The 142601-nt window shown below is 49.9% G+C and overlaps 1 protein-coding gene across 6 annotated transcripts; it reads left to right on the forward strand.

Annotated features, from left to right (window-relative positions):
* Positions 1-14419: 14419 nt before the first annotated feature.
* PTPN3 (protein tyrosine phosphatase non-receptor type 3) lies at positions 14420-118350 on the forward strand. Of its 6 annotated transcripts, none has more exons than XM_058672302.1 (26): positions 14424-14680; positions 43491-43645; positions 52766-52873; positions 52951-52993; positions 55547-55625; positions 59982-60026; positions 63806-63858; positions 70324-70444; positions 71822-71909; positions 74761-74849; positions 78452-78515; positions 79851-80023; positions 84500-84634; positions 85511-85687; positions 92161-92347; positions 92435-92512; positions 93763-93819; positions 94826-94982; positions 97985-98130; positions 107418-107508; positions 107744-107805; positions 109059-109205; positions 115346-115474; positions 115966-116111; positions 116591-116726; positions 118109-118350. In XM_058672302.1, exons 2-26 carry the CDS (start codon positions 43508-43510, stop codon positions 118184-118186), a joined length of 2727 nt encoding a protein of 908 aa, XP_058528285.1. In that variant the 5' UTR covers positions 14424-14680; positions 43491-43507; the 3' UTR covers positions 118187-118350. The 6 variants fall into 6 exon arrangements, with proteins under 6 accessions (XP_058528287.1, XP_058528285.1, XP_058528286.1 ...); XM_058672303.1 differs by lacking the exon at positions 14424-14680 and adding an exon at positions 15690-15823; XM_058672304.1 differs by lacking the exons at positions 84500-84634; positions 85511-85687 and having other exon boundaries at positions 14420-14680.
* The last annotated feature ends 24251 nt before the right edge of the window (positions 118351-142601 follow it).

The raw sequence follows: 142601 nt of genomic DNA on the forward strand, positions 1-142601 counted from the left end.
GTTGTGTCCAACTTGCCTTCACAGTTCAGAGCTTGAGGGAGTGAGGGGAGAGAAGATGGGCAAATAAATTGAATAAATCATGGTCTCTAGTATGGAAAGGGCTCTTGGAAGAGACAACCTAGAGTCTACTTCATGCAACTTGCTTATTTTAACAGGAATCACATGTGATTTCGTTTTTTTTTTTTCATGATTGTTAAGACTAAAAATCTTTCTAAAGGACTTATTTATTTGAAAGGTGAAAAGACAAAGAGAGAAAGAGTTCTTTCATCACTGGCTCACTCCCCAGATGGCAGCAAGGACTGGAGCTGAATCTGGAGCCAAGAACTGTATCCAGATTTCCCACTTGAATAGCAGGAACCCAAGCAATTGAACCATCATGCGCAGCTTTCCCAGTCACATTAGCAGGGAGCCTGATGAGAAACAGAACAGCCAAGGCTCCAGCCCATGGTCCTATGGGATGCCGGCGTCCCAATCAATGCCTAGCCCACACTGCCAACCTCTACATGTGGTTTCATCACTGGTGGAATGCACCAGACACCCGCTAGGTTCCAGGCTGAGTAGCGATCAAGCAATCAAGGCATCACACTAAGCCCTTTCAGGCCATGAAGGGGAAAACACTAGTTTCTTAGATGGTGATGCAAATGACGATATTAGGATTACATCGCATATGGAAGAGTTTCTGTATGATGGAAGGGAAACCTGAGGATTCCTGCCTAGTCCCTCAAGAACAGTACCGCCAACGCAGGGACACCAAAGAGATCTCATGTAAGACGGAGTCAAAGGCCCCTTGTGGCACTCAGCTCTTGTCCCAATAACACTGCGTCACAGACTACCCCCAAAAAGTCAGTGTCTTAAAGCAACACTAAGCCTTTTCTCATCTGTTGTGGAGCCCGTGGTGACTCTGCTTTTTGCCATGTCTTCCTGCAAGACTTTCTGAGTCAGCGATTTCTAGCTCACAAAAGCAAAACTTTCCCATTTTCCAATGCCCTCAGATGAAAACCAGTAAGAAAATCAGATGCAACTTTATGCAGAGACATTGGAGAAGAACCAGGCAGGGCCTGTCAGGAATTGCTGGTGAAATGGCACACGTATGTATACAACATCCAGGGCACTACCACCGTAATGTATCAAGCTAATAATGTTAAATTTTATTGGGAATCTGATTTTTCCTTCTTTAAAAAATATTTTATTTATTCATTCATTTATTTTAAAGGCAGAGGTATATTGAGAGAAGCAGATACACAAGAGAAAGATCTTCCATCAGCCAGTTCATTCTACAAGTGACTGTAATTGCCTGTGCTGCACTAGGCTACAATTAGGATCCAAGAGCTTCGAGTCCCCCACACGCATGCAGGGACCCAAGCACTTGGGCCACCCTCTGCTGTCTTCCCAGGAGCATCGGCAGGAAGCTCAAGCAGAAGTGGAACAGTTGGGTCTCAAATTGTGTGTATAGGTTGCTATTGCTATAGGCAGTGGCTTAACCTGCTGTTGCACCACAGTGCCAGCCACCGTTTTATTTGTTTCTATGCTCTGTACTCATAGATTGGCTCAGTAGTAAATATGTGAAGCTTTTTGTTCTTTTATTTAGAAAAAAACACATTATTTGCAATTTTGTTTTGCTTTACCTTTTTTTTCACTCCTCTGAGAGCAACAGTCCACCTGGGGCCTCTTTCTTTCTTTCTTTCTTTCTTTCTTTCTCTCTTTCTTTCTCTCTTTCTTTCTCTCTTTCTTTCTTTCTTTCTTTCTTTCTTTCTTTCTTCCTTTCTTTCTTTCTTTCTTTCTTTCTTTCTTTCTTTGACAGAGGGGAGACAAGCTTACTCACAACGTGTATTACAATAACCCAAAGGCCTCACATTGCTGTTATTCTCTTGACCAAAGCCCAAAACACACACATGGCCAAGCCCAAAGCCACACATACACACACACACAAGTTTATTTACCTCTATTGGAGGGAACTGCCAAGTCATACAGCAAGGAGCACTAATACAGAGAGAAGAGAAGAACTAGAGCGAATAACAGTGTACACAACTGTAATACTCCTCATTCTTGGGATAACCACCTGGTTATCTCAGATGTAGATGTCAACGACATTTCTATCTTCACATCGAAGCTCCATGAAATCAAGGTCCGCACTGTGTCCGCCAGCACCTTGAACAGCGCATGGTTTATTGTCAGTGCTGGTCAATACTTGCAGGGTGAGTGAATGCCCCTTGTTGTGTCTTCCTCCAAGTCTCACTTCTCACATCTGATCAGCTGGGATTTCACTCAGGATATAGGCCATGGGGAGCCGTTGCAAGTTTACAAGCAGAGGAAGAACTTGTTCAGACCTGTGTATTAGCAACACTAATATATTTTCAGTATTGAGTGGGGGTGGAGAAAAGAGGAAACTTGTAGAACAACTGGCTGGTTTCCTGCAAAACCCTTGAAGTAGAGCGTGAGCCTTGGGAAGGACGTTGGAAATACTGCGGAAATGGGATGGGGAGAACAAATCATTTGCCTGCGTGTGATCTTGGGCTATAGAACTTGGGGTGCAGGCAATCACTAGATAGTTGACAAATATGGAGCAGATATGTGAGACACAGCTGGTGTGTCTGTGAGTTGTTGGGTTGGAAATGCTCTGGGACATTCAGTCAAAGGTGTCTGATAGATACTAAGACTTCAGAAGTCAGAGCAGATGTTTCCCTGGGACACCCACATCCCACACTGGAGTGTCTGGGTTTCTAAGCAAGCTCCACATGCTTAGAACAGGAGACAAACAGAGATGACTGAGGAAAATTCCCAGGAGCTTGGACACAGTCAGGGAAAGGAGTAGAGATTTAGACACCCATGTAAGTGCAACCAAGCCAGTTTGGGGTGCAGAGAGAGGCTGGCTGATTCCTTGTGGCCAGAATTTGGGAAACAGTAACAACCACTAAAGGTTCAGCAAAGGTCTTGGTGGGTGGGGCTAGAGAGGAATTAAGAACATTCTAGACCTAGCGCACAGCTTGAGCCAGGTCTACTGCAGCCGGTGAATTGGGTTTGGTGTTCAGGACAAGCAGGGCCCAGAGCATGCAGCCTTTGGATACTGAAGGCAGGAACCCAGAGATGTGTTCAGGCTTTCCTGAAGCATTTTGTGTAGGAGTCCCAGTGACCTGATTCACCTTTTTTTTGGGGGGGGGGAGCAAGATGCCTTACAATGAATGCTGATTGATTACTTTAAAACAGGTAAACTATGTAATCCCCTAGCTTGCCAGACATATGATTAAGGGCTCAGGGCTGCTGTGCCTGGTTTTCTTATGCAGTCTCAATGTCTGGTCACACACTCCACCTTGTTCACCCATAGCAGCATTCTAGAGGTAGTTGCTACCAACATCCCTTGGATGGCTGGGATTTCTAAGTCTAGAAGTCCCAGCAAATACTTCTCACAGTGAAACATCTGGCTTCCAAAAGCCTGAGAGCTTAGCACAGTGATGTCTACCTAAGTGTATGCTGTCTGTTTTCAGAAGTGTTTGACTGCCAAGTGACTTTGGGAGACTTGTATTGATTGAGCCAGTGGTTTCGAAATACCTCCAGTGTAACGTCCCCACTGCTTGGGGTTCACCTGTGCTTCTGAATTCTACAGATGAATGTTGCCACCTCCAGAAATGTTCAGCCTTGGGAGCTAAGGGGTGAGGACTGAAAGCTAATATAGTTAACAGACTTCCCAGGTGACTCTGAACAAGTCAGCTGAAAATTGGTAAACTGGCCTCTTTCAGCTGCAAGGCTAACTTGAGGTCTCAGTGACATGGTTCATCAGCCATCTGTCCCAGAAGGTTTAATAATGATTCAGTTTCAGAAATCCAATCAAATCTGCTAATTCAGAATCACCATAGATGGGTCCCAAAGTTGATGTTTTAATTTTTTATTTATCTTTATTTGAAAGGCAGAGAGACAAAGCAATTACCCCCACCTGCTGATTCACTACCAAAATTCCATAATAGAAATAGGCCAGGGCAAAGCAGGAACTAGGAACTTTACCTGGATCTCCACATGGGTGCCCAGAACCCACCATCTTGAGCCATCCCCCACTGCCTCTCAGCTCTGCATTAGCCGGAAACTGGAACTGGGAGCAGAGCTGGAACGCCACCCAGGTGCTCCCAGAGGGGATCCAGGCATGCCAGGCAGTGTCTTTTTAGAAAAACATTTATTTATTTGAAAGGCAGAGCTACAAAGTGAGGGGAAGAGAATTTTTCATGGATTCAGGGGGTAAAAAACTTGAGTCATTTTCCATTATTTTCCCAGGCCGTAAGCAAGAAGCTGAATGGGAAGTGAGGCAGCTGGGATTTGAACTGCTGGCACCTAAAATGGCAGCTTGACTTGCTATGCCACAGCACTACCTCCCCTCTCCAAGCAGTGTCTTAACCACTATGTCAAATTCCTACCCCCAGAATCTATATATATAAACAAATTCCCAAGGTCCATTTGTTGGGTTTTTTTTTTTTTTTGCAATGTTTAAAATGTTTATTTAGTTAGTTGTAAAGTAGAGACAGTGATATTTCATCTGCTGGTTCACTCCTCCAAATGACCACAACAACCAGAGCTGGACCAAGGCAAAGCCAGGATTTCCATTCATGTCTCCCACCTGGATGGCAGGGACCTAAGTACTTACGTCATTTCTGCTGCCTTCCCAGACACATTCAGGAAGTTATATCGGAAGAGAAATAGCCAGGCTTTGGACAGGAACAGATACAGGATGTCGATATCATGCAGTAGTTTAACCTGCTTCACCACGATACCAACCCCCGATAGATATTGCTTAAGATCTTACTATCCAATAGACACTATTCCACACATGCGGATATAATGATGAACAGGACCAATAGCCTCTCTTCCTTAAAGACGTCTGCACCGGGCTCAGCTCTTTGAGTGCTGGGACTTGACAATCACTGCTCTAAAATAAAGTGGGGTCACTGTAAAAGTATTAGGGGCACCTATGGAAGACAGGATTCTCAAGGAGACTCAGAGCAGACCCTCGTTTGGGTGTGGGTGAACCAAGAATAAAAGTAGTGTGAAGGAGGCACATTCAAGGAGCGCCAGCAGTGCCTATTGTGGCTGCTCACTTATCCGTTACTGCTATGAGGCTGCTCCTAAAAGCAACAGTGACTTTTTAAAAATTTCTCACGACTTCATGTGTTGGCTGTGGGATTCTAGTTGCTTCTGAAAGGCATGGTGATCTCAGGAGTCTAAGGGAGCAGCTCAAGGTACAAGTGCCGAGCAAAAGCGTCCAATGTCATGTTCACTGTTGTCCCATGGATGAGCTCCAGTCACAGGGCCACTGTAAGCATGGCTGGGACACAGACACCAGGTCACTGGGTTCTGTTACAGTTCCTATCTATTGACCTTGGAATCTTTGTGTGTCTCTTTCTCACTCAACCCTCTCTGTTCTCCAGCCTAAGCTCCCAAGTGAATGAGTCCAAGAGATCTCGCGATGCACTCCCTTGGCTTATGGCCATCCATGTCCCTGGGAAGTTCCTTGCAGTGTTTTTTTTTTTTTTTTTTTCACAACATGCTTTTTCCTTGAACTTTTTGATGAGCCCTCACATGTGTTGATTTCAAATATTTTTGCACAAAACCTGTCTTTCGATTCAATTTCATTCATTTTTTTAAAGTCTACTCATATTTATTTGCTTGGGGGAATAAAGTTGAAATACTGTGTTCTTGGTAACATAAATTTTAAATCTTTCTCATTTTTGAAGTGCTCTATAAAATCACTGTTCATATCATTTTCTCGAGATAACTGCTCTTAGCCTATTGCCTCTTAGATTTTTTAATGTGCATACACGCATTTTTCTTGACAAAATTACATTTTGAATACAGCTGTGTGAATCCACTCCATGTGAACTGTATCACTAGCATCTTCACAAGTCATTACAATCCCTTTGTGAAACAATTTTGAGTTACATAACAATCAATGAGACATTCTGTTTTATCTTCATTCAGTCTCTTGGTTCACATTTTTAGCAATTAAAAGGGCCATAATGACTCATTTCTGTTCATATGTTTTTATCTCATTTGAGTTTTTCCTTTGAATGAATTGGGTCCACATTTTCCCCTTATATAGCACAGTTTCTGAGATTACTTCTGGCTTTCCTAATAACTAGCTGAAGCCATCAGTCCTTCCCGAATGGGATCAGTGCTTTGCTCTGCTCCAGATGCCAAACCTGGCCTTGCAGAACAACTCCATTTCCTCTGTTCCATTTCCTCTTGTTCGACAGTCCTCATCTATCCTCATTTCCGTGTGGGTATGTAGGAAAGCCAGGCTGGGTTAACCTTTCAGTGATTTTAACAGAACTGTACATGTTCCCACGGTCGCCTCTTTATCCAAACCATGGAAAACTGATTTTTTTTCACAACTGGCACAGGCTGTGTTTGGGTCAGGAACCCAACATTAACTACAAACACTGACTTCAACCCAGGGAACTCAAGAAGAATCTAGATAACACTACTGGGAAATTATTCCCTCATATGAATTGGCATTTGAAGTATGTGATAGTGTTATGTATAATTTGTTATATCAGTGAGCCAAATGTAATGGAAAATAACACACTGGCCTTAATAAGGCAATGGACTTGGCTTGACTTGAGTGCATCAGCAGTGTAATCCATTTTCAACTAATTCACTCACTCATCACACACTTAGCAAGTACCAGATTCTATCCAGATTCGTAGTGTGAGAACAAAGGATGTAAGAAAGCTCATAACTGGGGTAGCAGACTTGCTCAATGGTACACAATGTGTTAAAGTATGAATCTAGAGGAATCCAAATGCAGGAGGCGCTTCTAAGCCTGTCTATGCAGTCAAAGAAAGCTTGTCTCTGCAGCTTGTGCTAGATTGAGAGATCAACACTGACCTCCATCCATTCACCTTAGCGTGAGAATAAAACATTGTCAGTGGAGCTGAGAAAACTGGGCCAGCTTCCCATGGTTGTGAATGTGTGTGATTCTAGATTGCAATGAAATTGAAATTAGGAGACACCAAGAAGGCCATAGCTTTCCTTTATATCCAGGTAGTTTCCATAAGGAATTCTACAGATGTTATTTCCAGTTGTTCTGTCCAAACATGGAGTCAGAGGTGCCAGAGCTTGTTGGGAATTAGCTCACTCAGCAATGCAGGTAGACATCAAAGGGGTGTGCCCTTTACCTGTAGACCTTCTGATAGCACAACCAGTTGACTCTCGGGTGTGAAAGGGCAGGGAGGATGTCCTAACTGCTTTAATTATTTCACACAGGTAAGAAATTGAGAGTGCATAGCAACATGCACTCACAGTAATTATACCTTTTGGAGTCTTACCAGACACATATCTCTACCTCCATCTGTATCACTTTTATATCTGTCTACTGAGCAATTACTTATCAAGCTGGCAAGTAAACTTTTGGAGGGATTTTTTTACAAAGGTTCTCGAGATACAACACAGGTTCCCTTGTTCACTGCATAAAGGTAAGTGATTGGAGGAAAGGATTTGCCCTGTGGCATCAGTGAGATCTTTCAGGGAATTTCCCAAGAGTCTCCTGAAAGGGATATGTACATTAATAAGTTGCAGAGGTTGAAACTAATTGAGAGGACTGGGGAAGGGGGAGCTTTTAGGTAGACTTACAGGATGGGCAGAATTTCAACAGGAAGAAATGGCCACATGAATTGTTTCAGAGGACCACTGTGGGTGTCTTTCCTTCATTAAGGGAAGACAATAAGGAGATTTGTGCCTGGACTTGAGTTAGGATGAGCAAGGTTGGTCAAGATGGCAGTATCAAGAGCCAAACTGAGAGACGCTCAAAAAGGTCACCATGGCTTCCCTCTGGACGATATCCCAAGTTGAAATTCAATTCCCAAAGCAACCATGTTGGCAGTGGTAGGTCGCCTTCTCCGAGGTACTGATGGCTTTCTCACAGATCTGGGTTAATTTTTACAGGGCTAGATTAGTGATCAAGAAAGAGTAGTAACAAAGCAAGGCATCCCTTCATGGTCTGTCCCCTCTGCTGGACCCTGCAATCCCTTCTGATTGCTTCTGTGCTGTGGTGGAACATGAGGCCCTTACCAGTTGCAGCCACTGGGTATGGGTACACTTTCCAGCCTCTAGCACTTTGTGCAAAATTAAACCTCTTATCTTTATACATTATCCAGTATCAGGTGTTTTGTTATAGCAATAGACAACACAAAGCTGAGGACCTGGAGAAAGAATCATGTTTTCTAATAGGACAATTGGAGAGCTTCTTCCTAGAAGAGGAAGTTGGGATGAAAAGCAGCACACTTGGATAGGCCTTACTGCCTGCAGCAAGTGTCTGAGCACCACATCAGCCCACACGCCTCATGTGATGATGACGTTCTTTGGGATCCCTGCTGTTTCTGGCTGAACACAGATGCCTTGAACTTCACATGTGACTCATGTTTACAGCAGCATCACTGGATAGCCTGCTTGGTCTGTGATGCAATAACTATGTGTACCATGGAAAAAATGAGAAAGACCTCCCAGTAGGACACCAGGGTGCAGTTGAGGAAATCCTGTGATGCATCATCCAGACCATGCTGGAAAGCCACCAAAGCACTGGGCAGGCAGAACAGCATCCCCCATTCTTGAAAAGTCACTCGGAGCAGGGAGCCCTGGCCAGATTTCCAGAGGTAGCTGATCTTAAAATATGGTAGAAAATTCAGGAGATATGAAAGTGTGTATGGCAAAAGTAAATCTGGATCTTCCCTCCCATCTGACTCATCTTGTCACAGGAAGTAATGATTGCTGCACTCTCCATTTCATGTGTATCCTACATTATTATGATGGGTTTAAGATGTACTTCTCTTAGCGAACATCATCATTGCTAGCGCTTTACAACCTCCTCCTCAGTCACAATGTCAGCTTACTCCCTGCTCGGGACAGTGAGGTCTGTGGATGACCTTAGAGACTCAAGGTCAAGTAGAGAGAGCCTGACTGCTTAGGGTCCCTATGGCCTGTGACAGTCACCCTCCCCCAGCTCCTCTTCCTCGCCCACCCTACCCCCTTTACACATCTTTTGAGAAGTTGATGTTCTGATCCACAGTCCCATCATCCACGCATCAGTGATACCTGCAAGTTTATTATCGCAGAAAAATTTCTCTTCCTCTTAGTTTGTGACTCAGATTGTAATCCTGGTGTACATATATTTGAGGTCTTAAGATAGAAGTTGTAATACTTGGCTATGGTTAAGTTTCTTATAGCAAATGGTAAGATACAGATTCCGGGATTCTCCATACAGAGAATTAGGGCTGAGGCCTGGGGTCTGCTTTTCCTTGTGTTCTCCCTCCCATAAGATGAGGTTAACTAATGTGACTCCTGGGTCATATTTTGAGAAACACCACTTCCATGTTCTTCTGGCCTCTCTTCATTCTCCTGTTTGTGATCACTGCTTTGATGCTGTTGTTAACGATTTCTCAAAGTCATGACCCCGGATGACTACTCGGCCCCACTAGGGTGTTTCTCCCTCGGTTCTCAGTATACGAACCTTGGCAGTGTGCTTGGGAGACCTTGTCCAAGCCACTTGCCCTGGAATGTGTAAGAGGACACCAGCTCTTCCATGCAGGCCACTGCTTACGGAAGGTCAGCCACAGTTTCTGATACCAAGTTCCACTCTGTCTTTTGCATTTTGTCCATCTCCCTTCACCTCCATGGTCATAGCCTCCTCACTGCTTTGAGCTTGCAAAGCAGGGCCTCAGCATCTTAGACATACGTTTCTGTCTGCCTAAGCAGTGGTGGATCTCTAGGGTGGTTCTTGGGCCTATCACAGTTTGGTCCTCTGCCAGTTCTACAGCATCTGTGCCAGAAGAGAATTCTTCAAACTCCATGGAACCCCATGGAGTCACACAAGCGTACTTTGTTTTAAATCTATCTATCTATCTATCTATCTATCTATCTATCTATCTATCTATCCTATACATTGGATCACTCCTCAAATGCATGCAACAGTCAAGTTAAAGTAGGCCTAAGCCAGGACCCCAGAACACAATCTGAGTCTCCCACGTGAATGGGAGAGACCCCAACTACTTGAGCCATCTTCCATTGCCTCCCAGTATCTGAACTTGAAAACAGAGCCAGAAGGCAGGTGCTCCATGTGGCATCTCAAGCATTATGCAAAATGCCTACCCTGCAAACAAGTGTTCTCAAAGGTCTGCAGTTTCTAAGAAATCATTGTTTAATGTTATCTTTCCATTTCATGTGATAATGTTAAGAATCTGTGCAGAATCAGTATTTTTCTGGCAGCCACCTCAGATGAGGGCAACTGTGTAACTTTGCTACCCTTACACGCTACTGCATTTATGACCCAGCTGGCATTTAGAGATTTATCTTTGAATGGGTTGACAAGCATATGCAGCAGCCATCCGCTGGCTGGACTTCCTGGCTGGCCCATACTGCAAGGCTGAATCTACCCCAAGCTAAGGCAGACAGGGCTCCTGAGTGCTGGTCCCTGGTACCTCTTGGCCTATTCCCTCCTCCCCATCGCTTTCCTCTGCCCTACCCCCTCTTTTTGCCCTAGTCTCAAGGGCCTGAGGACTGGCTGTTCCCTCTGCCCACGAGATCCTTCCCCCAGATATCAGTATGAATAACTTCCTCCTCTCCTTCAGGTCTGTGCTGCTGTGTTTGCTTAAGTACTCGAGTTTCTCAATCCTATTTAAAATTGCAGCTCCCCGCTCCTATTACCATTCCCCTCACCCTGCGTTTGTTTCTCAGGTTCGCCTTTGTTGGAATGCAAATCTGCCAGAGTAGGGACCACTGTTTCTTTTCTTTTCTGACTTCTCCCAAGCACTGACAGCAGTGGAGGGACACACAGTAGGTCCTTAACCAAGGTTGGTTCACTTCCCAAATGGCCATAACAGCTATAGCTGGGTCAATCTGAATCCAGGAGCCAGGAACTTCTGGGTCTTCCACATAGGTGCAGGGGCCCAAGCACCTGGACTATCCTCTGATGCTTTTCCAGGTGCACTAGCAGGGAGCTGAATCAGAAGTGGAGCAGCCAGGACCCAAAGCGGTGTACACATGGGATGTTAACCTTGCAGGTGGAGCCTCTGCCCACTACACTACAGTGCCAACGCCTCTTGCATGCTGTTGCCTGGGCACTGACCACTTGGGTCTCTCTCCTTTCACTATTTACTACCATTGAAGATCCCATGCAGTCCACTGACAGAGCTAGCTTCAACCCTTCAGAAAAGGACTCTCTAACTAGACAAAAATCTCACTCTTTTGTACATCCTGGAGTACACATTTTTCCTCTCTTGACATCATTTTCTTCAGCTTACCACTTTCTAACATTATTTCATTTCCTCTGCAAGCAGCATGCTTATTGTAAACGAGACTTCATGGGCTGGGAGTTTGGTACAGCGGCTAAGTCACCAACTGGGATGACCACATTTCATAGTGGAGTAGTAGGGCTCAAGTTCTAATTCTGCTTCTGATTCAACTTCCTGCTACAACATACCCTGGGAGGCAGCAGGGGATGGCTCAAGAACTTGGGTTCTAGCCAAGTGGAGTTCTGGGTATCTGGCCTGGCCCAGCCCTTGCTATCACAGGCACTGGGAGAGTGAACCCTCTGTCTTTTAAATAAATGAATAAACAAACCAATCTTTTTAAATTGAGATTCTGTGAATTATAAAGACTTGTAAAGAAGTAGATACCCAGCGACTTGATATTCTTCGCAAAGACCTCTTTGTAGTGTGCTTTGCCGCCCATAAATACAACACCCAGATGCAAACACCCTTTATATTCTGCTGCAGCTCCTTGTAGTCTTTTTTTCTATGCGTATGTATTAGGTTGAAATGTAGGAATTTACCCATTTCCAGCTGTTTTTGGCCCACAAAATGGCCATTTGGTGTGGTTCAAACTCTGCATTTATTCAGTTGCGACCATACTAAGCATATGATTTTACATCACATTGTTTTGCATGTCATTATCACAGCAGTGCCTGCCTGTGTATTTATGGATGTCTGGGCTCTAGATGAGTTCACATTAGCAGCACAAATTATTGATGAGCACTAAGCAAATCTGCCGGGAGCTGGAAGCCCTGCCTCTTAGCTCAGTGGTGCCCAGACTTCCTGAGGCCACGCATTGGCAATTCTTCCAGGAAGCTCTTCCTATAAAACGCTCCAGCTGATGATCTTTGTGCAGTGCCAAGCCCTGGGATTTTGACCCCAGTGGCTGCTCCTGAGAATGCTGCTAAGCCTATCGCTCTTGGTCCTCTGAAATATCACACGAATCTTCCTCAGGAATGCATATTCAGGGCAGGGGGCACATCTTCTTCTGCTATAAAACCACCATCGTCATTGCTGTCACTGAATGTTCTCTCAACATCTGGGCCAGGTACACTCTACCCTGCAGCATTAAAAGGCAGTTCTGTGCGTGTGTTCATTAGCAGGAGGGTTGCTTCTCAGGCTGTGGGAACATCAGTGCTCCAGCCTCTTCTTATAGCAAAATCCTGCGGTGCCCCTGAATAGTGTGATGCCACCGTGTTAGGACCCAAGCACCATAGTACAGCTGGGTTCTGTCTGGATCAGCCTCATTCGATACAGTTCATTCACAACTGCACCTGAATTTGCTCTAGATTTTGCTGAGTTGAGCCACAGACTAAGAGGATTATGAACCTATCAGAAGCCCCATTTGTGCAAGATTTGGGAACTCCCAACAGCAGACTGTCACTGTCAATAATGACACTATGTCACCTCAGGTGCGACAGTTGAAAAGGATGAAGTTCGTCTGACACTTAGGGCCCAAGAATAAAAACAGTAACAGGAGACCAGGCTATTAAAAGGTAACCTATAATCCATGAACATATCAAAGGATAGAGAAAAATAAAGCAGGAAAGACAGGAAAGACACACAATGGGAACCCTGTGGCTTCTCTGATCATCAACATATGGTAAACTGCTACCCAGTGCAGGATCAGATCATGGAACCTAGCACCCGGGCATTGAGGGCGGGCAGCTCAAATCCTGACCTTGGGAACACCTCCTACACAGCCTGATTTCTATAAAACCGACCCTTCCAAACACCTGCTCTGTAGGAGACTGTAAGAACTAAAGAGAGAAGACGCATAGAATATTGACCACACTGGAGCTGTTATCAGATTCACACTTAACAAAAATGTTTAATTTGACCTTGTATTATTGCAAACATAGCTTTATGCTGATAATAAACCCACTACCCCAAAAGATCACACCATTTCTATTCTTCTGTTTCCTTCTATCTTAGTGAACATATCCGTCTTGGTGAATGTCAATGCCATCTTTACGTAACTTTTCAGTCTTATCTCACTTTATAGCATCAATATTTCTCTGTGGCAACAATGTTGTTTACTGTAAAACTGATATGATTTCAGCTAATATCCCAGTAACCATTACCTAGTTGATCATTCCCTTAAGGTGGAGTATCTTCAGCAGTTGAGTTCTAACTGGGGAGTCGTCTTCATTTTCTTCATGGCGATGTGAAAACTGTAGTTTTTGAAATATTTGGGTCTTTCCCCGTGGGTGAGCTGAGATTCCTAGCTGGGAACTGTGTGCCAGTGACTGGTGCTCTGGGAGAGGAACTGTGGACAGTAAGCCGAGACAGTTGTAAGAACTCAGGGGTTTCTCAATGTCAAGTTTCCTCACTCCAGCAACTGCAAAATGGTACGAAGATGACAGATAATTGAGGTGGACACTCAAGTCACGGGTTTTTTGGACTGCTGACCAGCCCTATGGTTAAGAACCCCCAGGTTAACATGCCTGACACCCATATGGCAGTGCTTGGCTCTAACACCCGATTTCAACTTCAGTTAATGCATACCCAGGGAGGCAGCAGAGCTGACTCAAGCAATAAAGTTTCTGCCCATCCCCAGTGGAATCCTAGATGGAGATCCCTGCTGCTGGCTTTGCCTCCTGCCCTCCGAGGGGCCAGGCCATAATTCAGCAGGCGGAGACTGAATTAGCACACAGGAGCCCTCCCCATCACCTTCTCTTACAGCAACAAAAAAGGACAGCAATTGATCTTTGAGATGGGCTAAACATACGTTCGTGTTCCTGACGCCTCTCTCCACCGGCTGCTGCCAGAATCAAAGCGTGGATGTCTGTGTTACGTGAGGCACAGAGAAGGGCAGGCGCTTGTTCCAGATCACACAGCAGCTGGAGACGCATCAGCCAACGCCGTCGGCCACCTGGGAATTCCAGGCTTTCATACTGCCTGTGGGAAGCTGGTCTCCAGGCTCCCACGCGCGGGCGAGCAGCTAAAGGTCCAGAGGCGCTCTGCCGGGGGGCTCCTCCTTCCGGGAGTGCCAGACCCGCCGGGCTCGGAGCATGCCCAGTGTGCTCCCCTCCGGCGCGCACCGGGCCGAGCCGGCACAGCAGCTCCAGGTTTTGCCTGCGCCCGAGAGCGGGGCGGGGCGCTGCGGCCCGGACTCCCGGCTGGGTCGGAATTCCCTCCTCCCCGCCGCCCCCCCCCCCACGCTGCCCGGGGACGCGCGACGGGGGTGACCCGAACCGAAGTGAGGTGCCCCGCGCCGCAGGGGGCCTCCGTCTGGGCCCAGTCACCTCGTCATCACTATCATGTTTTTGCTCAACACATAGATTTCTGGGTACCTACTGTGTACCCAGCGCTGCTGGAGGGACTGGCGGGCTGCAGGAAAAGGCGGGCAGGGTTACTGCGCCTGGCCAGCCGAGGACCGGGATACACGCTGGGAAGTAAGCAAACCAGAGGAGAAGCCACAGTTTGCCTCTGTATCTGCTACTCTGCCACCCCGCGTGCGCCAGCCTGCACTGGGGGCTTCGCACCGGCTGTTCCCGCTGCTGGAGATGCGCTTCCCCATCTGCACAGCTTAAATGTCACCTCGATGTCATCTGATCTGGCCTCTCCATCGGGCAGCCTCAGTGAACACTGCACCCCCGGTCCACCCCCATGCCTTCTCAGTCTGCTCTTTTCCCCTCGTCCCGGACCGCCCGCCCTGTAATCTGCTACAAGGTTTGCTAATTTGCTATCTGTGGTTATCTGCCCCCTTCTCCCAACCAGACTGCACCAGGGGACGGGGATCTTCGTGTTCGCTCATCACGCGTGAACAACCGCAGCCTGTGTTCAGTGTTCGTTGCAAGGATAGTTATAAAAGCCATGGGGGGGGGGGGGAGACGGGGGAAGTCCCTCCTTAGGGACCCGGTTTAGGAAGCTGATAGGGAAGGCTTTTCCAATGGCAGGGACAGAAGTGAAAAGCTGAGCAAAGAGGTCCCACGCAGAGGGAAGCGCACTCGCCGGCGTCCTGAGGCTGGCCAGGTGCTGAGCGTCTAGTGGGCAGGAAGGTGCTCCTGTAGCCATACCCGGCGCTTGCGAGGTTGTCCGGAGACGCAAGCAGGAGCACAGACAGGAGAAAGCCTTGCCCAGGAAACTTACTGATGTAATCATACGAGGACTGGCCTGGGAATTTGCAGGACCGACCCCCGTGCAAGACTCCCAGCATTCTGCCCATTGCTAGGCACGCATTCACGGCTGGCTTGGCACACAGTAGGTGCCCAGTAAACGGTTAAGGCTTGCTTGCCTGTGCAAGGAAACCCGGAATCTGCCTGGCGGAGCTAGGCGGAGGAGCCCCGGGGGACCCCGGGAGACTCGTCGGAGCGTGCCAGCCGGGGCGGGGGCGGGAGCAGGAGCGCCCCGCAGGCGGCCGGGACGCCCGCCCCCAGCCCGGCGCGCGGGCCCGTCGCGGCCAGCCCGGCCGGCGGGAGCCGCCCGCGGGCGGCACTGGGCATGCTCAGACGGCGGCCAGGTCGCGCCGCGAGCGAGCTTCCGCGCCGCCCGCACGCGCGACCTACCTGGGCGCTCCGCGCCCCCGGATGCTGCAGGTACGGGCTGGCGCGACCCCCGCGTGCCGGGGCCAGGGCGCTGGGTGGCCGGGGGTTGGGGGTCGTGTTCGTCGCTACCCCGCCCCCACCCGTACCCCGGCGCACGGCGGACGCGAGCGGGCGGGCTGGCGGGCGCGGCAACCCCGGGGTCCCAGTGCCACGTCGAGGCGGGTAGGGGGGCGCTGGGTGTCGCGCTCACCTGGCGAGGCGGGGGCGAGAGGGCGCGGGCCGGGCCCGGGTGGGGCTGGACCGGGGCTAGCGTACGGGACGCGGCGGCCGCGGCGGCGGGGCGTGGGCGTGCGCTCGGGCTGGGCGGGCGGCGCAACCCTGCCGAGCCCGTGCGACCGGCGAGCGGCCCGGGAGGTCCCCGCGCGGCCACGGCCCCAGCTCCGGGCTCCGAGGGGGCGCACAGCCCACGGGGAACAAGCCAAGCGCGGCGGCTTAGAGATCAGTTCTCAGGGCGAATCCACCTCTCGGCTTTCAAAGATGGCATTTCCTGGGCCTGGCACGCATCCCAGTGCCAATAAATCTTGGCCATTCCCAGGGCGATCTAGCGTGATTGGTTTATCAGCTACCTGCGGCGGGATAGCTGCTGTGGGCGAGACTGTGCGGGAGCCCAGAGGCCCCCACCCCGAGAATTTCGACTTTGTTGCCACCTAAACTTACTGAGAAGTTGCGATGGGCCTTAAAAATTCATGGGAAGTTGAGACAGCTTGACACCTGGGTGTTCCGAGGTGGTGGCCAGAGCTTGTGCCTTGGAAACTGGAGTCCTTCTTTTGAAGCTGGGCTCCCCCACCTGGCCAGCTGGTGACCTTGGGCGAGTTGTTTTACCCGTCTGATCCTGCTGTTCCTCCCCCCCTGCAAACAGCTGCTAATGATGCCCACCTCATCGGGTTGTTGGTGGGTTAAATGGGATAAATTATGTGTAGGTGTTTGGCATCGTGCCCGGCATAGAGCAGGCGAGCAGTTGGCGTGATGCGAATTTAATTCGTTTTAGGGACCCTTGTGGCTCCTGCTTCACCAGGAAATTAGAATGAGGAAAGCATCTTCAGGGCCGGGTCTCTGTTGTTCGAGAACTTGTGCTGAAGTCAGGGGCTTTGGAAGGAAAAAACCAACAACAAAAAAGCAACGGTGGAGGTCAATGGTCATCAGGGCATCCTCTTTAGAAGCAGTTTTATACACTCAGGAACCCCGTACTTGGCAGTTTGGTTTCACTTACAAAAGAGCTGTTTTGCAAGATGATGCATCTTGCAAATGTTTAAGCAGATGATGTGAGAAAGCAAAGACTGCTTCGGAAGATTGCTGCCGGGAAAAGCTCTGAAACCCAACTTCAAGTCATTATTTAGGACAGGGTTTCTCAGGTTCGCTAGGCTTGTAGAGGGCTAGCAATATTCTGCTGGGTTCCCTGGGTAGATTTCCCTCTGGGAAAGGGGTTAGCTTTCCCTCTGCCTTGCTCATGGCAACCAGCACGTGCTCCAGATGTCGCCCATGGGTCAGAATGTTCCGTCCTTCCTTTGGAACCTCTTGTGTTTAACGTGGGTGGGAATTTTCACCTTGTGCCTCTACGGAAAGTGCTGACTTTGCACAGCCTCCTGACGCTGCCCAGGGCACATACACCCAGTTCATCCCAAATAAATTTTAGACTCAGCCCGGGAGGCTATTCCTCTTTGTCACATGATGAAATTGTGGCTCTGAACCGGACATGGCATAGCTGGGGTGTAACCTGGGTCTTTTGGGTCTAAGGGCAGCACCGCCACTTTTTTTCCATTCTGCATCCCGCTGCTCTATGGAAACTTAGAGATACATGACTCGCCTGGTAACTAAATGAAGATATAAAGTGTACTGAAAGCTGGAACTCTCTCTGAGATTGACTGGTTGAAAATTAACAGCAGTTGTCTATTCTCTGACAGAGAGTAGGCTGTGCTAGTTAAATATTCTGGTTTATAGCGAGCTCCCATAAAGCCCACATCCAGTTAATGGGATACCAATTTGCGGGGAATTGGAGTAGAATAAAGAGCGCCTCCCCCTCGGTATTGATCCTACCCGGTCTCCAGTGATTTGCCAGTCTCCCAGAAAGGACTCAGCTATGCAAATGAGGCATTAGCTGGGAATCTGAAAGGGCTGGTGACCTGAGGCACTTCCAAGTGGCCCAGGCTTTCCCCTTGGCAGTCATTTATGGAGCGTCTGTAGGGCAGGTGCAGGACTGGGTAGGGAAGCTGGACAGAACCACAGTGAATTCAGCGTTCCTGGACGGGTCCCGGCCAACAGAGTGGGCCCTGCAAGGTGAGGGTGTGGAGAGGCAGCATAAAGCAAGAGGTGAAGCTTGGGGACACTGAGCCAGGACCCCATGGAGGATCACCAGACGTCCCTAAGTGCTCCTTTTGACTTTTCTTGTGCAGACACTGTGCTAGCTTTGAATGTTCTTCTTCCCAGCTCAGACACCCCTGAGATCAGGGAGGTAATGGCCGAACCCAGTCTTGTCCCTGAAAATGCGTTGGGCGCCCAAGCAGTAGCCTGTGGCAGGTGATAACAGGACTGAAACTGACTCCCTGCTTGTTGACTGTGAACCAGCCAGGAGGTCCCCACTGCACATGTGCTGTTGCTTCCTCACACCTCCCCCGCCCCTGCAGGTGAGGAAATTGAACAGAGGTGTGCAGGGACCAAGAACTAGAGAACCAGTGCCGTGACTTTCTGGGTAGCTCAGCTGAGGGGCCCAGCTTCTCTCTGGAGCTGGGGCGTCTCCCCCCTGAGCCCTCAGGGTTTGTGGCAGGTTGGGAACAGTCTGGTCCCTCCCTCTTTCCCCCCTAGGAGTGCTCCTGCTGACCTTAATCCCAGGGTTTACCTTACTGCCACCAGACAAAGAGTTTCCTGGAAAGCAAGGCAGAGCTGTCTTACTCTCCGCCCAGGGTCTGCTGCAGGGGCCAGAATGCCGTGGGCGCTGAGCACAACCCCTCCTTGTCTGGTTAGCTGCTGGGGCAGGGTAGACCCACCCCACCCCCGGCACTGCGTATCTTCCCAGGTCTGGTATAGACCAGCAGACTCTGGTCTCCGGGTCTTGCAGTTGTCTCCTCCCCTGCTTCCGGCTGAGGGCGAAGTGCAGTTAGGCCTCTGGCTGCCATCTGAGCTGCTCAGGAGCTCTGGGCCCAGAAATCTACATCCCTTGAGATGCCTCTGAAGCTGCCTCCTGCTCACTGCTTGCTGAAAGACAGCTGGGAGCCCATGTTTCACAGCTAAGCCCCGCATTTATTGAGTGTGTATCGTGTGATGGGCTGGAAGACCACAGATGTGAACCGTAAGCTCCTCCCTAGGAAGGAATTCTGGTGGAGTTGGGAAGAGGGTGGTGTGTGTGTGTATCCATCCATCCATCCATCCATCCATCCATCTGTCTGGTAATTGCTTTAAAAGAAGACAGCCAGATGCTTGCAGGCACCAGGGAGTCAGCCAATCATTTTGACAAACTTCAGAAAACACTGCAGGAAGTAGTTGGCATCTGAGTTAAGCCTTGAAGGTGCAGAAAAATAGCCTTCCAGGCAACAGACTGGCAGGCACATAGGCATGGGGTCCTGAGGGGGAGGCCTGATGTGTTTTAGCAACTTGGCCGAACCCAGCCCAGCTGGCACTCCTGTATTTTGGAGACTCCTGTATTGTAGCAACTGGCTGGTGCCTCCTATAGCTATAGTTCCCTGCTCCATCTCTGTCCAAGGGTCAGTTCAGTCCCTGTCTTCTGTGGGGGAGTGATGGTCTTGAGGCAGGAGCTGCTTCTGCCAGGGAGGCCCCTGTTTGTAGCTGATGGGCACCAGTGTGGCACCTTGTGGCTGCCCTATGCTGTCACGCGTGCTTGGTTTCCGTATATCACTCACTCGGTGGCTGTCACAGCAGCCTGCAGCCCAGATGCCTCCCCAGATCTTGAGTTCCGGCAGGCAGGTGGGAGCCAGATGGGTGTCCCACTGTGGCAAGTGATAGGTTGAGCATGGTTTGGCCTCCCTGGCCATAGCTGCCGTCAGAGCCTGGATTGGCACAGAGTGTTGACAGCTGTGGATATCTGTCCCTGACACCATTTCCTTCAGGGGGCCATGGGGCCCTGCTAATGATTTTTTTTTTCTGAACCTAGCAGTCAGGTTATATCGCCTGTAAAAGAACATGTGTGCTGCTGCTGTGTGCAGGAGACAGCCGGGAGGTGTTTGGATCCAGACAGAATGGAATTTCTGAGACATCTGATGGTTTTTGTGGAAACTTAGGCCAGAGGGTTTGGAATTGGAAGAGTCCTGGAAAGCTCAGGGCCTACGATTTGCCGTCAGGGTAGATGTTTTTGCAGTACGGAGCTGGCAGTGCATTTTCCACACTGTGCCTCTTGCAGCCCCTAAAGGGGACAGATAGTGTATTTCAACCCTGTCCTACCAATCCCATTGCGGGGATGGGGTGAAACAAACAGAGGATCTGGAAGGTGAAGTGACTAGCTGAAAGGTAGTGTTCTGAGCAGTTCGGGTTCTGGACAAATTGTCTATAGTAGGGGCCAGAGCTGAAGCTAAACCTGCTTTCTCCGCATTGGCTGTTGGCAAGGAACTCATAGCAGAAAACCTACTAAGGCAAGACCCTTGAGGGGCCCTTGAGGGTTTGACCCCTAGTATTCTCCCTCCCAGGACAGGTGTTCGTGTTCGTGTTGGTGCTGGAGTTGCTGTAGATGCCATGGCAGTCCACTCCTGGCTCAGGGCCTTGAATCTAGCCAAGGTGGGCTGGCCTAGAGGTAGTGGTGCCCGAGGTCGTTCTTAACCACTAGTTTCCCGGAGTCCCCTGCCCTTCCCCAGCAGGTGCAGTGGTTGTGAAAAAGTCAAGTATCAGGAAGGAGAAGAGTCCTCCATGGGGCATCCTCTGGAGGCAGGATCCCCACCACAGTGGACTTCCCCCTACAAGCTGCTGGCCCTCCCAGCCAGGGCTCCCCTTGGCAGTCCAGGGCTTTACAGGCTATTCCTGGTGCCCTGAGAAGAAAGGGGAACCCAGCTCCCTGGCCACTCCCACTCTCTCACACGTTTGTGTCTGGCTTTTGTGTGGTTTCTTCTAGCCTTGAGGGCTGGTGGAGCCTCGGACCTTCTTCCCTTGTCTCCGCTTAGCTCCTCCTTGGGGTCCCAGCTCTATAGCTGTGGGTGCCTTGGCTGGCCATCCTGATCTATGTGAGACCGTGCTATGCCCCATTGTGCCACCACCTCTGTCCCCTTACAGCTCTCCTCATAGTGGTGATTTTGTGGTCAGGTAGCGTAATTATGGTGCCTGCGTTAGTAGCTCCCTCCCCAGCTACTCAGAACTCTGAAGGCGGAGTCTGTGTTTGTGTTTAACTTTCTCTGAGCTTTCAGCTTCCCTTTTAACTTTGTAGTATGACATTCTGGAGACTTAAAGGAAAAGTTGGAAGACCGGAGCAAAGCACCCCGTGTTGTCTGCACCCCGATTGTGCAGTCACTGATCGTTTTATCCCATTCATTTTGTCCTTCTCTGTATGAGTCTTCCTGAATCATTTGAGAATCATTTGTAAAGTCTTCCCCCTCAGCATTTCCTAAAAGTAACACCACTTTTCTTACAATAACTTCAATACAACTTTTAGTATCAGGTAGTCTTGATACAGCACTGTTGCCTAATCGGTAGACCTTTTCTCACTAATGTCCTTTTTGTGTCAAAGAAAATCTCGGACCATGCATTGCATACAATTGCTGTGGTCCTTTAGTCTGCTTTAAGCTAGAACAATTTCTCAACTTTTCTTGATCTTTAATGACCTTGACTTTTTTTTAGCTTTCTAATTTTTATTTCTATTTTTTAAAAGATTTATTTATTTTTATTGAAAAGCAGAATTTACAGAAAGGAGGGGAGACAGAGAAGAAAGATCTTCCATCTGCTCATTCACTCCCCAGGTGATTGCAACAGATGGAGCTGAGCCAATCCGAAGCCAGGAACCAGGAGCTTCTTCTGGGTCTCCTGCTTGACTTTGGACCATCCTTGACTGCTTTCCCAGGCCACAGGCAGGGAGCTGGATGGGAAGCAGGGCTGCTAGGACATGAACTGGTACCCATATGGGATCCCAGTACGTGCTGGGTGAGGACTTTAGCCACTATTCTGCCTCACCGGGCCCAGCCTTCTAATTTTTAAAAAAAATCTTTTTGAGGGCCTGGCACAGTAGCCTACTGGCTAAAGTCCTCATTTTGCATGTGCTGGAATCCCATATGGGCGTTGGTTCTAATCCTGGGAACCCTGCTTCCCGCCCAGCTCCCTGCTTGTGGCCTGGGAAAGCAGTCAAGGATGGTCCAAAACCTTGGGACCCTGCACCTGTGTGGGAGACCCAGAAAAGGCTCCAGACTCCTGACTTTGGATTGGTGCAGCTCCATTGAGGCCACTTGGGGAGTGAATCAATGGACGGAAGATCTTCATCTCTGTCTCTCCTTCTCTCTGTATATCTGACTTTCCAATAAAAAGAAATAAATTTAAAAACTAATCTGTTTGAATTGCAGAGAGACACATACACCAGACACATACACTTCGCAGATGCCCACAATAGCTGGCACTAGGCAAGCCAACCTCCCCATTGGTGGCGGGGACCTGAGTACTTGAGCTGTCACTTGCTGCCTCCCAGGAATGGTCATTAGCAAGCAGTTGGAATTAGGGGCAGAGCTGGGACTTGAACCCAGGTACTCTGATAAGGAACGTAAGCATCCCAAGTAGTGTTTTAACTACTAAGCCAAACACTCTCTCCAGGCCTTGGCATCGTTTTGTGGACTACTGGTCAGGTGTTTAGACTGTTCTTTAGTTTGGTTCTCTCTGCTGTCACTTTGTGTTGCCCCGTCAGTCCCAGCACCTAGATCAGCTATGGCGTTCAGCAAATCGTTGTCAAGAAAAGGTGAGGCGAGAGGTGGAGGTCAGCAGGTGTTGTGATTTCCCCACTGGCTGAGAGATGTTGCTGTTTGCTGTAACACTGTAAGAAAGCGAGCTTGCTGTCTGTACTGGCATACAAGCACACACAGATTTGGTCTGGCAAGGGAGTTGGGGAGAAGAATGGGGCATTTGAGGAAGGCTGAGATGTACCTGGAGGCCTGTTCCAGCCCTGGGTGGTACCAACATGGCAGGTCTAGAGACCCAGGATTGGGATAGCTAGAATTTATCCTAAACAAATAAAAAATGTTATTTTTTGAGACTGAAACGGGGTATTATTATTAATAACCACGTTGGATCTGCAGGCCCCTGGTTGAAACCACTCTACAAAATCAGTGCTTAGTCTGCCCTAGTGTATGTCTGAGGTCAGTGCTGGGCGGGCCTACCTGGGAAACCCTCCAGTACTGGGGTCCTCACCTGGGGAGGGGGCAGCACGAATCCAGCTCTTGGGGATCACCTGCAGCCAGTGCTTGTGCTTGGCCCCCAAGTCTGCCGCTACAGCTTACCCTCCCAGCTCTGCTCCCAGCCTTCTTCTGGCCCTTGCCTCACCCTGCTGCTTCCTGCTACAGGGGCTGGAAGAGCCCAGACTCATTCTCAGTACTGAGGCTGGATGGAGCATTAGGGACTGGATTTATGTCAGAAGCACAAGGGGTGGGGGAACCAGTGAAAAAGAAGAGCCGTGGAGGAGGGTAAGCCAGGTGGGGCAAGAGACAGCGTGTCCTAAACCCTAGCTTCTGTCTGCTCTGGGGCTCACACCTCCACCTGCCCTTCCCATACCACCCACCACGTCCCTCTTCCTGCCCTAGTACCCAGATCGTGACCGAGCAGCCGCCTTTGGCAAGCAGGTGGCCTTGGGGACCCAGACATGAGAGGATGGGCATTGGATAACCAGCAGGTACAGACGGGGACTTGGATGCAGACAGACCAGGCAAGAAGTGAGTGTAGAGGGATCCTGCTGCCAGGTTCACCCCAGGGTCATTTGTCAGGAAGCCTGATGTGTAACATTAAGTGATCAGGGTGGCAGGTTTAGGTTCTGTGCGGTTTGGATCTTTAATGTATTGTCTGCCCTAGAAGAAAACAAAAGCCTTACCTTCCTGAGTCAAAAAAAGGCAATTAAGAGGCAGCCTGGGACACCTGTATCGTATGTCCAGGAGCCGGGCCACTGATTGCAGCTTCCTACCGATGTGTGCCCCAGGAGGCAGCAGGGACAGTTGGATCCCGTGTGGGAGCACTGGCTGTTGGCAGTCATTCAGGGAGTGGACCAGCAAGTGAGAGTTTAGCTCTCTTTAGCGGTCTCTGTGTCTCTGCCTTGTCAAGAAATAAAATTGAAACGAAAGATCTGGAGGTGCTTTCTAGGAAGCGTCTGGGTCCTGTGGCCACCGAGGACACCGTTGGGAGCAGTGAAGTGTTTTATAGCTCTGGGTGTCTGTGGCCCTGATAGAGAAGCTGCTGAAGGGTGAGAGAGAGACTCTAATCCTAAAGGGTTTTCTACTTCACCATGCCATTAGATTCCTCTTAGCTCCCTCTTTTATATTGTTGGGGAAAACTGAAGCAGTGAAAGGCATGTATGTGGTGCACCCAAGGGTGCACAGCCAGTGCGGTGCACGGACTTCTGCTGGCAACTTAGCAGTTCCGTCCGTCAGATCCTGAGTGGGCAGGCTAGATATTGTCTACACAAGTTATCAGCCAGGCCTCGTATTCCTGTTACTGTGTTAATACCCTTTGACATTTTTCCAAATATAAAAATGAGATGCGTTGGTACCAAAGTTGTGATGTGTTGCTTGAGCTTTTATGTAGACATTGCTAGATATTTGGTATTTAAAAAAATTTTTTTTTCCTTTCACCCTGTGTAAAACTCATTGCATTTCCCCTGACCTAGGCTGTGTTCTGCTGTGGTGCTGCTGAACTTTAGCCCGTGGGAATCTCTGGGAGGGCTTGTAAAAACACAGACTGCGGGCCCCACCCTTGCCGCTTCTGATATATCACTCTGACTCAGACCCTCAGGTGGGGCCGGAAAACATGTGTTTCTAACAAGCTGTCTGATGTCACTGCTGCCCCCAGGGACCACCCACCCTATGGGGACCACTGCCCGAGGCTTGTGACCTTGGCAGTCAGCTAGCCAGTCTCTACTGCCCCCAGCCCTCTGCCTTGTCCTGACCTTGCCACTGTCTCCAAATCTCCTGCCTGCTGTCCTCACCTCTCCAGGTGACCCCAGCACCTGCTGCTGTCAAGGCCATCTGTGGGGACCTCCTCACCCTTGTCCTCTTCTTACTTCCTCCCCTGCAGTCTGAGAAAAAAAATTAATGAGTGTCGCTGGCTGTGTCTTACCTCTCCACTACCTCCTGCGCACTGCAGGGGAGTGTTCTCCAGCCTCACTCTTAGGTCACAGCCTGGTCTTCCTTCCTCTTTGCAGCCGAGCCTCCTGGATGGAGTGGTCAACTGAAAAACCTGCTTTCTCCTCCCTCCAATTCCAGGAAGTCAGGATTTCTGCATTAATGGTTTAAGTTGTGTTTAATTGTGGTGAAAACCACATAGGGTGAGGCATTTCGTGGTGGCTGTTGGTAGACACGCCATTCATTGGCATTCGGTGCATTCACACTGCTGTGTGCTGTCACCAGCGCCCACACGTGGAACTCTCCTGCTCACAGAACCAAAGCTCTGTGTGTGCAGTAAACAATGGCTTCCCATTCCTCCTACCCCTCCGTCCCCATCAAGCTCCACTTGGCTTCCTGTTTCCTTGAACTTCACCGCAGCAGGTAGCAAGGATGAGTGGAATCCACCAGTATCTATCCTTCTGTGGCCAGCTTCCTCCACTTGGCATCATGGCTTCCAGGTGTGTTCCTGTTTAGCCACTGATAAAATTCCCTACTCTGTAAGCACTGAGTAACACGAAGGTGCTTCAGAAAGTTTATGGAAAGCAAACAGCTAGATTTATATTGGTGCAGACTTTTTTGAGACACACACCCCGGTTTTCCATACCATGCGTTTTCCGTGACTTCATGGCAGCCTGCCTGCATCCTGCAGCGTCTGTGAGATGCGTTTTCCCTTTCCATTCAGCTGCTGCTGGAGCTGTGTGCAGGAATATGTTGTTTTAAGGTTTAGTTATTTCCTTGAAAGGCAGAGTTACACAGAGAGAAAAATCTTCCCATCTGTGGCTCACTCCCCCAGTGGCTGCAGCTGCCGGAGCTGGGCCAGTCTGAAGCCAAGCATCTCTTTCAGGTCTCCCATGTGGGGACAGGGGCCCAGGTACTTGGGCCACCTTCTATGTTTTCAGGTTGGTAGAGTTGGGAGTAGAGCAGCCAGGACTTGAACTTGTGCCCTGTGGGATGCCAGCACTCGGCAGCTTAACTCGCCACAAGCAGTGCTGGCCCCAGAAGACAAGTTGTGAAGGGGACTTGCAACCTCAGTTGGGAAGTCTCTGCTGCTGTTCAGCGTTCTTGGTGCTGTCTCCTGACTGAATTCCCAGATTTTCATCCCACCTGCCACTGGGGTTGCGGTGGCTGGGGGCTGCTGGCTGTTGAGAGCAGGGCCAGTTCCCAGATATCAGCCCAGTGGGTCTCTGGGTGGGCTTCCATGGTGTTGTTCTCAGTCCCACCGCTCAGCAGGCCTCTGCTCATCACCCCTGTCTCTGACCCCTATCTATGCTCGGGTCTGCTTGTCTTCTGCTTTGACTGCCTGCAGCCGCTGCCGCGTGCACTCCCACCATGCCCTGGTCGGGGCTCGCAAGCCCGGTGTCCATCCTGCTCACGTGTGTGTCGCATCTGAATGTCTCAGGAATGTCCCCAGCTCTCCTTGGCAGAACTCGCCAACTGTTTTGTTTGTTTGTTTGTTTGTTTGGTCTTAAAAATGCCTTCACCTTGAGTGACACTCTTCCAGCCTACATGCCTCAAGGTCATACTTCATAGCCAGCATCCTGCCCTTGACTGACACCTGTGGGAGTGTTTGGCTATACACAGTGGCCTGTCACAGCTGAGGAGGAAGTGTGTACAACTGCCCTGCTCCCCGGCAAGAGCAGAGCTGTTTGCCCGCTTGTCTGTAAGGCTCATCAATGAGGGCATTACTGCGTGTGTATTCGCCCCCTCCACAGATAGGCCCGAGCTAGGCACAGTGCTGGGGGTTAGGGAGATGAGGTGCACGGATAAGAGTCCCTGTTTGATGGGAACTTATGATCCAGTGGGGGATGGGCAGTGGAAGCTGCAGGAACCAGTGCTAAGCAGAATAATGAAGTAGAGTAATAGGGGGAAGATATAACGAAGGGCTGTTTAATTGTGGTACAATGTGAGCAGACCAAGGAGGAGCCAGGTGCCTGTCTAAAGAAAGGACAGCAGGTGAACACGCCTGACATGGAACTAGCTCGCTACAACCTGGGAGCAGCCAGGAGAGCAGCAAGCAGAATGAAGATGGGCGAGCATGCTAAGGGGCCTGGGAAATGACCATAGTTAGACCACAAGGCCATGATATAGCAGAGTAGATTCAGGGCCCAGGGTTTACACTGTCCTGCCTCCTCTTTAGAGTTGTTGAAACCTAAGAGCCACACCTGCTATGGGGTGGGCTGGGGGCAGCTTAAACCACCTTACTGGATTTTATTGCTGTTTTTTTATTTGGCAGCTAGTTAGTTGACCGCTGGGTCATTGAAACCTGAGCTTGGTAGGGAGAGCCCGCCAGGTTGAAGCCCCAGCTTTGGGAAGCAGCTGCCTCTTGGTGACCTTAGGCTTCCCCACTTGTACATTGCAGGGCTTGAACCAAGAGACAGGTAAGGGTGTGCTGAGCTCTCCAGGGTCAGAACCCTGCTGCCTGTGACTAGTTTGGGACACTCTTCTGGCTTCGGGCCATTTGCAGGCAATACGCAGATGCTGTTGTTGGCAGATGTTAAGTTTACCCCATCAGGTGTGCTCCTCCTTTGTTACTAGGGTCCCGGCCAGCCCTGGACAGTCACAGCAGCCATGAGAAGCAGATGAGGGAGGGCAACACCTTCAGTGACCCATTTTTCTATTCATCCATCTTTCCAGCTATCCACCCCATGGTGCTTGTTGAGCACATGCTGGGTACCAGGCACTGGCTGGCTACCTGTGTCATAGGAGTCTTCTTAGAGGTCCCACCCAGCTGCCTTGTACAGTGATGCTGGCTTTGAAGAACATGTGGAAAGGAACTCTGCTCAAAAAGAACCAAGTCCCTACATCATACCATATGCAAAAACTAGCTCAAAAGAGTCAGTGACCAAGTATAACAGATATAAAGCTTTAGGAAAATGCAAGGGGTAAAATTCATGACCGTGGGTTTAATAGTGGCTTCTTGGAGGCCCTCGCCTCCAACAAAAATAGACCAATTGGGCTTTACCAAAATTAAAACCTTTCTGTACATTAAAGGATATCATCAAGAAAATTAAAAATAGTTTATAGTGGTGGTAAAATATTTTCATGCTATAGATCTGATAACAGTATTGAGAATTTGAAGAGGTCTTTAAAGTCAACCACCCAAATTAAGACAAACCAATTAGAAAACAGGCAGAGGACTCAAATGGACATGTCCCTAAATTCTTACAGGTGGCCGGAAAGCACATGAGAGGAAGTGCCACATTATTGGACAGGTGCCTCAAAGCCACAATGGGATACCACCTCCTGCCTGCTAGAGTGGTTGTAACGATAACCCAGAAGCTAACAGGTGTTTACAGGGTATGCCAGGGGAAGACTCTTCTTAGGATGCTGATGAGAATGGAGAATGTACAGGCTCTGAGGGTAGCAGTTTGGTGGCTCCTTGGAAAGATGAGCAAGGAACAACCAAATGCCCAGCAATAGATGCTGTTAAATCATCCACCTGGGCCCACTCACACAGAAACTTGCACCCCAGTGTTCATTGCAGCACTATTCTTAGTGACTGAAAGATGGAAACGACCCAAACATCTATTGGCAGATGAATCAATAAAGTGGAATATCACACACACACACACACACACACACACACACACACAAACAATGGAGTTCTGGTGCCTGGTAAATCATGGGTGAACTTTGAAAGCATGCCAGGTGAACTGAGCCAGGTGTAAAAGGACAAATACCTGCGTGACTCCACTTATGAAACACCTAGAAGAGGCAAATTCTTAGCAACAGAGAGTGGAGTGGAGATCACCGGGGCTCAGAGAATGAGTGGCGAGTTATTGCTTCATGGGTTCAGAGTTTCTGTTTGGGATGATGAAAAATTTTTGGAAATAGTGGGGATGGTTGCACAATACTGATGCCATTGAACTGCACACTTTAACATGATTGAGACGGCAGTCTTTATGTCTTGTGTGTCTTACTAGAATGGTAATACTAGTTCAGATCCACGGAAGTGGGGTTGTCTAGGAGGAGTGCTGTGCTGCTGGGTGACCTCAGAAGTGACCTCACATGTGGAGCCTGAGGCCACCATTTGGAGGCCAGAGTCCAGTAAGACAATAGGTGTAGGGCATCTCGCGGCACATGGGCAGCGCTAGAGGTGCCTTGGGTGCCCTGTAATTCGATCCTTCTGCCAGTAAGAAGGACAGGAAACAATACCTTGTTGTGACTGTCAGTCTCCTGAGTCAGCCCCGCATATCAGCTCACTGCCACTGGTCTTGGGGGTCTTGTCCCTGCCACAGTACTCCTCTGGGCCCCCTGTGCCCAGTGCCTCTCCCTGTCCTGCTGTTCTCTGGGATGACTGTGGCTCATTTTGAAATCCAAGGCTACTCACTAGAAGTTAGCCAAACACCTAGCCCTGGCCAGGTGCACTCATTTAGCTGGAATAATATAAAACTGTAACACACACAAAAAGGGCAGTGAAGCATTATAAATACCTGAACAAACATTGGATCACAATCATGAGAAACAGTAGACTGAATGTGGAGACATGACAAGTGTAACTTGTGAAAATAACCCACCCCCAAGCAAACGTGACAGCATTGTGGGTTGGCCTATTTCATCCCACATGGCCTCATCAGGACTGCTGGTCTGCCCAGCCGCCTGCCCTTCACCTCTGTAATGTTGGCAGCTGTCAGGTGGTTGGAGCCACCTTGCATTTTGCCTAGCTGTTGCAGCCCCAGCATCTCCCAGGCTCATTGACAAAACCTCAGGATCTGAACACAGAGGTTGGTGTGCAGTTTCTTGGAGACTTAGGCCCCCTGCCACACCCAGGGTAGTCGTATCAGTTACCCCTGCCGTTATGACTGGGGTCTGGGCTTAGAGGACAGGTGCACCCCAAGGGGAGCTAACACAAGGGTCTGATGAGATCCAGTTCATTAGGAAGCCCAGCTCCAGGGTTCTGGGGAGTCGTGGCAACTCCGAAGCAGTGGAGGTTGGTGTGGGCAGACTGGAGCTGCTGGTCAGAGTAGGAGGGGCCTGGCACTCCTACTCTCCCTGACAGAATTGCTCCGTGTTGGGCTGGAAGGGCCTTCAACCTGCACACGTCAGCACTCCAGCCTACCCACGCCTTATACAAAAGTGAGAGGAAGTCATCTACTGGGTTCCCTCAATTCTGAAAGGCGTGTTTGCCTTCATCTTAACCTGTCTGCCATGTCCAGGATCCTCACAATCACAGGGTATTCTGAATGTGCCGTTTCTTTAAACACCAGTAATTTGTGCCCCCCAACCACAGGGGCTGCCAGAAGCTGCTGGCAGTACCAAGCCCTGTATATGCTGTGGTTTTATTTTCCCCTGTACATATACACCTATAATAATGCTTCATCTAGAAATTAGCCACAGTAAGAGACCAACAGTGACAAGCTAGCATAAATACACACCATAATAAGTTATTTAAAACTTAGGATTTGTTGATATCTGGAATTTTCCATTTCATGTTTTCAGACCCTGGTTGACTGCAGGGAACTAAAACCTCAGATAAGGGCGGAGGAGGAGAAAGGAGACCAGTTTTTCTGTGGCACCTGTTCATTCCATTGTCCCATCTTAAGAGTGGAGGCAGTATGGTCGTGAATACCTGAGTCATGACTCAGGTTTCTGAGCTTGCAGGATTAATTAGAGGGAAGGCCATTTCCTTCATAAGAGGAAACTTAGCAACGTGTGAGCCTCGGGGAATGTTTATGAAGATATCTCAAAAGGTAAGAACCTGCCTTTACCCAGTAAATTGCAGCCACAGTGGTGATTAAGTCTGGGCCTCCCCCCTCCCCCCCGCACCCACCCCCAGTGAATCACTGCCCTCTCTCCTTCCTCCTGGGAGTGTGTGTTGGTCGGCTCCAAGCTGGGAGCTCATGTGACGCCAGGGATTAAACTGCAGAGCTTCCTGTCACTGGGAGTCTGACCTGTGTTACCTGGGCCGGGTGCTCTGAGTCTAACCTAATAGTCTGTGACATGGGAACAGTACTGCTGCCTGCTGGCCTCAGGGGTGATGGCTGTGACGACTTGCAGGACCTGTGCCAGTTCCTCAGGAAGCCCCAGAAGGGAGTGAGCCAAGGATGGCAAGAACAGGGTTTGAAGTTACAGCACCCCAAAATTATTCACAGGTGAGGAGACTGAGGTGTAGCAGGCCAGTTTATCTAGGGATATGTCAGCTTGGGGTAGAAGTTTCCAATCAGTCCTGGCATGCCTAGACAACCTTGCACTCCCTCAACTGCCCAGCCAGCCAGAGCCTGCAGGCCAAGAAGCCCCTGGGCCAAACCACCAGTTGCACCTTGAACAAGAGGTATGTCTGGTGTATATCTCCATGTTCCCGGCACATGGAAAGGCCTGAGGACACGTAAATGCCACACCAGTAGCAGCACAATTGATTCTGTCCTTTTTGTTAACAATTGAAACTATTTTAATGTTTTTGGCTTCAGTTATCCTTTCTGTATAGTTATTGTGTACCACGTGATGTTTGTCTAGAAATGCACACTCCACAAAGTCACCTGTAAATACTGTTGCTCTCATCAGCTGGTTGGCATGCCTTGCATAAATCATGCTTAAACTTTCTTCAATTTTCTGACCTCATTTTTTTCAAAACCCAAAGCCCTGGAAGTCTGAATCGAGTGTGTGTAGATATGTTTGATGTTGGTTTGGGGAGGTGCTGGCACCCAGCAGGTGTAGGCACCTGTGCAGCCCTAGGACAAGGGCGTGGAGGGGCTGACACCTGACAGGCGGGAGACTGGCACAGTGGAAGGAGCCTCTGAGGGCTCCAAACTGGGGCCCAAGGTGAAGGAAAGGAAAGTGGCACCCCAGGTCGCCGGGCCAGCCACTGGGACAAGGTGGGGGCCAGGGGTGGGGCTGGGAGTGTACTGCTGCATTCCCTTGAGATAAAATTATGGCGATGATAGTGGTAGGGAGGCTCGAGTTTCTATGGCCCGGCTGCCCCCAGCTTCAGATTCCTGAGTGAGAGCAGGGGCTGGCACAAGGTGCTGGCTGGGATGCACTGCTGTGATTAGCACATGTCAAACCTTTCCAAGTGACTTGAGCTGTTTTCTTTTTTGAAGGCTGCTGTTGCTTTGGGCTGTAAAGGGGTGGGGGCTGGTGCCGAAGATAGAAACAGCAGGGCCTGACACCCTAATGGGTGTGTCCCGGCTGAAGGCAAATATTAGCACAGTGTTTTTGTGAAGTTTATGTAACTTGATTCATGTCTCGGTAGAGTAAATGTATTCCATCCTGTTTTCCAGGGCGCTTTGGGCCTGCTGAAACTGTTCAGAGGAGAAGTAGAAGGGAGATGGGTGCCTTGCTCTCCTGCACGCACAGACACACACACGCACACACACACACACACTGCACAATATTAAAACCTGCTCATTTCCTTTTATCAGCTTTTGGTCCATTCCTCCTTGACCTCCTAGGTCATGCTTTGATGGTTAGTTTTTTTTTCTGCAAATAAAATATCCATGTACAATTATTTTGTGTGACACATTCATAAAGATACCCAGATCTGGACAGTGCCCTGTTGGGTAAGGCTCAAAGAAACGGAAGTGTGAATTTGGGTGCTGTCCTAACACATGTTTCCCCCAAAGTCTTGTTTGCAGAAACCCAGCCTGCAGCCACTTTCCACTTGGTCCTCAGTTGTTCCCTGCAACGGCTGTGCCCCCTGCATATTTGTGCCCTCCTGACTATCCAGGGGTCCGCAACCCTTGAAGCTCCATCTCCTGTGAAAATACTCAGCTGTAGCGGTAGTGGCTGGGTACCAGTCTGTCCATACAAGCCATCTCCAGTGAGGAAAGCAACCTTGTGAGGCAGATAAATCCCTCTTTCCCAGATGAGGGAACAGGCTGGAAGAGGGTGGGCAGGCTGTCTCAGCTAGTAAGGGGTTAAGCCTGAGGTCCCCGCCTTGCTGGGACTCCCAGCTGGTGACCCCCTTTCTCACCCTCCCCCAACACCTTCTCCTGCTTCCCACCTCCACCTTGACCCCGGGTGGATGGCAGCACCTTGGACTTCTAAGAAGCTAACCCTGCTTCTCCTGACAGTTCCCTAGGATGGCAGCCACCCCTGGGTTGTGTGTGTGCCGCCCCTCCCCCCACCCCATCCCCCTCCACCTGCCCCCCTGCCAGATCAGCAATATCTTGATTGGCTTCCCTCAGTTCCCTTTGCTTAAACCTTGTCAAACTGGTTGCACCACCTGCCTGAGTGCCTCCAGCACCCTGGGCCCATAGCCCCCAGATCTTGGCACACCACGTGCTTCCCCGCCCCACCCCCTCTGGACCTGGCATAGAACCAAGTGAGTGAAGGAACACTGAGTGACTAAACGGCCCAGAACTCCTTTGCCCAAGTAGGGCGCAAACAGGGATGATAAAAAAAACCTGGCAGGTCCTGATGTTGCACCCACCCAGGTGGGCTTGGGACCCTGGCTTTGAGTCTGTCTCCTGCAGCGTGGCGCCATTGCTGAGAACCTCGTGGGAGGCATGTGACACGCCCCCTCCACCTCCTAATCCCCTCTTCTGGCTCTATCAAGGTGGCAGGTGATGAGGGAGTCCACAGGTGTGTGTTCAGTGAATGGGACCCAGTCACTGTGGCTCACCCTGCAGGAGTCCCCATAGGCCCCTGGGGTCCTGTGACATGGTGTCTCTGCAACATTCAGCAGGCTAGGGAACAGGTGTTGGTGTTCAGCCTGGTTAGAATGTCCACATCCCAGGTCAGAGGACCCGATTCCTGCCTCTGGCATCCTGCTGGAGCACCGAGGGCTGAAGTGAAGGGGTCCCTGCCACCCATGCGGTGGGCTGAAGTGAAGGGGTCCCTGCCACCCATGCGGTGGGCTGAAGTGAAGGGGTCCCTGCCACCAATGGGGTGGGCTGAAGTGAAGGGGTCCCTGCCACCCATGGGTTGGGCTGAAGTGAAGGGGTTCCAGCCTAAGCCTGGCTGTTGAGGGATGTTAGAGAGTGAACCAGTGGTGGCAGCTTGTTGTGGTGGCTTGTTCTTGTTTTAGAAAATAAAAGAAATAAAAATCTAATGCTTCTTAACATCTCACTTGAAAATATCTCCCAGAACCTTTGTAACTCAGGAGATGCGGGCAGGAACCTGAATAAGGGTTTTCTTGTGACCTGTGCACCTCCTTTTCCCTTTAGGGACCTGCCTCTACTTCCCCTCCAGCAGGAGAGCGGACCCCACCTAGCAAGCCCGCCTAGGGTTGCGGTTGGCCAGCTCCTCCAGGGGGCGGGGGCGGAGTTCTCCAACACTGCCTGTGGGGCGTCTTATCTCGCCCTTCTGGGAGCTTACAAGGACTGACCCAGGATCAAATACACCTTTCTTATTTTGTTGGTTTTGCAAGTGTCATGGTGTGCAGCCTATAAATAAAACCTATAAATAAACTCCGACCCATAAAAAGAAAACTATTTGACATTTTGAAGTTGTAGGAGAAAGAGGAGGGCGCTCCTCTGGGTGTGGTCTGGAAGATGACCCACAGGTGGGTGGAGGCTGCCTGAACAGGTTACGGGATAGGAGGAACAAATGGGCTGGGTTGTTAGCGAAGTGAATGCTCTGCCTGCTTAAGCAGTGAGCTGTTATTAAAGTGACTGTGTGAGCATTTTCTCTCATGTGGGAGGGAATAATTGAAAGTCACATGCTGCATCTTCCACAAATGTTTTTTTTAAACAAATTTTTGATTGCTAACTGGTCGTTATTCCTGAACAGGCTCAAAAAAAAAAAAAAAGATTTAAAAGCTAATTTTTCAGTTTATAGGCTCTTGCTAAATGGATTGTTGACCTTAACACTGAACTAACAACAGGAAAATGCCTCCCTGGGAATAGATGTGCTTTTCTAATTAAGTACCTGTTCAGTAGCAATTGTGTTTATGTTCAGGCCTTTCATAACTCAGTGTATTTACTTTGGTGTTGCTATGAGGTAATGTGTGAACTTTGAAAATTTACAGGAAAGTGGGAAAGGTGATAGAAGGCACCAGGTCGTGAAGAACATGAATAGGTTCCGTATGCCAGGTGTGGGTACATTTTGTTATCAGCTACACACAGTTTAAGAAAGTGAGACTGCGTACATGAAGTGCTTCCCAAGACATACAGATGTTACGTCAGTGAAGACCCAAACCACTCCTTTGTAATGCATTGGACTGGATCTGCTTGGGAACACATGTGGAGCGTTAGGGCCTCACGCAGACGCATGTGTTCAGTTTTTCCACAGAAAATGTGAGTTGATGTGGGGAGGGGTGTGCGTTTGGCGGGATTTCAGGCTTTGTCACCTGGCCGCTGTGTGTTGTTAAGGATTGGGCTGTCTAGATCCTCAGACGGTCGGAGCAAACAAGCCAGGACACCTGCCCCCGAGGTGCCACCAAGAGAACGCACATGCTGTTCCGTTACTGCTGCCTTATGTTTCGACAACAGTGCTAACCCAGCTGTGACGTCCACACTGGACAGTCTGCCACTCACTCCATCAGCAATGTCTCTGACCCAGCGTTGCCACAGTTGTCAGGCTGTAGACACTTAGCCTCACCATGGCAGGTGACTTGTCATCAACCTAACCAAGGCCCCAGCCATGGGCACAGATGGTCAAAGCCACAGTCCCCCTGGAGGTAGTCTGGTTGAGGGGCTTCCAGCATATGGCACTCAGACTTCCTGGGTCACCCCATAAGGCAGGGCAGGTTCTGCATTAAAAATACAGCTACCAAATTCCAGGTGATGTTGGTGGAGGTCCTGGATGAGGAAGAAAACAGCTTACAACATTTAGATCCAGAGGGTAGATTAGCTAAGAGTTTTATCAGTGTGACATTTCTTTCACACCATCTCTGTGCTGGGTCATGAAATATCCTTAATAGCAGTGTAAGACCGTGATGTCTGCGTAAGTGGTGCAGAGAAAAGCATGGTGTGTGTGTGCACACATGTGTACATGTGTGTGCATGTTTGCACACAGGAATGGGAGGCAGAATGTGGCTGTCTTCACCAGTTGTCTCCAGGTCAAGAAAGGGTATACAGGAGTTTCTGTTTTGCTTGCCACTTTTCTGTAAATTCTAAAAAAAAAACCTTTTTTTTTTCCTTTTAAGTTTTAAGATGCGGTTTCTTAAGAAATTGCACAAAACAGATGCATCTTTTCATTGTTGCTTCTTAAAGAAAATGAGTTGACTGAGAACGGGACTGTGGGTGGCTTTCTAAGGTGCGTGTTCTGAATCCTTACGGATAATCCCCCCCAGCTCTCTGCGGTGGCGTCTTAGAGGCCAGCTTGGTGCATATGTTATTTAAGCCATTATCAAAAGAAGTCTCATCATGGTCACTTGTAGTCACCTTATCATCATGCATGCCTCCCTAGGATTCGAGCTCAGCCTCATCAGCGCTTACTACGTGATGGGTCAGTTCCCACCGCAGTGGTTGCGAGTTGTGCCTTAGTTGTTGATACCTCTCTCAGGTAGAGGCACGGTCTAGAAGCTGGCTCACGTGAGCCTCGGACAGGTTGTGTCTGCTGAGGGATGCGTGGTGAAGTTGTGAGTGAGCGAGGGCTGTCCCCTCCCTTCCTGAACTTGACAGCATTTAACACAACCCACCTTCTGAGTGTGCAGTGAAAAGAAGGGAAGGACATACCCGTACATTTCTAGCAGCTAAAGAAGCAGAGCAGTTTTCTCAGCCATGGAGAGCATTGATATTTGATGAGAAACGCATTTAAAAGGAAGAGCCTCTCCCGTATCCCTCTCCAGCTGATCAGTCAGACATAGGGGCTCATGCATGGGATGGGAGGAATAGAGTTAGGGAAGGAGGAAGCAAGAGCATTCCTGACATCCTGGGGAAGAGGAGTTAGGAAAGGGTAATTGGGCTGCAGAGGCCTTCTGTGTCGTGAGGATCCATGCCTGAAAAGGTCCAGAGCTACTGTTAGGCCGCACAAAGATGCGGAGCTGGGAGGTGAAGTTTCTTCCTCTGTTGCCACTAGGTGGCGGTGTTAGCCTAGGTCTGCCGGGGTGTGATTCTGCTAGTTCCTGCTAGCCAGCCCCATGGTGGGTGCTTATGAATCAGGGCTGCTTTTTCCTCCTCCTCCTTTTTTAAAGCGGAAACTTGTTTTTTTGAGTTCGAGGTCTGAGTTCCTGATTTTTTTTAAAGGTCTGTGATGTAACTTGTACTTGCTTTTCAAGCAATCACAGTGAGTAGGATTTGCTTCCTGCCATGCACCTGTTCACTCCTCTGCCTTGGCTCTGTCCGTGGCTCACTGCCTTGTGACAGAATAAGGCTGCCCGGCCAGCAGGCACACCTTACCTTTCCCGGCTCTGGCCGTGGGGGAGCTTCTGCTGTCACTGAGTTGCAGGGCACCTCAGAGCCATGCCACCTCTCTAACAGCAGCTGTCTTTCAACTCTGGCAGGCAGCTGTCTGTTAAAATACGTGCAGTTTTAAAAAGTGGAACATCAGCACATCTGTAAGACACTTTAAACAAGGATCGCCCTGCAATATCTGGATGCTGAAGGCCATAGACGGGAACATGATGGAAGTCCCTGGTCCACTTCCCATCTTGGGCACCTGACATATGTGCTGGCAGCCCTGATGCTCTCCTGCAAAGTGCAAAGCATGCAGAGTGTGACGCTGCCCTTTTCCCAGAATATGTATTTCCAAGGGGAAGTCTTTAGTTTCAAAAAGGCTATATTCACAGTACAACCTCCACTGAGCGTGGTAAAGCTGTAACCGCTTGTTTATTTTCTTTTCTTGTTTTTAATGATGCAGAAAACAGACTTGTTTTTCATGTTGTGAAAAGCACCTGCTATGGTCATCATCCTTGCAGCAGGAAGTGCCAGCCTGTTGCCGTTGGGGCTGTGGCTCTTTGTAGAATGAAGAGACTTCAGAGGAAGACGAAGAAAGTTCCCTGATGGACTGCTTGGCGCAGGAGGCGGGGCAATTAGTGAGCCTCCCTCTGCCTGAGAGCCTGAAGATCAGATTTCAAGGCTAAGTGGGCCTGGCTCAGTGAGGTGACTGCTCAGCAGGAGACTTCGCCTACCCTGGCTGGCCTTGGGAACAGAGGTCAGAGGCAGGCTCAGTGCCCATTGATGCCCTGGTCAGGAGCGTCCACACCTGAGTCCCACAGTCTCAGGTGGCTGGGCAGAGGGCAAAGCCAGTTGCTAGTCTCCTTGGCTTCTGACTGGGTTGGGAGTGGAAGTGGGGTGGAGTGGGGGGTGGCTTCATCAACCAAGGTTCATGTCATCAATCCATCCCTCTCCCTTACCCCCTCCAAGGGCCCAGGCCCAGACTGGCCCATGAAGGGCAGTTTGGAAGTGTGTGCCCACCATCAGAATGTTTGCTGACTTAACTGTCCCACCGTAAATGCTGTTGCCAGTCCCGCTTGCCGTTGTTTTCCAGCCGTGATCAGTGTGTGGTTGTGTGGGTTTGAGCTGCTCTTCGGAACACCACCCACCTCTCGCTTGGTGTTGGGGGTCCCAGCAGGGAATGTGGTCAGGTTCCCAGGAACCTTGTTCCAAGTGCAGCCGCTGCCAGCACTCCGGGGTCAGGACTGGGGAGCTGCGTGTCCGCTGTTCCAGCTCGGGATGGCTTGGCCCTTCCTGTGAAGCTTTCCCAAGGGGAATGCTCTGTGGGACACACTGCAGGACACCCGACCCCCTGAACTCCCATGGGGCCAGGGATTGGGCTATGTAGGACCTCCCAGGCGCTCCCGTGGGCTCCACCCACCAGCACCGTACATGGATTGGTTCTATTGTATCTGTAAATAAAGCAATTCACCTGAGAGTCTACAACAAAAATTTCTTGGAAACAGCAAACCTACTGTTTTGGGCCACACTTGCCATTCTGTGGTAGCTCTCCGTGTTATTCAGAAAGCACGCAGCCCTACATCGATGACATTTCCCTCGGGAAGGGCAGGGTGGAGGTGGGGATGGGTGGCATTTTTCCCGAGGCTCAGTGTGTTGGCTTGCATTGCGGGCACCAGGATTGTGTGTTTGTGTTGGCAACACCCAATGCCTGTCCTTGGGAGAACGCGGGTGTAGCTGGAGTGTCTCCCCTATGGTAAGGAGGATGCACCCCTCCATCCCTCCAGCCTCATCTCAGTGCCACCGCCACCACCTCCTGCACCTCCTTTGTTCCCGGTTCCCCAAGGGCTTGGTCCTCCCACGTCCAGTCGGCCTTGCCCTCCTCCCATCCAGGGCTGAGTCACAACCCCTTGGTCGGATTCCCAGGTCTTTATCTCTGGACCTGCCCTGACATTTACTGCTGCTTTTCCAGACCCGCTCCTCGTTGTGGGAGGGGGAACCCTACCCCAGCATTCCATGTGTCACATGGGAGAGTGAGAGATGCAGATGCTTGGGTCCCGCCCACACATACTGGAATCAGAGTCTGCATTTTAAATATGTTTTGAAAAAGTATTTATTTGGGGCCTGGTGCAGTAGCCTAGTGGCTGAAGTCCTTGCCTTTCACATGCCAGGTTCCCATATGGGTGCTGGTTCTAATCCCAGCAGACCTGCCTTCCCATCCAGCTCCCTGCTTGTGGCCTGGGAAGGCAGTCGAGGACGGCCCAAAGCCTTGGGACCCTGCACCCGCGTGGGAGAACTGGAAGAGCTCCTGGCTTCGAATTGGCTCAGCTCTGGCTGTTGCGACCACTTGGGGAGTGAATCGGCTGACAGCAGATCTTTCCTCTCTGTCTCTCCTCCTCTCTGTATATTTGGCTTTCCAATAAAAATAAATCTTTAAAAAAGTATTTATTTGAGCAGAAGAGCAACGGAGCATGAGAGGCAAGAGGGAAAGAAGGATGTTTCATTCACCGATTCACTCCCCAAATGCTCACAGTAGTCAGAGCTCAGCCAGGCTGAAGCCGGGAGCCTGGGAACTCCATCTGGGCCTTCCATGTGGGCAGCAGGGCCTACCCAGGTCCAGGATACATTAACATGGATCTAGATTGGAAGCAGAGAAGGTAGGTATCGAACTGGCACTCTGATGTGGCTTGTTAGTATTCCAAGCTGCAGCTTAACGAGCTGTGCCACAGTGCCCTCTGGAGTCTGCTACTTAATTATATCCCTAGGTGTTCTGTGTGCCCATGACAGAATGAGAAGTCCTTGCTGCCAGCACCTGCGCTCTGCAGGACTGCCTCTCATCCCACCCTCCACTGCCTGCCCCACCAGCCCCACCAGCCCCACCAGCCCCACCAGCCCAGGCTGGTGTGTCCATCAGCTTTTATGGGATGCAGAACTTGGCATTTCCAAGGCCTTTTCCCCATTCAGTCACTGACTCATGCAAATACTCACCGTTTTCCTCCAGACCTAGGCCTTGCCTGCCCTGTGGAGTTTGTGTCTCGTAGGAGAGGCAGCTGCCACATTCAGTGTGAGGTTATGCGGTGCTAGAGCTTGCATCGCCATCCAGGGCTGAGCAGGACATTCCTGGGAAGCCTTCCCGGAGGAGGCGAGGCTCTGCTGAGCACCCCGGCTGAACAGGAGTTCCTCAAAGAGGAGCACAAAGAACATTGCAAACACAGGGAATACCTTGGGGTAAAGTCCCCGCCTGCAACTCCCACATCCCATTTGGGTTCCGCTTTTGGATCCTGCCTGCTCCACTGCTGAGCTAACTGCCTGCTGATGCCCTGGGCAAGTCCCTGGGCCCCTGCTGCACACTTAGGAGGTGCAGAAGAAGCTCCTGGCTCCTGGCTTTGGCCAGCCCTGGATGTTGCAGCCATGTGGGGAGTGAGCCAGCAGATGAAAGATCTAGCTTTCTGTAACACATTCAAAAATAAGTAATTTTTGTTTTAATTAAAAAAGAAGGCTTTGCTTGAGCAAGGGCCTGGCTCAGGAGGGGATTAGCACCAGGAACTCCTACTTGCTCTCCACTCTGCTGCCAAACCCAGAGAGGTTCATGCCTACATTCCTAGGCTTACTGTGACATGTAGGGGTGTATCTCATGTGCTGGGTCAAGGCCTAGCCCTGTGGCCTCCCCTTCCCCCTGCATAGTCTCTTGGCCAATCCCAACCCCAACCCCATCCTCGTTTGCACAGATCTTCAGTGTCTCCCTTCCCGCCTCCCCTCTCAGCCACCTGTGAGAACTCACTGGGAAAGCCAGTCTCCTTGCGCTCCGTGGTTCAAAGGTCGGATTTTACACTGCACTGTTCCCTTAGTAAATATACTCATCTTTTTTCCTCCTCCTGTTCTTTTTTTTTTAATAATCATATTTGATTTTCTTTCTTTCTTTCTTTTAAATTGGAAAGTCAGATTACAGAGACAAGGAGAGACAGAAAGATTTTCCATCTGCTGGTTCATTCCCCAAGCAGCCACAACGGGCAAAGCTGAGCCGATCTGAAGCCAGGAGCTAAGTGCTTTGTCTGACCCTTCCATTTGGGTGCAGGGTCCCCAAGGTTTTGCTTTCCCAGGCCACAAGCAAGGAGCCGGTATGGAAGTGGAGAAGCCAGGACTCGAACCGGTGTCCATATGGGATCCCAGCACATGCAAGGCGAGGACTTTAGCCTTTAGGCTCCCACCACCTCCACCGGCCCCCGCCTGCCCTTATTATTTTTAGAATGCTTGTTATTAAAATGTAGCACACATGCTAAAGTGTGTGACAGCTCCTGAGTGTAGAGCCGCTGGATTGTCACAGCGATGACACTGCTGACATTAGCACACACTTCAGGAGAGAGCAGGGAGAGACCCCATGCCCCTATCCCACTTCCTGCTCCCAGGCTCAACAACAGTCCTAGCTTCCATCGGTGTCAGCTTGGCCCATGTCTTAGCGGTCTGTGAGTGGCCTCATTTTTAGGAACAGTGAGTTGAAAGAGAACAGGTGGCATTTGTTACGATAATATTTTTGTTGATTAGATAGGTATTAGAAGATGAACTAACCTTTCATTTAAGGGATATAAAATATATTGTCTTGATGTATTATCATTTTAAGTTTTGCCAGGCAAGACTTAACAACATTATGTCAAGAATCTTTCTATCTTTATTTATGTGTTAAGCTGCTTTATAATTTTACTTTGTATGTTGCTTCTATCATTTTTGGTATTTGAGGTATAATAATAAAATATGTTAAAAATAAATAAATAAATAAATAAAAGACCTACTTTTGTAATGAAAGATGATTAAAAAAAAAAAAAGAAAGAGAGCAGGTGGTCTGCCATGCCTGGCTCCTTTCACAGCAGGCAGGGTTGCAGGGCTCCGTCGGTGGTGTTTGCCGCAGGTAACAGCGGTTGCCTTGCTCCACTTGCTGGGTAGCACAACAGGGAGTGACTCCAGCTCAGCAAGTCCCTCCTGCCGCTGGTGGGCACTGAGGCCCCTTCTCTGGTTTGGGACTGTTGGGGAGGTGCTGGAATGAGCCTCCCTTGGGGAGAAGGCACATCTCCCTGCAAGGAACATCCTGGGGATGCGATTGGTGGGCCACAGAAGCCCTGTGTGTTTTCCAGGTAGCCACCCTGGTTCCTGTTTTCAGCCTGTCAGATCCAGTCACCCTGCCTTCTCCCAGGGTTTTATGGGCCTGTAGCTTTGGGGAAGGGGTCTGTGGGCCTGTGCTTTGTGGTTTTCATTTCTCTGACTAGTAATACAGGCAGGAATTTGTTGCATTTTCCTTCCCATTCACTACAGTTTACCTTTCTTTTATGAGTCAAGCACTCAGATTGAAGCACTCATACGTTGTATATGTATGTGTGTGTATTTGTGTGTCAAATACCTTCTCCCACTCTGAGTTGCCTTCCTGTTCTAAATAGCGTCTTTTCATGAGTAGAGGTTGTTCATCTTAATATAGTCCAGTTTATCCATAACCTTTTCATATTTTTTAAAAGGTTTATTTATTGGAAAGTCAGATATACAGAGAGGAAGATGTTCTGTCCATTGATTCTTTCCCCAAGTGGCCGCAGCGGCCAGAACTGAGCTGATCTGGAGCCTGGAGGTTCTTCCAGGTCTTGCTCGCGGGTGTAGGATCCCAAAGCTTTGGGCTGTCCTCGACTGCTTTCCCAGACCACAAACAGGGAGCTGGATGGGAAGTGTGGCCCCTGGAAAACAAACTGATGCCCATATGGGATCCTGGTGCAAGCAAGGCAAGGACTTTAGCCACTAGGCTATCCTGGCAGGCCCCATAACCTTTTCATATTTTAAATTCTGTTTCTGTCATATTTTGTTCTATGAAGCCTGAGGGCTAGAATACATGAATACCCAAAATGTTTCAATGTAACAAGGAGACAGGGCACACAAATGAACAAGCCACATGGTTCTGTGAGCATGTTGCAATCCAGCACCAAATTTTGCTCAGTGCTCTTTACACGTCAGACTTCGGGAGGAGGATGAGGTCCCTGGCCTGTTGGCTGATCCTCATCCCCGAGAGTTCTTTGTTCAGTAGCATGAGGCTCCAAGGCCTTGGCTGTGGCAGTGCTGGGTGGTCTGTGAGGCACATGGGCAGGCAGCGAGGGGCCGGCACATCACAGAGCTGAGGATCTCTGTCTCACACTGCAGGTTACTCAGCGATAGTGATGACCTCCCGGTTACGAGCGTTGGGTGGAAGAATTAACAATATCCGCGCTGCCGAGCTGCCCAAAGAGAAAACGCGATCCGAAGTCACCTGCAGCATCCGCTTCTTAGATGGCTCGGTACAGACCTTCAAAGTTAACGTAAGTTCTCCATGGCACAGTGTTTTACAGGGTTTTTTCCCCCAAAACAATTCATGCTCCGAAGGAATAGTTCTCTCCTCCTGGCCCAACACATGAAAGAAGGAGCTTGAGATCTCTGCTTCTTGCCTGTACTGAGATCCAGTGGGAAAGATCGGAAAACTTGGCTGGTGTTCTTGGCCTTAACCTGTGTGCTGGGAACCATCAGATCCTCAGGGTAGAGGATCCTTGAAGGCCTCATCCACTGGCCAAAGCAGAGCCACACTATGATGATGGGGTCCTGTGTTCACTTTCTCCGGGTCCACTTCATGCTGCGTGTTGAAAAGCAGCCGTGGTTGTTGGGCTCCATGTCATTCCGTGTGCTGTGAGCTGCTTGAGGACAGCCAGCCTAGTTCTCCTGGGCCAGCTGTCACACAGCTGGTAATAATGTGATGTGTAGTGCCTCCTGAGGAGTGAGAGACTGGCAGCCTGATGCATGGCATGCAGTCTTCCTTCTCAGCAATAAGGTGCTTCTGTGTAGTGCCTCCTGCCACCTGCACCACCCAAGGCACCACATAGGCTTATGACCTTGGCTTGTTTCTCCTATCGTCTGGCCAGTCCTCAAGGGATGAAGTCCAGTCCTGGACCTACTACTAGTGTCCAGAAAGTCCAGCATGCAAGGGAAGGTAGAGCATAAAAAGATGAGGGATGGGAGAAAAAACTGTAGGGAGAGCTGAGAAGCCACAGTTTATTTAAAAAATCTGATCCTGTCCACCTGCCCCCTGCCAACCCCAGGCCTTGCTGCGTACTAGAGTACGGTAGGAAACCAGCACAGCATGGCTGCCTCATCTCCCCATCTCCCCATCAGGAGACGAAAACTCAAGTGCACGCTTAGTGTGGCCCTGAACAGTAGCCACAGATATTTCTCAATTTTCTGTCCCCCTTGCGTGGTTACCAGTTGTTCCCCAGATCAGAACCTCAGACTGTATAGCCTGGAGAAGCTTCTGTCCTCAGCAGGGAAATATTCCGGCCAGGGAAGAAATGAGCTGTCTGGTGAGGTGGCTCCACAGTGAAGAGGGGCTGGCTCAGAAACCTGTGACTGTTGCTGAAGCAGACAGGTGGGAGACAGACATCTCCCAGGGCAGGCTTTGCAGGACAGATGGTCTCTGCCTGCACTACCCAGCACTGCAACCCTAGCCACACACAGCAGGCAGTGCATCTGGTAGACCTGAAGGACCCAACTTTGGATTTCATCTCAGTTCATTACAGCGGAAAGAGGCCATGGGTCCTGCTTCAGACCGAGCACTTCCCTTGTCAGAATCTCCCAGCAAGCCTATTAGGACTGAATCTGCTGCGCTACCTGCGTATGGTGTTTTTTTTAAGAGGTTTTTGAAATTTATTTGAAAAGTAGCATCACAAAGAAAGAGAACCTTGCATCTGCTGATTCACTCGCAAAATGGTTGCAACGACCAGCTGAAGTCGGGAGCCTGGAGCTTCTTCCAGGGCTTTCACGTGGCTACAGAGGCCCAAGCACTTGAGCTGCCTTTCATTGCTTTTCTGGACACAGAATAGGAAGCTGGGCCAGAAGGGGGAACAGCCAAGCCTCCAACTGGCACCCATATAGGCTGCCGGCATCACAGGCATAAGCCTAATCAGCTGCCTCACAATGCCGGCCCCCTACCTGGGTGATTTTAAAACATGTTCTCTGAGGCAAGGTCGGGGCCTGGGAATCTGCATTTTAACAGCACCCATGTGGTCTCCATGTGATTGGAGAATCAGTGATTGGAATCATTTGTCAAGGCTGTGCCCAGCACCCTGCAAATGAAGTTGCCACAGTTGTACAGAATCTCATGTTTGATTTCCTCTTTAGTGTATCTTCTGTAGAATGTTGTGAGACGAGACAGGCCTTACAAGGATTACAGCATGCCCTCCGAGAGGCTGTAAACAAACAGCTTAGTGCCTGCATCCTCGGTGCAAGCTTGCTCCTCTGCCTTTTTCCTCCTCCCCAGGAGCCATGAGTATTTGCTAATAGGAGGGTTTTTAAATTTTGTTTTGTTTTTAATTTATTTTTGATGATGTTTACATGGTTGATAGGGTGAAGAGTTGAGGATTTTTTTTTCTTCTTCCTGGGTCTGGGAGAAGTGGGGAGGTAGGGGAGGAAGCTGCACCCAGCCTCCCAACTGCCTCAGTACCTGGGGATGGGTAAAGGCCACCCGGTATCAACCCAGAGTCCCTAGTGTGGAGCATGCTCCAAGGGTTCTGCTCCAGTGGCTTCAATGATTCTGAAATGCTTTTCTTCTCACTGCTCTAAGGATGAGGAAATCCTTTCAAGATCCCTTGGCTGACATAGTCCACCTTAGAGTCTCCATTCACCCACGTATTTGCTGTAAACACCTGGCTGGGTTACTTGACCTATTTATTCTGTCCTCCTTCCATAGTACCATATGTCCTCTGCAGACCCTGGTGGACTGCCATATCCTCCGTGTGAGTCTGAGTATCCATCCACTGCTCCATCTAAGCCACTGAAGAAGCCCAGTTCGGACACACCCACTGTATGAGCAGGACACAAATCCTGTGATCGCCCCATAGTTGGAGTTCTGAGTCCAGTAGTTCAGTTGGGGGGATCACCAAAGAAACCTCATCTGATGTGACCCCAGATCTGTCTTGTGTTTGCTTGTCAGTGTGGGATCCGGCTTAGTCCATCTCCCAAATCAGCCTATGCATACACTGGTAGTTGCAGTTGCTGGGTTTGTTCTATCTCCAGCCCTGTCTCTTACATGAACCAGTGGATGCTGTGGCCCAGACCAACTCTGCCTACTACACACTCAGCTCTCACGTATATTAGCGAGACTGTAGCATAGTTGGAACGACCCCCCAAAACCCCCAACTGGCCCGCCTTGGTTCCTGTTCCTGCCAGTATGTACAACAGACTGGTTCATTCTGTCCCCCATCGAATTCAGCTGTTGTAGACATTAGTGGTGTCAGAGCATAGATCAACTCAATCGGCCCCACTATCCAGCCCATACTCATGGTGGCAGGTGCTACTATCTGCCTAGCTAGGACCACTCCCAGCCCTAGTCCTCATGCTCACCAGTGGGAGTACAGCCCATCAGAGAGGTGCCCACTGTTTCCTTACTGAACTCACTCTGAGTCCTGGAACTTGTACTTTCCAGCTGGTTTTGCAGTCTAATTTGATAGGATTTTCCTCACAGTCCCAGCACTTGCCAGCTGATTCTGTGGTGAGGCCCAACCAGCCTGTCCTTATTCTGGCTCAGACATGCACCAGTGGATAAAGTCAGTCAACCCATCCTAGTTCTTACCTTAACCCAGTTCATATGCAGGCTAACAGTTGTTGTGGCCCTGCTCAACCCCATCTGATCTGTCCCAGCTCTCATGCTCACCAGTGGGAGCAGTGGCTCAGTGGGCTCGCATTACCCCCCATCCCCTGGTGGGTGCCACAGCCTAGTCTAGCATGGCCCACCTTACCTCAGCATTTGCCGGCAAGTGCTGTAGCCTGGCCCAGCCTGGTCTGCCCCTGGTTCTAGCTCATGCTAGTGGGTGCTACAGCCTAGCCCAACCCAGCTAGCCCCCAGTTCCAACCCTAATGTGAACTCATTGGTGTTGCAGCCTGACCCAGCTTGTCCTGTACCCTGTTCTGGTTGTCAGATCTGCCAGTGGGTGTTATAAACTGGCCCATCCTGGTTCCTAGACGTTAGCTACACGTATGCTGCTAGGTACCGTGATCTGGCCTGGGCTGGGCTGCTCCCAGTCCCTTGCATTCACCTGCAGACTGCATCCTGACAAAGCAGTTCCCTAAGCTCCTCTATCAGGTCTCCTCTCCATGGCAGATCTCACACACACTGGTAGGTCCTTGGTCCTGACTTAGTTTACCTCTTGTCCTGGCAGGAACAGCAGCCCTGCCCAACTGGCCCACACCCATTCCAGTTGTTACTCTTGAATGTTACAGCCCAGCCACACCGGGACCATATCTCGGCATAGCTCTCGTGTGGTTCAGTGGAAGCCAAGACCTAGTCCAACCCATTCTACAACCACCCTAGCTCTCACAAGCACCAGGGTGCTAGAGTAAAGCCTGGTCTGGCACACCCCAGACCCCTTCCACACCCATGCCGAGGGGTATTGCAGTCATGTCCAGCCTAGATCACTGCCTGCCATTCCAGTTCTCACACTCACCAGTGGAAACCACCACCCAACTGGGGCGTACCCTTAACTCCTCAACCATGCCTATTCCCAGTCACAGATCTTGTGCTCTAGCTCAGTTTGGTATACTCATCCCCCATCTTGGCATTTGCCATTGGATGCTGCAGCCTGGTCTGTCCCAACCCACTCCCACTCCCAACTCTCACTAGCAGGTGCTGCAGCCTAGCTCTGTCTAGTCTGCTCCCATCCCTGGCTTATGCAAACTGGTCAGTGTGATAGCCTAGCCCGTCGTGACCCGTACTCCAGCCTGGTTCCTGCACATGCCAGTGGGCTAAGGTTGGCCCATCCCTGTCCAGTCCACTCCTGTCCAGAACCAACCCACATATTTGCAGAAAAGTGGAGTCACCTTGCCTGGCCTGGCCTGACCAACACCCATACTCACCAGTGGGAGCAGTGGCCCACCAGGAGAGTTTCCCAAGTTCCCCCACCAGGCTCATTCCCAGACCCTGATCTCACATTTGCCAGTTGGTGCTAGGCCGCTACCCAGCATAATCTGCCCACTCTGTTCCTGCCTTTGAATGAGCTAGTAGATATTGCGGTTTAGCCGGCCCCACACTTCATTCTTGGGTGCATCTGCAGTACTGCAGCCTGGACCAGCCTGACCTGTTCTCATCTCCAGCATCTGTGAGTGTTGGAGGGTTCCATGGTGATGTCTAGCTAAGCCCATCACTATCCCGAGCTCTTAAGCAAAACAGTGTAAGTTGCAGTTCCACGGGGGTGGGCCTACATGTCTCCCACAGAATGTACCCCCAGACCTGGTTCTCTTGTGTGGTGGTCAGTATCATGGCCCAGCGTGACAGTACTCATCACTGGTGGATACTGTGATCTAGCCCTGCCAGGTAGGCCCCCAGCCCTAGCTTTTGTGTGGGCTGGTGTATGGTGATCAGCAGTAATCCATTCTAACAAGTGCAGCTCAGAATTCCCATGTGGGCTGGTGCATCAGTCTAACCCTTAAAGGTCTTCCAGTTTCCCCTCTCTAAACCCTCAGTCTCGCTTATCTTGCAAGTACAGTGGCCTTGATGATAGAAGTGCCTCAGAAGTCATTCCTCACCTGCAATGTACTACCTCAGCAGTCTTCCTTCCCACACATCCTCCTGTCCCTTCCCCTAATCAATCCATGGTCTCTTGAGCCTGGGAGTGCTTGGGTTCCCCAGCCCAGTTATCCCAAGCCCAGTCTTCTGGTGGGGTGATTTGCTGGCCCAGAGCTCTGCCTGCCAACTAAGTGCCAAGCTCCTGGCATATGTGCTAACCCAGGACCCCACTCCTCCACACACCCCAAAACCAGACCTGATCAAAGTTCCCCAAGCCTGGTCCACAAGCACACCAGGCCAGTATGCTATCCTAGGTCTCTCCCCTTTCCTCCCCACTTCCCTCTTAGGATGTGGGAAAATCCCCAGGCTCATGCCACCCACCTGGATGCAAGCCCCCAGGTCCCTGCATGCCCCTACTGGCTCCATCCCCTAGGCCATCCTCAAGCCCACACCCCCAGGCCCCCACAGGCCTGCCGCCCTCCCACACAGGTGTAAAATGGCCACTAATATGAGTTTGTAACCTGAGCACCCACTAGATGCGAGGTTTTATTCTGGATACGAAGACTATGGTAGCAAACAAACCAAGGCCAGATCCTACCCTAGCGGGAGAGTTGAATGGGACACTGGTTTGTAGAGGTGGTCATGGAAGTCTCCACTGACAAATAAAAGAATGGTGTGTGTGGTTATCTGGTGGAAATACATTGCAGAGAGAAGGAGCAGCAGTGCAAAGGCCCTGAGGCAGGAGCCCAAATGGGATGGCTGCAGAGCAGGGTAGAGGGCAGATGCCTGCAGTGGAACAAGCAAAGAAGAGAGTAGCAGATCAGGTCAGAGTGGTAAGAGGTATGTGAGGGTGGAGTGGAGCCAAAGGGCAGACTCCCAGGACTCTGGCTTTTATTCTGTCAGCTGAGGGAAGCTTTGGTTGGTTCAGAAACCTGGCATGATCTGATCCCAGTGTCCCTCTGGCCGCTCAGCCTTGTGGGATGTTGTGGTAGGGAGGACAGGGATGAGGGAACAAGTGATGGTTGGCTAGGGCAGGCACACAGAGGCAGCCAAGAGGAAGCCAAGTCTGGAAACACTTTGTGGGTAAAGCCAGGAGGATCTGCAGGTAGCTGGCATTTGGGATGAGGAAGAAGGAGAGGCCTCCAGGTGATGCCAAGGATTTTACCTGAGCAGCTGGCAAGGTGGAGGTGCAGTGGGTAGAGGCAGAAATAGCCCTGCTGTGGTCCTGTGGGCTGGAGGACCAGCTCGTCTGCTATGTGGGAACATGAAGATGGGCTGTGGTCATCCTACCAAAGTAGGGATGGTGTTTCAAGCCAGGAAGTCAGAAATCACCTGAGGAGGGTATCAATGGGAGGCACAGATCAGGACTAAAGGTTCAGCGTGGGAGAGACAAGGAGCAGGTGCTATGAGACTCCACTGGAGAGGCTGGAGAGGTTGGAGTGTCTGAGTTCCAGAGACTGAGAAACGCAGGTGGCAATAAGAAGAGGAGCCATCAGCTCTGCAGAGGAGTGAGGCCAGCACTTGCCCAGGGTGATCAGTGTGCAGCAGACACCTGTGCGGGGTGACAATCAGCCAAAGCCCCAGAGCAGAGCTGGCCCAGTAGTAGACACACAAGCTCTGGGCAATGGACAGTACTGTTTGTGTCCCGAGCTCCCAGTGGGCTGCTCCATGGCTCACTCACATCGAAGCTGAACTTGAGCAACTTGAAGGCCTGGGTGCAATGGGAGGGTCCCTGTTTGTGCAGGGATGCCTTGCAGGGTCTCATTCCCCTGGAGCAGGGAAGCTGGCTTCACCCTTCTTAGCCCTGGCTGGGCAACTGACCAGGACCTGTAGTAGCCAAGATAATCTGCTGTGAAGCAGGGGCCAGACCAGGAGGCCTGCTCTGATTATATGTGTGTGTGTGTGTGTGTGTGAGCGTGTGTGTGTGTAAGGTATATTTTATTTGGAAGGCAGATTGACAGAATGAGATCTCCCATTTGTGAGTTCATTGCCCCCACATGGCTGCATTGGTCAGAACTGGTCCAAGCCAGGAGCCTTACACATGAGTGGCGGGAACACAATCACTTGGGCCATCTTCATTGCCTTCCCAGGCATATCAGCAGACAGACGGATTGGAAATGCAGCAGCCAGGACTTGAACCCATGTTCCAGTGTGGAATGCCAACATAACCCTCTTCACCACAATGCCCAGCCCAGCAAATGTGTCTTTTCTTATATTTCAGTTCCTTTTGAGAATGAAGCAAATCATGCAGAATAGATGCCTGAATGTTTGGGTTACCCTACACAGAGGAGGGCGGTGGAGCATGGCTGAAGCACACAGGCATTGGCATCGGGCAGCCGTGAGTCAGCTGATGTGAAGCCTGGAGCCTGCCCATGCCTCCGTCTGCTCATCACTGCTAGCTCCGACCCGGACTTTGCAGTGTTGCCACAGAGGTTGGAGGTCAATGAACATGGAAATCTCTCTGAGGCCTTGTAGCTGGTCAGACAGCTGTAGTTGCTAATGTGCTGTAATATCACACATAAATAGTAGCTCCAGCAACAGCTTTTGGGCACACTGAGAAAGTGTCTTATAACTGGGATGTGTCGGGGCTGGGGTTCTGCCTCGGAACTGGTAGGGTGTGAGCCAGGTCGTTCTTGTTGTTTGTCCCGTGATGCGAGTTGCCTGGGATCAAGCAAGCAGCAGGTTCAGGAGCAGTAGCCTGGAAGGTGGGTTTTCAGGGAATGGATGGGCATGTCTGTGGTCCCCATACTTCCTATCATGTCATGCGAGGTTGCCCAGGAGAAGGGAAAGCAGGTGGGTTGCACACATTCTCTAGCTCTCCCAACCCCAGTCACTCTGACCTAGTTTCTAGTACGTTATCTGCTTTCAGGTCTTAGATGGGCAACCTTTGCCTGTTCCAGCACGGTCTATTTCTGATTCTTTTTGTCCTTCAGTTCAATGGCTTGCTTCAAAGGGTTCCTAAGGAGTCTGCCTATGGAAATAGAACTTGCAGTTTCCGAAGCGCTCTATGCTATCCGCCCCACTGGGCTTTTGTTGGCCGCCTGCTCCAAATACCTGCTCTTGGCACATGCACCTGGAGGCCACGATGGGGTGGCACGGTGCTCTGTCATCCTCCTGAACCCAGAGGATGTCCGGCCTGTACTTGCCCCCACGTGAAGCTACCCGTCTGTGTTGTCCCTGATGTATACACTGGGCTTTGATCATTTCATAGCACTTGACACCATGTCGCAGCTGCCAGCCCAGGCAGGATGGGGTCCTGTGTGACAGCTGCGTCCCCGTGTCTGCACTGTGCCTGTGCCGGGTCCTGCGCTGCAGTGAAGTGTGCTATTTGCCCTCGTCAGCTTCTCACTTCAGATCCCCAGAGACAGCAGGGGAACACGGGCCAGCTCCCCTCCTGGGGGGGTTAAGTGGCACTGGAGTATTTTTAGCTGTCCTCCTTCATGCCGTTGGTGGAGAGGTTTCCTCTCCCAGGCACGCGTCCTCGGCCCTGCAGGGTTGGGAACCTCAGACGTGGCTTACAGAGCTGACGGAGACTGACTGCGATTAGCGTTTTTGCTGTGAGTAATCCGCAGAAGTCACAGGGAAGGCTGTGGTCCTGGAACATGTGTTTTCCAACATAGATGTCACTTGAGTCCCAGCTGAGGGAAAGGAAGGCAGCTTCGAGAAGTAAACCCAGAGAAACGCATGCCACCCCAAGTCCATTGCGTGTTCTTTGGCTGAGCCGCGCGTCCCGTCCGTGTGGCGGGACTTCTCGGGGACTGTGCACCAGTGAGGTCCTGCTGCAGGTTTTCAGTCCTTTTTTATGCCAACAACACACGAGGATTCATCACCAGATCCTAATTCATGCTAAAAAATTTTCCCATCCAAGTGTTTTTTTTTTTTTCTTTTTTCTCAGAAACAAGACACTGGCCAGGGCCTGCTGGACATGGTCTACAACCATGTGGGTGTGACCGAGAAGGAGTACTTTGGACTGCAACATGGTGACGACTCAGTGGACTCTATGGTAAGTGATGTCCCTTTCACGCTTGCTGGCCTCCCACATTGGCTGCCCGTAACACCCCATCTCTTCTCACCTGACAGAGATGGCTGGAATCGAGCAAACCCCTCCGGAAGCAGCTCAAAGGTGGGTATGGTTTTGGCATGCCTATATTGCACCATCGGGTGCTCATGTGGCAGGGCCCCTGTCCCTCTGCCAGCTACCATGGTACATACAGCATCTGTTGGCAAAATAGATTCTGGCGGTGGGGACCATGGTAGGGGTGGGGGTGAAAAAGGAGTACTTGTCTGGCTCCTGCATTTAGCAGAGACGCTTCCAGCTCAGCCCTTGGGGTTCCCTCAAAACCCAAGATGGGAAGGGAAGGGAAGGGCAAGCAGGCTGCTCCGAGCCAGAGACCCCACGTGTCTTCTTGCCAGGAAGCAGCAGCGGAAAGGATGAGTATTCCCAGCCCAGTGTGAGAGCCACGGGGAGAAGGAGAGACACACACCCCTTGGGGCCTGCCAGTTCACACACCTTCCCTCCACCTGTGCCCAGCCGCACCATCATTGGTCCCCTTTGAGTGGCCACAGCTGCCTCTGTGGCTTCCCCATCTGTTCCCTCTGCTGGAAATGTGATTCCCACCAGGTCCCTGTGTCTGAACCACCGGGCTGCCCTCCGAGGCTGCTCAGGCCTGTCTGCTGTTCCCCCAGCTGCTGAGGCCCACTGTGCACTTCTCTGACACTTAGGCTTGGCTGCCTCATGGCCCTGAACCCTCTCACCCTCACCTCTGTCTCCCTCAGTTCATCTGGGAACTGGAGGTAAGGACCTGTCACCTGCCTCTCAGCATCCCTCAATGTTCCCCACGCCCGACCCACAGGAGGTGACCAGCGAGTGGCAAAGGGCTGGCAAGGATAGCCATGTATGCGTACATCTTAGTGTCCACACCCCCAGACACATACACACATACAACTGTCCTAGTGCCCAGGTTGAAAGGAGCATCCACAGGTGACTGCGGCTCTTGTCCTGTTGTTGCCCCTCCTTAGGGCCAGGTTCCCAGAGCTGTTATCTCCCAGGAGGTGAGTCCTTAGTAATAAGATGTGCTCTTGAAAGCCACAGTGCCACTTGCACATAAACGCCTGTCTCATCCGAGTTGCAGAAAGGAGTGCCTACAAGGCCTGGCTGGTGATGGGCCTTCCCTTCCTCACCAGCCGGTCAGCGGAGGTGGCCCAAGCTCATGTGAGGTCAGGACACTGGACTGCACCCTGGGTGTCTGTTCCAAGTCAGATTTGCACCCCGCCCTCAAGGAGCTCTCACCAATGTGTGGAGCCAGATGAGAAGAAGAGTGAGTTCTGATGGTACCGCACAATAGGAGGCCTGGGGTGCACAGAGCAGGACAAGAACGATGCAGACCAGGCCTGACCCTTATGGAAGGACAGGCAGTTGAAAGGGCACTTTAAGATGCCAGGAGGACTCTGCTGTTCCTACTGCAGGAGCACAGCCTGCACCCACAGAGTTCAAGGACCCCCCCGTGCTAGGATGCGGACACTGGTACACACACACACACACACACACACACACACACTGGCACACACACATACAGCGTCATTGAACACTCACCAGAGATATAAACAGAAGTACTAAAGAGACAGAACACAGGGTGAAGGGAGAGGACGTGAGTGCAGGTGGCAGGCTGGGGAAGGGTGTGCATTTTCAGAGATCCACGCTGCACACATAGGTAAGACTGGCAAGTAGTTGCCAAGTGTTGGGGTGAGGGGTGAGTGACTGAAATTGAGGTGAAGATCTCTGGGTCTTAGCAATAGAATCTGATCTTTCCCTATTTCCACATCAAAAGAAATGGACTCAAATTCGTGCTTGATCTTGGTGCTTCAAGAGCCACCTTTGGCTGTATTCATTGTGTAATTTTGTAAAAACGGTAATGATTTAGCAGACTCTGCATTAAAAGCAGGGAATATTTTCCAGTATAAAAACGCCATTGACCTGTGACATAACATCATCAGAAACCTCAGGGCTGTCCTTCGGTCCTGTCCCTGTCTGGTGACCCGATTGAAGATAGTTATCTCTAAGCCTGCTGGCTTCTCTGTAAGGTCAGGCTGTCCAGAGAGCAGCCCGGCTGCAGCTAGGGCTTCATATTCAAGAACACGCATTAGGGCTTGGCAGCGTGGCCTGGTGGCTAAGGTCCTCGCCTTGATCCCATATGGCTGCTGGTTCTAGTCCCGGCAGCTCCACTTCCTCTCTGTCTCTCCTCCTCTCAGTACATCTGACTTTGTAATAAAAATAAAATAAATCAAAAAAAAAAAAAAAAGAACACGCATTAAAGAGTCCACACAGTGGAAGTTGCCATCTCAATGTCAACCATTCTTTGTGATCTCTGGATACGCGTTCTTAGACAGGTAACTGAGTGCCTTGTTTAAACACAGCCCTGAGTTTCACTTGTCACAGGAGGTAGACATTCCTCAGCCTACACCGATGTAGTGTAAATAGTTTACTTTCTGTAGACTTGGAGATTTTCAAAACAGTCTGTGAGCTCACGCACTGCCTGTCTGGAATGGGGCCCTTTCCACATTCGATAAAGCTGTGGTGAAATGTGAATAGGCGTCGTTTGTGAGAATAAGCGACTTGCATTTGTTAACCATTTTTTTTTAAAGGAAATTTTAATTTTGTGTTTGGAAAATGTTGTAGGAGGTTTCCCCTGTACTCTGCATTTTCGAGTCAGATTTTTTATACCTGATCCCAACACCTTGCAGCAAGAACAAACCAGGTAATTTTTTAAAAATGTTTTCTATATAGTATATAAAAACAAAGAACGACCGAAAACATAGCCTTCATTTTATAGCTGCTGCTGGGTTGCTATAAGATGATCCAAGCTAAAATGTCACGTATTGCTGTTGTAATTGGGTAACTAGCATCAGTTTCTCCCATTCTGATTTGGTGCAAGTCCGACCTACTCCACCCTCCTTCCAGCTCTGCACACTGCTACCACCCCCTCCCGCCCCCTCTCACCTCCACCCTTCCAATCCTCTTCCATCCCCCCCACCCCACCTCCTGTGTTTCAGCAATGACAAGACCCTGTCTTGAGCATTTTCTCCCAGATTCCCCCGCTGGCAGGAGCTGGGAGGGACACAGGCTGGACCCAGCTTGTCTGCCGGGTGAATCAGGAGGTACAAGAGATGCGAAAAGTAGATAAGGAGGAAGCTGTGGTAGGAATTATTTACCCTTCAGGCCTTGGACTGGGGCCTGGCCTGGGTTTGGTACTCACAGGTGGGCTGTCTGGGTGGGGACTGCATCCTTGTTGCAGTTTGAACACAGACTGTCAGCTTACCTTCCCCTCCCCTGTGGGGATGTTAAACCTTTTTCCTACGGACCCCAAAGGACGGCAGGGAGAGGCCGTGGATGTTTAGGACTTCTGCCTCCTACTGGGTGCTGTTTGTGGCAACAAGAGCATCCTGGTTAGCCCAGCCAGAGTGCTGGCCTATCTTTTTTTTTTTCTAACAGTGATAAGCACGTGATCCCATGTTAACTTTTAGTATGTTTCAAGGCCAAATATTAGTCGTTTGCTCTGTTTTGCCTTCTGTGTGCACCTCTTCCCTTCACAGCAGCAGACACGGGGGCTTGACTGTGTTTACCACCATGGTAAACTTTAACCCAGCTTGAGAGGTGCCCAGCGTGGCTTGGTGTGCTTCATTGGGGAGCCATGCGGGAGCACACACCAGCTCATCCTGTGGTGTTGTTACCTGAGCTCCTGGGCACCTGGGCATCCTGGAGGAGAGTGTGTTGAAAGTGACCCTGCTCAGTGACTGGCCACGTTCTGGGACACTTTAGAAAAATGACACGAAGAGTTAGGAATGTGTCACATCTGGGTGTGTGTATTATAGGTTTTATGTAAGAAATCCTGCGTATAGATTGCATGCATATATGTATATATATATATACACACACACACACACACACATACATATAGTGTATGTATGTGTGTGTGTGTGTGTGTGTGTGTTTGTGCTTTGACCAATGGCATTTTTGAAAGATTGACTTACTTGAATGTCAAAGAAAGAAAGTGTGTGCACTTCCATATGCTGGTTCACTCCCCAAATGGCCACGATGGCAAAAGCTGAGTTACATTGAAGTCAGAAGCCGAGAATTCCATCCATGTCTTCCCCGTGAGCGACAGGGACCCAAGCACTTGAACTATCTACCACTGCTTTACCAAGCACATCAGCAGGAGGCTGGATTGAAAGCAGAGTAGGTGGGACTCCAGCCTATGTTCTGATAAGGGATTCTGGTGTCAAAATCAGAGGTTCAACATGCAATGCCAAGACATCAGTCCCCAGTGAGTTCCTGTTTGTTTGTTTGTTTGTTTGTTAGTAAATGGAGAGCACCCTGGAGATTTTTGTTGTTGTATTTTCTTTAGAATGTCAGTTACCCCTGACATTGAAAGATTCCAAGATGAGCATGGACTGCTTACCTTACTGGCTGTGTCCGATCCCCTCCCGATAGCACTGCAGCTCCAAAACTAAGAGAAGGCGGCCCACTGGCTGTGGGAGGGTTAGTACGGCCACTGAGCCTTCTTACTGTGCGAGGGGCATCTGAGGACGACTCGGAGTGCTGTCTTTGGAGCCACAGAGGGTGGTGTTGGGAAATGCTAGTGGTACATCCAGAGTCAATGGCCCGTGGCAAGGGTTGGTAGGGAGGTGGCAGATTTCGGCTTAAGATGAATAATAGAGTTATATTTGCTCCTGCCTGTGTACCAGATAAAAATGGCTCAGCTCTGTTTCTCCTGAGCTGATGGGTTCAGAGTTGGCCCTCAGTGCTGTCACCTTCTCGCCCTGGTGACGTGGAGCAGAAGGAGGTTGTCTGCTGCCCTTGGGGCACTCAATTAGTGTTGGGGAGCAAGAGCCACGACAGTGCCATACCCCGACTGACCCCTACAGCCAGGACCCGGATGGAGCAATGAATCTTTTTCTTATGCCACTGGGCCAGGCTTCCATCATGTCTATGCGTTTTTCTTTCTTTTCTTTTTGATTCAAATGAAGCATTCTACCTGTGTCCCTGGCTCATGGTATCCTTTTAAGCTGAAGCTTTGTAGCCTTTCCGGAAAGGAATTCTCTTTGAGGAAGTGAGAAAACTTGGCCAAAAAAGAATATTTGAAGCAGTATTTAATGTGTTTTTGCTTTTTAGGGATTGAACTAGATAATTGTTGCTTTTGCTAGAGTTGGTCCCCACACTGTCTGTGGTGAATTAATTTCCCAACCTGGTGGTGGGCTTGGGTTTCTCCTCTGGGCAGTTCATGAAGTCAGCATCTCTGTCGTGAGCCTCTGCACCTGCTGGTTCTGATACCTGTAGATCTTTCCCAACAGAATTTCATATACTGGCAACCTCCGTGAAATTAAAATAAAGCTCCTTCAAGTTTCTTAGGTAAGCCCCTTGCATTCGGGTTGCGTTCCACTACTCCAGTGCCTCTGCTCTGGATGTCATGGCGTGGACTTGGAAACTTGAGCAGCACACTGAGATTCCCGGAAAAGTTGTAGTGCTCAGCAGGGCCCGGCCGTGAACTCTCAAGTTTACCCTGGGATTATCCATAACCCTCTCCCTGCTTCTCTCTTGCATTCTCTCTCTCAGTAGCATTGTAGGAGGAGGGAACACTTAATTCTAGTTGAATGTCAGCATGGATAAACATAGAAACAAACTGGAAAACACTGAGTATGTTCTCCTGGGTGGAACAGAGCAAGATTCCCATTCCAAATAGGCATGAATCAGCAAGAGTGCACGACACCCTCTGTCCGCACTGCACCCTGAGGGGAACCCAGGATGATCACAGCCGGAGCACTCGGCTCCCAGTTGTGACATTGATCCCAGGCTTTTAAAGTCATTAAATGGAGATGAACTCAGTAGCGTAGATTTATATATGTGTACATGCAAATAAGGTGTGAGTGTCTTGGTTAAAATAGGACACGTAGCTGACCCCAGCTGTCTTGTCTGAACTTTGATTTCCTTACCTGGGAAAAACAGAGGTAGTAGTGTGTGAGTGTGTGTGTGTGTGTGTGTGTGCATGCCTTACGGCCAGGTGGCAGGAGCGACGGGGAGTGTTACCAAGCAGGGTGCACACATAGCTGAGACCTGGATAAATCCAGGCTTGTGGTTTTACTCGTAAGCATTCATGGCTCACAGAGCCAGCCCCTTGACCTTTGTAGATCTGGAAGAACTAGAGACCGATCTGTGTAAGTGGCCAGAATTCTCCCTCTGCTGCCCCCAGCGCCTCTGCCCTGTCAAGATTAGGTTTCAAGAGACTTCCCTTTTGTCACATTGGCCAGACTCTGGAATGTTCCTCCTATTTGAACCTGGACTTTACAAAAAAGAGGGGGAGCCAGTGGCCAAACGTCACATGGATGCTTTGTCCCTAAATAGAAAGCTTGGCAGGGCACTTGCTGACCTGTACAGGGTTGTTGCCCGCCTTCTGCCCCCAGCCCCCACTTCCCACCTGACACCAACCTTACCCAGGACAGCTGGCCTGAAAAACAGGCTCTGGGTTCTGAAGCTGGTTCTGCTCATTGAGTGTGAGATACAGCCCGGATGTCCTGGCATCTCCAAGCTCACCAATGCTCTGGATACAGCCAGAAGCTCAGCTGAGTGTCTGTACCGCAGCCACAGAGGGCTCCTGCCAGCCCCTCTTCCTCTGAGTACCCACACACAGAGGGAGTGTAGGTGTGCATGTGCAAGTGCTGGAGGGGAGAGGGGTGGGGGTTCAGAGCTTCTGGGGGCCCTGGTGATGGGCCAGGAAGACCCCAGCTGCAGGTCAGGGTACTCACTGACCATGGCAGCAGCTGACCACTGCCACCCTGGGTACCCTGTTCGTTCCTGCAGCCCTAGGGCAGCCTATTCTGGCTCAGAAGCGGCCCCAGCAGTTGGGACCATGGGCCCCGGCTCAGGTCCTTATTAGTGACCCGGCAGCGTTACAGTGTGACTTAGAGCACCTGAGACCGTAGATCAGAATGTATCCTCATGTGTTTTATTTTTCATGTATAGAGGTCTTGTCCTTGACTCATCAATCTTCCCATGCTTGTTTTTTGTTCTTTGCTTGTTTCAGTTTGAGTGTGAATTAATGAAAACACTTGTTTCATAGGCATCTGTATTTTTTACAACTGAAGATGGATATCTGCGAAGGAAGGTAATAAGAATTTTGCTTTTTCCTTTTCCTGTCCAATTAGCCAGATTCCTGGTCTTAATCTAATGAGCATGCTCCTCTGGCAACAATATTTCAGTCCAGAACAAAAGATGGCTATTAGTGACAGCGTCCTGTCCCCCGGACGGCTGTGGGCATATGCTTTCAACTCAGGCTTGAGGATCAGCCTCTTCTCGTGTTATTTCTATTTCATCGCAAAAGACACAGGATCCCTCTGGTAGAGACCCATGACATTCGGAAGGGAGCCAAGAACCAGGAGTGTTAGATGGACTTCCCCTCAGAAGACAAGTCGGGCCTGATCGAGGTCCATGGTCATTCATTTTCCCCCCACCACTCTGGGAAACTTGCTGCTCAAGGCATAAGCATCTGGCTGTGATTGAGCGCTCCGGTGTGGCAGCACCCCTCAGTGGTTGAATGCATTCAGAACTGCTCCCCAAGGGGAGGTGAAGCTCCAGCCCTGTGCCCTCTGAGCCTCCTCTTCCTCAGTCTACCTGTAACTTAGGGAAGATGCAACAGGCAGGTGGACCATGGTAAGAGCCATATCTTATTCCCATTTTCCTCACCATGCTCTTCTGCGTAAAGAAGTTCTTAAGAGACTGCCAGTATCCTATAGGACCCAGGAGGGTTAGAAAATGAGACAGGGGCCTGTGATGTGACTTGGGAGCACTTTGGACTCATGTGAGCAGTGGAACCTGTCATCTTAGATTTGAGGTGCTCCTACTAGTACAGGGTGCTGGGATGAGCCAGGCTCGGTTGGTCAAGAAGTGAGGAGTTGGGTGTTCCACACCCTACCCAGTGCCATCTGGGCCAGAACTGGAAGTGCCCCCTCCCCCACCTGGTGGAGGGCTTATAGAGGAGACAGAGGGCTTTTCAGGTCCAATGTGGGCCTGCACATCGCATCCAGCAGGCAGGAGAGAACTGTGCCATGGGGAGGTGGTGAGAACCTTGTCTGTGGAGGTCATGTCCCTGTTCACTGAGCAAGGCTCACAGAGGCCAAGGGGGTTCCGTTTAGACTGAGGGGAATGGACAGCTCCCAAGGAAGCCCGCATACATTGCCAGGCCAGAGATTAGGGGGCACAGCATTGAAGACAGGAGAGAGAGGGACCCACAGATCCTATTGCCTGTTTAGCAGTCAGTTAGACTTAGCTTACCTTCCCCCACAAGGAAGGAACAAGTCCTTCCTGTAACGTAACCCCCAGGGATTTGGGCCTGTGATGAATACCCCCCCACCCCGGACTGGGAGCTGGCCCTTTCTTACATTTTAGGGTAACTAAGGGTTGAAAGCCCCTGCCTCCCACCCCAGCTCGGGCTACCCTCTGAAGCCACAGCAGCTTGTTCTGTCCCTTGCTTCTGTTTTCCTGTTTTTTTGTTTTTTCCCACGTGTATTTTGCTAATACTCAAGAAGAGACAAGCGCCGGACTGTGCTGCAAGGACCCTGCACCCAGGGCCTGCTCCGTCGTACTCTGTATGTACTGGACATCGGCTGCCTTTGTTTAAATCTGTCTGTTTTATTTGAAAGACAGAAAATCACAGACAGATCATTCATCCTTTGGTTCACTTGGTTTCAAAATGCAGCCAAGGCTGGGCCAGCCCAAAGCCAGGAGCCTAGGTCGCAGTGCAGTTCTACCACATGTGTGACAGAGGCTCAGGTACTTGAGCCTTCACCTGCTAGCTCCCAGGGCGCACATCAGCAGGAAACTGGATTGGAAGCAGATAAGCCGAGGCTCTAAACTAGGCACTCGAGTATGGAATGCAGGCCTCCCAAGTGTCCCCTTTACCCCTGCACCAAGCACACTTGCACCTGAATTTTTTGGCCTCCCTCAAGCTGAAAATCACATGTCATTTTTTTCTGTGGATCAATAGCAATCTTTTAATAGCCATACCCTGACCCAGGTCCCTGTCAGGTTCTTGTCATGTCTACTGCTGGCCCTCACAGCTCTCTGAGCAGGGTCCCAAGATCCAGACATTCCTCAAGACCATTTGTGGCAGCATAGATTGTCTGCTCCCTGAGGGTGCGGATGGTCTTCCTCCCGGGTGCCACGATGGCCCTGGCTTGTGAGGACTCTGGCTGGCAGCCAGTGCTCAGGGCATTGGCTTCCTTCTGCACAGCCAAAGAGAGCGGGAGGGATCAGCATGGGAAACATGGCACATCAGTTGTAAGCAGAAGGTAGGCTCTCAGGGTTCTGGTGTATGCATTATTTTAATGAAGATTTATTTATGTTTTTAAAAGGCAGAGTTACAGAGAGAGAGAGAGAGATCTTCCATCTGCTGTTTTACTCCCCAAAAGGCCATAATGACCCAAACCGGACCAGTCTGTAACCAGGATCCTGGAGCTTCTTTCTTGTCTCCCGTGCGAGTGCAGGGGCTCAAGGACTTGGGCTGTCCTCTGCTGCTTCCTCAGGTGCTTTAGCAGGGAGTTGAATTGGAAATGTAACAGCTGGGATTCAAACCAAGACCTCTGTGGGATGCCGGCACCACAGGCAGTAGCTTTACTTGCTGTGCTCCAGCACCAGCCTTTGGAAACCATTTTTCTTTCCGACTTCTCTGGAGGATTGCATCTTCCATCTAAACGGAACTTCCTTAGCCTCTTCCCAAAGTTCTTTCCCACAGCCCTTCCCCCAGTTCCTCCTCCAGGAAGGATGTGGTGTAGATGTAATGGAAGTCCATCTGGTAGGGAACAAATGGCAGGTGCTCATCACAGCACTTGCTCTCCCCCTGGGTGCTGCTCTCCACATAGGTGGGACGTGTGGCCTGGGTGCTAGCAGGAGCAAGGTCACTTGAGGAAAGGTCGGGGGGCCTTTGGGTAGACAGAGCTGCTTTAGGTGTGGCTTTGGGACCAGCAGACAGCCCAGCGCACAGGGGGAGGACCAGCCAGCTTAGAGAAGGGGATGAGTCACATCTTGGGAACTTTCTGAGCTGCCATGGAGATGGTGTGTTTGAACTGCTTCCTGCTGGATTGTCAGAATACTGTGGAACTCTAGAGTGTCCCAGGGCCTCTATGGGGATGCTACCCTTTATCAGAGCCCTCACTCCCACCCTGCCCTGTCCCAACCCACTCTCCCAGCTCACAGGGACTGCCCCAGCTCTGTGGAGGATGCTCCCGGACAGTCTGCAGAGGCCAAGGGTCAAAGGAGCCTGAGGGGCAATCAGAGGATTTGGAATCTGGCCAGAATAGAAGTGGAGTCACTAGCAGAAACAAGGCATGAGGGCACATAGGCAAATCCAGTCGATGACAGCTGCATGGACCTTTGGACCCAGAAGGTCTTCAGGAGAGCAAACTGCTGTGGGAATCTTTATAAGGAATGAATTCAGAATTTGCAAGTTTTAAAAATACAAAATACTTTTCTGCTTTGACCCTTCCAAGAGGATGTAGTTAGAGCCAACAGAAAGTACCAGGTCTTCACTGGGGATGCTTGACTGGGGTCCCTGGGTCTGAGAGAATCTTGCTTTTCCTGCTGGAGACACAAGCTTGACCTTCCTCAGCAGCCCAGGCACCCACTAGCATCATGTCTTTCTTTGTGGTCGTCGTTATGCATACTGTCTCATCCACGAGGAGGCATTTCTTTCTGCAGTTCCTCTGTGTTGTTGTGCTGATCTTTAGCCTTTGAGTTGGAGGCATATCGTAAAGCCATCTTTTTTTTATGATTCTTGTTGGTGTTTAATGATTAACCGAAGAAAAGAAAGGCCCGTCCTACCGTTGTCTGTGGGCATTGTGGGCAGTTGCTGGTTCTTGCATTTTTGCCAACATGTTTTTCTCCTGACAGGTTAACCTGCCCCCTGAACTCAGCGGTGGTTCTAGCATCCTATGCAGTACAATGTAAGTCACGGGGGTAAGCAGGTGACAGGTGGACACGTTGTCCTGACCAGGATACCTGGAACCATACCAGCTTCTGCTGTCTGGCCTGGTTTCTCCCCCACCCGTACCCAAGGAATCCTGTTGGGCAGCATGCCTTAGGCTGTTCAGCTGACTTTCTTCCTGACTGATAGGCTGCTGTAGCCTAGGGGTGCTTGATAGGAGACCATGGGGTAACAGGGTTGTTCTGTGTGAAGCTTTCCCCTGAGGGAGCCCATAAAACAGCAGGCGGCTGTTACACATTGCCTTTTCCACAGTCTCTGCCCAGGTATTTGACTTTGATCTCATACGAACCCCAGAGGGACAAATATTTGGAGCAGTCACCTCTAATGAACATGGAAACTGAGACCTAGCTGGGTAAAGGAATGCACTGGAAGTCGCTGCTGCTGCTGCTTGTTTGCTGCCACTCAGAGCAGTGCTGGGATTCTAGGAATCTATTTTTGGTTTCGGTACAGCTAGTGGATTATACTTTGGCCCAAAGCTGTGCTGTCTGATAGAAATGTAAGGTGAGCTACATATGTCATTCTGAGTTGTCTTCTTTTGTATAAAAAATGATTTATTTATTTGAAAGACAGAGTGACAGGCATACAAGGAGAAGCATACAGAATTGGAAACAGAATGGGCTCTTCCCTCTGCTGATCCACTCCCTGAGTGGCAGCAACAGCCTGGGCTGAAGCGAGAAGACGCACCCTCCAGGTCTCCCACAGGGCTGTCCAAGGCCCGAGCACTTGGGCCACATTATGCTGCCTTCTTAGGTGCCTTTGGGGGAGCTGGATAGGGTGAAGATCACTGGGACTCCCAACTGGCATCCATATGGGATACCAGCACTGCAGATGGCAGCTTAAGCCATTGTATAACAACACTGATCCCAGATATGCACAGCTCTCATGCATCAAGTCAGAGAAAGGGAGAAAAGAAAAAAACCTAGGAAGATGAGGTTGACAGATAGTACTGAGGTGACTCTAAGTTTGTCCATGTCCCCAACAGCAAGGAAAAGACATGGGAGGAGGGTGGGCAGAGGCGGAGCAAGGTAGCCAGGCCAGCTCACATCCCTTCTGCCCAGGAGCTGGAAAGGCGAGGTCAGGGTGACTGCATGACTCAGACGCAGACTAAGCCTGCCCACTGGATGCCACATGTCCACCTCTGCCTCATGTGCACGTCCTTCTCCCCTAATGGACATTCACTGAGATTGCGTCACAAGGGACCTGGGCAAATTTGAAAGTTTCCCTCAATCTTGGGACCAGCATTATGGTAAAGCTGCCACTTGCCACATCGGCATCTTGTACGGGTACCCAATCTGAGTTCCAGCTGCTCCACTTTGGATCCAGGAGCCTGCTAGTGTGCCTGGGAAGATGGCCCCTTGGACTCCTGTCACCCACATGAGAGACCCGAAAGAAACTGTGGCCTTCGGCCTGATGGACAGCTCAGCTGCTTGTGGCCATCTAGGAAGTAAATCGGTGGATGGAGCGTCTCTTCCTTTCCTTTTTTACGGGAAAGAAAAACAAAACTTTAAAAAAACAAAACAAAACAATAATTCCCCTCTCCCCACAGCATGCCTGGCGTAGGTCTAGCTGTAGCTGTCCACCGAGAAGGGGTACAGCTACCAAGCAACATGGGTTCTTGCTGGCCTCTAGACCTCACAGGCTGCATCTGTTTACCAGGCTGGGCAGCCAAGGAGAGGTTTCCCACGTCTCAGAGTAAGCATGCTGGCTGTTTCGCTAGACGTTCAGGCTTGGGAGGCCAGAACACAAAACAGAGCAGGTGCAGTTCTTGCGTGTTTCCATCTGGAACTCTCCATTTGCCACTGTGCAGGATTGTGTCTGTGTATTTTGGTTATCTCATTTGTAAAACACAGTTGATGTTTTACGAGTGGAATGGCTGGCAGCATGGGCCATCAGTTCGGTGTGATAGCGACTCCTGAAAATTCTTTCACAGAGTCTGCAAGGACTCAGCCTGCAGCCCTTGTCTTGGCTTTCCCACTTACACCTGTGTGGCCCTGAGCCTCTCCAGGGCTCCTCTCCTTTGCCTGTCAGGTGGGGCCATGACAGCATCTACTTTACAGAGTTGGAGTATTGTCTGAAGAGGAAGTGGATTCCTCAGCGCAAAGCTCTTGGACTTGTACCTGCACCCACTGGTGTTAACCCTTCCTGCATTTGCCTTATCTGCGCAGGAGAAACTGTCAGCAGAATTGCCTATCGTGAATTCCAGGCTCTGTCCAGAGTAGAATTAAAAACCACGTTGTATGAAAATCCGATTCCGAGCTGCAGAAGTCAGGTTTGCCTGTGTGAGGCGCTGAGAACGGCAGCCGACACAGTGATTAGCACGTGGGCCATACCAGCCGGCTTCAGGGGCAGTGTTGATGTTACTGTCACGCTGATAGAGCCAGGTGAGCAGTTTCAACGGTGGACTCTGTATTCCCCTCCTCAGGCACCTTAGCAGGGAACTAGATTGGAAGTGGAACAGCTGGGACTCAAACCAGCACTCCTGTAGGATGCGGGCATTGCTAGTTGGCTGTGTAACACGCTGTGCCACAGGCCCAAGGCACATTTTCCTGCTAGGTAAAAAGCAGTCAATGGATGAGGTACTACGTAGACATCATGGTGGAAAATTGTTGTTGGCCCCTTGAGGGATTCTGAGGCTCAGAGATGGAAAGTTTGGCAAAGCTGCATTCATTCTGTGATGTCCCCTGCACCTCGTGCAGGGACACAGAGGGAACAACCTGCTCCCTGGTCAGGAGGCAGCCTGGACCCAGTGCTGCTGCCTCAGGAGGATGCCCTCCACCCAGTCTGGGGGAGGGGACGGGACCTGGAAGGGAATCCCGGGAATGACCCCTGCGAAGGGCCTCTGAGATCAAGGTGAAGCTGGAAGCGTGGCAGGGAGAAGACTCAGCCAGCAGAGTAACATAATTCCTGGCACCACGTTTTGGGAGCCTGGGATATGCTCTGTCTTCGCTGCAAGGCATTAAATGTTATCAGCCAAAAGAAGGCGAGAACAGCATGTGCTTTCAAAGACAAGGCGTCCCCTGCACAAGCACTGGCTTCCTGGCCTTCTGTAGTCATTAGTTTTCATGTGTGCTGCTTCCCTACAAATAGAAAAGTGTGTTCTTGGGAGGGAGGGGGAAGGGTGAGGCATGCAGAACAGGAAGTAGATAAGAGTGGGGCTGGTGATCAGAGCTCCGACTGAACTTCAGTGACAGTGTCTTCTTGGAGTCTCAGTTTCCTTATCCGTTTTATGGACAAGGAGTGGGGCTGGTGATCAGAGTTCCGACTGCACTTCAGTGACGGGTGCCTGCTCGGAGTCTCAGTTTCTTTATCTGTTTTATGGGAGCTTGAAGTGGGTGACATCACTGAGCTCAGCAGGGCTGTGTATGACTGTTGAGCTGTCTCCCCCTAACGGTTAGCTCAGAGCTGCTTTGCCCAGAATCGCTGCTCTATTTCCAGGGCATGCCACACTTCGTGGGTCCTCTGTTAGGTTCAAAATACTTGTCAGCGACTTGTATGACCAAAAATCTTGCTGTTTATGTTTGCTGAATGACTTCAGGACTGGAGCTGTTAGGTGATCAGGAGACAGCAGGAGCTCCGTGAGCTCATGAAGCCATGAGCTGCCTGGAAACCCAGAAGGGTCACTTGCAGCATTTGGTGGGCCTTCAGGGAGTTGGCCGCTGTCGTCAGCGAGTGGTCAGCAGAAACATGCAGACCCTCACAGTCAGGCTGGACGAGTGGGCTGGTACACTGACAGAGCACCGGTGGGAGCTTGGGTCCACCGAGCTCACCCTGGCTTCTCCTAAAGTCAGGATTTTGAATGAGGTGATTCCAAGGCTTTCCTGGGCTCTCGCCATTGGGTCTCCTTTGTCAGGGCTCCTGGGGGGAATCTGCAAGCAAACCTCTATAGACTTGGCGCCACACACATCAGGCCCAGGCTTGTGCTCCCGTCCTCCAGCCATGACACATGCATCCACAGCGTGGCCGCATTTAGCTGTAACATCCTGTGGGCCAGCCTCGACCAGGTCTGCATGCATACATCACTTCCCCCACAAGCTGACCTGGTCAGGAGCTTCTATTAGTTGCAAGCTGGTAGATTCAATCCCCAAAATGAGCCAGAGAAGACTCTTAGAAGCTCAGGAGTCTTTGTTCAGCAGCCGGCGGGCTGTCCCGTACCACAAGTGGCAGTGGGCAGCAGCCCCAACAGGCCACAGTCAAATAAGCTAGCCTTGGCTCAGTGTGATGAAGGGGAAACTGTCAGGAATTCTTCTTATCTTCTCAAGGTTGGAAAAGGTTGTTTGGGCCCTGGGCTGTCATGGGAAACTTTAGAGCTGAGTGCCAATCTGTGGATGAGGGGAAGGTTGACCACTTGCAACCCAGCTGCCAGCCACCATTTGGAGAAACAGTAGCACCGTGAATTATGCCTGGTAGCCAGGAACCCAAGCCAGCCAGCAAGCAAGCGTGGTGTATGGAAGCCAGTTTTGCAGAGAGCTGAGTTTTTAAGTACACAGTAGGTGTTTTTTCTAGTATTCTGGTTCCGCATATGTGTCCCTAACAGAACACTTGTGTTTCTGCTCACCCTGGGACTCATGTAGACTTAGATGGCCAGGCACAGCTGATACCGTTTTGAATTTTCTGGCTGTCAACTGTTGAGTCCAATTCCAAGCAGCCAAATCCCCGAGTCCCCAGCTGGGTTCTGTGCTTAGTGGTGAGTCCTTAAGGTGACTCCGGCCTGCTCCCGGCCCTTGGGTGATGGTGTAAGTCTCAGAGAGCAGCCCTAGTGGTGTGACGGCTCTCAGCGGTGAGCAAAGCTGAGCAAGTGTAAGAAGACATGACCTGCACCTCTGCCCTTAGGACTTGGTGGTGAGAGTCAGCGGCCACCAGGCTCACCCCGTGTCTTCCTGGGGTTGGCCCAAAAGCTGCCCACCACTTCCCTATACACTGCTCTGATGTACACACCACCCTCATGTCCAAGAAGAAGTGCTTTGGTTTAGAAATCCTTTGGGTTGAATTGGCACGATGCTGAGAGCCCTTGGACGCCCTCTGGCATCTGAGCCAACTGCAGGATGAAGTTTGTGAGGACCTTTGGAAAGATCAAGGTTAACACATTTTTTAAAAGATTTACTCACTTATTTGAAAGCAGAGTAAAAGAAAAAGGGAGGGGAGGAGGGAGATATAGGGGTCTTCCATCTTCTGGTTCACTTCCCAAATGGCTGCAGGGGCGAGGGGTGAGCCAGGTCAAAGCCAGAAGCCTAGAACACCTTCCCTGTCTTCCTTGTATGGTAGGTGGTCATTTACTAAGGGGCATCCTCCATTGCTTTCCTAGGTGCATTAGCAGGAGGCTGGATTGGAAGTGGAGCGGCTGAAATTTAAACCCGTACTCTCAGAGAATGCTGACATTGCAAACAACAGCATTGCCAGCCACTCAAGGTTAATGTTTAAGAAAAAAAGATTAAAATGAAAGTTTTGTTTTATCAAGAAAATGGAATGAAGATTAGTTCCCCATCAGTGCTAACAGTCACCTCTCACTCCTATTTTTATACAAAGGGAAAAACTGAGTTTTGGGGAAGGAGTATGTGGATCCACAGTTCCCACAAGCCTGATCCTCAACTGCTTGCCCAGGATCCTTTTGCCAGTCCTCCACGGACCGGACACGCCAGTGGTGTGAGTCCCTGGGCAGCCATGTGGCCCTGCATAGCCCCCCAGGATAGCTGTGACAACATACGCATCTGTGGTTCCTGTCAGATTTTGGAGAGAAACCATGTGTGTCGGGGCAATCAGAGGTCCCTCCATGAGACCTTGGTGCCCTCCTCATCCTTCTGCAGCTGCAGTTCCCCAGGGACAGCCCCGACCTCTGTCCCGCGATGTGTCCTTTCCCTGGGAATCCCGCCATTGGCCTTGCCCTTCAGCCCCATTTTACCTACGCCTCACCCTGGTGACCTGTTGCCCCCTTTTGTAACACCCCAAAGTCCAGGGGGCAGGTGGACAGAGAGTAGGTCCGATTTGCACAACCTCCCTTCTGCGCACACCCATTTCGTAGAGCAGGCCGGTGCCATCTCGTAGTACCTCAGGGGTAGGACAAAACTCCCGCACAAGGCATTTCCCCTTCCCACCCCCCCCCCCATCCATCTTCTTTAATCCAGGGATGAGTGACAATGCTGGTCACAAGCACAGAGGGGACCCGGGACTAGAAGAGGCCCCAGGTTCTAAGACCGTACATCCTGGGGAAGTGAGAGTTGGGCCAGAACACATGTGACAGGAGTTAGCCCGACATAGCAAGGGTTTAGATAGTAGACATGGACCAGAGCTAAGCGTAGCTGCCACTTGTAGGGGTGGCAGCATGTCTGGAAGGACGTTCCCGTTCCTGCTTGTCTGCAGATGCTCATCTGCACAGACCGCACTGGGAAGGCCACGCTGCTGATGTCCTCCCCTCACTGTGTCTTCCTAGCTCGTTTTGGAGACTACGATTCCTCCGTGCATCATCCGGGCTATCTCGCCGACAGTCAGTTCATACCAGATCAAAACAAGGACTTTTTGGCGAAAGTGGAATCTCTTCACGAGCAGCACAGGTGAGGGGAGGTGTTTGAAGTGGTTGCCTCAGGTATTCACAGACATCACATCCCTGGTTCTCGATGGCACCTCTGCCTTTGGCTCATGAATCCTCTTCGAGGGTGCTGGGGGTGGGTGTACGTGGGCCTCTGTGCTGCCATGGTTACAGTTATCTCTGGCATCCTGAGCATTTTTGTAAGGGTGATGTTTACCGCTGCCTCTGCCGTGCTTGTTGGTTGGTTTGTGCCTGGAGGAAATCTCCCTTTTTCAACATCATTGCCCCACAGCTCCACCTCAGCAGGTCAGCTTTGTGGTGGTTCTCCACATTCAGCATGAAGGACTGTCCCTGCAGTTAACTGTTAAATGCACAAACAGATGGACAGACAGGCTGGCCCAATTCCTGCCCTCTCCATGTTCAGTGCTCGGAAGCCACTTGCCCTCCAAGGAGGGAGCACCGGGCTTTGGTAGCTACCTGGAGCAAACCCCAGGGGCAGCAACTGCACTGACTCCCAACTTCTCATTCCCAGATCTGCATGTCAAGGCTGCCCTGACCCAGGAGGCCAGCTGTCTCAAGGGCCCTATCCCTTCCTGGGAAGGCCGCCAAAACAAAAGCCAAGGGCCCAGCGCGATAGCCTAGTGGTTAAGTTCCTTGCCTTGCACGTGCCCTCGGATCCCACATGGGCGCCAGTTCTAATTCCGGCGGCCCTGGTTCCAATCCAGCTCCCTGCCTGTGGCCTGGGAAAGCAGTCAAGGATCGCTCAAAGCCTTGGGACCCTGCACCCATGCGGGAGACCCGGAAGAGCTCCTGGTTCCTGGGAGTGAATCATCAGACAGAAGGTCTTCCTCTCTGTCTCTCCTCCTCTCTGTGTATCTGGCTTTCCAATAAAAATAAATGAATCTTAAAAAAAAAAAAAGGCCGAGCGAGCAGCATACCTTCTCAGGAGGCACTGCCAAACCTCTCCCAGCGTGGCTGCCCGGGCAAAAGTCAGCATCCGAAAATAGCACCGGGCCAGTGGCATTTCAAAGTTTGCAACCACTGCGGGGAGGAGAAAGAAAGAGCTAAAGGTGAAGCCTAAACTCAGCATTGTGCAATGAGTAAGGGTGGGCGTTCTGACGGGTAACGGCCTCTCCATCTGCCTGTGGGGAACATGCTCAGTAGGAAGTCTTATTTAGCTTAGAATAAAGAGAAGGTGAAATGAAGCCAAGCTGAGCAGACAGGAAGAAAAACCTAGTATGGTAGAGTTTAGGGTTAGAGTGTCTAAGTTGGGTAATGAATAAAAGCAGGCATGTAGTAACCTAAAGCAATGTTACCAAGTTTTCCAGATTTTTGTGTCCTAATTTTTAAAAATTGGCCTTATGTCCTGCATTTATTGAGACGGTTCTCTTTCCCCCTGCAGTGGGCTAAAGCAATCAGAAGCAGAATCTTGTTTCATCAACATAGCACGGACCCTCGACTTCTACGGCGTGGAGCTGCACGGCGGTAGGGTACGTATACCTCCCAGTCCTCTTCGGGGTCTGAAATTGTTGTCTTATTTTAAATTCCAAAATTTTGAAAATCTCTTTAGTGACACTGTTTCTTTTCTGTCATTGCAAACCAGATCTCTTAATAGTTATATGGAAGGCTTATTAAGCGATACTGAATTTTGGTGGTCACTTACCAGATGGCTTTTTTTCATGTTTGTCTTTGTACCCAGAGATTTTTTTTTTTCTCTTGAAAGAGGTCAGGAGGCTGAACACTTGCAGTTTTTGTAAGATCATTTCATCTTGTGTTTAAAGAAACAGTTAACAGTGTAATGAGCTATGGTGTAGGTTTTAAGCCAAGTTAGAGCTAGTTATTGAAATGTGATAGTTTTTTTAAATTAAATGCAGTGCTGTGCTTGTGAAAACCTATAGGTGCTTAAATTGGTTGAGACTGTTGTAACAGTAGAGCCACTGCGTGCCTCTGAGTTAATGCCCTTCCCCCAGGGATGCACTGAGCTGGGCTTCACCATTATGCCCACTTCACAGGTGAGGACACTGATCCTTGGGATCACAGCCAAGATCACGCAGCGCCAGTGTCGCAGCTCAGTACCTGACACTGTCTAACTGCAGCAGTGACACAGTTATAACATTGTCTCCCTGCAGTTGGCTCACATCCAACCCAAAAGGAGACAGACAGATGCTCGTTGCACACATTGCAGCGTTTGTTCTAGATGCTTTTGTAGGAAACCACAGACTCTCCATTTAGGATGCTGGAAAGTCAGTCTACAGAGCATCCTCTCTACATGTGGGATCCGAGGAGGTTGGCTTGCACCAGGCCGTGCTCCGTGAGCTGAAACCCCCTAAGTCTCAGTGACCGGGCAGCACAAAGCTTCTGTGTCAGTAGCTCAAATCCCCTGGGCCTGAGTGCCTCTTCCAGGCAGCCACATTCCTTCCAGTTACTACTCAGGAGCTAGACGGCATCTCGCTCATGAGCACACTGTCTTCTGTGGCCTCTGTGCCTGGCCTAGCAGGAGGCTTACACACCCACTCTTACCTGCTGCAGCCCACATCACTTCCATGAAGGGCATGTCTAGTCGTGTGGCTGCTGGGAGAGCTGGGAAAGGCAGGGTGGATGTGGGAGTTCAGGAAACAGTAACTGCCTGTGAAACGGGGTACTGGGAGACAATCCGAGAGACCCAGCCTTTGGTCTACTGAAGCCATTTATTTATTTTCTTATTCGCTTAGTTTTGATTTAATTTGCTAATTTGTTCTTCCGTTACGCCTGCTAGGTATTTTCATTTACAGTCAATCCCCAGTACTCACTGGGGCTAGTTCTAGCACGCGTGTGCACACTCATGCGCGCGTGCGCGCACACACACACAAGCTCCAAAGCCTGTGATGTTCAAGTCCCTGATGCTAATGATCAAGTGTTCATATAGAACCTCAGCACATCCTCCTGGGTACTTGAAATCACCGCTAGGCAACTTAGAAAACCCCAGTACTGCAGAAATGGCTGTCACGTTGTACTGTGTGTGGAGTCAGTGAGCAGAGGAAAGTCTGGGCCCGTCCAGCATACACACAGTGTTCTTCCTGGTACTTTTGGTTCACAGTTGGACGTGTGGATATGGAACCCTCTGCCCTCCATCATGCAGATTTGGTTCTGCTTTACCCACATGGCGTGTGTTCCCCACCTGCCAACTGCATTAGCATTTATCACACCCTTCAATGTTCAGGCTGCTCTCCGATCTGATCTGGCCTAAGGCTGAAGGTCTGTGGGACCCACCACGTGCTGTTCCCGAAAACCATGTGCCGTGCCCTGTCTGGGTCCTTTATTCTGTGCTCTGACTTTGTCCTTAAGATAGAGTCTGTAATTCCTATGATAGCAAAGAAACACTGAGACCTAAAGGTCCCAAGTAGCATGGTTTGTGAGTGGCACACCAGGGATCAGTGCCCCATTGCAGCTAACTCACCCTGCCACTTCTCACCAGGTCTCTGACCAAGAGATGGGAATGGCAGTGAACTGGCTTCTGCTTGCTTTGGGTGCAGACTCATTGAAAAGAGTTGGGGGCCCCCTTTTTTTCCTTCTGCCTCTGGTCGTCTGCACTTCCCCTGTTGAGCAGGTGCTTTGTCAGTGATGGATGTATTGGGTGTGTGCACCATTTAACTTTCTAGAAAAAGATCTGTTTATTTGAAAGATAGAGTCATAAAGACAGAGAGAGAGAGAGAGGGAGAAACAGTGATCAACCGATCTTCCATCTGCTGGTTTACTGCCCGAGTGGCTGCGTCAGCCAGAGCTGGGCCAACCCGAAGCGAGGACCCTGAAACTTCTTCCAGGTCTCCCACATGGGTGCAGGGGCCCAGCTGCTTGGACCATCCTCTGGTGCTGCTTTCTTGGGCAATTAGCGGGGAGCTGGATCAAAAGTGGAGCAGCCAGGACTAGAGCAGGCACCACAGGGGTTCCAGCACTGCAGGCTTTACCCACCTCTAGCCTTGATGTGGGGAGAGGGAAGAATCGCTTTTTTACCATCAGCAGCTCTGCACTTCTAAACTTTCACTGTTTTACATAAAACTATTTGGGTTCAAGATCTTTGTAATTTTAATGTGACTACAGAAGGTTAATTGTGGAAAAACTTAACATTAAATGTTATTTAAATGATCTTGTAGAATGAGCTGGAAACCCGGTGACTTTCTGAACCAGATATCCTGTGGCTGGTGGTCAGTGTTAGCGACTCTCTAGAGGATAGGTGTCCGTGTGGGGGTAGCTCTGGCACTTGTGGAGCTTGGTGCTCTTTGTTAAGGCATGGGGCTGTCCTGGTCACAGAGGACACTCACGTGAGCGCACCCTGCCATGAACCTGTGCTCTTCCTCCTGACAGGACCTGCACCATTTAGACCTCACGATCGGAGTGGCCTCGGCAGGCATCGCTGTGTACCGGAAACACATCTGCACGAGTTTCTACCCTTGGTAAGCACCAGGATGATGAACTTCTAGATTGCGCTGTAAGAATACACTGAACATACTTGGTGTTGCGTCTGATTTTCCGCCCTGATGGTTAAAGAAAGGATAGAGCACCTCCTCCAGGTTTTCGCCTCTGCAGTTCATCCAGATTTAGTGCTTGGGATCACCAGTGTTGGGGTCACACGAGTGCTCTCTCCATTGGTGTCTGCCCATGGTTAAGGGCTCCTGTGCTGAAGGATGGCAGGTGAGAGGGACAGAGGGCACCTACAGGTCTGGCAGTGGAGGGATCCCTGCTGGGGCAGAGCCTGGGCAGAAGCTTCCTTCTAAACACTCAGGAGACCCAGGGCATGTGGTGGGAGGGCAGGAGCCAAGGCAGCCAGGGTAGGCTACGGTAGCCCCATCTTGTCTTGAGGAATGTGTCCCAGCACCCCCAATGGATGCCCGAGTCTTGAGTGTATATCATGGTTTTCCTACCACATATACACCTGTGGTGAAGTTTAATTTATAAATCAGACAGATTCAGAGATTAATCCCAACAATATGTAACAGTTATAACTGTAGGCCACAATAAAGGCTGTGTGGATACAGACTCACTCAGTGGAGAGGCCCAAGACGAATGCTGATATTTTCAGGTCACAGTGGTCCATGGGGGACAGAAACCTCAGATGGAAAGTTGCTTCCTGATGACAGATGGTACGGAAGGTGCCAGGCTGCGGGCAGGTGAGGGGGAAGAGCTTTTCTAAGAGACATAGTGCATCAGAAACACCACCATGGTGGATGGTGAGGTGGGAGTGCCTGGGATGGGGTGGGACCAACGGGCTGGGTCGGCCGAGGAGTTTGAGTGCTGCAGGCAGGCAGACATGCAGGAGGGGCAAAAGCGCAGCCATGTCACAGACAATGGAGCTTTGCAGACCAGTGGCAGCCAGGAAGGGAGTTAGGGAAAGAGGAAGAAGCCAGGGTACCGGGGCTGTGCCAGACAGCATTTGCTTCACGGGCCTGAGCCTGCTGCTTGGCTTGGCCACAGCGGAATTCACCAAGTGGCCTGCAGAGATGTCTGTCACAGCATTAGTTAGACCGCAGAGGCAAACCTGTAGGGAACTTAGAGCAGTGCAGGCACAGACCCTGTTAGCAGCCGTCGTCATCACTGGGTGCTCCCTGTGTCTGAGCCAGCGTTCTACTGTACCTGACGTAGGAGCTGTTGTTCTTCCCAGCTTGACAGAGAGGGGAACAGAGGCTCGAAGAGTTCAGCGAGAACTTGGACAGGTCCTATTGTAAAGAGTCCATGACCTTGACATCCACACACAGCTGAGTGCCAGAGGCTGTGCTTCCATTCTGCTGTAAATTGTGTTTGTGGAAAATGCTTCAACAGCATGATGGACTTAGGGACACTGGTTTTCTTTCCAACTCAGTTTACAGTGTATCTATTTTCCAAAGCAAAACAGAAAACCAAGTAGCAGCCCTATACTGTTTCAGTAGGGAATTATTTTCACAATAAAATCAATATGTCAGGTAACATCTTTCCTCTTGCCTCGGCTAAAAGCCCCTTCTTGGAAACAGGAAGCTGCAGCCTTGGTGTGGTCAGCAGGCCTGGGTCAGACAGGGAAGTGGGCACAGGGCTTATTTTTCCTACCAAGCCCCTGCAGAAGCCGATGGCCTCCCCTCACTGCCATTGGCCCCAGGATCCAGCTTACTCTGAGACAGAACCTGCCAAGATCCCACAGACAGAGGTTGGACCGTAATGTTTCACGGGCATTGGGAGTCTCATGCATACACATCAAGAAGCAGGTACATAAACAGCATCCTTTACTGGAGGTCCCACACGGGCTCTGATGACCTCCCCTCACCGCAACCCCAGGCTTACCTGCAGACATGTAAATGCCCCCCTCGTCCTCCAGCATCGAGCCAGTCCTCCTAAAGAGGCCTTCCCTTGCCCCTGGTGCAAACATCAGAGACCAGCAGGGAGCCTGGTGCAGAATGGTGAGTCCCAGGGACCTCAGTGGGGGACCTGGACAGGTGCCCCTGAAGGGCAGGATGCAGGAAGGGTGGGTCCTGAGCCTTCTTGAACACCAGGCAGGGTTTGAAGACCCTCTGGGTGTTGACCCAAGGGAATCAGTTCTAGAGAGAAGGCACTGTGTGTGTAAGTCACAGGATGAAGGGAAGCTGGAGAAGTGGGCGGGTCAAGCTGGAGTACTGTGTGATCCTGGGAGCCCCAGGCAAGAGGCTAGGCCACATCAGGTGTCTCAGGTGCTGGAGCATATGCTCAGCCCTTCACACACTCAGCAGACCCCGGACTGCTACATGCGATGGGTACTCATACAGTAAGTTAGTTTGGAATGCATCATTATTTCTTCAGTGCCTGGCTCCCTCATTACCAGATTCCACATGGCTGTGCCCGCTGTCTGGTTCCCTACTACAGCAGGCCCCTCTGTACTTTCTTCCCTTTGTGGATGAGTTCAGGATAGTAGAGAGCCACTGTAGAGCCTGACGCCCAAGAACCACAGACACTGTCCCCAATGTCAAGTTTGCTATGGGAGAGAAAGCTGCCAAGGACAGACATTGGAGTCAGCCTGTGGGAACCCCCTGCATCAGGCGGGGTCCAGCTCAGGGCTCCCTGAAGTGAAACCAGCGAGAGAGCAGGAGAAGCCCAAATTCCCAAAGGGTGCAGTGCAGTGTGGGAGTGAAAACTCACAAGCTCAGCTTGTCTCCCACTGTGTCCTGCAGAACAGGTGCTCCTGCGACTGCTGCTGGGCGCAGGACAGCTACGTGGGCACTCACTGCCCTTGGGGAAGGGGGGGATGGTGTGTGACACACCTGGACAGGATGCTCTGACTCATTTGTCAGCAGAATGCCTGTGTCACATACATACTGCATAGCTGCACAGGCACTATGAGACCACCGGGAAAATGCCCAGGCTTGGGGGTCACCTGAGACCTCAGGGTCAGTTCCTGGGTCCCAACATTCCTGAATGAGTTGCCTCCAGTACCCTGGAACACCTCAGTGTCCTCATTGGACAACTGGGTGTAGCAATCTGTACGTGTGGAGATGGTTGTAAGGCTTGATGGAGGATGTTTGCGAGGTTCTTTGTAGCCACCTGGTGTGTGTGTGTGTGTGTGTGTGTGCAGGATGTTTGCGAGGTTTTTGGTAGCCACCTGGTGTGTGTATGTAGTGTGTGTGTTTTTAAAATGCCCAGTTAAGCACAGCTGTTTGGCTGATGTGCTTTACATGTGAAGTCACAGAGCCAGGAGACCCACTGGGCCAGGCCCATCCTCCCTCTGCTGCTCCACATTGCCCTGCCTGCCTTCCTTGTGCCTCCACCAGTCCCTGCAGGGCAGCTGTGTCATAAAAGAGAGCCCTGCCCCTGCTTCTTGTTATTTAAAGGCTGCATCATAATCCAGGGGCTCTTGTGTGGCGCCCAGGTCAGTTAGCTCCTTGGCGCTCGGCTGAGGCCACAGTGCTGTTGTCATTGCCCGAGGAGCAAACCAAGAAGCCGAGAAGCCCCCCCAGGCAGAGAGGCGGCACGCTGGCTGGTGCCTGATGCTCGTGTTTGACTTCTATTTTATTTTATTCTTTGTTTTTTGTCTCTGTGTGTTTTTGTATGTTTTTTTCAGGGTGAACATCCTCAAAATTTCCTTCAAAAGGAAAAAGTTCTTTATCCATCAGCGACAAAAGCAGGTGAGTCCCAGTCCCCCTGCATGGTTTCTTGCCTTGCTCAGTGACTTCCGCTCTCAGTCTTTCAGAGTCCAGGGAGTCTTAGCTGGAGGTTTAGTGGGGGATCTGGAGCTGGGTGTGGCCACGGCCATGGGACTCTGAAGCCCCACGGCCATGGGACTCCCCCATTTGTGGGATCCACATCCGTGTCCTGCTCAGAGAATCGGCCTCCAAAAAGGCAGAGAGTCAGATCCTGGCTCTTGCAAGGAGAAGCAGGACAGGTGATTTGGCCCATGGTGCCTTGTTCCCAGAAATGCAGTAAAACACACTTCTTGTGGGAGCTATGAGGATGAAATAGAAGAGCATCGGGGTGAAAGCCCACAGCAGAGCCCTCTGTAGGGTCAGCTACCTCCCAGGATGTGTGCAGCATGCCCGAAGGCTGGCTGGCTGGCTGGCTGTATCTTATAACATGGGTCCATGACACATCCATGGCTCCTCCTGGCAGCGTAGGTGGGCAGGAATAGGACCTAGACACGGGGCAGCTGAGGCTCCCACGGCCGCTGAGTTGGGGAGCTGGCATCTGAACCATGACACCCCACTCAGTCTTGTTACCCTGTATGGTTTTCACTCATCATCACTCTATCCATTTTGCAATTTTTAGAAAGACAATACATACTAAGAATGGCCATGCCTAGCAGTGAACTTAAAAATAAGAACACCAAAGTTCAAATAGGGATGAAAACCTGGGTTGCTTAGCCCCCGAGTGCAAGATGCAGGCCAACCCAAAATGCTGATGGTGGCTTTTAATGTGAAAACCAAACACTGCCCTCGTGTAGGATGAAGACAAAGCAAATGATTCGCCTGTGTTCCCTGGATTTAGCCCTGTGCTCTGTGGGAGGTGAATAAACAAACCCCAAGGGTTCCAAAATTACCATTGTCTGATAGGCAAGAGAAATGCCAAGGCTAAATCTTAAAAGGAACAGGTCAGACGCACTGGGTCTAGTTGCTCCAAATATGTCCAACTCAGAAAGGAAGGCAGGTGTGAAGGAAAAGCTTTCCTCAGGGGGCATGGGTGGGGAAAGGTAGGTTGTGGTCATGTGTATAGCCAGTGTCATCAAGGTGGGCACGACTTGCTGCCCAGGAACACTCCTGGGACACCAGGAAGTGGGCATGATGCTGTCCTAGCCCAGGTCCTGCTGTCTGGTTGTCGCCCCTGTTGGTACGACACTCATGAGGCCCCGCTCCTGTCCCACATGCTGATGGCTGCCCTCCCAGCCAGCGTCCTGCCAGCCAGTTGTTGCCCATGTGGGTACGACGCCCCTGCCTGCTGCACTCATGTCTGCCCTGGTGCTGTTCCAGACGGATTCCAGGGAGCACATCGTGGCCTTCAACATGCTCAGTTACCGCTCGTGTAAGAACCTGTGGAAGTCCTGCGTGGAGCACCACACGTTCTTCCAGGCAAAGAAGCTGCTACCTCAGGAGAAGAATGTTTTTTCTCAGTACTGGACCCTGGGCTCCAGGAACCCCAAAAAGTGAGTATGCCCGGGGGACACTGTCTGCCCTGGTCAGAGGTGGACTTCCAAGAGCAGAGAGTGCCCGCACCCCAGGGCTACCTTCTCCAGCTAATGGTCTGTCGGGTCTCTGAGCACGTGTGCCCAAGATGTCCATATTCTCAGTATTTCAGGACACCTGTATTTCTCAGCATTTGTTGCTGTCCCCTCCCCTACTATCCTTTGAGCCTAATCCAGCACGCACAATTGCACCTGCCCCACACCTTGTCACAGCAAAGGAACATGTGACAGGAACTCCAGGTAGCAGCCTAATGCCAGCGTGTTGGGCTTTTCCAACCTGGTGCCACTACGCCAGCCCCTCCTGTTGACATTAATTCCATATAATGCGCCATAAGACTGAATGAGGCGAGGGGGATTCAACCGCATGGTTAAGACACCAGTTGGGATACTTGGGTCCCATATCAAAGTACCTGGATCGAGGACCGGGCTCCAGCTCTTGACTGGCTTTTGACTCCAGCTTCCTGCCAATGCAGAGACTGTGCGGCAATGATGCTAAATCGAGTCTGTGGGTCCCTGCCGCATTTTTGGCTCTTGGCTTTGGTCCTGCCCAGTCCTGGCCCTTACAGGTATTGGGGGAGTGAACCAGTGGATAGGATCCTCTGCCTGCATACCTGCCTCTGAGATAAATGAAAGAGCTCAAGGAGTAAATTCGGATTTGTAGAGTCAAGTGAGTTTGGGATGGGCTACCTATAACAATTCCAAAATAATAGTAAAATTGTAGCTGGCAATTATTGTGTGTTTCTGCCAGGCACATACTTATTAGCTGTTGTGACCATCTGTGAGACAGGTAGCATCGTCTACAGGAATGATATTAACATTATTTAATGACTAATCCAAAGAAATGTTATAAATGTGTATGTAATTGACATAAATTGTAGCTTGAATTAAATTGTACTTATTCTGTAATTGAAACCACCATGCAGTTTATCCTTGCTTTCTTTGGTCTCAGACTGCCTTTGAAATAAACATAAGATGTGGCAGACATTATTTTTCAAATTATTATAATTTCAAAATAATTTGTTGGTTTTTTCAAAATCGTGTCTGAGTTGGTTGCTACAGTTACTAAATAGGGAAGGCCCACGTCTGAGCCATTGTTTCATAAGTGGAACTGCCTCAGATGGTCAGTGACTCTTTCTGTTAGTATCAGTGATGCTATTTATGGAGCTAAATATTCTTAGTGTCTGCTCTTAGCCAAGAACAAATATATTCTTTACATGTTTATCTTTTGAATTCTGTCTGGTACTTAAAAAAAAAAAACTTATTTATTTCTTTGAACGATTTACAGAGAGAGAGGGGGGAGAGAGAAATCAATTTTCCCCCTACTGGTTCACTCTCCAGATGGCTGTAACAGCCCAGGCTGAGCCAAACCAGAGCTAGTTCATCTGAGTCCCTAACGTGAGTGGTGAGGCCCAGGCACTTGGGCCGGGTTCTGCTGCTTTTCCCAGTTCCAGACAGCTAGATTAGAAATACAGCAGCCAGCAGTCGAGATTCTGAGGTCAACTCTGACAGCCAATGGATCCTGGAGGGATTTTCTCAACCTTGGAGCAACAAAATCAACATCTCAGAATTATTGAAACCACTTAACCAGTACCCTCAAAACATGCTGCACACCAGGGACCTTGGAGTGACATCACGTGGCTGTCCCACGACCTCGGGTACTGGGCTGCTGGGAGCGGCCCTCTCCTCTCTCTCTCTCATCTTCCCCCTAGAAACAGGGAGAGCAGAAAGGAAGATTGAAAGTAGATGTTTTATCCACTTTCCCATATCCTTAGGACCCTTCCCATCCTAATCAGTGGTTTACATTCTCCTTAACTATGTAAACATTATTAAAAAATAAAATAAATCTATTATGGGGGGGGAAAGGAAAAATAACAAATAAAAATAAAATAAATACTCTTTAAAAGAAGAAGTACAGCAGCCAGGACAGAAAACTTTCCCCATGTGGGATGCCAGTGTCGCAAGCAGTGGCGTTAGGTACTACACCTCAACGCTGGACCCTGTATGATATTTTTTTCCTTAAGATTTATTTGTTTACTTGAAAGCCATAAAGAGAGATCTACCATCCTCTGGTTCATTTCCTTAACTGACTGCATCAGTCAAGGCTGGGCCAGGCAGAAACCAGAAGCCAGGAGCTCCACATGGGTCTCCTATGTGGGTAACATGGATTCAAGGCCTGAGCCTTCATCTGCTGCCTCCAAAATGTGTTAGCAGGAATCTGGATGGAAAGTGGCATAACCAGGGCTTGAACAGGCACTCCGATGTGGAATGTGGCTGTACAGTGCGGTGGCTTTAGCCATCGCGCCAAACACCTGCCCCCTCTCCAATGTTTTGATGCATCTCTTGCCTCTGGTGCTGAACATAGTTTACTGTCAGTATAAACTTGAGCCAGATACTGCTATTTTGGTGGCTGAAGTCAACAGCCGTGTTAGTGTGGGTCAGGAATCCAGGGAGACCTTGGCTAGAGGACTCTTCTATCCCGTCTGGTACAAGTTGAGCTTCCTGGATCCAAAAATCCAAAATGCCCCCAATTCTGAAACTTTTTGAGTGTCACAGGAATTTCGGATTTTGAAGATTTATTTATTTATATTGGAAAGGCAGATATACAGAGAGGAGGAGAGACAGAGAGGAAGATCTTCTGTCCGTTGTTTCACTCCCCAAGTGGTCTCAATGGCTGGAGCTGAGCTGATCCGAACCCAGGAGCCCAGAGCCTCTTCTGGGTCTCCCACATGGGTGCAGGGTCCCAAGGCCTTGGGCCATCCTTGACTGCCTTCCCAGACCATAAGCAGAGAACTGGAAAGGAAGCAGGGCCACAGAGATTAGAACCGGTGCCCATGTGGGATCCCAGCATGTGCAAGGCAAGGACTCTAGCTGCTAAACCACTACACCGGGCCCAAGAATTTCAGATTTTGAAGCATTTTAAATTTCCAATTTTCATGTTAGGAATGTTGACCTCATAAAGTTCACTCAGCTATTCCAAACTCCCCCAACCCTAAAATCTGAAATCCTGATGGTCCCAGGCAATTTTAAATAGGGGGTCTTTGACCTATGTAGGATGGGGTTTCCGGATGAGATCCCCTACTGTCCCTGGGACTGCTGATCTAAAGGGCCCGAGGCCCAGTGCTTTGGTGGGACAAGTAGAGGCCTGGGCTCAGCCAGACCCTTGGCCTCCCCAGGTGGGCTTTCAGGAGGTATAGTTGAGTTTCCTCCATGGAAGCCTCAGTTTCTGCAGGCTCTGTAAGGGTGACAACAGAACCGTAACTGCTAATTCCTGCAGTCACAGGCCAGCCCCACCGCAGCCAGCCCCCGCAGCCATCTTTCATCCATCATGAGGAGCCACTTGGGGTGGGGGGGTAGCATAAGGCAGCAGGGACTCCCAGTGTCAGTTCCAGCTGACTTTTGAGACCCCTGTCTCATCACCCCCACGTAAGAGGTGGGGAGACTTGCAGAGGTCATGTGCTTACCCAGCACCGAAGGAGAATGTCCACGTGTGTATACATCCATGCTCTAAAACGCTCCGTGGAAAGAAGTGAGTTCCTTATTTGCCAAGGTAATGGGACAGTGGAACACTTCATCCAAGAGTCTCTATTAATAACTGTGACACATAATTTTAGGAGTCTGTTTCAATAAACCCTACAACGGAGCAGCTCCTTCCCCTTGTTCTGACACAGTGCCCTTGGTCCATGGTGCTGTGGTAATGAGGCCAAACCACCTCCAAGGGAAGATGCTGCCGACCCTGCTGCTGGGAGCATAGTGAATGAGAGAATGATGAATCACGTGCTAGGAAGAGTTCTGTATTGCCTTTGTTCTTTTGCTCAGTCTTTGTTCTGTTTTGGTTGGTTGGATGAAGGTCACGAGGAAATGTGTAGAATGTTTGGATAAGACCTGAAACCATAGATTAAAAACGTACAGATGCCTGGCCTGAAAATGGGAACTTCCAAAGCAGGCTTCAAATTTTCTCCTGTGAGATAATGGTGTTCTGTGATGCTAAGAGACTAGTCAAGTTCAGAAGTCACGTTTAGGGGCCGCATGTTCAGAAAATGGGTCTGGAAACCACTGCCTGCGTGGATTCTGGGGTCCTGTAGCCAAGAGTGCCCCAGGATTGATGGCAATGACTATTGCCTGCCACGATAAGCAAGAGCATCTATAAGGAGGGCTAGTGGCTTTGTTCACGCTCTCCAGGTTGGCATGAGAATTCCTGCATGTGAACTGTGTATCCGAGTTACCCTGGAATAGTTCCTGATCTGGTGAGGCTTGGTTGTATTCTGGAAACAGCTCTGTGGCCTGACGTAGTGAGGACCAGAAAAGATGCTACATAAGGGCGAGTCACAAAGGACTAGCTGCTGCCGTCTGAGTGGGAGCAGCTGCCTGGCCTGGGGAGAAAGCACATAGCCTCTCGTGTCTTTGTGGTGGAAAGTGAAGCTGCGTCTGGTTTTCCAGGTCTGTAAATCACCAATACTGCAAAAAGGTGATCGGCGGGATGGTGTGGAACCCGGCCATGCGGAGATCTTTGTCGGTGGAACACCTTGAAACCAAGAGCCTGCCATCCCGGTCCCCTCCCATCACTCCCAACTGGTATGTTCCGCCTCTGCCATGCTGCCCGCCGGCAGATGCGTCATCAGCTGTGTGAACAGAACCCCAGCTTCACAGACCCCCCAAGAGGTGGAGGTGGCCTTGCTTTCCATGTGTCCATTTGCACCTGAGGGCCATTGCAGAGGGAACTTGTTTCCATGAAGTGCAAGTCTCACTACGTCTTTTCTGTGGTTTGGAGCGCTGAGATGTTCTTCTAGTAAGACATCTCTGTGTTGTGAACGGGCAGAGCAGCTGTGCATCTGGAAGGGGTCGCTTGGATCTTGGTACAGGCTCACGCCGTGTTAGGGTTACAGCCGGGTCCATTCCTTAGTGTCCAGAACATTGAACATCCTTTTGATGACTGATGCTGAAATGCATTTAGTCGCCCCTGGCCACAGTTGTCTTTCTGGGCTCTAGAACATTAGAGGTGATTCTGCATGGGCAGCTGCAGCCCGTAGAGGGTTAACAATGAATCGGCTCTAGGATCCCTGGCAAGCTGTGCGGCTGTGGGAACAGCACTCTGCACAGCTCTGTGATAAACAAGTACGGTTAGCTTCAGGGCAGTGTCTGTTTCCCACGCACACCATGCAGAGTAAACTTTGGGGAAAGCTTTGACATCAGGATGCCTGGCCCTCTGGACCAGATACCGATGCACAGAAAGGGAGCAGCTGGCCCGGGGAGGAGGTGCCTTGCAGAGCAGGGGAGGCACCTGGCTGAGCCGGGAGGGCTGTGGGCTTGTTTGCAGCAGAAAGAGCAGAACTTGGGCTTCGGCCCAGCCCTTAGCCTCATAGGCACCTTTACCTGCCTGGTCTTGGTTCCCCCGTGGTCTTCAGGGCACTTTGCTTCCCTTGCCTGACACGCGACCTTTCCCCACCCCAGGCGAAGCCCTCGGCTCCGGCATGAAATCCGCAAGCCACGGCACTCGTCTGTCGATAACCTCGCCAACGAGATGACCTACATCACAGAGACTGAAGACGTGTTCTACACGTACAAGGGCCCCCTGTCCCCCAAAGACAGTGATTCCGAAGTGTCCCAGAACCGGAGTCCGCACCGAGAGTAAGAAACCTGCTTTTTCCCTGCTGGCTGGCCAGGCCTCGGTTGTCGGGTTCCACCCAGGCCCAGGGTTGTGCTTGGAGAGCAGGGAGGAGCCATTGCTCGTGGACAGCTTAGCAGGGCGCCGCCTGCCGACAGGGGCTGTGGGCCCCACTCTGCCTGTGTGGGCTGTGTACCTGGGCTCCGTACTTTTTCTGTTTTGTGTGGCATCCTCAGGTCCTGAGCATAGCCCAGTTTAAATCATCCCAGGGGCTGGCATTGTGGCATGACAGGTTTAGCTGGCACTTGGGACTCCAAATCCCATACCAGAGCACGAGTTCAAGTTGTGGCTGCTCTGCTTCCAGCTCAGCTTCCTGTAAATGCACCTGCAAAGGCATCAGCCAATGGCCCAGGTGCTTGGGTCCCTACCACCCACGTGGGAGACCCAGATGGAGTTCCTGGCTGCTGGCTTTGGCTTGGCCCAACCCTGGCATTTGAGAAACAAAACAGAAGATGGAAAATCTCTCTCTCCCTCTCCCCACTATCCTGCCTTTCGAGCAAATTAATTTTTAAAACTAAAAAGTTGCATCACCCATAGCCCAGGAGGTCAGAGTTTCACCCTCACGTGATGCCGGGTCGTCAGGAACTACACACTACCTTCTGAGAACAGGAACTGTGCCCTTGGCGTTGCTGCTTTCTGCTTTCAGTGGAAAGCAGCAGCACAGGGTAGCATCTCTGTTTTTCAAACTTTTGTCAGAAATGGTTTAGCTAAATCAGGCTGGGTTTCTGTGTTGTTTTACCTCTTTTTTTTCTTTTTAAATAATATTGCTTAAGAAAAATGTTTATTTGAAGGGCAGAGTACAGAGAGATCTTCTCCCTGCTGCGTCAGTTGCCAAGTGCTTGAAACACCAGGGCCAAGCCAGGCCAAAGCCTGGAGCGCAGAGTTCCATCTGCACCTGTCATGGGGATGCCAGAAACCCTGGAACTCAAGCCGCCGTCTGTAAGAGGCGTTAGCAGGAAGCTGGATTGGAAACAGAGGCAGGACTCCACCCTAGGCATTCTGATACAGGCTGCAGGTGACCCGAGAGGTGGCTTAACCCGCTGTGCTACAGTACCTGCCACTTTAGAACAGTTTTTATTTACTTATTCAGAAGGCAAAGAGACAGAGAGTGAGATAGACAACAGCCAGGACTGCGCCAGGCTAAAGCCAAGAGCCAGAAACATAGGATATCCCACGTGGGTGCCAAGGACCCAGCAGCTGTCAGAGCAGAGGGCAGGGCTGAGACACAAACCCAGGTACACACAAGGGCATCCCAGGCTAGCTCAGCCACACCGCTGAGCCTGGCTCTTGGAGACAATCCCTTATCTTCCTTCTTGGGTTTAACTACATGGGCCTTTTTAGGAATCCATGCCAGTGAGTTCAGGTTGGCTGCATCCGTGGGAGAAGGTTAGGGCACGTTAGTTCAAATCACCTTTGAAGCAGGGAAGGTGGAGATCATAACTGACATTAAGCGAGAGTGTGACATGAAAAGATACACCGTTGGGAAGTCAGTCTTAAGTTGCTGGGTGTCCATTCTGTGAAGCCCCGTGTTGTGGCCAAGATACAGAAACCCAATGCCTCCCCTCACAGCACAGGATCAGCCAGCGGGCACATCAGCTAATCTGTGAACCGTTACCACCGTAGCTCCCAGGCTTAAGGCCCTGAGTCCCCACTGGCTGTGCTGGAGACCAGCACAGGGGTGGCATGCCCTGCCCCGGGCTGTGCGGGGCCGTGCTACTCCTCTGTCCCCTGCCCACAGTGGCTAACTTGTTCTCAACACCTGCAGCTGCCTAATCCCTGTGGGGGTGATTTCCCCGTGGCCTGCCCTGCCACTGTGCTGTTGTCATGATCGCTGTCTCTCACGCCAGCCTGCAGCCTGCTGCCCTGTCGTCGAGCAGGCTGCTTCGTGTGGCCCTGCAAAACTGCAAGCCTGTGTAGAAAGACAAGGCAGCCGTGCAGGCTTCTGTGACCAGGCCCAGTGTGAGTCCTCCCCGTGGCTCTGTGGGAAGTGTCCCCTAGGGCTCTGGGAGGCATGTGCACACACACGCACACTCCCTGGAACTTGCTGCCTTGCTCTGCCACCTTGCTGAGGGGTTGTTGAGCATCTAGACCTTCACTGCCTCAGATTAGTAGCCGCCAGCTGATTTAAAGTGAGGTAGAAGGAGGCCCTCGGGTCCTGTGTCCCTCCAGCTGCTGTCCAAGTGCTTGGTAGCCTCACGTGGTCATAGACACAGCCCCTGGCCCTCTGCAGCTGGCAGTGCTGTCGCCAGCACCTGGCTAGATGGAACCCAGACGCTGCCGAGAGGTCCCTGAACCACGGGCTGGTGTGCAAGTGAAGAGGGCATTTTGCAGAGGCTGGGGTGGCCATGGTAGGACAGCTACTTAGAACTGGTCTGGTCAGGTGGCCAGTGCCAGGCATGGGAGTAGCCAGCAGTGCCTTGTGCACTGGAGCACGCAGCCCTTCAGAAGTGCTCCATTCAGTGCCACATCCACAGTACACTGCCGCCCACGGCCTTTGCTGGCCCCTGGGGCAGGCAGATATTTGCCTCCGTCCAGTAACCTCCAGGCCAGCTGGGCCGGTAATACCTTGTCCTCATCATCACACTGTTGTTCTTTGAGGAAAGGAGAGGTTTGGGGGAGCAGTCGGAGGGCTCAGGGCGCTTGCTGGAGGAAGAGTAAAATATGAGTAGGGGAGGAAAGCGAAAAGATCCTTAGAAAAGCCCCTTAGGTCTGGCTGCACGCCCAGAGGAGCAGCTCTGGCTGAACACAGGCCCTGAGATTCCATATCTGTAGCAGCGCCGCCAAGTGGATGGTTGCGGTGGTACAGCCTTGGCAGTGCACTGCGGGGGTGTGTGTGGAGGGGGGTCTGAACAAGCTGTCACTCCCAGCATTCAGTTATCCTGTTCTTGCCTCCACATGAAGACCACACTCTTCAGTAAAATGGAAAACCCTTCCAGTCCCGCCCAGATGATAGAGAGGGACAGTGACGTACAGAACAGAAGCTGCCAGAAACAAATGTCAGGGCAGATGAGGGTGGTATGCAAAAGACTGGCTTTTTAAACATTTATTTTTTTGAGAGAGAATTCCCGTATAGTAATTCACTCCCAAAATGTCTAATACAGCCACAGCTGGGCCAGGTCATACCCCAGAGCCAGGAACTCATATAGGTCTCCGATGTGGTTAGTAAGAACACAGTTGGTTGGGTCCACCATTGTGGCATGGTGGATTAAGCTACTGTTTGTGACACCGAGTTCTGGACACTCCACTTGCAGTCCAGGTCTGCACTAATGTGCCTGCGAAGGCAGCAGAGGATGGCCCAAGTACTGGGGCCTCTGCTACCTGTCTTTCCCCTGAACCTGGCACAATTACCTGGCACTTGGTAGATGCAAGAATTAAGTGATGATTTAGATAGATGGCCGGATATACCAGTGTCTGGACAGAGGACAGGAAAGATGGGACAGCATGGGGCTCCCAGGTGTTCACAGTGGGGTGCCACCAACTTCGGCTTTCACAACCACATCACAGGAGCAACCTCACACGATATGTGCCTGCATCTCAAAGTTACTGTGATGTCAGTGAGCAGGGCGGCATGCTGGGTGCCACCCAGGATCAAGACGGGGCGGACATCTCACCAGGGCATCCAGGAGTGAGTGGGCTGAGGGTCAGCAGGTGCCTTCTTGACTTGGAGGTGTCTGGCAGCTCAGGGGCTGCGTAGGCGCAGACTCAGAGGCCGTCATTCCACATCAGGAAAGGAACTGAGTGCCCAGGGAACTGTGCCGCGAAGGCCGTGTCCCAGTGGCCCACTGGCCATCGGCCCCACGCTGGCCGCTCTGACTCTGGTCGATCACAACAAAACTCGGCAGGGTTCCCCTCCTCCTGACTTGGGACAGACCCCTTGCTCTTGTCTGCCCTCCCCATCCCCCTTCCCAGTCACTGGCTTTGTGCTACTCGCCATGACTTCTGCCTTCCTTTGCTCCTCCCCCCAGGGGACCCCAATTCCACAGTCCCGTCTGCTCTCCTCCACAGTGGCTTTCCTCAGCAGCACCTGGGCTCTGGCCCCGCTCTTGGGGGTCTTCCTTCTTGGCATCCTAGTGCCGTGCCCTCCAGCTACTTTTTCTTCCCACACCAAGGCCCCCTCCCACCGTCTGTCTGCCCATTCTGTGCACCAGAATGTCCACGGTCCGTCAGGCCGAATCGCAGCCACGTGATTCACTACTTCATTAGCTCCAAGAAGTCTCTCCGACCCCTCTTAGAAGCCAAGCTGGGGCTTGAGCGTTGCACTGATTGTCCTAATAGTTTAGTAGCATACCATTATCTTTAAATACTGCGCTATTCTGGATAGATCATTGAGGTGTTTTTTTTTTTTAATTACAGAGTTAGATATACAGAGAGGAGGAGAGACAGAGAGGAAGAGCTTCCGTCCAATGATTCACTCCCCAAGTGACCGCAACGGCCGGTACTGCGCCGATCCGAAGCCGGGGACCTCTTCCGGGTCTCCCATGTGGGTGCAGGGTCCCAAGGCTTTGGGCCATCCTCGACTGCCTTCCCAGGCCACAAGCAGGGAGCTGGATGGAAAGCAGGGCCGCCGGGATTAGAACCGGCGACCATATGGGATCCTGGCGCGTTCAGACTGAGGACTTTAGCCGCTAGGCCATGGCGCCGGGCCCAGATCTTTGAGTTTTATAGTGCAAAAAAAGTTCTTTGTTAATTGCTTGCATACTAACAAGGTAAAGAAATATACCTTAAAGCCTCATACAATGAAATCCACAAATTATGGAGTTTAAAAAGACATAGCGAATAGAAAAATCCACCGCCGTTTTATTGAAATGACTACTCCATGCACCTCTGTATCGTAGCCTTGCTTTTCTGATTTTTCCCACATACCCCTTGCCCTTGCCATTGCTTCCAGCCACTCCTCTCCCCTCTCAGGGACGTTACAGATGGGCGAGCATCCTTCACAACTTCTGGTCAAGTCCATACCTGTGGCACCAAGTACAGTTTGCCACTTGAGTGTAACAGTTGCCCCTTCTGCCACTAGATGGTGCTCTTGTAAACAGTAAGTCCCAGCAAAGCTGCCTTGCAGGGTATGTTGTCTTTTTGGCATCCTTTTAATTGAAGTCTCATTTGGGCTGGGAAACTGAATTCAGTTCTCTGAAATTCATCACAAGCCTTCCCTCGACTGACTACTTAGGACCACAAGGCCAAACTTTCCCTTTGATAATGGCTTGCTCATAGCAATGCTTCTGCTTCAGTCAGTTGCCCAATGTCCCAATGTTTTATTCAGATGAAAGTCAAGGTTGTGAATAATGTTGTGAATACGATGCACATTTCTTGTTTAAATCAAGCTGCTCTGAACCCTCTAGGATACAATGAAGCCTAGTTTTTAAGAGAAAAACAGAGAAGAGCTGGAAAAGTGTTTAGTAAGAGGCAAAGGCAGCTGCCTCCTGCCTGGTTTTGCCTTAGCTAAGTTTCCATGTGTGCCCACTTCCGTTGTCGCTCTGCCTTGTATAAGGTTAGAATGGGGCAGGGTCTTGACTGGAAAGAACCCCATCTTTGTAGGTGGCTTCAGGCACCTGTGCCAGGCATGTGACTCTGGAAGAGACTGGGGTGGGGGGCAGGGACAGGTGTTGGTCCTGGCAGCCCTTTGGAGCCTTGTCTGAGTCTCTAGCCTCTCTTGACCTATGTCAGGGCCTGTGAAATGGGACTTGGGCCTGGTTACCATAGGGGTCACCAGGTGACCATAGGGGTCTGTTTAGCTCTCATCAGCTGTCAGTGTATGGGATGGACTTGTCCAACAGGACTTCCTATATGGCAGAATGCTCCTGTAGCCATTGCCATCCCGTGCCAGCATCAGGCATGTGCCTGGCTGAACTGGTCAGAGGAAGGCTTCATTTCGGTAGCCCACATGATCACATTGGGCAGGGCAGGGCAGCTGTAAAACACCTGAGGATCTCTCCCAGGTAGAAAAACATGAAAAACATGAAAAACATGGCCTCCGCCCGGACCATTCGGAGTGTCACAGGCAGAGCAGACGCACTGGGGATGGGATACAGGGTGGCCAAGAGTCTCCTGAAGCAGGGACTGAGAGGGGAGGTTGCCTACAGGGGAGATGGAGGCAGGTGCATTGGGGAGCTTGCCAGGCAGCACCTGTGTCAGCAGCACCACCTAGACCTACCTCTCAGGGCCTTTTGAGCGGCCAGGAGAGCCAAGTACCCGGAGGTGCCTGAATGTTGATCCCATTCTCCTGTTAGTGGGAGGCTTTGGAGGTGAGACAGAAGAGAGTGAGGGCAACCAGACGACATGGGGCTGGGCCTTGTGGCTCTGCTGCACTTACCAGGGACCTGTGCCCACCTGAGCTGCCAGCCTTTGCCCCCCCATGCGCCCCATCAGCAATGCTTGTGCAAGTGACCGACACCGACCCAGTGATTAAAATCTTTCCTCCTTCCCCATGATGAAGGAGCTTATCCGAGAACAATCCAGCCCCAAGCTGCCTGACGCAGAAGTCATCCAGTTCTGTGTCTTCAAACGCTCCAGGCTCCTCCTCCTCTTCCCCTGACGGCATGGACCAGAAGGTCTCAGAGGACCCTCACAGGGCCAGCCGAGGGGCCTCCACCGAGGACGGCAGCCAGTACTACTGTGACAAGGTGAGTGCACCACCCTGGCTCTGTTGGCCCCACGTCTGCACCCAGAGCCAGAAGCACCATGACTGACCACTTTTGAATGTTTTCCAGAATGACAGCAGTGACGGCTACCTGGTCCTAATCCGGATCACGCCAGATGAAGATGGGAAGTTCGGATTTAACCTGAAGGTTTGCATCCACATTTATTAGGGCCCTTCGTGCCAGAGGCCTGTCTTCAGAGGAGCTTTTGACTTCCTGAACTAGCCGAGGAGATCGGCTCAGCCCTTGGAATGAGCAGCAGCGAAGCCCAGTGCCTTCTCTGGGCCTGGTGCTGACCTTGCACGCTGGTCATGCCGCCTTCCTGAGTTCTTAGCATCAGCAGCGACATCTGTTGTAAAGCCCACCTTGCAGGTGAATCTGGATATTTAGCTCGGCCAGGGCTTACAGTGCAGGCCTCAGTGCAGCTCAAGCTGCTGCATCGGGGTGTAGCACGCCCCTTCTCTCCTGGCTGTCTCTAGCAGGGCCTGGCTGCTGACTAGATCCTCTGGGTCTTTGTGAAAGGCATTGTTGGGAAGGCAGGTGAGCTCCCCGCTGCATTGTTCCCCCAGGCTGGCTCGGCACAGCAGGTGCACCAGAAGCCTCCTGTCCATGAGACCCAAAACATTTCCTCTCTGGGCCCTTTGCAGGCAAAGTCCCGAGCCACCCTGCTGCAGAGCACAGCAAGCACAGGCGTGTGGCCTCCTGGGACCTGCACCCCTTGTGAGCGCTCATGGAGCTGGAGCTCTGCTGAGGCTGCAGCCCTTCTGGGAGCCCCCTTCCCCAGCAGTGCTGGGACCATGGCCTGGGCAGTCACAGAAAGCAACCAGTGGCAGTCATCTGACCTGACCATTATGCCAGTCAGATGTCCACTTCCCACATTAGGAGTGCCTGGGTTCGGTGCCTGTCCTTATTTCTACTCCAACCTCATTCTGCTGGTGTAGACCCTAGGAGACAGTGGGGCTGGCTTGGAGTTGAGTGCTTGTGACCCACGTGGGAAGACCTAGATGGAGTTCCTGAGCCCTGGCTTCAGCACTGCTGTTCCAACCATTGTGGGGCTGTGGGAAGTTAGTGGATAGGGAGGGAGCATGAGATACAATCCTCTCTCTCTCTGACACTCAAATAAAAGATTGTAGGAGCTCGCCCTTGCAGGTATACCTTAGCTTCCTGGGCTGTGGCGTGGCATAAGGTGGCTTCCCAGCCTTGCCAGTTCTCCTGGTTCTCCCTGCAGGCACAGAGGGATCAGGGTCTTCTCTCATTCCAGAAGGGCCATGAGCTCTGGGATTCATTGCAGAGCCTGAAATAGGAGCCCCCTCCTGGCCACCAGCCCTGCCTTCATTGGTCTCCCTGGGTCTCGTGGCCAGGAACGGCTCACTTGATTTTCTGCTTTAAAATGATCACAGGGAGGAGTGGATCAGAAGATGCCGCTCGTGGTCTCCAGGATAAACCCCGAGTCACCTGTGAGTAAATGTGTCACCTGTTCGTTCCCCTGTCTGAATCCTAACAGGTTTCTCTTTCTTGTGTGTGTGTTGCAGGGTTGCTTTATTAAGGGGATTGCTTTTTCGTGGTAGCAAAAGAATGTATAACTATGCCTATGTAGATAGGTTTTCCAAAACTTTCTGGCTCGGTGGAGGAAACTGGACACCTGCATCACCTAGGATCCCGCTCAGATGTGCGGGGTCTTTGTCAGATAGGCAGGGATCTTGTCAGGCGCAGAGACTGTCAGCTCCGAGCCCAGGCTGCTGAGGCAGAACTGCATCTGTGGCAAGGCCCCAGGGTGACTTCGTGGGCCTGTTTGCTTTTGGAGTAGTGGTGCCTCAACTGGAGGAAACAGGCTGCTCTGAGTAGAAATGTGGACCCTGTGTTGGTCCCACCACCTCACCGTCAGCCCCACGCCCCGCACCCCATGCTCCCAGCTCTCTCCTGAGGCCTCCTAAGATCGTTTCTTTTCTTTTCCTCCTAAAATACTGTCTTGGCTGTTCATAAGGTGTCCAAGTCATCTTGCTGTGGATGATGACAGTACCCACCTTCCCTGGGTACCTTTCCCATCACTGGCTTTTGTGGAGCAGAACATCAGAGTTACTGTGCCAGCTGCCAGGGAGTGTTTGAGACATCAGCTTGGGGTTCACTCTTGTCGCTGTAGGATTCTGAGAAGGCTCTGCCATTGGCTACAGCCTCTTCATCTCTCCTCTCCCCGGTGCGTTCTGCCTTTACCAAGGCCCCCTTACAGAACACATTTCCTTCTATCCATCTCTAGCTGTCCACCTTAAAATCCAAAGGCAGCTACATAGTGGATAGTGTGATGGGCTCCCATAGCTGGCTTAGCCTTCCAAGTCCCACTGCCACCCAGCACAAGCGAGCCCCAGCAGCCCAGCTGTAAGGGATGAGAGCGCAGTGCCTTCTGCCAGACCTCCCCAAGGACTGCATCCTGGTAACCGCGGGAACTCGCTCCTCCCCTGCACACAGGCCGACACCTGCATTCCTAAGCTGAACGAAGGGGATCAAATCGTGTTCATCAACGGCCGGGACATCTCCGAGCACACGCATGACCAAGTGGTGATGTTCATCAAGGCCAGCCGGGAGTCGCACTCACGGGAGCTGGCCCTGGTGATCCGACGAAAAGGTAACTGCTCCGCCCCCTGCCCGCCTGTCGGGGAGGAGGCACCCCCATGGGTGCACCAGTGTGTGTATGTGGTGGGGCAGAGGGCTACATCCCGGAATGTACTGGTGAAAATCAGGAATATTCACATCACGGCTCAGGTGTCTGCTTCGTGGTCCCAGGAGGCCTGGCTTGGTGGTCTGCACCCGCCGTTCTCCTACACAGGGCCGGAGCCTCTCCCTGTTGCTCCCACGCCCCAGCACATCTTTGCCTTTCCTGAACCCTTTAGAAGGAGCTGGTTACCTTTGACCCATGCCTTGGCACAGAGGAAAGTGGGGCCAGCACCAGCCTTTGGTGCTGGTGACCCCAGCTTTGCCTCCTGTGCCGCACTGGGGGAGCCAGAGCAAGTTCCACACTGCCTGCAGCTCCATTTCCAGGCAGGGTAACAGGAGCGCAGCTAGAATCTCATCTCCCACCACACCCCACCCCCAGTTCTTAGGGAGACTCGATGACCTGTAGGGCCAAAAGCACCTGGCATGTCTTCTCCCACCACACCCCACCCCCAGTTCTTAGGGAGACTTGATGACCTGTAGGGCCAAAAGCACCTGGAATGCCTCCCAGCCTGGGCTGGCCCTCCATGGGCTGTCATTGCTGCTTTTGTTGCTACGCTTGTGCCATAACAAGCCATGTCCCTGAAGGCCTCCCATGCAGCCTGAACAGCACTGGCCATGAGGATGGAATGTGGCTACGCATCCTTGCCCCACCCCTGCACCCATGTGGACGCAACCCCACCTGTGTAGACACAGGCCTGCCTGTGTAGACGCAGCCACACGTGTAGATGCAGAGCCGCCTGTGTAGACACAGCTCTTCCTATGTAGATGCTGCCACACGTGTAGACCCAGAGCCGCCTGTGTAGAGGCAGCCCCATCCTGCTCTGCTGCTTGTCTGCCTCCCCAGAGCCCCCAGCCCAGAGCCAGCAGGACAAGCCCCGACCCCACCTCCTCAGCTGTGCAGGTGCCACCACCCAAATCCCAGCAGCCACAGGCCAGCACACAGCAGGGGGCTCACTGTGCGCCAGTTGCTCTGTGTCATCATCCTCCCCAGGCTCGTGACTCTCCTCAGAGCTTAGTGGTGTTTTTCCCAAGCCGAGAACAGAGCATGGGGCAGCAGAGTCCCAGAGGTGGCGGGGCTGCCCCACCTCCCATGTGATTGGCAGGGAATTGCTCTCCAGCAGCAACAAGCAGGCAAGCCCTCACGCTGGTGCACCTGTGGCTGGCTGGTGTCTCAGGGAGAGACCAGCAGGCAAGTCCTTCCCACCCATCCCCCTCTGGGCCCTGCGGAGCCGGGTGGGCAGACACCTGCTTCAGGAGAAGGATTCCAATGTGCAGAGACTAGGAGCTGACAGAGCAGCTGGCTTTCTAGTAATACGTTTCTTGCTTAAGTAAACATTTTGGTAGAAACAAATTCATTGGAAGAAAAATGCTAAAAAGTCCGTGGTAGTACAGGCAGCATGCTATGACAGTAGTCCTCAGCATGGCACAGAGGAGCTGAGCTGCTGTTGGCATCTGGAGGAATGAGGTCACTGGAGCCAGGTAGCATACCAGGTTCCTGTGCCCCTTCCGCCAGGTTAGCTCCCTGGGGACAAGTCTCCTGCCCAGAGACTCACTCCCTCTTCTGGGAAGGGGGGAGAGTGACCGCAGAGGCAACTTTGTGATGACACCCTGCAGCCATGTGGTCACTTTCTTTCAATATCCCTGTTCTCTTGCAGGCAATACTGAGCCTCTGAGTGAGGGAGCCACTTCTCTCTGAGTGGCAAGGGAAAGTTCAGAAATAATTGCCAAGTTATTGATTTGGGAGGTTACAGAAGAAAAAAAAAAACAATAGAGCCAAGCAGGTGGGAAGGATGAGCGTGCAAGGTCGGGAAGGAAGGCTTGTTTTTACCAACATGGAGTTCAACCAGAAGAGAGAACCTGACCAGAGGAGGAGGAGGAAAGAGGTCAGGGCTGGAAAGGCAGAGCCTGATCCAGCAACCTGGAGTTACAGGGATAGCTTGGGACTGCCCCAGGTTTCTCCAGGAACATACCCCGTTTCTTTCTTAAGATTGAGTTGTCAGAGTTACAGAGAGGGAAAGAAGAGCTCTTGCAGGCACTGGCTCACCCGCCACATGACTACAAGAGCCAGAGCGGGGTCATTCCGAAGCCAAGAGCCATGTGGATTCAGGGGCTCAGGCACTTGGCCCATCCTCCAGTGCTTTCCCAGGATCATTGGCAAGGAGCTGGATTGGAAGAAGAGCAGCAGGAATTTAAACTGGCTCCCACATGGGATGCTGGCACAGCTGGTAGCAGCTTTAACAGCTGTATTTCTTTATTTGAACAAAGGCACTCCCTTCTGCTGAGTCACTGCCTAGAAGCCTGTAGTGGCCAAGGAGCTGAGGCTCGGAGCCAGTCACTCCACTGAGGTCTCCCATGGGAGAGTGAGCGGCAGGCACGCAGGGGTGGGGGACCTTTTTGCTACCAGGGCCTCTTTGGGCATTGATTTGTTGTGTTTTGTCATGCCTACCCATTGCCTTGACATTAGCAGGAAGGTAGAATTGGACTGGGGTAGGGACTTGAACTCAGGCAGTTCAGTGTAGGACATAAGCAGGCATCTGCCACATCCCCCAGATGCCACAGTTTGAGTGTACATGAAAAGACCCCAGGGAGGAACAGCAGGAAGTAAGCGGAAAATGACCAGGTCCCAGAGAGCAGACGAGGAATGGCTACTGTCAGAGCATTGTTGTCCACTCCCTGCTGTTGGCAGAAGCCTGTTCTTGCTTGACACTGTCCCTTAACACCAACCAGAGAGATGAGTGCATGGTCTGTGCGATTAACACACATTGAATCTTTCGCTGGGAAGTCGCGGCTTAGGTGAAAATGATTGCCGTGGGCTTGGTCCTGTATTAAAGAGTGCCAAGCCCTCTGCACCCCAGCACCCCCAGGACAAGTTGGTAAGGGAAGCGGGGATCCACCCCATCTCGTGCCTTGCAGCTGTGCACACACTTGCCGAGATCAGATCTGAAGATGAACTGAACCAGCTCCTCCCCCTGCGTCCCGAGGGTGGCGACACGCTGGCAGGCTCCATGGAGCAGCTCAAGAAGGGCCTCGAAAGTGGCACGGTGCTGATCCAGTTTGAGGTAGGTGGCTCTGAGAGTCAGGCACCTGCCACCCCAGCCTGCACTGAGGTGCCTAGGGCAGACACGATCCTCCTCTGTGGCACTGACAGATGTGTGTGTCACTGACCCAAGCTGCTGCAAGGAACCCCTGGGGGACCTGTACTCCTTGCAGTGTAGCAGGCAGCCCAGCAGGCGGCCACTCCTCTGGCCCAGAGCATCCACACAGCAAGCGGGCCTTGGGTCTGACAAGCTGGGGCCGGGCCCTCCACCCACCACTGAACTCTGTGTCACCCTGTTTCTGTAGTGCATTTGGTAGTCATGGAGAGACGCGTCAGAAACCCAAGAAGGAGGGCCCAGGAGCAGAGTGAGCTGCCAACACAAAAGCTAGGAGCAGAGGAAAGCGGGGGAGAGGAGGTGTGGGAGCCAGGCAGGGCCAGGTCAGGGCTGGGACTCTGGTCTCACGGACCTCACTGGGAGCAGGCTGTTCCCAGCATGTTGCCCGCTTCTAAGTGTCCCAGAACCCTGTCCACTGACATGATGACATGAAACCCCAGCTTTCCCAGAAGGCCCTGGAGTCCCTTCATGGAGCTTGACCAAAGGGCCACCCAAAGCCAGATCCACTCCCACGTCTGTGTGACAGAGCAGAGTCACAATATACTGGGTTCCCCTCCAGACTGACTCCCAGGTGGAAGAAAGCCGGAGTGCCTTCATGCATTAGAAGATAGAAAAACATCACAGATGAGCACAAAACAGGCAAGAGAAAACAGAATGTGCAGGAATGTGCATGACGGAAGAGGCTCAGGTAGGATTCAAAAACAGAGTCTGGAGCACGCCACCGTTTGTTTGCGAGAAGACCGAACACAGAGGAGAGCCGGGCACAGAACCCAGCGGTGTGTTACGTGAGCATTAACACAGGGTGGGTCTGGGGCGCATGAGTGACATGCACATATAGCTAAAGGAAAGTCAAGGCAGAAAGTGTGGAAAGAGAGCTTATTCCAGGAGTGTACCCCAGCCTGGGGCGGTGTGCACTGAACAGTGGGAGAGAGCACAGAGCAGAAGCCCGCAGGAGACCAAGTTCCTGCCCTCTGCACAATCGGGGCACAGTGGCTGAGGCTGAGCTGATCTGAAGCCAGGAGCCAGGAGCCAGGAGTCCCCTCGGGGTCTCCCATGTGGGTCCATCCTCCACTGCTTTCCCAGGCCACAAGCAGGGAACTGGATCAGAAGTGGAGTAGTGGGGCACGAACTGGTTACCCGAATGCAATGCTGGATATTGAAGGTAGAGGATCAAGCAATTGAGCTGTTGCAATAGCCCCAGTATTTTTCAATACTCTGTGAAAGGAAGAACTGAGAGAAAAATGTACTAGTTTTATTCATCTTTCTGGGAACTGTTTAAGGGGAAAGACACTATGGGGTCATTCATTCCTTCAGCAGGTGTGTCCTAGGTCTTCATCATATGCCCAGTGCTGAATCTGAAACATGAGGAGGGAGGAGGGGTCTGCTGGTCCCACGCAATGTGCAGTCTAATTTTGGCATATTGAGATAGGGGGCACACATCCTACTGAAGAGCAAGAGAGGGCAAGTGTTCGTGGTGCAGAATGAGGAGCTCCAGGAAAGGTTCTGGACTTAGACACAGGATGAATGAAGGGTCAGTGGGTTTAAGTATGGAGTCAAGGCCTGTCCAGGAGCCCACAGGGTATAAGGACACAAAGATCATTTCCAGATGCTGTCCACAGGATGAAAGAACCCGGAGATCATTTCCGGGTGCTGTCTAGGAGCCCACAGGGTGTAAGAACCCGGAGTTCATTTCTGAGTGTTGTCTAGGAGTCCACAGGGTGTAAGGAGCCAGAATGGTCTCCAGGTCCTTCAACCCAGCGAGATTGGTTTGCTGTTGGTCCAGTTGTCCACAAGGAGGCACTGTGGGCCCTCACAGACAGAAGCGCCAAGCCTGCGCTCAGTCAGTGCCCCCGCTGCCTACAGCCCTGACAGGGCACAGCTTTTCCCCCTCACTACCTCACCGAGAAATCCTGATGTCGTAGGAACAACCTTGCTGCACAGGGGGAGCAGTGTCCCCCACAGCTGCCTGGGCAGAGGGACAGCACTGAGAAAGGAAAGCTTGGACGAGCACCAGCTACGCCCACGGCACTGGCTTGCGTCTTAGTCCAGCTCTGGGCAGACGCTATCAAGATGAGGGTACCAGATCTCAGATGGAGTGGCTCGCCGGGGGCTCCTCAGTAAACTGCAGAGCCTGCAGGGAGCCCTCATCGCGACCTGCAGAAGCTGCTGATGCCTGTTGATCGTGAGGGTTGTGGCCGCAGAGTGTAAGATAGGGGCTCAGTGATGTCGTGGGTGGCCGAGCTGCACAGAGCCAGATGTTTGAGGGCCCTGCACCTCCATCCTGTATGTCCCCATCTGTAACTTGGGTGTCTACCAGGTACACTGCCAGGGGCAGGTGAGATCAACATTGAATGTGTTGTCTGCCACATGAGAACTTTCTTTTAGTAATAGCTGCTATGACTTACAAATAGAGGCTCCAAGAGCCTAAGCGAACAGGCCCATCTCCACATAGATGGTCGCATCGCCTTGGCTGCAGATTCTAGGCCCTTCGGTTGTCCCCTGCTCTTCCAGGGCCAGCAGCTGCGGCAGCAGGTCAACAGCAGTGCCGACAGAAGGGAGGTGTAACTGTGGACAGCAGGGGGTGCAGCCAGGCTGCAGGTGGCTCCCCCTCCTGCAGTGGAACCGTGGCTTCCCACAGACTTGCTAGGAACTATTGTTCTCATTAAGGGAATTCCCTCTTCCCTCCCTCCCCTGGCTTTCAGTAAACAACTGCCAGTGTGTTCCAGAAAGCATTTGGTCCGGGCCCGTAATAAAATCACGCTTAATAATAAGCGTTGCTAGAGCATGTTGCAATCTACCAAGTTTGTTCCACATATGTTGCCTTGGAGACGCTCTCAACAGCTCTATGAAGAAGATATGTTCAGCATAACTAAGATTGTTCTTTTATTTTAATTTCTTTAAAAGATTTGTTTTTCTGAAACGCAGAGTTAGAAAAAGGAGATAGAACCCATGTGCTGGTTCACTCACCGAAATGACTGCAGTGCAGCCAGGGCTGGGCCAGGCCAGAGCCGGAAGCCAGGAGCTTCATGCAGGTCTGCCATGTGGGATGCAGAAGCTCGAGCACTTGAGCCTTCTTCCACTGTTTCCCTGGGAGCATTGGCAGGGAGCTGAATCAGAAGTGGAGCAACTGGACTCAAACCAGTGCCCATGTGGGATGCCGGTGTTGCCGGCAGTGGCTTAGCATGCTGTGCCACAATACTGGACCCCAGAATCATCCTTTGAGAGGTGGAGAAGGTGAGGCTTGTCCAGTGTGACACTGCTTCCCAGAGACAGCTAGGATTAGAGTCTGCACTGCGGATGACAAGCCTGTCCACCGCAGCAGCTCCTCCTCCAGCCTCCAGCACCATGCTCTGTAAGGGACTCCAGCATGGGTGGTCTGGTAGCATTTGTAAATGGCCCCAGACTACCTAGATGCCTTTGTTGAGCCAGGGTCAGGGGTTTCTCTTGTTGTTTGTAAAGGAGCATGCTAGGTTCACCCTTGCTCCCAGTCTGTCCGTCCCAGGAGTCACCTGGGGCTCTGTTCCAGTGAGGCAGGGGACCTGTGTTAGGTATAAAGTTGCCAGGATAATGCCTGAGTGATGACACCTTACAAACAAGAGACCAACCCTGTCTACATTCTTTTTTTTTTTTTAAGATTTATTCATTTTTGTTGGAAAGTCAGATACACACAGAGAAGGAGAGGCAGAGAGAAAGATCTTCCATCCACTGATTCACTCCCCACATGGCCATAGTGGCCGAACTAAACCACTCTGAAGCCAGGAGCTTCTTCTGGCTCTCCCACCAGGTATAGGATCCCAAGGTTTTGGACCATCCTCAACAGCTTTCCCAGGCCACAAACAGGGAACTGAGTGGGAAGCCCCATTTCCCATCCAGCTCCCTGTCTCTGTTCTTACCCAGTGCCCAGTGGCTTGCCGCTTGCCCTGCCCTCTGGCCCCCCATTAGTTACAACCTCTTTGGAGACTTAAGGAATTCAGCTGACAGCCAATACCACTCCCTCAGTTGACATACAGGGGGTAGCAGCTACAGGGGCCCACAGAAGCCACACGGTATCTCCACCTGTTGGTTTCCTCACCATCCACATTTACCAAAACAGAAGCCCTCTCCTCCTTTCTGATGACCATTTTCCCTTGACTTGCTGCAGCTGTGCCCATCATGGGAAATAACCAGCAGTGTCCACACAGGTGACTCATTGGCCCGTGTGACAGCTGTAAAAGTTGCATTGAGAAGGCCAAAGGTGGCTGAAATCTTGATAAGAGGGTTTTAGCTGACTGTGTAGAAATTCACCCAGTGGTTATGACTTCATGTTGGAACCCATCCCCAAATACAGAATGCATATAAAAATAGCTTTCCAGGGAATCAGTATAATATGTCTGGACCATATGGTGGGGACTAGGGACCATGGATGACCATGTGTGCAGTCTGTATTGCACACACCAGGAGCCCCCTTAGAGGAGATGTTGCTGCAAGCTGGTGAAACTCAGTGTCCCAGGAACAGGATGCACAGACAGCACAGCTGTACGGAAGGTCCCCCGTTACCAGCAAGCACTTCACAGCACAGCTTGATGGGAAGGCACAGCGACTCCAGATCTACTTCGGAGAGTCTCTGTCCCCCCGGTCAGGCAAGAAAGAAAGGGACTATTCCCAGTAAGAATGAGCCAGGCACAGAGAGAGAACTGTTGGTTCGTCACCCAAGTCGGAGGAGGCAAGCCACCTCTCAGGGCTTCTCTCAGTCGCCCTCAGCCTGGTTAAGAGACACCATGAATGCCTTCCTCTGCCCTGCTCCGTTTGCGTGTTCTGCACCCTTTGTTTAACCACAGACCCCGCCATTGCTTCTCACTGCAAATGGTTCTTGCATTTGCAGAACCATTTGCAGTGAGAAGGGCTGACCAGTAAACGCCACCAGCACAACCCCTGCCTCAATGAAGAGGGTGGCCAAGGGACTCGGACTGGAAGCTGATGGTCACAGAGGTGTTGAAAGTCACTGGCTTTGAAGACGGTGCTGGGTTCCCAGAAACCCTGAGAGGGGCTTTTTGTGCCGTCTGCTCTAAGCTTCACACACTCCTCCACTTCCATTCCCCTCTCACACCCTACCCTTTCGCTTCCTCTCTACCTTTCCCTGGGTCCTTAGGCAGGAAGTGGGGTGCAAGGAGGAACTCATAACTGTACAGACAGTTGAGGCAGGCTTCCTCTGCTCTGCCGGGCCTGCCAGCTCGCTCTGGTTGGAGCCCACCGGTGTCTGAAGCCCGCATCTGTGACACCAGGACTGCATTTCTTTTGGCACTGGCTGGGTGAGAAGAGTGAGACGGCCCAGGTCCTTTCTCACTTCCACTCTCTGCTGGTAGATCACTGTGCAAAAACAAAAACATCTACTTGGAAAACCATCCATTGCTCCATCCCTCTCTGGTGACTCCGACCCTCATTTACATACAGTTGTTCCTTAGCAACCCCTCTCAGCCAACTTCATAATTCATCCACCGGTGCAGAGGTTGCTACAATGATGCTCCGGTTGGATGAGGATGTGGAAGTTCATCGTTCTCCAGAGAAAGCGGCTTTGCTATCCTCTCCACTGTGACCCTGCCTCCCAGCTGCTGGGTTGCTCCCATTGTAGGACAGAATCAAAAATCTGGCAGTTCTTTGCCTCACATGCCTTCCATGCAGAACTACCGGAGGCAAACCCTGTCATTCCAAGAAATCATTTTTAAAAGCCTTGAGTCCAGTTCCAACTGATAGCATCCGATCGGAACTCATTCCCATGCATTCATGACCCCTCTAGAAAGTCATGCCCAGGAGTCCCTGTTCCTGGCATGTACCCATGTTCCTGGCATGTGTCACTGTTCCCAACACACACCCATGTTTCTGGTGTCTCTGCACTCTGTGTCTGCCCCTCTTCAGAGCCTACTAGGCAGCCAGCGAAGCAGGTCAGTCAGCCCATTCAGGGAACTTAGTAACCAGCTCTGGACATGTGGGTCCTCTTTCCCTGGGTTGTTTTTGGTGTTAGCCTTTGCACTCATGGGTATAGGGGGTGTGCACCTGCCAAAGGCCAAAGAAATGTTCACTTCGGCTTGCTCACCTAGCTTGTCAAAATTTTCTGATTAGGCTACTTTTGTTGTATTTCTCTTTTGTTCTTTTACCATTTCAATTTAAAAGATAATGTGGTCATTCAAAAATAACCAAAGTAAAACTAAGAATGCCCCTTCAGTTTCCTCCTTTTTGTCATGATTTGCAGACAGCAGTTTGGGGTGTAACCTTCCGTACTTGCCCCATGCTCACACAGGCATGTTGTATGCTCACACGGGTTCACACACAACTGCACACAGTGTTGTGAGTACATACAGCAGGATAATTTTCACAAAGGAGGGTATGTCAAGAAGTGCATGGGAAAAATAGAGTTCAAAGATAAGTTTTGAGGGACATAAAAAACTTAAAATCCATCAAGTTTTTTCATACTGTACATTTTCCACTAACATGGAAGGCCTTCATAAAATTTAATAGCTTAACTTTATACACTTAAAAATTTGATGAATGGAATCCTTAAAGTTCATCCTTTTTATTATTTCCATGAAATTCTAAGCTAGAACTGGGTCACAATTAAATTACTGCTTCTTACGGGGGTATATGCAAGCGTGTGCTGTGTTGCGATGTTCTGCATGCAAGCATTTTCCTGCAGATATGCTTCTTTGATATATATCTTTGTATGTTTCTGTTGGATAAAGGCCACACTGTGCACATGTAAAAATGTTGAAACATTGCCCTGATACTTGATTTTTCTAATTTATTTCACCACTCTGAAATCCCATCCACAGATCATTACTGCTGAGACAGATTTAAAATCTTGTGGTAATTAAAGCCTTCTGCTAGATCTCTATATATATTTTTCTGCTAGGCCATCTCAAGTTGATTGCATTTACATTTTTGCTATTTTTTGCAGGGTGGGGGGTGGTCTCCTGTTACCTCCATTTCAGCTTTCTGGGTTACATTCACTTAATTGAGTTTCACCTTCATGCAGTTACGCAAACAGAACCAGAGTACCATGTAGGTCCCTTTGACTGACTCAGGTATCTTCCATCTGCCGGAATCAAACCAAAACCTCTGCTGAATCATGAGCTGATTTCCAGCTGAACTCAGAGTCGGCTGCTGTTACTGAAGAAGTGATTCAGTGGCCGCTTGAGTACTGTGAGCTGAAACTATAAGAATGATCAGTAGCTGAGGTCTTGGGTGTAGAAATTCTAAATACATGGCAAGTAGGTAAACTATGATAATGCCCCAAATCTCCATGTGAATTCTGTTTTTGATGGATTGTGCAGTTTGTTTAATAAGAGAAAAGCAAACTAAAACTAAATACTTTATAAGCCAGCTTATAAAGTATTATGGTGTACAAAAAAGTAGCGTTCAACTTAAAATGACAGTGTTGACCACAATGTGGGGAGCTAGCCATTGCTGTATGTCAGTGTAGGCCCCCATGGAGGTATGTTTCAAAATCCTGGAAAAGCAAGCCTTGTTGCAGGAATCCTGTACTAAATGCAAGATTTAGAAACTTGAAAACAGCCTAATGTAAAAGTAGAGGAAAAGTTAGGCCATAATAAAAGAGATGACTGAATCATTAAGCATCATGTATGAAGAATATTGAATGGCCTGGGAAAACAGGAACTATATAATAATTAGGGGAGACTGGCTTCCACATTGTGGGAGTGTTTCCCAGAACACTTTGTGTCACATGCTAAGATCTCCCACGGACAAATTCGCTTGAGAAGTGCTATCAGGATTCAATTAATCAGAATTGAGATGTATACACATTGTGGGACTTGGTATATGAGAGATTTATAGAACTATAAGGTAAGAAATTCCCAAATTAAAAAAAATTATGTATTTATTTATTTGAGAGAGTATCCAGACTACTCCCTTCAGATGCCCACATCAGCCAAGTCCGGCCAAAGATTGGAACTGGGGACACAGCCTGGGCTCCCTGGCACAGGGCATGGGAGGTCTTGCAGGGAAGCCCCTTTCTGATCTGTTGTCACTGCGACCTAGTTCTTGGCTTGAAAGGAAGCTGGAATTGTGAGTGGAGTCTTGACTCAAGGCACTCTTGATGTGGTATACACGTGTTCTAAGTGGCTTTTTGACCATCTCATCTCCTCCAAATTTCTTTGAGGAACCTTGGGTTCCAGTGAACATAGCATAGGATGTGCCAACATGTAGTCTGTGTCAGTTTTTATGCGCAGAAATAAAACAAGATGCAGAAGGGATATGAAAAGATTATCTCAGGATTGCAAAATTACTGATCATCTTCCTTATACTAGCCTGAATTTCTACCAAATTGTACACACCTACACACACACACACACACACACATACACAACATTGCAAACGGCGGGTGGGGGGGGAGAAGAAGAAAAGCAGTATTTTTAAATTCCCAAGAAGCTAACGAAAGCCTGTGATAAGGAGAGCTTTCCTAGGGTTGTTAGAAGTAGGTGGAGCAGTTATAGAGAGAAGAAAAGTCAGGCATTGGAGACAGATTGAGATCAGCACCTCACTGGTGATTTTGAGCAAAAGTAGTTGAACCACCGGCTCTAAGCTGCACCATCACAGCACTGTTACCACGGGGATGCCATCAAGCCCTGCCAGGTCCTGCACCCACATGGCTCACACGTGTCTGGATATGCAGAGGTTCTTGCACGCGAGTTTTTGGATAGCGAGTATGTGTATAGGGAACACCTTCTGGAAGCCTTCAGTATTTGGAAATCGATGTTCTTATTCTTACTGGGGAACTGTTCAGAGATGTTGAATGAAATGCTGCCGCTCTTAAAGCAAAAAGTGAGAGAGAAAGGATTTGAGGGTACTTAAAATGATTTCCATTTCATTTTGAGTCAAAATTATTTTTTTTGCTTTCAGCATTTGTCAAACTGTCATAAAAATAAGGCTTTATGTGATTCAGGCTCATTCCTGTGACTTTCTTCTCTCCCCCATCCCCACTAAAAGTTAAAAAAAAAAAAAGAATTAGAGCAATTAGTTGCTTTCTAATGGAATGATAAGCATGTCCTATTGGGGAAGATTTTCTTTTAATAAGTAGCGCATGATCACTTTACAATGTTAAGGTTTTAGGGACTTAGAGGGCAGACTTGATAGTTAGAGGTACATTTCAGCTCTTCTTCAGCACTGGTTCTGACAGCAACTGTTAATTTCTTTGTTTCACACAGCAACTCTACCGGAAGAAGCCAGGTTTGGCCATCACGTGTGCAAAGCTGCCTGCAAATGTGGACAAAAACCGATACAAAGATGTGCTGCCTTGTGAGTAACCAGCCAGACTGTCTGGTCCTCTGGAACTGCCCCCCAGTGTGTCTGTAAGCACCCCGCCTGCGTCGCAGCCGCTGCACGTTCTGAGTAGTTGGGCAACTCGTGCTTATGCTAATGAGGCAAGAGCTGCAGATGGGGCTGGGAACCAAACTCTGGTTGACTTGGCTTGATAAAAATAACACCCAGAATCGTGGGGGAAATTTTCTCTCTATTTTTCTCTCTCCCGCAGATGATGCCACCCGGGTATTGTTGCAAGGGAGTGAAGACTATATCAACGCCAGCTATGTGAATGTGAGTTGGGATCTGGGTGATGAGAAGGCATGTTCACTGGGGTGGCAAGCGTGACAGGAGCGTGCTTGCGGGCTGGCTTGCAGCTGACAGAGCTCTCCTGGTCACTGCCACCTTTCAGCACAACTAATAAGCGAGGGCAGGGAAAGTCTTGTCTCACCAATGTGGAAGCCCAGCGTTAGAGGGAGGGATTAAATAATGGGAGGTATCACTAGACCAGGCCAAAGCCAAGAGCTACCTCCCAGGATTCACACTAGCAGGAAGCTGGACTTGAACCCAAGCACTCCAGGTTGGGGATGCAAGTGTCATAATTACCAAGCCAAGTGCCCTCCCCATACTCTGCATTTGTAATCCCATCGACCCTGGTGCTTCTGTACTGGACTGCTGGTGTTTGGGCATTTGTTTTTGCTGTGCTTCCTATGTTAAGTGGTATCACCCTGCCTCAGGATGGGAGAAGTCAAATCTCTACTTAACGGTAAAAAAGGAAGCATAGCTTGGAGCTGCCATTGGGGCATAATGCATTAAATCGCCACCTGTGACTCTGTAATTCTGCATGAGCACTGATGCCAGTCCCCCATCTGGTCCAGCTCCCTATTGGTGCATCTGAGAAGGCATTAGAACATGGCCCAAGTGCTTACAATGGAGACCCAGGCTGAGTTCCAGGCTCCTGGCTTTGACCTTGTCTATCCCTGGTTCCTGTGGCCCTTTCAGGAGTGAATCAGTAGATGGAGGAATCTCACCTTCTCTCTCTCTGTCCCTCTCTCTCTCCTTCTCTCTCCCCCTCTCTTTTCCCTCTCTCTCCCTCCCTCCCTCCCTCTCCTTTTCCTCTGCTTTGCTCTCTCCCTCTCTCTGTAGTTCTGCTTTGAAAATAAATGAATGTATGTATTTTTAAATCCAGCATAGGGAAAGACTTGGGATTAAGGGTCTGTGTATATTGTTGAGTGTGTGGAAATACCTAATATTATTTATATTTAGGGTAGAGCAGTAAAAACATTTAAGTTCTTCTGTGATTTTACAGGTTTATTTTTGGGTTTTGCCCTCTTGGTATCAGGCAGTTTCATCACAAAGATCTAATGCTAACATTACAAGGCTTTATAAAAATTATTTTTTCTTTGATTTTTGTTTTAGAGTTGATGGGCTATGAGCTGATAGATTTTTTGGTATAATGGTCAGTCAGCAAGTAAGAGTTTAGAATCCACTTCCCTGCCAACCTTGGGGCTATAACAGACTCTCATGCCTTCCTGATTTCTTACCAGATGGAAATTCCCAGTGCTAACCTTGTGAACAAGTACATCGCTGCCCAGGGACCCCTGCCACATACCTGTGCACACTTCTGGCAGGTGGTCTGGGATCAGAAGCTGTCACTCATCATCATGTTGACCACACTCACAGAGCGAGGGCGGGTAAGTAGCTCAATTTCCAATTAAGGTGTGCTCAGTGTCACACTCTGCCACGTGGAACAAGCCTTGAGGGCTAGCAAAGATCTTCATTGTCTCTGGGCCCAACCCGCATGTGGTTTGTCAGTCTCGTGTGGAACCGCCCGTGGACTCCCCCAGTGCCGAGAAGCTCAGCACTCCAACCTGCTCCTGGGGAGAGGATCCATTGTAGCAAACAGGAGGGCAGTGCCCCTTGCCTCTCAGCTCACCTGCCCCAGAACCCACTGCCTGGACTGTGGCCTCACACACCCAGTGCAAGTACTGGTCCTCAAAGAGCAGTATGCATACTAGGCTCATCCTAGCCACAAGGAAGAGAAGTTACATCACTGTACTGTTTTCCATAGAAACAGATCACTAACTCTGTAACAATAAATATGCAGGAGATGCCTAAATCATCAATTTCCTCCCTTCTGGAAGCATCTGGATATGTTCATTCAGAAGCATGTTCCAAAATCAAATACGCTTTAACCTTGAATGGTTTACTTTGCACCGTATGTATGCTGCTTCTGCCAGAACTCCTAGCTCAGTGCATAGGTCAGTATGCCAGATGTATGCTTCTTGAAAATCAGAACACACAGGACTAGAATAGATAGGATGTTTGAGATCAGCACATCCTCTCACTGCAATCAATGAAGTAAAAAATCCTATTAATTGTATAGACCCCATTGGTGGCAATAAGCTTTATTCTTTGTTTCTCATGATATTTATCTATTTGACATGAAAGTGACAGGAAACGAAAGAGGAAGAGGAGGAGGAGGAAAGAGAGATCTTTCCTCTGCTGGTTCATTCTCCAATGACTGGGCCAGGCAAAAGCCAAGAGCCAGGAATTCCACCTTGGCGTCCCACATGGGTAGGAGGGAACCAAGTAGTTGGGCCACCTTCTACTGTTTTCCCGGGTGTATTAGCAGGAAGCTGTAGCAGAAGCAGCCCAGCTGGAACTCCAATATGGGTTGTAATTGTCACAAGCGGTGGTTTAGCGCACTGTGCTGTAACACTGTCACCTGAAGAAGAGCTTTTAGGTGCCTTGTCCCAAATGGATACTCCTATTCCTGCTGAGACATTTCCAGGATCATCCTAAGAGTGCTCAGCTCTTGTTTCTTTAAGGTTTATTTTATTTATGTGAAAGACAGGGTTAGAGAGCAAGAGAGGGAAAGACAGAGAAATCAAGAAGGAATCTTCCATCTACTGCTGGTCCACTCTAAATGACCACCATGGTTAGGGCTGGGCCAGACCAAACCCAGGAGTTTCTTCTGGCTCTCCCAAATGGGTACAGGGACCCAAGCACTTGGATTATCCTCCACTGCTTTTTTCAGGTCATTTAGCAGGGAGTTTGGGTGGAACAGCCAGGACTCTCACAGGAGCCCATATGAGATACTGGTATTTCATGTAACATCTTTACTAGCTACACCCCCACTACAGTCTCCAGCAGCTCTAATTCTTAAGAAAGCCTCCTTGCAGTGAGCTAAAATGCGTGCTGCATTGAACCTTCGCCTCACTCAGTTCTGCTGCACAGAAGGCAAAATAAGCTACGCTCTTTTCTGTGCAGTGATCCTTGAGTTGTCTAAAGATACCCTTCCTTCCATTAGGCTGCAGTCAGCGAACACCACGTGTTCTTTGTCTTCGTGTTGTCCCCAGTTTGTACTCACACCCTTGACTCTTGGAGCCTCCGAACAGCCAGATTATGTGGGTTCAAAATACAGTTTCTCTTGAGCAAGTTGCTTTAACCTCTCTGACCTGCCTATCATGCAAAGTGGAGATGGTGAAGGGGCCAACCTTGGAGGGTTTGTGAGGACTGGGAGGCTACCTATCAAAAGCTTAAAGAACTGCACCCTGCCAGAGTCCAACAAACACCAGTTGGAGTTTTGCGTCATCTTCATCCCTGAGTAAATGCAGCCCTCAGATCTGGCCATCGAGAGCCGTGGAGGGCGGTCCGGCTTCCTTGTTTGTGTGGTCATCACTGCTGGTGGCTTGTCACATGCTGATTTCATCAGCATTCCTTGTCCTCACATGAATGACTGATGAAAGGTTTAAGTCCTCAGGAAGCAAGAAGAGCCTCCTTCAAGGATGGCAGTGGTCAAGGGTGCTAAGGGCAGCTGGGCAGCACTCATTTGTTCCTGCCGTTCCACTGCTCCCTGCTGTTTCTCTGGTTGCAGTCACCCCAAGTGACTGTCACAGGCTGGACTGAATCTCCACACAGAAGAGCTCTTTCTGGAAGCCCCTGTATTTCTATGAGAGGAGTGTGTGTGTGTGTGTGTGTGTGTGTGTGTGTGTGTTTTGTTTTGTTTTTCTTTCTAGATTTGCTTTAAATGGGAAATGGAGTTCCTTGGGCCCTTTTTTAATTTAGGAAACTCAGTCATCTCCCAAATACTGACCTCTTCATTTTTCCAAAGTACTCGGGGTAAGAAAGCAGGCTCCCAAGCTATATTTCCTGAGTCCAGATCCTACCGTGTGCCTCTCTGTTTAAAATGCAGTAATGGTAGCGTCCATCTCGTGGGATTAGCGGAAATGAATGAGTTAACACAGCAGCCTTCTTAGAAGAGTGCTTAGCACACAAATGTTATAGGCAAATATTGACTTGTACTAATAATCATGTTGACTTGGGTACCACCATAATCATGATTACCAGCTCTGTACTGTTATTTTAGTCTAGTATTCATCAGATTTTTATTTAAATTGTCTTTTTTTTTTGCTTTAATGAATTACCTTTGAAAGGTAATTCATATAAACAGCAGGTGTATGAGTCAGCTCACTTTAACTGAAATATCTGGAGTTACTCCCTAAGAGAGAAGGTTTCTTTCAGCTTACACTTGTGGAGGTTCACAGGCTAAGTTAAGGCTGGTGGAGAACCTGCAGATGATCATGTGGGAGTCCAGGAGCACACTGGACTCAGAGAATCAGCTCTTGGGGGAACTAAGCAGGCCTGCTTCCCTGAAACCCTGATTAGACCAAGCAGCCTAAGAGTTTGGGGTCTGGTCAAGTCTGGGGGTACAAATCCTCTTTCAAACCATAACAGGAAGTATATATGGAAACAAGTACCACAGAGCAAGGTCATTAACTCCTGAATATACTCCTTGCCATCCAGGCTGGGAACCCGAGGTCTACTGACAGTAAAGTCAGGGAAATAGCACTCCAATTGTGCAAGGCCTCCATGGATGCCCTCTTTGCTTGCACAGTCAGCTACAATGTAGGAAAAACACTTCACTTCCCCCCTGTGAGGTTCGGTGGCTTGAAAAGCAGACCCCATCCTCTCCCAAGGCACCCCCAGGCCTCGCCACCTACTCTGCGGGCCCTGGTTTGTGTGCCTAGCAAGTCTGCCACCTTGTCATTCCTCCACTTTGAGAACTGTCCTCTCATCACCTTCCTTTGGTCCCTTACTCCGTTACTGCTGGTGACCTGAAGGTGTGGGGACAGTTCCGGAGGTGTCACCCTGCTATCTGCAAAGGGCTTTCAGTTCACGATGCAGTGGCTCTGAGCCTCTACAGCCACACCTTCCTGTCCCTGTCAGGCTGCTCTTTGTCGTGAAGCAGCATGCTCCTCCTTCCTGTCCAACTGGAAGGCTCTTAGACCCCACAGGAATGCTGTGTTGTCTGATTGCTGGCACCAGAGGATCTCCCCAGGATCACAGCCCCCATCATTGCCTTGCCTGGCTGTCCCAGCTCTGGAGAAAGAGCCCCCCTTCTTCCATATTCCCCCACCTGCTCTCACAGGTGCTGCCACTGCTCATGTCCCTCCTCTGTATGTGGGTCTCCGCTGTGAACCTGAGCTCATTTGAGGTCTTCGTGTGACTGGGAGGTGGGTGGTTTTTTGTTTCCCAGCCCTTTCTTCCCAGCTGGATTTCTTCCAGCCACTTCCATCAGTTTCCTGTACAACAGATTCCCATCTCCCAGGAGGCCTGGCATTGTCTTCATCATCTCTGGCTCTGGGAACTGAGGTTCCTTGTTTATCCGGTGTTAAAAACCTGTTCTTCCAACATCCAAGGTGTGTGTTGCTGCCTCTCCAATTGCAGGCTCTCGGATGACCTGAAGTCTCTCGTGTCCTCATCACCACCCACCATTTCTTCCGGATCAGGCAGCGGTCTCTGCAGGCCAGCTGCTTTGCTCCTTTTTCTTTCTTTCTTTCTTGTTCTTTTTTTTTTTCTTTGAGAAGCATACAAAACAGAGATTTCTCAGCCACAGATTTGACTGCCTACAACAGGGGCCTGGGCCAGGCTGGGTCAGGCTGGAGCTACAGCCCAGGGTACACACATGGGTGGCAAGGGCTCAAGTGAACCACCACCTGCGGTCTCCCAGGGTGCACATGAACAGGAAGCTGGGATCAGGAGCAAATCCAAACCCACGCACCCCAGTAAGGCAAGAGAGTTTTCCACCTGGCAGCTTTAGCTGTAGGCCACAAAGCTCTGCCCCCCTTTTTTTTGTCAGGAGATGGACTTTTCAGTATGTGCTGTAGTATGGCACTTCCAGTGGGCATGTGGCACTGGGCCACGCTCAGGTCTGTGAGCAGAAACCTCAGAAGCCCTGTACAGCACAGGGTCAGTAGCACTGTTCCCCTGCAAGAGTGCTTGATTTTGTCCTTATCTGTTTCTGTCTCAAATGTTTTTCATTCTGCTGTGCCCTGGGGCCCACACCTAGAGTATGACAGATAGTGGGGGACATGGCAGCACAGCAGGTTCAACTGCTGCCTGGGACACCCAGATCCTGGAGTGCCTGGGCCACGTCCCAGCTGTGCTTCTGGAACACCTTCCTGGGAGGCAGCAGATGATGGCCCTTGAACTTGGGTTTCTGCCACCTGCATGGGACACCTGGAAGCAGTTTGTGGTTCCTGGCAGCTTGGGCCTGAGCTGGCCATGGCTGTCACAGTAAAATCACTGTGAGTGAAATCAGCAGGGACAAATGAATGAATGGCCTGTCTCTATGTCTCTCTCTCTCTCTCTCTCTCTCTCTCTCTCTCTTACACTGCCTTCCAGAGACATAGAGAGAGAAGGAAGAAGTGAGCAAGTAGATAGGCTGGGTAGGATAGATCTTAGAAGGAAACGTCCCCCTGCCTTTCCTACCATGAGAGCTGTCTCTTATCTATGTATGAACAACATGGACATTCCTGCTTCTCAGCCCGCCAGTCATCTAAGGCATGGGCTGAGCCTTGGGCTCGTAAAAGGCACTGGGATTCTGCGTCCATGCCGTTCACCTGTTTGATCTTGGTCAGGACTCCAGGCCTCCATTTACTCCTCACTGGAAAGGTGGTGGCAAGGCCTGTCTCTTGGGGTTGTGGAGGATTAGGAGCAAAGCACTCTGGATGTGGTGCCTTGTTCCACAGCGCATGTTCCCTGTGGGGTTGTGATTGCATTGGCCCCCTCATCCCGCTGGGCCAGAAGCAGATGGGCGGGTTGGCTGCTCTGCGCTGTGGCCATGAGAATCCGTGAGGGATGGGAAGAGGTGTGGTCAGCATGATGCTCTCATGGCTCCCTGGTGGGTGGCATGTATGAGAGGTACCATGCTGGGATCAGGTCACACAGTGCTCAGAGCCAGGCATACCCAGGTAAGGCTCTTCCCCAGGACCCTTAGCTCTGAGTAAGGTCTCCCTCACCCCTTTGGGTGGCTGAACAGGCATGGGATCTGGGCACGTCGCCCTCCAGGGAGGCAGAGTGACTTGCTCACAGTCCTGGGCTGACGGGGAGGGGAGGGAGTCGCTGTCCTAGAGTTATGTCTGGCACTCAGCTGTGTGCTTCTTTACCTATGGTGGCCTGAGGCAGGTGGGGCTGTGGGAGCAGACCTGGTGAGGGAAGTTGAGGCAGAGACTGCTCATGGGCCAGGCCCTTCCCAAGTCCCTCCTGTGCCTCCAGGCAGCAGATGCAGCCCAGGGGTGCCTGCAGAGCCACAGGCTGACTGTACCCCACTCTCCTGAGGAAGAAGGGGGGTCCTCTGCCTCCAACCTGGTATATGTGCAGGCAGACAGACTCTTCTGGATCTCTTCTCCCAGCAGCAATCACAGTAGCTGAGCATGTCCCAAGAGAACTCTGGTTGGACACCCAACTGGCCAATCGCCCTGGCCACAACTAGGTGCTCACGTGCCCCCTTCCCCAGGGAGACTAACACGCCCTCGGTTCCCTGCAGACCAAATGTCACCAGTACTGGCCTGACCCCCCCGACATCGTGGACCACGGCATCTTCCACATCCAGTGTCAGTCAGAGGACTGCACCATTGCCTACGTTTCCCGAGAAATGCTGGTCACAAACACAGAGGTGAGCTGAGGAGTGGTGGGGTGGGCAGGTGCATGTTGCATGGAAAAGGCCAACCACAAAAGGACAAACATGTGAGCATCTGCTCAGCCGTGGAGCATCACATCCAGTGGACCTGAAACAGGATGATGTCGATAGGATGTCCAGGGCTGGGTGCAATGAGGAGCCAAGATAATGATGTGCTGAGTTTATGTTCGGCTGATAAAACTTCTAGATATGGGCATTGATGATGGTTCCACAACACTGTGAATATACTGGATGCCACTGAATTATTCATCTTGAAATGGTTAAAATGATCTAGGTTTCACCACAAGGAAATAAAATAAGCTAATGTATGTGTGACCCCTGTGGTAACTACTCCAAAAACAAGAAATCGCTGCAGGTAGAAGTGATCTGGAAGGCGGTCCTGGGAGGGGCAGGGGCCACAGTATGCTGTGCCCAGTGGCCACCCTGGCAGGACACCCCTTCACGGAGTGCCCCCACATCTTCCATAGACTGGAGAGGAACACACAGTGACACATCTCCAGTATGTCTCCTGGCCTGACCACGGTGTGCCCGATGACTCCTCAGATTTCCTGGAATTTGCAAACTACGTGAGGTCCCTGAGAGTGGACGGGGAGCCCATGTTGGTTCACTGCAGGTATCGGGGCTTGTCTGTTCTGCTTCGCTCTTAATACCAGCACCCGCTTGGGAAAGGCCTGGGGAGAACTGGCGGGCCCCAGACCCAACCTCTTCACTGTGGCTCCCACAGAGCCTGCTTACCCCTCCCTAGCTTCAGGGGCTGGGCATGCTAGGAAGCACAGCTCTGTGAGCATAGCCCAGCACCCACGAAACAAGTCCCACCCAGTCTGCCAGGTACCCTGCCACCCGCTGACCTTCACCATGGAGGTGGATGAGAATGGGCATGGGTTTGGCACTTAGCAGTGAGTTGCTCTGCATCTGTTGGGAAGCTCCCAGCCTCGGGGCCTATGAGAAAGGCATTTTTGGCCACAGTGAGTGCTTTGTACTCCCAAAGGCCAAGGGGGGGTACCTCTGAGTCCCCGTGGGAAGTGGCTGAGAGATCAGCTGGACCTTGCTGCCCCAGCTGGTCCCAGGTCTCTGTTTCTGTCCGTTCTGCAGTGCCGGCATAGGTCGGACCGGCGTGTTGGTCACAATGGAAACTGCCATGTGCTTAATTGAGAGAAACCTGCCCGTGTACCCACTGGATATTGTCCGGCAAATGCGAGACCAGCGCGCCATGATGGTGCAGACATCTGTGAGTAGCAATCATCGTGTGAGAATGACAGGGCTGGCTAGGACTTCCTCAGCACATGCACCAGGCCACGCCTGGTCAGAGGGCTCTGGCTAAGGCTCCAGTGGCCTGAGCTACCTGCCCACAGTCTCTCAGCTTCTCAGAGGCTACTCAGGGAGCCCCAGACCTACCCCAAATCCACCTGTGTGGTGTGTGCCAAGCCTGCCACTCTGTTAGGAGGCAGCTCTGGCTGTGTCTCCTGTTGTCCAACCACTGGCCTGCCACCTGTCCATCAGAAGTCACAGTCACTAAGATTTCATCCTACCAACTGTGCCTAGGGTAACCCTTTCCACTTAGCAAACTCTTCACACATCTTGCTGTCTCCTGCTTTGAGCTCCTTTCCACCTCTCGTGCCTGCATGCTTAGAGGGTCCTCAGAAGGCAGTCGTGGGGCTCCACATTAGAATTGCCAAGGGCCAGGGAGGTGGCTTGGAAAGCATCGTACTAAACAACCCTTGGACCATCTCTTTAACTTCTCCAAGCCTTAATTTCCTCATCTGCAATATGGGAGCTGCACTCACCTAGAAGATAAGCAAGAGAGACCCACGTTCCTGTAGCCTCAGAGAGCTGAATTGGGCGTTACTAATCTCAGCAGCAGTGGGGAAGGTCAGGGGGCGTCCGAGAACACAGTAGACGAGTGTGCAGACTTCACAAAGTCAGGGAAGGCTTCCTGGAGGAGCAGCCTCTCAGGCAAATCACCCAGGAGTCAACAATGAGACCAGCTGGAATTCTGAGCTCCAGCCAGCCCTGTGTGCTTCACAGGCTTGTAATAGCATTTATGAGATTTGCCTGATAGATTGTGAGCTCTTGTTGCTTTATATCAATTTACACTCAGGAAATCTGGTTAAGAGAAAGACTAGTAGGTTAAGTTATTAAGGTTGTTTTCTGCCTCTGCCCCTTTCTGTTTTAATGGAAGACTTCCTTGCTGGCCCAATGTCTCAGTAGGTTTTCCTGGCTCTGTAAGCTGTGCCTCTGTGGGCTCCACATCCCCTGAGTCAGATCAGAGGCCCCTGAAAGACATCTGTACTGAGCATGTGCAGACTTTTTTTGAGATTTGCTGTTATTCCCTAAACAATCCAGCATAAAACTGTCTAACAACACTTATACTGTTGTTAGCTCCCAAGAATACTGGAGATGATGTAACCTGCCCACTCCGACACGTGCCCCTCCTTCTCTGCGGGGGCACGCCCTGCACCCTCCCGGCATCAGGAGGGCATTCTGGCTGCTCCCCTCTGCTGGGCTCTCCTGGCTCACGGCCCCGCCCCCGCGTCGGTGCTCAGGAATTACTTGCAGAGGACTCAGAACTGGGCAGTGTGGGACCTGACTTGGCTTTCTTTTCTCTTCCAGAGCCAGTACAAGTTCGTGTGTGAAGCAATTCTTCGTGTATATGAAGAAGGCTTGGTCCAAATGCTGGATCCCAGTTAGGACAACTGTGAAGAAAAAAACCAAAACCAAAAACAAAACGCTCATTTCTCTTTCCCAGGGATGACCGCCCCAAAGGGGGGTTTCTGACCCACCCTCTGGAGGCAGCAAGAGGACCTGGGAGCTATGGGAAAGGAATGAGCTCATATAAACCCAGGCACTTTAAATTTCTGTAGAAATGGTATCCTGTACATAGGAACTGGCATAGATCCGCATGCTATTACAGTGTCTTTGAAGGCCAGAGAGAAAGCAGAAAGGGATGTCACTTTGGGGCCCATCCCAATACCTCCCTCCCTGGACATCAGCAGACCCCTGTGAGCCCCTACGGGGCAACTGAGTGAGGCACCAGCAGTGCTTCTGACCTCCCAAAAGCAGGATGGCCCTGCGGGTCAGGTGGCTTGGATGTTTGCGCATTTCTATGTAGAGGACAGCAAGGGCCGAGTGTTCTACCACCATCTGCGCCTGCGATACCCGCTACACCCCGCCAACTGCACGCACAGAGGGCGTGAGTGCTCCAGCTGACGGAGAGCAATGCCTTCATTGTCCTGCCTCACTTCATCCCGTCTCCCGGCCCCTTCCCATATCCATGTTACCGAGAATCGTGTCCAAAACACCCACCCCCCCATCCTGTGTTCTCACCCAGTGCCTGAGCAGGTGAATAGCAGACATTCGGGTGACTCTTCAGCTGAGACTGGGAACCAGGGCTCCTGGTTTCATGGCATGTCTTAGTGTGAGAAGCAGATGTGTCTCTTGCCTCTGCTGGCCTCTTACTGTGTCCTCAGCACCCGGGACTGGAATCGCTAACTACTGATTCTACTATGTGACGTTGCTGCTACTTCAAGCTGTACACTTGAACGTGACGGTTTTCCTGAGGGGAGAGGGGACAATGACATCTCAATATTCGGAATCTTTGGTCCTTCTGAGAAAAGACCTTCTTGTCCTTGACCATGGGGAAACCCTGCTTCTAGAGGGTTGACCGTGGATGTGTGTGAATGAGGCTGTGTGCGTGTGTGCATTTTTGTGTCCATCCTGAGTGTTTCTCAGGGCTCCTAACTTGATTCAAATTACCATTGAATTTATATAATGAAAGAATCTGTATAGGAGAACAAAAGTGTGTGGTCACCCTTGGTTACGACGTCTCCATTTCATTTCAAAGGAGAAGACCAGGCTATCTGAATATAAACACAATTTGATGTTAATTTATTCTAAGAACACCATAACTGATTGTCCTAAGGAATTTTTTTTTTTAATTTGTGGCAGGATTATAGCAAATTACTATTTAAGGAAAATAAATTACGTAAACATTTTAATGTGGTATCTTTAAATAGCAGTTTCTATGTATTCAGAGGAGGAAGCAAGTGAATTTCTTGTGCTATTTCTGGAACAAGGATACCTTCCTGGTATTATGCATGTGGAAGAAGCCATATTGATATTCTGCAAACTCTGAGTAGTTTCCTAGTCAGAAGATGGGAAACTGGGGGAGAGGGAGGACTAGGTTTGCAAAGATGTTTCGGCCTCCAGACTTGACATACAAGTGTAAGTCCAAAAATTCATGGAAATTGTAATTAAGAGATAAGTTTATTTTGATGCAAAATCCTTTGGAAATCCATGCCTTCAAGGGGTCTGGTTCTTCTTATAAGAAAGCTATACATGGAATTCAAAGGGTTTTTATTTTTTCCGCACCAAAATAAATTTACCTTTTATTTCCATTTCCTTACGAGCTTATTTTATGTTTTACTGCTCCCTGTTTGGGTGGGTGTTGATTCACTGTGCCAAGACCCCGTACTGGGAAACAAGAAGCCACAGCACCTGGGAAAGCAGTCAAGGACAGCCCAAAGCATTGGGACCCTACACCCATGCGGGAAACCCGGAAGAGGTTCCGGACTCCGGGCTACAGATTGGCACAGCTCCAGCCGTTGCCGCTGCTTGGGGAGTCAATCAACGAATGGAAGATCTTTCTCTCTTGTCTCTCCTCCTCTCTGTATATCTGACTTTGTAATAAAAATAAAATAAATCTTAAAAAAAAAAAGCCACAACAGCATGGGGCTAAAGTGGGAGAACCAACTCCTGATCCCAGCCCGGGCACTGAGGAGGGCCATCTGTGAATCAGGTGTTACAGAGGGCACTGGGGCATATTTGGGAATTGCTGGTGCTACTGTGAATTGCTCTGCCCTGGAATCCAGATGGAGACACCCTGTAGATGAGTTACTTGAAAAAATTTAACTCCTCAGTGACTCGCCCCAAACCACAGCAACCACATGTGGAATTCCCTGGGTTATTATGACAAAGGTGAGTATCCAGGAGGACACAGCAAGAACAACACAGGGCAAACCAGGCCAGTCCTTTGGTGCAGTCTGCCCCCTGCCCAGAGTTCTCCAAGCAAAGCACCAAAAACCAAGCAAGTGGAGGGGCTGTTGGCATCCACAGATGGGCTTCTAGCATAGTTAGCAGTGTTCCCCTTTGATAGGTTGCATGGTCACCCGTGTGCAGAAACCATGAGAAGTCTAAATGTCTTTGAAGAGTGATGTTTTTAGTCTTTTTGTCTAATGTGCTAGCCACAGAAGTGCCGTTAACAGCCACACCCACTTCTGGAAAGCTTAGCACAGTCTGCACTACTGTGCCTGCTGGCGATTCCAACACAACAAATACTGCCACAAAATCCTGAGAAAGACCAGCCAATGACCTAAAGGAAGAAACCCTAAAAGTCAAGACTCCACATAGTGCCAGTTAAATCCGCATACCCACCCCTACCCCGGGACTCATGCCTCACAACCCTCTCTACTTAAACAGCACTTCTATCCCTCTGCGCATCCAAATGGGGATGAATGTTCTACCAGGGACACAGAGCTTGAAGTGACCAGGGAAGCCCTTGACCACCAGTATGGTGACGCTGTCTAGGAGATCTCTCATCGGCACAGGTATGTGTGGCTCCTCAGGGAGGGAGCATCTGTGCTGGGGGTCACTCTAGAACCTTGTCTAGGTTGATTTTTCAGAAAAAGAGGCTGCACTCAATTTGGGGAGGAAGGGTGGATCGCAAACTCTTGTCATGGTCTTTGGTCTCCTTCCCCAAAGTGTGATCTGTGAAACATGCTGTTGGCTTAACACAGAGGCTATTACTGCCAATTGACATGGTTCTTAATCCTCAAGAATGATCATTTGGGGCCGAGTAACAGGCTTTATCTGCCAGAGACCACCAAGAGGCACATCAGTGACAAGAAGCAGGGTTTGGGTCTGGAATCACATCCAGGCAAGCTGTGTCACCCTCAACCTTGCTTTCTCTCACAGGGGAAGTTTGGACTGGGCCGGATGAACTCCAGATTTGTCTTTCTGTAAATCTGGCAATCCAAGGACTTAACAGTCAACCCTAAACCAAAGTTGTGTGGCTGCCAGAGAGGAAGGTCACGCATTTCTGTAACTTGTCCCTCAGACTTGATGCTGATGGCTGCCAAAGCTGAGATTGCCATCCATGGTACTTCTCTCTCAGCCTAGGTTGCCAGGGGAACCAAGCAAGTGGGAGACTGGTGGCTGGTCTGTCCTGCCATCTTTATAGCTCACGATCTGGAGCAACCACGGGATTTGTGTTAAGTCATGTTCTCATTCAAAGTTAGCTTATTAGGCAACTCTTTTTTTCTGTAAATCTGGAGTTTTTTCATTCTGACATGTTCTGTTAGCAACTCTACTGAAAACATAAAATAGCAATATAAACATTGAAGCTGTGCAACACTTACTGTCTATTGACATCATCCGAATAACCATCTATTTCTGTAAGTTCTTTTGTTTGTTTTTGTTCTTTTAATGATCTCCTAGAGATTACTCCCTGCCTGTCTCGCCTGGTTAGGAACACCTGTCTCCTTTAACTTTGCCCTTCAGGTCCAAGATGTCTGCTTCAGTGGCGTTCACATGGCAGCCAGCAGGATGGAGACGAGAGGAGAAAGCAAGACCTTTGAGCTTAGGAGATCTCACTGGATGTTGAACATCCCACTGATCAGAGCTCGGCCGCAGGAACTTACTTAGTTCCAGGGAGTTACTTTTATTCTGTGTCTGAAAAGAATGGGTTTGAGGATAGTTAATGCTATAGCTGACCCATTAGCTGCCCATACTTCCCCAAACATCACCATTTGCTTATCCTCAAAGGAGAAAAAACAAACCCCAGGATAAAGCCCAAACAGGCTGTGCCAGTATTACTAGTTCAAGTCCCCGTTTCTTATCCACTTCGTGCTGATGTACTTGGGAAAGCAGCAGATGATGACCTGAGTGCATGGCTCCTGCTACCCTCATGCAAGACCAGGATGGAATTCCAGGGGCCTAGATTTGACCTAACCCCAAGTTTGGTTGTTACGGCCCTTGAGGGAGTGCTCCAACAGATTAAGAGATCTTTTTTATATGTTCCTGTTCCATTCTGCCTTTCAAATAAATTACTAAAGCTTTAAAAAGAAAAATGGGGCAGATGTGTGGCTACAGCAATAAAGATGCCACTGGAACACCTGCAACCCATATTGGAGTGCCTGGATTTCAATCTCCAGCTCCACTAACAGTTCTGGCTTCCAGCTAATGCATATCCTGGAAGACAGCATGTGTGACTCAAGTGCTTGGGTTCCTTCCATCAATATGGCAGACCCAGGTGGAGTTCCAGACTCTCTCTTGATTGATAGATACTAGAAATAGAGGGAACATAAGGGATATAACCCTTTATTAAAATTTTAATAAGAGGAAGAACTGATGACTTGACAGCTGACAGGTGTGGAAAGGGAACGTTGAGAATGAAGCCACTTGCTTGGTTAGATAACTGGGTGGATGTAATACCACAAATGAAGAGAACTGTTGGGGCGAAGGCGGGGGGTTGGAGAGATGGCTGTTTGGACTTTGTGCTGAGGACATGTGTGACCAGTCTAAGAAGTGTCGGGCAGCTGAGTCCAAACAAGCAGATTTGTTCTCTAAACAGCGCAGACGTTTCTGGATACTGAGCACCCCCATTGACCACATAGGATGTCTTTTCAGGTATTTGTTCCTGTTTGCTTTGTTATCCATTCAAACCCAGAAAGTATGACAACCTCTCAGGTGAGCACACCATCATCTTAATACAAGCTATTAGAACAAAGAACCTTGAACCTGGTGACTTAATCACCAGGCATTGGTTTCTGGACACTAACAGACCAAGGTGCTGGCTGATTTAGTTCCTGAGGGTCCTCCTCCCAGCTGGCGGATGATTGCCTTTGCACTGTGTCTTCAAGTGGCAGGGAGAGTCCTCGGGTTTCTTCCTTCTGTGTTTTTCTAAGATTTGCTTATTTGAAAGGCAGAGAGTGAGAGGGAAAGAGAAATAGATACTCCATATTCTGATTCACTCCATAAATGACCATAACAGCTGGAGCTAGGCCAGGCTGCAGCCAGGAGCCAGGATCTCCACCTGGGTCTCCCACGTGCAAGGCAGGGGCCCAAGCACATGGGCCATCATACTCTGCTTTTCCAGGTGCATTGCCAGGAAGCTGGACGGGAAACAGAGCATCAGGACTTGGACCAGAGCTCCAGTATGGGATGTCAGCATTATAGGCAGTATCTTTGTCCTCATAGAAGGACATGAGTCCCATCATGAAGGTCAGATCCTCACAATTTCCCTAAACCTGTCTCCCAATGGCCCCACCTCCAAATGCAATCCCATTAGAGACTAGGACTTAAACATGAATTTGGTGAGGGAGCATAATTCAGCGCATAGCAGCAACCAAGTTTGGATTTTATCACAAATGTAATCAGAGCTCTAAGAGGTCTCTGAACTTTCTCTCTTCACCCCATTTCTGAGTGCCCGAGCACTAAGATGCCCTGCTGTCCCCTGCCCTCCATGAGGACAAGGGGAGCAGCATGTTGGAGAAGGGGTCAGGGTTGGTGCCTGGGTAAGGTCTCCAGCCTGGATCCTGTTGGACCCTATTGGCTGGTGGTCTTGGTGCAGGTACTATGTATGGGGATGATCAGCTCTGCCTAATCCCCTCCAGCAGCCCTTCTTTGCTCTTAGCTGTGTTGTTGGGGAGCAGCCTTCCTTGAGGCCTATCCCCAACCTGGTCTCTGAGTTAGGGTGCAACCCATCATTCATCCAGGTGACCAACAGTATTACTGTTTGTTCTTGGGGCATCTGTATCCATGTGGGAGACCTTGAGAATGCTTCTGGCTGCTGGCTTCAAACTGGCTCAGCTCCAGCCATTGCAGCCAGTTGAGGAGTGAACCAGTGGATGGAAGATTCTCATCTTTGTTTTTCTTCCTCCTCTTCCTTCTCCTCCTCCTCATCTTCTTCTTCTTTCTTCTTCTTCTTCTTCTTCTTCTTCTTCTTCTTCTTCTTCTTCTTCTTCTTCTTCTTCTTCTTCTTCTTCTCTCTCTCTCTCTCTCTCTCTCTCTCTCTCTCTCTCCTCTCTCTATTCCTCTATTTCTCTCTGTAACTCTGTTTCTTCAAATAAAAATAAGATAAATCTTCTTAAAAATGGCTTCAGGCAAGCAGTCCCTGATAAGTTCTTTTTATCATCTTTTCAAACCCACCTCACTCACTTCAGGAAAAGTTCCTTTCTCTTTCCTCTAAACTGTGAAGAACTAAAAATGATGTTCATAACAAAATTCCTTAGCAAGGTCAAAAACAGAAAACAACCCACATATCCATCAGCTGGAAAAACAGAATATAATAGTAGATCTATATAGTAGAATGATATTTGGCCATAAAGGGGAATGAAGTGCTAACACATGCTATATACATGGATGAACCTTTAAATGTTGTGCTGGGTGGAAGAGGCCAGTCACTGAAGGCCACACATACAATTCCATGTATGTGAGCCATCTAGAACTGTCAAATCCATCAAGGCATGAAGTGGATTGATGGATGCTAAGGGAATGGGTTGGGGTGTCTTTTTGGAGGAATGAAAACATTCCAGAATTGGACAGTGGTGATAGTGGCACAATGTGGTAAATATGCTAAAAAATGAATTGGTGGGTTATTTTAAGATTGGTTTATGTAGTTCATTGCCTGGGTAGCTACACTAGCCAGGGTTGGCAGGCTGAAGCCAGGAGCCAGGAGCTTCATGTGGGTCTCCCACGTGGATGACAGGTATCCAAACACCTGGGCCATCTTCTGCTGCTTTTTCCAGGCCATAAAGCAAGGAGCTGGATCAGAGTGGAGCTTTCTGGGATGTAGCCACAACACTGGCTCCCAAATGGTTAAGTTTTATGCTGTCTAAATTTAACTACCACTTTATAAAAGTGAAAACACACGCACACACACACACACACACACACACACGGAATGGCATCAGGAGCTCCTGGAGAGAGAGTTTGCACTATTCTGGGTGGCACTTACTTGCAGATATCCAAACCATAACATGCACATACCCATTAACCCAGTCATTCCACTGCAGGGAAGCTGACATTTGCTTTATGTAAAGACAGATGTTAATGCAATTTAAGAGTGAAAATTGCAGATCATTCTCTGTGCTCATCAGTCTAGACATGGTTCAATACATTCTGGTGCCTCTCTGTTACAGGATGCTGGGCGGCTCTGAAAGTCAACAGGGGACTAGTACATGTCCCTGCACAGTTTCCAGGATGTGCTGGTTATAGACTTTATTTATTTGAAAGGCAGGATGACATAAATGGAGAGGGAGAAAGAAATAAAGAGGTCTTCCATCTGTTTGTTCAGTCCCCCAGAAACTCCACAGTAGCTGGGGCAGGCAAAGCTGGAGCCAGGAGATAGAAACTGCAACCAGGTCTCCATCAAGAGTAGCAGGGATTCAAGTACTTGGGCTGTTATTTGCTGCCCTCCTCCTCAGATGCACAAGCAGGAAGCTAGATGGGAATCAGACCAGTCAAGACTCAACTAGCACTCCAGCATGGGATGCTCTGCTATCCCGTAGCAGTTCAAACTGTTACACTGCAATGCATACTATGTGATTTGAATTTTATATAGAATGTAATGTAATTACTAAGAATAGACATTCTAAAGCCAAATAGTACAGACTCAAATCCTGGCTTCTCATCACTAACAGTGATATGTCCTGATAAGTTCCGTAGCATCCCTGGATCTGTTTCCTCTAAAATTTCTGAGGTTTTCTCATCTTTAAACTAGAAATAATAATAATACCACCTTCATGCTAAAGTTGTGAAGATTGTGTCGGTAATTAGAAGATTCACAGTGTGGGCCCATTGCGATGGCTCAACTGGCTAAACCTCTGCCTGCAAGCATTGGCACCCCATAAGGGCACCGGTTTGTGTCCTGGATGCTCTGCTTAGATTCAGCTCCCTGCTTGTGGCCTGGGAAAGCAGAAGATGGCGGCCCAAAGCCTTGGGTCCTTGCACCCACTTGGGAGTTTTGGAAGAAGCTCCTGGCTCCTGGCTTCAGAGGGGGAACATCCATGGTGCAAAAGTGTTGTTATCTACTATTGTTTTAGATTAAATCATAGCTTGATAGGTAGGTAGAACATCCGATAGAGCACAGATATTTTATATAGATATAGATATAGATATAGATATAGATATAGATATAGATAGATATAGATAGATATCTTTGATCTACCATATATATATATATATATATATATATATATATATATCTACGTAGATTAACCACAGAAAGTGGGGGAATGCCAATGTGGTAAATGTGTGAGTTACAGATAAATTTTCTTTTCTTTGTTTTGCCAACTGGTTTAGTTTAAGCTTCTTAATGAACATACATTACTTGTATTATTTTAAAAAATAATATTTCTAGTAATACTTGTATATAGAACAAGTGAAAATAGGAATCAGAGGGTATTACCACTGTTTGCCTCAGGCAGGATCCTTTGGATTGCAAGTGACACAAAAGCCAGCACAGAGCAACTTAAACCACAAATGGGGCCCCTAGGGCAACGCCAGAATAGAGAGAAGACTTCAGGAAGGAGGGAGGCTCAAGAAGGAGATTGGGTTCTTGACTTCTCTCAGCCTTGATTCTCCTGGAACTCTTCAATTGGCCTAATTAATAGATGGCTCTTCCTCACAGCTCCGAAAGCACAGATGAAAGCAAATTAGCTCCATCCTCATCCAGCACTGCTCCGCGGAGCACTCCCATTGGTCCTGCTCAGGTTGACTGCTCATCCTTGGACCAATCACTGTGGCCTGAGGGTTGATCCGTGGATCACAGACCTACCTCCACAGAACTTGAGGGGTGGACTAGAGTTAGGGAAGCATGGCTTTCCAGAGGGCCTGGGAGCGAGCCATCATGGACCAAAACACTTTACACATTGGCTCATTGCCTGCAGCCCTGCAGAGAGCGCAGAATCCTCCTCCAGAATTGTGAAAATCACCCCATCATGCCTCATGTTACCTGAGCTGAGACTGTAGTACCTCACATACAAGTCTTGTGGAAGGATAGAAAATCCCTCAAGGCCTTTAACTTTTGGCATCCCCACCAGCAAGGCATGCTTCTGGTTAGTGTTGCCAACACAGAGTGGATTAAATGAGTGAGTCAGCTGTGAGTACCAGGTCTTCACACCAAGAGGATCTGGTACGACACAACTCTTTCCTTTCAACCTAACACAGCCTGTATTTTCCAGTCACTTTCAGCATAAGCTCTTCCAGCCAAGGTACCTGCAGTGTCTTCTGGCTCCTCTCTTGCAAGAAATGTGACAGCTACCATCTCAGTGAACCCTTCGCTTCTGTCTCCCTTCCTCATACCTGCATGCCCAACCTTGCTAGCTACTTAGGTCCAGCTCAAATGATTTCTCCATCAAGAAGTCTTCCCTGCCCACTCCTTCTTCCCCTAGAACCCCGTTTCCTCTGTGCCCTTCTTTAACAACATATGCTCAACTTACCTGCCTACTAGAGAGAGAATAATGTATGGTCTACCTCTGTGCCCCTACACGCACACACACACACACACACACACACACACACACACACACACACACAAGAAAGTATCAGTAGATGGCTGTTGAACGAATATAGGCAGGTTCTTTCTTCATCTTTGCCCTGCCAATCTCACATTTCACACTATTGAGCTCCTCTATCCTCACAGTATGAAGTTGTTAAGAGCCAAGGAAGAGATGAAAGAAAAGTATATCTAGATTTGGCCCCATAAAAATTCAGAATACCGTACACATGATGAAAAGATTTCAAGAAACTGAGAAAAATATTTGCAGCAAATATGACATGAAATAAGGGATGTTATTTTAGTTTAACTTGGCAAAAATGGAAAGTAATGTGTTTGAAGCATATTTAATGATAATTTTATGGAAAATATTTGAATAGAGGGAAACCTAGAAAGAAAGTGAACTAAGAGTGCAATTAGCTCAAGATCTTGTGATTGTGGGTGAGGTATTTATGTTTGATTTCTTTGTTCTTTTCCAGCTACTTTTATAATGAGTAAGTGATGCTGACACAATCAGAAGAAGAAAGCAGTAGATGCCACCTTTCACTGGGTTTCCTCTAAGACTCAGAATTGGTAAGAGAATGGTGAACGGGAGGGCTGGAGCATAAATTGAGACAGCCTTCTAGAAGAGCAATTTTATTTTAAAAATGTATGGTCCTTAAACCAACTTCTAGTCATTAATTCTTATGAGCAGAATAAAACATGAGTAGGAAATAAAACAGAAATTATAATAACAGTTTATATATAGCAACATTCACTGCAGATTTGTGAGATACAGAAAGATTGGGAACAATCCAAGTGTCCACTATTAAGCAGATAGGCTGAAAAAATATATAGTCCTTGCTGTGGCTTGCATCTAGTTTGGGTGTTTGTCCCAATGGTTCATGTGCTGGAATCTTGATCCCCAGGGAGATAAAGCCGAGAGAACTTTTAAGAGTAGAGCTGAGTGGGAAGTAATTAGGTCATTGCAAGAGTCACCTTGGAAAGGATCAATGTAGTTCTCATGCAACCCAGTTAGTTGTCAGAGAGCCAGGAGATATAAAGAGTGCATCTGGGCTCTGTTCCTTTCCGGCTTCCTGTCCTGCCGAGTGTTCTCTTGCTCTCCCTCGCGCCTCAGGCTGAGTCCCCAGCACTGACTACATCTCTTTTCTGAACAAAGTACCCAGCCTCAGATATTTAATTGTAGAAACAGAAATGATCTTACACATAAAGATCGTGTAAACCATGCAAAACTTCATGCAATGGTGAAATGCTGTTTGTAAAGAATATTTTAACTAAATAGTTATGATGTAACATTCAGGATAAAAGGGTAAATTTTAAGAAACCTAATAACAACATACCCATGATGTGCACATGTATGGATTGAAAGGGACTTGGGGACGGGTGTTTGGCTAGCCGTCCGATGTCAGTGACTCTCACATCCCATAATAGAATGCCAGGGCTTGTGCCCTGGCTCTGCTCCAGGTTCTACTTCCTGCTAATGCACCCTGGGAGGCAGCAAAGAAAGGTTCCATTCCACCACATGGGAGACCCAGATGGGAGTTCTGGTCTCTTTGCTTCAGCCTGGCCAGCCCAAGATGTTTCAGGCATTTGGGGAGTCAACCAGTAGATGGGCCTTCTCACTCTCTCACTGTGTGTGTGTGTATGTGTGTGTGTGCCTCTCAAATAAACAAATATTTTTAAAATAGGAGTTCAGAGCCAATGTTGTGGCATGATTTGTGTCTTGGTTGCTCTAATTCCAATCTGGCTCTCTTCTAATATCCTGGGGAAAGCACTAGATAACAGCGCAAGTGTTTGTGCTCCCACCACCCATGTGGAAGACCCAGAGAGTTCCTGGTCCCTGGTTCCTGCCTCCAGCCTGGCCCTGCCCTGGCTGCTGTGACTACCTGAGGAGTGAAACAGTAGGTGAAAGTTCTCTCTCTCTCCTTTGCTCCCTCCCTGCCGCCCTCCCTCCCTCCATCCATCTATCCCTCCCATCCCCCAACTCTGTAACTCTGAATCTAAATATAATAAAGAAATCTTAAAGAGGAGTTCAAAAGATTACAACCATATATTGACAGTAAACATTTCTAGACTTAAACCTCTTTGGGGGAGAGTTTAGAGATCTTCCCACAATTATCATATGGTTTCTGTGGTCAAAAAAAAAAACTTTTAAAAAAAGTCCCTCTGAGTCTTAACTACTCATAGAGTGCTTCATGACACGACCTAACATCACAAATGCATATAATTTTCAGCTTTAAGGAACATACTCCACACCCCCTGGATGGAGTGTAGACAGCATATCCAGTTACTGGACGACTGTGGAGCAGAGGATTGGAAACAACCCGAGCGAATGTCTCAGAGGTCAGAGCAAATAAACTGGGATACCTACCTACACGGGGATACCCTGTAATCATAAACAAAAATGAGGACTCCCTTCATTATTTTATTATTCTCATCCAGAAGGCTTTTGGGTGATAGTAAATATTCTGTACTAGATTATTATTAATATTTACTCTAATGTAGAATGATCTCCAAGATCATTCAATGAGCAGCAAGAGACAGGACAGGATGTAGAAGAAGCTTCCAGCTGCGTGAAAACAGAGAGAAAGACTACTCATGCAAGTATAGACCCTTGCTTCTTTAGGCATAAAATGATGTTGGGGGCTGGCATTGTGGCACAGTGTTATCTGCGATATTGGTGTCCCATATGGACACCAGCTTGCTTCCCAGCGATTTCATTTCCAATCTAGCTTCCCACTAATGGCCTGGGAAAAGCAGAAGACAATGGCCCAAGTGTCTGGGAGACTTGGATGAAGCGCCAGGATCCTTGCTTTGGCCTCACGCAGTGGTGGCTGTTGTGGCTGTCTGGGGAGTGAACCAGTGGGTGGAAGCTCTCCCTTTCTCTGCTTCTCTCTGTCTCTCTGTAATACTGACTTTCAAAAATAAATAAATATTTTCTTTAAAAGTTGGGGAGGGGGGAAGAAAGGGAAATCCTTGAGCCGAAGGAACTGCATTATGGAAAATTAAAAATTAAAAGAAAAAGAAAGCCCTCCAGATGTTTACCCCAAAAGCTGCGAACTCCAGTTTCCTGTTGGGTGGGGTGGAGGTGGGAGAGGTGTGTGGCTGTACACCTTTGGTATGGTTTGATTCAGTGTTACCCATTCAGTAAGAAGCAATGCTTGAAGGTAAAGTCAAAATGAATAACCACTTGATCCTTAGCCTTGCTGCAGAGCTTGGACAGTGGAGTCAATCTTCTTTGATTTCTTATTTTTTAATTGCTAGCACTTTCACTCCCATAAATGAATGAATATTATACATTCAGGACATTTTTTCTTTTATTTGTTTGAGAGCTAGCTCAATCTGCTTGCTCATTTCCCAGATGCCACCAACTCCTGGGGCTGGACCAAGGACTGAAATTCAAGTGGAGGATGCAATCTAGATATCCCACATGGTGGCAGGGACCCCTTCACTTGAGCCAACCCTACCATTTCCCAGGGTCTGCATCAGCTAGATGCTAGAGTCAGGAGCCAGAGCCAACCCAGGCATTCTAGTTTGGGACACGGGCATCTTATCTGCTGGTTAAATGCATGCCTCCTCATCTTGCCTGGATTTAAATCCCAATCACACTGTTTCATGACTGTGTCAACATTGGGAAGTTCCACATGGCCATCGGCTTAATCTTCTGTCTGATACACAAAACGGAGATGATAGCAACATTTACCTTGAGGAACTATTATGAGCATTAATGAAATTGTTGAGGATTAAATGAGATAAGCCATGTAAAATACCTTATTATCATATTATAGTATACAACATCTTATTACCATTCCTGCAGCTGGCCATTCCACAGTTCCATCTGGCTGCCCCCTGCCTTCCCAGTAGGCAGCAGAATCACTCACTGTATGGAGGGATAATTGGTTAATGCCTTTGAAATGCCTGAACTAGCACTAGCACATAGAAAACCAAAACAACTGTGAGCCTTCACAGAAACTTCTTTAAAAAAAGTCATGCCCACCCACACACCCACTCACTTACTGTGAGCAAGTCCTGGGGTTACCTGGGCCCAAGAGGCCTCTCCCTTCCATCACCACCAGTGAGAATCTGGATGGGAGGCAGGCCAAGTCAGGCCAGGCTACAGCATCTAAGACAAAGGCCAAGACAGTGACGGGCTATGCCAAGCTGAGTTAGAGCAACCACAATCTATGACTGAGAACAGGCCTGGTTGGGGAACTAAGGGGGATACCCTTGCTGGGTTGGGGTTCCCACTGGTGAGCACGGGGGCTGGAGTGGGAACTGTGTTCTGGTCTGGATATGGCTGCAGTCTCCCTTGGCACAAGTGTGGACTGATGCTGGGCGCACCAAGCTGGGCTAGACTCCAGTACCAACTGGTGCTCTGGAGGACCAGAGTAGGAGTAGGCTGAAACATCCAACTGGTTGAAGGGTAGTTAAGAAAGGCCACTGTTCCTTCAACAACAGGGAGTGGACTAAGTAGGGCTGGCCCATGGACCCACTGGTGTGTGCGAGATCTGACATTGGGAGAGGTTCTGATGGAGGATCTTGGGAAACTCCTCTGTCTGGACACAGTCCCTGCAGTTGAGTGCAAGAACCATGATAGGGAGCAGCCCAGGCCAGGCCAGGAAATTGTACCCACCAGCATACATTTGGCATAGATTGGGGGCAGACCAGGCTGAACCAGTCCACATCACCCACTGGCGAATCCAAGCACCAGAATAGAGTGTGGGTTGGGCCAGGCTTGGTCGCAACACATACCAATACACATGATGGCTGGGACTGAGTGCTGGCTGGGGTAGGCTAGGTTATAACCCCCACCCGTGTCAGCTGGAATTGGGGGTGGCTGGGCCTGGCCAGGCTGCTGCACCCACTGGCAAATGCCAAGGCGAGGGGGGCCATGCCAGACTGAGCAGCAACACCCAACCAGCACATGTGAGGACCAAGGGAGAGGGGGCAAAGCTTGTAGGGGGAATGTGGAAGGCTCCCCTGCTGGACCACCACTCCCACTGGAAAGCACGAGTTGAGATGGGGGCAGACCAGACCGGGCAGAGCTATAACACCTGTTAGCATTGTGTGAGCTAGAGCAAGGAAAAGCCAGGCTGGGTTGACTGCTCCTGCTGAGTCAATCATAAATCAGAGTGGTGAGGGTTGGTGGGGCTTTGCCACAGCATCAGCTGGCAGATGCTGCTGGCACTGGGGTCTAATTCTGTCAAGTTAAACTTCAGAACCTCCTGAAGAGTGCTTAATCTGGGAGTGGGAGTGGCCTAGGAGGGAAATAGTGGGCACCTCCCTCTTGGGTTATCACTCCCACTGGAGAGCATGAAAACCAGGACTGGGTCAGGTGTGGCTAGACAGAATGGCACCACCAGTATGTGTGTGGGCTGGATAGTAGGGCTGGTTGGGTTGAACTAGGCTCCAATTCCCATTGACATGTATGAGAGCTGAATGGGATGTGGGACAGACTAGACCAGTCTGCTGTACATACTGGCAAGCATGGAAACCAGGGTATGGGGTGGGCCTGGTGGGGGTTAATGTGGGTCACTCCAACTAGGCTGCATCTCCCACTGGTTTGCGTGAGGGCCAAGTGTGTGGTGGGCAGGATTGGGCTGAACTCCAATACCCATTGATTCATGTAGAAGACAGGGCTACAGACAGAACTGACCCAGCAATTGCAATCACCAGCATGTGCATAAGATGATTGGGGCACAGACTGTGCCAGACCCTGTACTGGCATGCACACACAAGAATCAGGTCTGGGATCACCTCAGATGACATGTCTTTGGGAATTCCTCCAGCTGAACTGCTGATCTCAAAACCCCAACCATGAAAAGAAGTGCAGAGTCCATGGTTTGAGTATGGAGTGCATATATCTGATGAGACTCAGATGGGGCAGTGGACAGCATATCCAGGTGCACATGGAAGATATGCAGTCCATCGGAACCTGCAGACACCTCGTACTATAACAGAGGATGGAGGAAAGAAGTCGATATGTGGGCAGTGTAAATCTGGGCAAACAGACACTCTAAGGTGGATTATGTCAACTAGTGGATTCTGATTTCATCATGCTTGGAATAGTGAGATTGGCAGCAATTCAGAACTGTTGAACTATCAAAACCACTTCAGCAGTGCCCTTGGAGCATACCCCGCTTTGGGGACCCTTGGATGGTTGGGAGGCTGGGTGTGGTTTCTCCCTTTATCTCCCCCCTTAACAGCATTGCCCAATAGACTGTCTATGAAGATGGACTTGTCCTGTATTTGTATTATCCAGTGAGGTAGCCACCAGGCATTGGTGCCAATAGAACTTGAAATGTGACTAATGGACTGAAGGGCAACTATTTTAATGGAGTGTTATTAAATACCTAGGTGAGGCTGGTGGCTACCACAGTGGACAGTGTCATAAAGAGCACGTCCTACCTTGCATGATTTGTGAGAGGATCGAAGCAAGCAGAACTGGGGGCCCTCCTTCAGCATGAGGCTCTATCTAGCATCCCTCAGTGCATGCTATAGGGAGAAACAGCCTCAGAAACTTAAGACCTAACGGCCATTGGAGGTGGGCAGGGAGAGGTGAAAAAGGCCCTCAAATCAGCAGCCATGGTGACTCAAGTGCTGACACCAGGCCTGGAAGGCTTAATCCACTGTCCCATGGGCCAGCAGAGGGTCTGGTGGAGTATGTGTCCTGGTGAAAACAAAAGTAACCCAGCTCAGGCCTGCAGCACCTGACCGCTGACCCACTGCTTTCTCTCTCCTGCCACCTGACCCAGATCCCTCTGCCGCTTCTCTCCCTTGGTCCTTCTTCTCTGATATTTGGAAGTCAAATTTGTTTGAAAGCAGGAAAGCCCCATGTGGCCTCCTTCTGCATAAATGTGCACCTTCCTCTGCCTCCTTGAAGGCATCATTTGAATCAAGCTAGTTCTGCCCTTCACCCAGAACTTAGGGCATCTACTCCCCTCCTTGTCTTGCCTGACCAGGCCTTCTCCTGCTTTCCCTTCCTTATCACCCACATTTTTAGGGCCTTAGAGTTCAAAGGCCACTTTTTATGATACCCTAGACAGTCTTCAACAAGCCCTGCAGAAGGTCCTAGGGCCATGAACCTCTTCTGACACCCTGCTCCCTACAACCATAATTGACTGACCCAGAGGGAAGACCTTGATCCGAAGTCAGCCAGCCTAGACAGTTGCTGACATTTTGGGAGGTTGTTTTACTTGCCAAGATGAGCTAAGCAATCTCAGGCTCCTTTCTTGCAGGAACATATACAGAAATACCCGGAGCAGGGAGGGGAGCTGGCTAGCAGCAGGAGATAAAATTGCAAAGAAGTTTTCAGATGGCACTCAATAGTGGAAGTCAGGACTGCTGGACAACATGTCTGGACCAGTCCTGGCAGAAGATGGAGCACCGTGAGCCCTGACTGATCCCATCTTTGTACTAAAGGCACCAACACGTTGTCTGTGAAGGGACTTGTCCTCACCATAGGTACTGTTCCCTGGCAACAGGCTCTGACACAGAAGGCTGCGTGCAAAAGATTGGCAACAGTGCCCCTTGTCTGTGGAGGACATGCTCCATGTCCCCAGTGGTTGCCCCAAATCATGGATAGTACCAAACCCTATACATGTATTATGTTTATCCCTATACATACATATCTACCATACAGCTGAATTAGTACAGTAGGTACAGTAAGGACTTAACAAAAACAGCTAATAAAACAGTTTGAGGCAGGCGCTGTGGCACAGTACGGTAAGCCATTGCTTGGGATGTGAGCATCCCACAGTGGAGTGCTACTTTGAGTCTCAGCCAACTCTGTGCTTTCAGTTCAACTCCCTGCTATGCCTGAGAGATAGAGGAAGATGGATCAAGTACTCGGGCCAATGCCACCCACGTGGGAGACCTGGATAGAATTTCAGGCTGCTGGCTTCAACCTGGCTCAGTTCCAGCCATCGCAGCCATGTAGAGAGTAGCAAGCAGACTAAAGATTGTGTGTGTGTGTGTGTGTGTATCTCCCTCTCTCTCTGTAGCTCTGACTTTCAAAGGAAAATGAATAAATCTTTTTTTTTAAAGATAAATATAGCTGCCAAGGCTTGAGCCTTGTTTGATTCTTTGGGTGGTTCTGGAGCCGTGGGCAGGAGCTCCTCAGAGTTGTGTTAAACATGGGTCAAGGATATTGGGCTTTTTTGTCTATGTGTAAGCCAATCTTTGACCATGGCCTTCCCCAAACTGATAAAGTGTTTAGTTCCTGCACTGACATACAACTTAATTCAGACTGAAGAAATAGTAGTAACACCCTACTTTTACTTTGCTGTTAGTGAAATGTGTGTCTTCTAATTTGGTCTTTGTAACAACTGTGTGAAATAGGAAGGCTGCCATTCCCAGTGTACTAAGGAGAGAAACGAAAATTCAGGGAGTCATGTTACAGACTCCTCAGGTCCTTGGGACAGCAAAGGGCGACCCCATGTCCATGTCGGGCTCACAGCTGGTGTTTGTTGGTGCTTTCTTCACGGAGTGGAATTCGAGCTTCTTCCATGGCACTTACAGCTTTTGTTTTTTCAAAATTTATTTATTTATTTATGTATTTATTTATTTATTTATTTATTTATTTTGTTTGAAAGGCAGATTTAGAGAGGAGAGAGAGAAATCTCCCATCCCCTGGTTCACTGTCCAAATGGCCACAACAGCCAGGCTGAGCCAGTCTGAAGCCAGGGGCCAGATTGGGCGCAAGGACCTGGGCCATCCTCTGCTATCTTCCCAGGCCATAAGCAGCAAGCTGGATGGAAAGTGGAGCAGCCAGGACATGAGTTGACACCCATATGGAGGCCAGTGCTACAGGCAGAGGATTAGTGTGTTGAACCACCCCATACCAGCCCCCACTTACAGCTTTGAAAAACAGGATTCCAACCTTACTTTTCTAGTTCCTCTTCTCCCAACAGAAACCTGAAGCAAAGACTACTGCTTCCAATACCCAGAAGGACAAAATATGATCAGTGACTGAGTCTTAGCCTAGGCTCCCTTCAGAAATGGACACTGAGAGAAGGACTTGAATATGGATAGTTTGAGAGTTGGCCTCCAAATGAAAAGTAAGGTGCAAGATAAAGTAAAATGGGAACAGAAGAAAGGCCAGTTAAAGAGTGTGTCACCATGTGGTTGCTACGGGAGTACCTGAAGGCCCCTCTGAGAATTGTCACTTCAAAATCAATAGGAGTGTTTGTCCATTGACTCACATCTGCTACAGTTTGATGGCTTCCCCAGGAGATCTTAGGTCCCTGATCCTTCTGGGCAGCCCCAGTAGAATGCCAAATGCCCTACCATGGCACTGGGGAAGCCTTGGGTTGCAAGATGAAAGGTGTGAAACTTGTCACTGAGGTGAAAGCTGTGAAGTAAAAGCCCCCACTGACCTCTGTTATTACACAGGCGCTACTAGATGAATCAGTCTGCAGATAAGAGCTCTAAACGTGGAGCTTGCATGGAAATTCCCAGAAGGCAACAGACAGGGGAAGCAGAAAGACAGGAAACAGGAAGGTAAGCAGACAGGTTCTGGTGTAGACACATTTGAATCAGAGAAGTTGGACAGTGTGACATTCCATATCTGTGATTCCGTTCACAATGTGAAATAGCCCAGTGTATGCTGAACAAGCAAAATAGAACACATTCTCAAGAGAACAGGAAATTACAAAGTCACCTTTTTTTTTAAAGATTTATTTATTTTTATTACAAAGTCAGATATACAGAAAGGAGAGACAGAGAGAAAGATCCTCCGACTGATGATTCACTCCCCAAGTGAACTGCAACAGCCGGTGATCCGAAGCCGGGAACCTGCAACCTCTTCCAGGTCTGCCACATGGGTGCAGGGTCCCAAGGCCTTGGACCGTCCTCCACTGCTTTCCCAGGCCACAAGAGGGAGCTGGATGGGAAGTGGAGCCCATATGGGATCCGGGTGTGTTCAAGGTGAGGACTTTGGCTGCTAGGCCATGTTGCTGGGCCCACAAGGTCATCTAGATGTTAGAAATAGGCAGTAAGGACTTTTAAATGACTTTTCTCAATGAGATAAAACAAAATATACTTTATTCATTTTTAAAGGCTTATTTATTTACTTGAAAGGCAGAATCCAGAGAGAGGTAAAGGCACAGAAAGGTCTCCCAATGGCTGTTTCACTCCTCAAGTGGTCACAATGGCCAGAGATGGGCCATGGATAGCAAAGAGCCAGGAGCTTCTTCTCGGTCTCCCATGAGGGCACAGGGCACCCAAGCACATCGGCCATCCTGCACCCTCTGTGAGGAGTGATTTGGAATATCCCATTTCGGACCCAGTGCTGCTTCCTGCTTCCCCTTCCCTCTGCTTGCAAAATCCACACTGTTCTGGTTATCCACCAATGAAATGTGATTTCATGGAGTCACCCACCGTTCTCTTGACCCTTCCCCATAATCCCCGCCCACCTACCAATTACCTTTGATAAGTTCAGTCACCAATACTTTCGGGCCCACCCACAGCCCCTCCAAACCAATTCCCCATGCCCCTCACACCTTGCAGGCTCAGGTGGGTTGTATAAATGAGCCTTCACCTGTGCCCCTTCCCTTCTCTTCCTTTTCCCTGGCTCTCCTCCCACCACCCTGTCCCCTCCATCTTGCCCCCTTCCCCTGCCCTGGCAGCCCCCAGTCCTGGCACCATGGCAGGAGATGTTTGCCTGCATATTCTCTCCCCGCTCCACTCCCCGCTCCTGGAATAAAGGACCTCCTTACTCAGCACCTTGCTGCATCTGGGATTCTGGCTTGCGGTATACTAATCATGAAAAGAGGACTTGGCTGCGGGATTAGCTGTGCATAAGAACTTTGAGTTTAAAACTTAACACCCTCTGCTGTGTTCCCAAGCACGTTAGCAGTGAGCTAGATCAGAAGTGAAAGAGCCAGGACTAGAACCAGTGACCAAATGGGATGCTGGTGCCGCAGGTGGTGATTTTATTACTATGGCAGAGCACCAGCCCCGTAAGATAAACTTTCAGTGCATAAAAAACTAGAAATCTTCACAGAGAAAGAAAAATCAAGGGTCTGGAATTGTTGCATGGTGAGTTAAGCTGCTGTCTACAACAGTTGCATCCCTTGTTGGTCCTGGCTCCTGCCCTGTCTACTCCACTTCCTATTCAGCTCTCTACTAAATACCTAGGAGGGCAGCAGAAAAATGGCTCAAATGTTTAGGTCCCTGCTATTCATTTGGGAGATCTGGACAAAACTCGTGGATCCTAGCTTTGGACTGGCTCGGCCCTGACTGTTGCAGCCGTTTGGAGAGTGAACCAACAAGTAGATGATATCTCGTTAGCTCTCCGTCTCTCCTTTGTCTTGTAACTTGATTTTCAAATAAGTCAAAGCCTTATTTAAAAAAAAAAAGAAATAAAAATTCTAAAAACAAAATGCACATTATCTACAATTTTCTAAATGTAAAAGAAAGACTTAGATGTCAAATGGAAATAATAAAGGAAAAAGAAAGTGAGCCTGAAAATAAAGCAACAGAAATCATGTAGAAGAGGTAAAAGTCAACCAACATAAAGATAAGTGGCTTAGGGACCTGTTAGATAATTTCAACACATGAGGTTTATAAAAATTATTAAAATATCAGCATCATCGTTCAACAGAGACAAGTCAGTGAGGAATTGGCATAAATATAGACCTATAAATCAATAGAACAAAAAAAAAATGGAACAAAGTAGAGTTCATTAATACATCAGCTACTACATGGTAAGGTGATTTGGACAAAAACATCAAGCTATTTCAAATGAGGAAGGATAAATTTCCTCAACTAAGGATAAACTTCTACTGAAACAACAAGTAACATGGAAAAAGATGAAGTTTGAATCGTAAGTCAAGCCACATCAAAAAATTAACTTGAAATTATTTGTAGGCCTGGATATAAGAGCTACCTATGTATATTCTGGAGATTAGCCCTCTATCACCTACATAGTGCGCGAAGATCAAAACAAACAAGCCACTCAAGAAATGGGCACGGGAAATGGGCAGACACTTCACAAAGGAACAAACCCAAATGGCAAATAAACATACGAAAAAATGCTCAAGTTCCCTGACAGTAAGGGAAATCCAAATTAAAACATCAATGAGGTACCACCTAACGCCAGTAAGACTGGCCCACATGAATAAAAGCACCAACAACATTTGTTGGCGAGGTTGCGGGGGGGAAAAGGGAACCCTACTCCACTGCTGGTGGGGCTGCAGGCTGGTACAGCCTCTATGGAAATCAGTATGGAGAACATTCAAACAACTCAAAATCAACATACCGTATGATCCAGCAATAGCACTCCTAGGAATATATCCAGAACACTTGTTTTATGAGAAACCAACATGCACTCCTATGCTCATAGCAGCACAATCAGTAATTGCAAAAACATGGAAGCAACCAAAATGCCCATCAACAGAGGATTGGATAAGAAAGCTATGGTTCATCTACTCCATGGAATACTACTCAGCTATTAAAAAAAACAAAATGCAATTCTTTGTGGCCAAATGGGCCAAACTGGAAACCATAATGCTAAGAGAAATGAGCCAATCCCAAAAGGTTAAATACCACATGTTTGCCTTAATTTAAGATGATATGATGTTATGTATAACATGTTATGTTATGTATGTTATATGTTGTGTATAAACTAAAATTGAAGTGTAGGTGAGGTGGTCACAGAAGGTGGTTAAGAACTCGCATTTACTTTTAACATATTGGTTACTCATTACTATGTCAATTAATTCCATAATGATGTAAATTTTTGCTGATGGTATGTTGGAGCTTTTAATTGACTGGGATGATACTCTGCTGGCTCTGTCTTCAGACCAGAGAGGGTATACCTAAGAAGCCGTTGAACTTGACTGGACAATAAGATGCTGGACTCTATGTTTGGTATATGCTTGCAATGGGGGAATCTCAACTGAACTTGAACTGTGGTTTTGCAACAAGGTGGAGGAATCCACCATGGTGGGAGGGTTTGGGGAGGGGTGGGGAGAACCCAAGTGCCTATGAAACTGTGTCACATAATACAATGTAATTAATGAATTAAAAATAAAAAAAGAAAGAAAAAAAAAAAGAGCTACCTAAAACTATAAATCTGTAGGACAAAAATGTTTGTGATCTTGAGTTAGTCAAAGAACACAAACAAGAAAATTAAAAGCTTAAAAGGAAAAATCATTTTTATAAAAATGTAAAACTTCTGCTCTTTAAAAGACATTGTTAAGAAAACCAAAAGATAAGCCAATGACAGGAACGAAGTATTTTCCAAACAGAAATCTGACTGGAATTGGAGTTTTAGACCTGTGGTTGCTGTGCATGAGTATCTGATGCAGATAGTGGAAACAAATGGGAGGCTTTTTCCCTCATATGGCAGGAGATCTGGCAGTAAGAAGCTCGTGGCCGTCCACAGGCAGGGATGCCACCAGGCTCTGACTCCCTTCTTTTTCCTCTGTTCTTGGGGTGTTGTGCTCATCCTAGAGCTTCTTGCCTCATTCCATTTCCACTCTCCACAACGCCTCACAAGAAAGATGATAGGATGGGAGGAAAAAGCCTCTAGTAGCTGCATCTCATTTCTTTGCTCAGAACAGCAAGACATTTCTCCTGAGTCACCCTCTAGCCAATTACTATTTAGTTTCTATTGACCAAGGAGAAAAAGAAGACACGTGACCATCACTAGCTTCAAAGCAGCTTTAAAAAGTAAGGAACGGAACTATCGCAATTAATCTTGGTCATCTTGGAAATTGTGCTACACATGCTTCAAAGAAGAAGAAGAACAAGGAGAAGAAGAAGAAGAAAACAAGCAAGCAAGCAAACAAACAAAAAACCCCAAGGATCCATTGGCGAAGAAGAGCAAAGGAGATGGTATGCTGCAGAATCAACATGTAGTACCTGTCATGTCACCCTAAACTTAAAAACAACTTACTGCTCAAAACATGTCAAGTTTTTCTGTGCTGCTGTCTTATGCATCTGCTGCCTGGAAAGTCCTTAGCCTTCAAAATTGGGACAGTTTTACCCCAGTTAAATATATGGGGCAGGAGAGAGAAATCTCAGGACAGGCATCATCTCCTATGGAATGCCTTTCTTCCCTCCCTTTCTACAACCCTCCAAAGAAATGTCTGAGCTCTCAGCAAAGAACTGCTCATCCATGGCTCATGAAGCAAAAAGAGCCCCCTACTTCCTTTTTCTTTTGAGTGTCAAGAGGCACTTCAATGAAACGACTTAGTGCCTTTGCATGCTCCCTTCCTAATGCTCAACTGCGTTTCTGAGATTCAGTTTTCAAAGATGTCCCCAACCCCGAGTATCATTATAATAAGATTCCTTTCATATGGTGTCAATTTTAGCCAGCTTCTTCTACTCAAATGCACTCTCCTGCCTCACTGGCACCCTAGCTTTGCCTGCAGAGTGGACAGGGGCAAGGACCTAGCTTGCTTTCTGCCTAAGTTAGTCTGGGGCCAGTTCTAACCAATAGGCTATAAGAGTAAGGGATGGGCATTTGTTCAGAGGCAAGGCAGTTGAGAGCCAGTAGAGCTCTTAGAGCTAGCTCTCTTTACACCACTGTGACAACAATGT

This window comes from Ochotona princeps, chromosome 14 (assembly GCF_030435755.1).
Source record: "Ochotona princeps isolate mOchPri1 chromosome 14, mOchPri1.hap1, whole genome shotgun sequence".
In the NCBI taxonomy this organism is placed as follows: domain Eukaryota; kingdom Metazoa; phylum Chordata; class Mammalia; order Lagomorpha; family Ochotonidae; genus Ochotona; species Ochotona princeps.

What these genes read in the sequence shown, in the direction of transcription:
- PTPN3 (XM_058672302.1), top strand. Translation starts at nt 43,508, where the DNA reads ATGACCTCCCGGTTACGAGCGTTGGGTGGAAGAATTAACAATATCCGC. An exon ending in TCTCTTCACGAGCAGCACAG is followed by an intron (nt 70,445 to 71,821) that starts GTGAGGGGAGGT and finishes TTCCCCCTGCAG; the next exon opens with TGGGCTAAAGCAATCAGAAG. An exon ending in ATACAAAGATGTGCTGCCTT is followed by an intron (nt 107,509 to 107,743) that starts GTGAGTAACCAG and finishes TCTCTCCCGCAG; the next exon opens with ATGATGCCACCCGGGTATTG.